Raw genomic sequence first — 120,760 nt, forward strand, 5'->3', positions numbered from 1 at the left:
GCATAGGGAGTAGGAGGAATCTCTGAATTTACCCTAATTTTGTGGTGATGCAGCGCAGAGTCAACATGCACAGTCAAAGAAATTAATTGCGCGCGTGATGGTGTCAGGCTAATTAAAGGCGAAGTCGTGATTAACGCGAACGACAACCCAATTAAAGTCGTCAGCGGTGCGGACGATAACCAATTAAAGTCGTCAGGCGGCCTAACGGTTTCGCTTTAATGCCACCAACGTCGTCTTGACATGCACCAGTTTCAGTTGTGTTCAATTAATGAAGAATTAATGAAGTGGCGTGGTTTAATTAATGAAGTCGCGTAGTTTTAAGAGAAAAACATTGGCATTAAAAGCGGCTTTCAGCGGATATTTATTACAAAATCGTTGGCATTAATAGCGGTTTGTGTCCAATAATAAATGTGCTGGTGGGCAGGAATTAGGAATTAAGGTTCTTAAAATTAATATTTATACTCATTTCAGTAGCGAGACTCCTTCATTTTGTTCGTACCTTCATCAAATTTACACACAAATGGCAGATCAATTGAATCAATATCCAGATATTTTGTTTGATTTTAGTGAAGATGAGTTGGTTACTAACCAATATATAGTCTATACAACGGATCATAGTGGGTCATCAAGTCACACCTCACTTGAAGCTTCAAATCCAGTGACTGAAAATTCACTATGTATTGGCATGTCTTTTGACACAAAAGAGTCCACAATGTCATGTATCAAGCAATACCATATTGACAATGTTTATAGATTTGCTGTTGTTGAGAGCAAATATGAAAAATTTATATGTCGATGTGTCGATTACAAAAAAGGTTGGTCGTGGCGTTTACGGGCTGCTTGCAAGCGGAGTTTGAGTTGAGAAATTAGAAAGATTGACGGATCACACACGTGTTTGTCAACCATGCAACCTGCAGATCATGTCAATCTTGATTCCAACCAAATTGGTTCTATTGTGATGAACTTTGTAAAGGAAAATTCTTCCATACCTATCAAAACTTTGGTAGCTAAAATTAAAAGTCGTTTCAGATATTCAGTTTCATATGACAAAGCCTGGAATGGTAAGCAAAAAGCGCTTGCTAAGGAGTTCAGAGATTGGGAAGTGTCTTACAATGAACTTCCGAGGTGGTATCAAGTTGTACAAGAAAGCAATCCCGACACAATAATTCAATGCACTGGACCTCCTGTACAAGTAAGTGGCCAACCTGACCCTTCTTGCTATATTATAGAACACGTATTTTGGTCTTTTGGACCATGCATCCAAGGGTTTAACTATTGCAAGGCAGTTGTCCAAGTAGATGGCACATTTCTGAAAGGAAGATATCAAGGGACATTGCTAACCGCACTAGCTCAAGATGGGTCACGTAATATATTCCCTTTGGCCTTCGCAATAGTGGAAGGAGAAACAAAGGAGGCCTTAATATGGTTTTTTCAACTCTTAAGGGAGCACGTTACACCACAATCAAACCTCTGCTTGATAACAGACAGGGGGAAAGGCATATTGGCAGCCCTACAATCTGAAGAAGTACAATGAGAAGCAGATGGACTGCAATCAGTATATTGCATACGTCATATTGCTTCAAATTGCAACAAAAAATTCAAGAATCACGAATTGAAAAACTGGTTAAAGAATATGGGTACTAAAATTTTTCTTTCATTCACCACATTCAATAATTAAACTAACTAATATAATTGCATTTTTACAGCTTACGAGGTGAAACAACCCATATTGGATGCTAAATTGACGGCTTTGAGATCCCATTCACCAGAAGTGACATCTTGGATCGACAGGATACCACTACAAAAATGGACTCAGGCCTACGATGGAGGTAGTAGATTCAGGCACATGATAACAAACCTGTCAGAATGTATGAATTCTGTTTTAAAAAGAGCTCGTTCATTACCAATTTGTGCTATAATTAAGGCAACATTTGAAAGGACCGCAACATGGTTTGTTGAGAGAGGGGTTAAGGTAGACTCCATGTTACGAGCAGGCCACCAATATACAAAGGAAATTAATGCTATCATTAGAAAAAATCAACAACAAGTGGGAATGTGTCAAGTTCGTCGATACTCAAAAGAAAATAATGAATTTCAAGTTCAAGAGATGTTTTCTCCACATGATCACCGCCTACCAATATCTTTTACAGTTAGATTAAATGATTGGTGGTGTGATTGTGGTCATTTTCAAGCTCTTCGACTGCCTTGTCATCACGTAATAACTGTTTGTTCTTTCTCGCATATAGACCTAACCTCATACATCCATCCAGTTTATAGCCTCTAAAACATCAACAAAGCATATGAAATACAATTTCATCCGGTTAGGAATAAAGAATATTGGTCACCATACACCGAACCAAATTTCATTCCAGACCCAAACATGCGCCGTAGGGTAAGGGGAAGACCACCAACTAATAAAATCCATAATTAGATGAATGAACCAAATCCAAATAGACGAAACAAATATTCATATTGTAGAAATGAAGGACATCATAGGGGCAACTGTCCCTATCGTCAATAATTTATTGCTTTATCCTATTTTCTAGTTGATTTTTATTATCTCATTTTTATTGTGTTATTTTTATTATGTCATTTTTATTGTGTTATTTTTATTATGTAATTTTTATAATGTAATTTTTATTATGTTATTTTTATTATGTATTTCTATTATTATGTAACGTATTTTTTAAAATTAATTTATTGTACCAATAAGAAAATTAATTCCCAACAAATTAAATGTAATAACGACTCTTAAGAAAATTGTGTAAAATAAATTGATCAAATTTTAAAGGTTAAAAAAAGAAATTTGAAAATTTTTTAAAAATAAAATAAAACTGCAACGTTAAAAAAAAAACAAAAAAATTGAAACCGGTCTCTTGCCTGACGACTTCAGTGCTAAAACTGGCCTCTTGTCTAACAACTTTGATTTTCAAAAAAAAAAAAAAGAAAAAAAGGAAACCGGCATTGGGGAGGACGACTTCACCTTTAATGTCGTCCTCCCCTAACGGCATGACCCAGATTTACAAAAAAAAATTTCAAAAGACACATATTTTCAAATTCTTGGTCAAACTGACCCAGAATTACCAAAAAGCCAAAAATAGAAGAGTTTTCAAAAACTATTTGTGAATTAACCCTCTTAAACCATTAAGCTTTTAAAATATAGAAATATATATATATATATATATATAATTTTTAAAAATTTATTATTATTATTTTTATGGGTTCTCACAAAACATATCATCCCGACTAAGGTATGATGGTAATTTTATTTTGAAAAATTAATTTAAAAAAATATTTTGTATGTTTCAAAAATTGTATTTTAGAAATTTTGTTCTGGACATTTTTGTAAATTTTAAAAAATAGAAAATTTCTGAAATATATAATCATAAAGTAAATTTTATAAAATAAAATACTTCCTTTGAAGATCTGAAGAAGGGATGTGTAAAGAAATTTGGTGATATGGAATAAGAGGGTCCGTTACCTAACAAATATTTATAATTAAATACTATTATCATATAATTAGATTTCGTTGTGAAAAAACCTACTTACTCAATATTATATGGGTAGAGCCACAAAGTGTGAACTGTACAAGTTAACAATAACATCAAATATGAAAATAAAAAGATTTCGATATATAGAGAGGACCTAGTCATTTCTAAACAAAATCATAAAAACGAAGCAATCATCAATTCATTATAAAAATATGTGTCCGGTTTCATTTACTATTTTTATTTTATTTGATATATAGTATTTATATAATTTCTGATTTTGAGGTTAAATGTTTAATATAAAAAATCGTGGTTGGGAGGGTTATAAAGAGCCGTTGAAATTTTTTTTTATTCATGGGAAGGAAGTAAACATTAATTAATACTTGATCCAGTCCCTGTTCAGTTGAAAATAGAGTAGTTGAGGTCGGGAAAGAAAATGATTTAGCAGAAGATGATAGCTATCAAGCAAAATAGGAAATTAAATTCTCAAATAATAGATTGTACTAAAGTTTGATCGGTGCCTAAATTTATATTTATGTTAAAACCATAGTTTCCAACTTTTGATATATATATATATATATATATATATATATATATATATATATATTGAATATCTTCACTTGTATTTTGTGATACACCGATACCTACATGGGTTCGATTTTGCCCAAATATGTTTTACAAGCCTGCACTTCAATATATACTAATTGTATCTCATAGTAAACCTCCTTTTACTTTATTACCATTGGCTTTAATTGAACATTTTTTTTTTTAACTTATTTCATCAGTTTCTGAAAGCTTTCTAGGAAACATGGAGTGTTCTGAAAATTTCATTTCAAGAGAAATTATATATGTTTTGATGATTTTATTCTGGAAAGCTAATTTTGAAATATATTTTGTCTCTTTCAAAAATTGTATTTTGGAAATTTTGTCTGAATATTTAGTTTTGAAAATTTTGGAGAACTTATTTTAGAAAGTTTCTGAAATATATATCCCGAGAGTTACTTTAGTTAATTTGAAATTTTTGAGCGGTGTATAAAGAAATTTTGGTGGTGCAGGAAGAAAGAATCGCCATTAATTGATACTTGATCCAGCCCATCAGTTGGTCAAAAGTTAAAAATAAAGCGGTTGAGGATTGAAAATAAAATGACCTAGCAAAAGATGATATTTATATTTATATTAAAATCACAGTTCCCAATTTTTTTAATACAAGGAAATTAATTAATTGATAACAAGATCCGTTTAGTTGCAAATGTGAGTAACATCATATATTTATTTGATAAAATTAACTTAAAAGGAAATGACATTTCTTTTAGTTGATTCATTTATTTCATTGTATATTTTTATTCTACTTGCGTTTGGTGGACTTCTGAATGTAACTAGATAAAAAAAATCATTTACCTTTTGTCGGCCGAACTTATCGAATATTTAAAATGAGTTTAACTTTTTAAATTGACACTTGTTTCGGTAGTTAAATAGAAATTTGTAGATTCTCTTTACTACATTAAAATAAAATACATTTGTCTAAAATTTTGCTAGAAAATTTTTCGATACAGGATATCCATAACGTAGGATTCTTTATCTGTATACTCTTCTGAGTCGATCGTGAAATAGAATAATAAAACTTAATACTATTGTTAGGTCTTTTAAGAAGGCATGAAAATCCAACTCCTATGATCCACGAGTTAGTCTACAAAAATTTGTATGACTTGAAATGGACATCAAGATAGTGACACAAGAAGTTTAGTAAATTTATGCACAACTCGAAATAAAAGGATCATTGTTGTTAAGTTAAGAAATATGTTAATAGTAATATTATTCTTGCTTTGTATATTGACAACATGTTAATCATAGGGTTTAATGTGATGGAACTTAATATGTTGAAGAAAACAATTGACATAAATCTTTAAGACGAAGGATCTTTGTCCATCCAAACAAATTTTTAGTACGAGAATCTTGAGAAATAAACTAAAAGGTATTTTGAAGTTGTCCAAGGAGATACTAAGAGTCAGAATACTCCTTTAGAAACCTATATACTTGTGTTTGTATTCGCGCCCGCACTATTTACACGGATGGATTTGCAGGTGAGTAACTCATTTGTTTTTGGGTATTTGTAAAGATTTGAAGGCAAGGAAAAGCGTTGATTTTAATTTTTCATGTCCTTGCTTGAATATGAAGTTTTGCATGGAAAGTCAGTTCAACACTATGCGATATGAAAATAACATTGCTTTTTCATGTGTTATTGGCTCAGCTATTCCATGGCATGTAGAGGTCAGCGGAGAAACTAAAGTGTGTTGTAGGTGGTTGGATGACAACAATGCTTGATTTTTGTGGTTGACAACGAAATCAATTCTCCTTCCTATTATGTGCTGAATAATTGATCCTCGAGGCTTCTTAATGCTTTGAAATTCTATTATCACTTGCATTTTCTATGATTTTTATGTATGCAGGGTTGTTACTCTTGGTGGTGCGCAGATTCACCTAGCTTCTCTCCTCCATTGAAGAAACTGAAGTTCGAGAAGAAATCAACTAAAATGAAGAAACCTGGATATAAAGCTTTAATAATAATAACAATAAGGGTTAAATATGCTTTTTATCTCTTAACTTTCACTGAAAATTAAAATTAGATCCTTTTCGAGACTTTAGCCAAATTTAGTCCTTCATTTTTATAAATGCGTGGATTTAATCCTTTTAACCAAATTTTGTTAAATTTGTTTGACATTTAAACCGCGTCTCATGATAGAATTTAAATTGTTTACACTATTTGACACATTTCCACTTCAATCTCATGATAGCATTTGAATTGTTTACACTGTTTGACACATTTTTGCTTCAATGTTAGCTGAGAAACGTGATTGAGACATCAAATAAACTTAATAAAATTTAGTTAAAAGGACGAAATCATGTATTTCCGCTTCAATGTGAGCTAAGAAACGTGTTTGAAACATCAAATAAACTTAATAAAATTTGGTCAAAAGGACGAAATCATGCAGTTATAAAGATTGAGGATTATAAATTAGTCCAAAGTTTTGAAGATGGAGTAATTCTAATTTTCACTTAAAGTTAGGGGACTAAAACCATATTTAATCCTAATAATAATAGTAAGAATAATTTAAAATCAAGGATAAAATGGTAATCTTCTATTTTTTTAATTAAATCCATCACATCACTTACTTTCATAAACTTTCGTATCAAATCCCTTAATTTCTTACCATTTTTCTCTTAATCCAAACAACCTCTCTTTTCCCCTTCAAATTACTCAAATTCACTCATATCCAAATCCATCTTCAGAAACAAACACACCAGGTGTGAAATGGATATTGATATATACAAAGGACACTTGAAGGTTGCATTTGTTTTTGGAAGAAACAATCTTACTTTTCATTAGGTGATATTGTTGTCCGTTGAAGCCAAGTACAAATCTATCTTCAGAAACAAACACACCAAGTGTGAAATGGATATTGATATATACAAAGGACACTTCAAGGTTGCATTTGTTTTTGGAAGAAACAATCTTACTTTTCATTAGGTGATATTGTTGTCCGTTGAAGCCAAGTACGTAACCCTAAACCATAAACTAATGAGATGATATGATTGAAAAACCTTCTTAAAGAATTAGGGAAGGAGCAAGATGATTCTCCATTATTTAGTGACATTCGGAGTGAATGTATCATTTTATTAGAGACCTTATAAGTGATGGAGATTTCCCATTGTTAAAGATTTCAAGATAAGAGAATCTAATCAATATGCTTGCCAAGAATGTCACAACAAAGAAGTTGATGTTTTTTATTATCACAAATGATTTTTTAGGATAATTAATTGATGGTGAAGACACACACACTAGATGATGATGTAAACTCCTAGTCAGATAATTGTTATTATTGTGGAGTTTGGTTTTAGACCCACATTGTATATTATTGAATTGTATATTATTTAGGAATATTAATTTTTGTGTTGCTATATAAGTAACATAACATATCGTAAAGCTTTTAAATATCCCAAAATCAAATACTTACTTATGTCCTATCTTAAGTTCTTGTGTCATTTCTTTCTCTCTCATTTATTTTATTGCTTTTTCTCCTAACACACCACTACATTTACTATTAACATTGTCAATGATCAACTAATATAAGTTATGTAAAGGACATCACTTAAAAAATAACATAACTAAGTGAACTTTTTGAAACTATACCAACTTTAACTTTATAAATGAATAAAAAACTTATTTAACCAGTTTAATATAATACACAATTTAGGTAAGTTGACGTAACACAAAATATTGAAAGGAGTTTGTCACAAGAGAAGTTAGAGGATATTGATAGAAACTTATATAACATTATATGTTGTGCTTGTTAGAAATCATAATGAGTATGACTCTTACAATAAATAGAAATGAAACAAAAAATAACAACATATTAGGATTAAAATTCATTACTTTAAAGTTTTGAGTACAAAATATTGTAAAAATTTAAATATAATTTTGTTTCATGACTCATTATCATTAAGTCTCTCTACTAATCTTCTAAAGACCCAACACTTTGTCAACGACTTTTATGTCGGTATACATTATTTAAAAAATAAACTTGACTTTTCTATAATTAAAAAAAATTGATATATACATAGTTTAAAAATAAAAATGCGAAAAAGTTAGTTGATAATAACTTTTATACCACTATACATTATTTAAAAAATAAACTTGACTTTTCTATAATTAAAAAAATATATTAATATACACATAATTTAAAAATAAAAATGTGAAAAAGTTAATTAAAATAATTTAAAAGTCATAAAAAACTTTTCTAATCATACCTTTAATTATTATCATACTTTTTACAAACCCTAGAATATGCCATCTTTAGAAAAAGTACCTCAACGTACGTAGGAATTACCTCTAAAAAAAACAACTTCCCAATAATAAAGTAGCGACATTAGTAGAAAAACAAGCGAAAGATGATACCATTTATGTTATCGTCCAATTATAACTGTTTGAGTTAGTTCGCTTTTATAGGAAAAAGTTTACATTGCTTTTCTTAGACATTTTTAACGATGATCATCCAGTTAAAATCAGAGTTTGACATTTACAGTTTATGTTATTGTTTTCATTGTAAACTTTTATTAAAATGATGTTATAATTACAGTAGAAGAGTTTGTGAAGTCAAAATTAGTTTCAATATTTGAGTTTATTCAGTTTATTATGGGTTCAACTAGGTTAGATCGAAAGAATTTTATTTTTTCAAAGATGGGTTGAATTGAATTTGATTTACTTAATCACTTGATTCAAAGGTCAAAGGTCAAAAGATATGAATTGTGTCGAAGACAACAACACTATTAATTTTTGTATTATAATTATTTACTATTTTTAATTATATATGTTCACAATTTGATATTTTTAAATACTACAATGTTGTTCAATAATATTTGAAAATGTTGCTTAATAATGTTTAAATAGTCTGAATATTTAATTTATTTGTTTGTCAAGTTATATATGTTGATAGTTTAATCTAATAATTGGTATTTTTATAATAATATTTCGAGAATCAAGTAAACATCTTGATTCCACTATTAAACAAAATTAATGTAATCAATTCATTTTTATTGTAATACAATAAATATATAAAATAAATTGTAAAAAAAAAAAATTTATAAATAAGTTAATTTACTCACACATTAACATGTAATGAAAGCCTAACTGGTTTTTTCTTAATTCAACCTGTTATACCAAAACCATCACTTTCACAACTCCTAAGGAGAGAAATGAGAAAAGTATCTCAGAAAATGCATTTAAGTTTAAACTTCTTTTAACTGTACGCAAGATTTTTGTATCTTATTGTGATGTAGACTGACTGAGGCAAAGAATGGAACATAGCACCATGTGTTCCGTCAAATATGCAACTTATCGTCATTAAGTTTTGAGCAGAAATTAGAAAAGCTTTGAGAAGGAAGTTCCTTCATTAAAACTCAACTTGCCATTCTAAATTATTACTTTCTCAATATGTGTAAGAAAAATCATCACAAAAATTTCGTAAAAGTTTAAAATTTTACCGATCTAAAACCTCGATTTTCAAAGCAAAGAATTTTTCAACAATTTTGTTCATAGCTTTTATTGTTTGGCATAAATGGGAGTGGGTGATTCGTGACATCGACGTGCTCAACCTTTGACAGTAGTAGCACCAATAATGGAATAACAACAACAAAACAAAACTTATGAATCAATGAAGTCAACCAAGAGAAAGTGCCCTCTTTAATTTTTCGATTTTAGTAACATTTATTAGGTCACCTTAATTCATATCATCTTTTATTTAGCTTTATGTCATTATATCATATTATTTATACATTTTATTTTAATACAAAAATGTTGTTAGATTATTTATTTTTTTCTATTTTAATAAAATTTCTTTTAAGGCGATTTTTTTTATTATAAGTTAAGAATCTTAAATACATTTTATTTAATAAGTTTGCATTGAAAACAGTGTGTTTGGACACTTGAAAGAAGGCTAATAAAGTTGTACACCTACCTGCCTCACCAAACTCCACAAGGAAGACATGTTAGCAATGAAGAAGAATTTTGTCATATTTTATGAAAAAGTATCAAACATGACTTTATTTGTTATATGATTTGGAACTAGGATTTAGTTGGGTTATCTTAGTATTTGTGCAAAAATTAGTTAATAATTAGTTAAAATGTTTTTGGCATTGCACTAAAAAATCATTAATCAGTAACAAATTTTAAAAATTAAAATAATTAGTTATTATATTAATTAAGTTAAATATCACTTTGTAAATTAAACATTATATTAATAGTTAAAATACTTTTTATTATGAAAAAATTATAAGTAATTTGTAAAATAGAATATAAATTATTATAATTTTTTATTTATAATACGAACTATCTTAAATATTAATAAATTTTAGTTTATAAAATTACATAATAACTAATTATTTAATGAATTTTTTATAGATGAATATCACTGAAAAAAAAAAAAATTGGAAGGTAACTTTAAACAACTAGTATATATCCAACAATGGAAAATGGTGGTTTCGGAGTCTCATCGACCCACCAAAATTTCTTTTAATACTGATGTTGGTGTTAAATTAACGTCAATTTATATTTAGGGTTAAATATGTTTTTTCTTCTTCAAATTTTAGTAAAATTTGAAATTAGTCTTTTTTCAAAAATTTTGACTAATTTAGTCATTTATCTTTAAAAATGCATGAATTTAGTCTTTTTAGCCAAATTTTGTTAAGTTTATATAATGTTTCAAGCATATTTCATGATAATATTTGAATTGTTTAACTCGTTTTTTATTTCAATTATATTTAATTATATTTATGCATATTTTAGTTCCACTTTTGGAGACTAGAACTACTTTGCATTAACTACAATTTATGACGGTAGTTATTGATGCATGGTGATGTGTTCTGAGTGCGCGTGCTATAATACTGAGTTTTTTCAACTAATGGAAGTTATATAAAACATCATGGTTGGTATGATTGCTAGCACGAAGCATTACTATGTTTCATGATCTTTAATAATAATAATAAGAATTGTTTGTTTCTTAGTTGTTCATCACTTGTCATTATTTAGAAACCAATTATGGTGTACAACATAGTATGATATTCAACGTGCCATTAAATACATTTTACAAAAATGAGTAAGCATGGACAATATTGGAGAAATTGAGGAGTTGAGTTTTCAGATGCACCAACAATTCTTCTTTTTATCGTCACATGATATTAATGGAAAGAAAGAATAACGAATATCAAACCATTAAGCAAGTGTTGAAAACGTATAATTTAACCTCATCAAAACATTAGTGACATAATTACAATACAATGAAAAACAGTAAAATATGAAACAAAATATAATATAAAAAGCTATGAAAAACATATTTATAGAAAAAAAAAACTGATATGTTCTTGGTCCCTTACCTTTAAATGAAATTTGGAATTAGTCTCTCTTTAAAACTTTTGTCCAGTCTAGTATCTCAACTTTAGAAATACATGGATTTAGTCATTTTAATTAAATTTTGTTAAGTTTATTTGATGTTTCTAACGCATCTCTCAGCTAACATTAAAGTATAAATGTGTTAAAAGATGTAAACAACTATTGTATCACAAAACGTGTTTAAAACGTCAAATAAATTTAATAAAATTTGGTTAAAAGAACTAAATTCGTGTATTTATAAAGTTGAGAGACTAAATTGGATTAAAGTTTCAAAATAGACTAATTCCAAATTTTACTGAAAATTAAATGAAACATATTTTAAAAAAAAAAGGCTTGAACTATCAAGATCTATTAACCCTAATTAGCCAATTAGAAACCTAGAGAAACTTAATTCCACCGTTAGTGAGACACAATACCTAATATATTTTGTAGAAGACAAAGACTTTCACTATTTATATATCCTGAAGTGTTGTAATTGATTATGTTATGCTTTTATATTAATTTTATAAAATGTTATAGATTATTATGAAAAAAATGTTAGTTTTATAAAATGAAGTAAATTATTATGGAAAAGAAACTCAATATAATTAATTAATTTGTAAGACAATAATTTACAAGAGAAAGAGAACATATAGTTTGCGTATTAGATATGCAATTGATCATTCTCCTTTCAATAGTTTTTTGGAAACACCTAAAACAATGCAACAATTGATTACAACAAATAAAATCTCTACCAAATTAAAACAAATATCTTGATTTTCAAGTCAATATTCATGAAACTCTTACTTTGAGTAATATGAATAAGTAAAAAATTACATTTGTGTATTGTCAAAACAATTTAATAAGTCTCTTGTTTGTATCTATAGCTTAGATAGTTTTGTCTTATGAGAATGTTACAAATTGTTAAAAAATGAGATAAAGTTTGTACTTCTTTTAAAAAAAATTGTAGGAACTTTGTAATTTTGTTAGAAAATTCGCATATTAAATAATAATACTTTTGGTAAATAATCTTAAATGTAAGTCGTGTTTTCACTATAAGAGATTATTTTTTTATTGCGATATTATTTTCAGTAAGGAAGGGAGAAAGATGAACAATTTGATGTGAACATAATCAACTTTGTATGTTGTACAATAAAAATATATAAATAAATAATGTATATATAAATAAAATGGTGAGAAACTTTCCAAAACTTAATATAAATAATATAATAATATATAAATATAATTTAAAAATGTATAAAAATATACATAAAAAATAAAATTAAAAATTTTAGGGGAGTCTGGCTCCCCTATGTCACACATAAGTTCCGCAAATGAGTATTAGTGAGTTGTCAACAATAATATGTGGAGATTGCGGACAATGAGTCAAAGGTGCTAGATAATGAGAATTTATGATAGGGAAGCACACTAGTGTAAAAAAACCTTTTTAAATTGTTTGAACAAGGTTTTCTATACCAGTGTTAAGACTTTAGCAAGTGTACCAAGTCGCGCAAGTACTAACTGGTAAGACTGGGATATAGTTTTCCAAGAGACTTGTGTATACTAAATAATTGCGTAATTTATGACTAATTTAAACTAAAGAATAAATTCATAATTTGGGTTTTTGTGTGCAAGAAAGTAAATATTTCATAAACAAGTAAAAATTGAACTTGGATATTTGAAGACTCTAGAAAATGATAAAGACTAGAAATACAATGGATTGATATTGTTGGGGTTAGACTTCACCTACTTCACTCTCATGTATATAAAACAATAAAACTCTTCTCCATTAATTACTAATGTCAACCCACAAGTCTACTTAAACCATAATCCCTTAGTTGAATGAGCCTAGGTTTCCTTATTAACAACCAATCCCTTGAATCCCTAAATAAGCAAACCCGATTTAGTTCCATTAGGTATCTTGTTCCAATTCTAGGTTTTCAGAGATATTTTCCAATACCTAATGACCCAAATATCATGCAGTGAATGGTTAAAACAAAGCAAGCTTTAAGTAAATAAACAAAGATACTAGCAATCAATGGAAGAAGCATATATATATATATATATATATATATATATATATATATATATGTTCAAATCATCCACAAATACATGAAAGTTTAGTGGCTATATCTAACCCCAACAAAAATGGGTTTAGCTCTCCATTGTCATGGAGAGCCCAAGCTTACAAAATGGAAGTGGAAGAGGGAAGAGATACAAAGAGGAAGAAATGATAGTTCCCACTAGCCCTAAGAGACCTCCAAGTGCTCCAAAACACGTTGCTTGAGCTCCAAAACGCGTTGCTTGAGCTCCAAACTGTTCAAGATGAGTTTCCCCTCGCAAAAAAAGAAGAAAAAGGGCACTCTTGCCACATCAGCGAGACTAACGCTTGGCAGAAGCTTCTCACCACTAGGCACTAGCTACAAAACAGTAGTGAAAACTTGCGCGAATCACCCGACGATGTCCAAGTGCCGCCAGGCGGTGACTACATCTTACGCCTGGTGCCTGCTTTGTGTCGCCTGGCGCTGACTGTCTCTTGTGCCTGACGCTGGCTTTGTGTCGCCAAGTAGCTCCTGTTGACATTTTTCATCTTCTCCTTGCTATTCTGGGTCACTCAGTTGTCTGGACTTTTGGAACAAAGCTTCCAATCTATAAATAGACACACAAATGGGGATTAGTGGTATATTTAGATCAATGTAACCCAAAATGTATTTATTTACAAAAGTAAGGTAAAATTGAGGATTAAGTAGGTTAAAAGCTTTAGAAGAGATGATTTTGCTAATAAAATGTAGCTTGGATAATGGTAAAAATTAACATTATCAGCCAGCGTTATAGAAAGTTTTCACTTTGCTATATTGATTCCAAAACTAGTATAAAGAATGTTACTTTCTATATTGATTCTATCCATAACTGGTATAAAAAAAATCCTAAGATAATCCATTAGCTCACTTCTCACCTCCATGCTCAGAGTAATCCACGAAAAGCAATCTATTTGACAGTTGAGAAGAGGAAGAATAAGCAACATCACCATTATAACAATATTCATATTTCTATTTAAGCTTTTAAAAAGACTCACCTGATTTTGCATACACATGGATGAAAACTAAAACTCATTTACACAAAGTAAAGGAAAGAAAAAAATAAAATCAAATAATAAAGTTGAATGAAATAGTAGAACTTGAGGAGACAATAGGAAGAGGGGGTAGGTCCAATCTAGTTCAAAACCTTTCTTCTTCTTCAAACACCAAAGAGGGAAAGGTCTTCTTCTTCACGTGAGAGGCTCCTGAATTGGTACAAGGCCTTGTTGGGATCGTCACATCTCCCATCCTCGACCTTTGTCTTTCCCTTTATGAAACGACTTTCAATGTAGAAACCATCGCCCCTCATAGCTAATGCCACCCACAATAGTGTCATCGTCGGTCCTTGTCACCGATGGTGCTACCATTCACAAACCTCTTATGCTCCACCGCAACTATCATTCACGAGAAAAATTGCAAACCATTGATGAATCACGATCCACCTCCGGTTCTTACTCTCTCCAGCCATCACCCACTACCAATACCTTTATTGTTTCACAATGCTTCCCTGTTGGTTTTTTCTGTTCCAATTTGTATCTTCATCGTTGGTTATTTTGGTTGCAACTAGAGAAGGTATTGAGTGGGGAGAGAATAGAGATGGCTGTGAAAAGGTTGATGGAAAAGGAGATAAAGGTGGAGAGATTAGGAAGAAGACGAAGGAAATGGAGGAAAAAACTTGGAGAGTTGTGCAAGAAGGAGAAGTTTGGATATAAGGATTAAGGTTATAAAGAATGGTGAAATTGGGAAGTTATAAAAACCACTTTTTATATCAATTATACCTAAAATCGATATAAAAAGTTTTTAATTATTTATAGAATTGCCAATGTGTTACTTTCTATACTGATTATTAGTCCAACCGGTATAAAAAATCTCAAATTATTTGCAAAATTATCACCACCTCCCTTTTTATTCTTGATGGATTATAACTGGTATATATATATATATATATTATTATAAAAAATCACTAATGACATTATCATCACTAATTAAAAAGTGATTCAAGTAGATTGTCTGACAATATGTATCATATTTTTATTTTATAGCAAGAAATAAAAAGAAGAAAGAACGATATTGAAGCTTTATTATACACTCAATTAGAAAGTTTAGACTTCCTTAATATCCTTTTTTTTTTCATAACAAGTTATCTCTTAGACTTTTTACTTTCTGTTATAAATATAACATTTGACATCTTAACCAACTAGATGTAAATAATAACATTTTATATTGGGAATTTTATGAATAATTATATATGCAAATCCCTCCTAGCATTCATGTAAATCTTACTAAGCGTCTGTTCGTTTGAAAGGTTCCTACTGTTCACGTGTATTAGAGAAGATGGATTTACAAATATTTCGTGTTCTCATTTAACGATTCAAACAGAAAAGCGAAGACTGATTTGCGGGTTTTTTCTAAAAACTCATCCCCTCAATTTTGCAGAGATTTGAGATAATATACAAACATTTACTTTTCTACCCCTTCACATATATTTCATCTTTGCTATCTGATAATAGAAACTTGTTCGCAATCTTATTTCACCTCATCTTCCATCTTTCAAACCTTGTCCGCATATTAGGTTTTCGATTTACTCCACTGTTTGAATCTGATTTGATAGAAATTGTTAATGGGGTGGTGGTATTTATGCAAAAAATCAACTCTTGTATGAGACTCAAGAATTGGTGATTGCTACCAGTAAAAGGTTAAGGAGAGGGAATGTGAAAGTGTGAGTAAATATACTTTTGTGGGCACCGGTTTTGTAACCGGTGCGTAGAAGAGCTTAACACCAGTTATGACACCGGTGTATATGTGTTGTTTTTTTTAATTTTTTTTATTTTTTTAAACTTTTTTTAAAAGTTTAATTCTATAATTTTTTTTTACATTCATAAAAATTTATTTATTATTTAATTTAAAATTTCATATAATTTAAATATATTTTTACTTTGTATTAATTAATTATAATTATTTTTATAACATCAAATTACAAAATCATTCTCTTTTTTCATCAAGGGTATTTTGGTAACTTTCTAATTATATATGTTTTTATAATTTATTTTATTTATCACATCAATAAAATTTTTCACTAACTTTCATAAAACTTATCTCCAAATCCACTCACTTTACCTTCTAAATCCACTAAAAAAAATACATAAATTCATCCACCCAAATCAACACAAATTCATCTTCACACTCTCTCCCATATCCACACCCCCAAAGGAACACATCCTAAATGGGTTTGTAAACCGAACAATTTCATATAAACAAGCACCTAAATTGAGATATTGAAAGTTTTATGTTTTTCTTATTTCACAAGGATATGTATGTTTATCCAAAAAAAAATACAAACTAAAATACCGCGATTTATTTAATATATATTGATGATAATTATCCTTGTTAAAAGCAACTAAACTTAAATCAATTCTAATCCGATAATCTTAATAAGATATTTAGATTTAAAAATCTTATAGATTTAACATATTTTCTCATTCTAGAAACAGCTAGTAACAAGTCTGGAATTCATTTGTAAAAAATAAAATAAAATTCCATAGATAAATCATCTAGCTGCCATATGGATGCCCTGTACAAAGCAAAAATAATGTAAACATTTTATTAATAAAGAATAATCAGAAAGTACAAACAAAAGAAAAGAAACAAATCGGACAACAACACAACACAAAAATAATTAAATCTTTTGAGTTATTCTATTTATTCTTGTGATAATACATAAGTTATTGAACAAGCATTTACCAAAATTTTAATTTGAATAATATAAAAAAAAAACTCAAAATTTCATTGAGCCATATTTGTTCCTAATTGCATATCACATCTGTTCACATGTGTGTTCCCACAATTTGTTTGAAGTAGCTTGACAACTATTTATTATTATTATTACTATTCAACATTTTCATTAATTTTTCTTCTACATTTTATTAAGCCCTGCAAATAATACGCCGTAATTTTCGATAACTCATCGTGCAACTTTTCTACACATTCCTGGTCTTGTCAAGATTTGACGACATTAACACCGTTACATTATTTATTTTTATTCTTTAACTAAAGGATTTTTATTTGACAGTGTCTTAATTTTTAAATTCAGGATTCTAATAATAAAATTACTAGATATATATTAATTTTATATTCTTTTGGAGGTATATGTGGGACAGTGGAGCATCTAATAAAAAAGAAAAACAAAAACGAGGGATAAGGTGCAGATTAAATGTTGAACGTGGCAAACTCTGTTTAGGTGATAAAAAAAAGTATAGCAAGTGGCAGGGTCCCTTTGTTTGAGCAAAAGTCACAACTCAGGTTACCGAATTTCTAGGGTTTATAACATATTCACGTCATTGTTTCTGACAAGAGTTCCAAAAAAGAAAATTAAAAGCTGGCGTCACTTTTTTTATTCACACAAAATTTAAAATCCAACATTCACAACAAACAAAGCTAGATAAATTTTTTTACATAAAATAAGCCAAAATGCTTCCTTCACCTCGATTTTGTGGATTAAATAAGTTTTAATTTTTTTTCTGATTCTGAAGTTCTTTCCTTTTATACCCTAATTGTGATAAAAGAGACTTTTAACTTTTCTTTATTTTATTCTCTGTTCTTATGTCATTCAACAAATTGAGTAGCCGACTTTTCTTATGTGATGAAATATATTTTAAAAAGTTTTTAAAATGAATTTTTTAGTTTTCTTATACAATATTTTATGCACAACTGAATTTTTGTTCTAAAATTCCAATTTACTTATTCTTAAAATTTGTATTTTTCTTATCTAGATCACAACTTTGACAATATCTGTCAGAGTCCTATCTTATAATGGGGTTTTCTTAATTTTTGAGTGAAATTGTTTTTTATAAATTTTTTAATCGGACTCTTGATAAAATTTTAGTTTAAGAATATTAATTTTTTATAAACTATTTTCTAAAACATGTAACAATTTGAACAATTAAGAAAATCATGCTTCAAAATGCAATTTTGTTATTTTTAAAACATCACTTATTTCTAGATTTCTTTTCAAAATAAGAATAAATCCACCTATTTCTATATTTCTGTTCACAAACAGACTAAAAAAAAGTGAGATAAACTACGTTGAATCAAGCGAAACAAACATGAGCACATGGTATTGTACTTATACTATATATAGTGGTTAGCAAGTTAGTCATAACATTAGGTATCTGACTGGTTGTTGCATGGACTATTTTTCTTCTTAGTTCATCTTTCTCTCTCTCTCTCTGATCGCTGTTTGTTTGTGTTCACTTTTCATTCTTCCCAACACAGCAACACAAGCTGAGAGAACACAGAGAAGGAGTAAGTGCCCTCCTTTCATATCTTTCACTTCCTTCCCATCATCTTCTTCTCTTTCTTTTTGTTTTCTTGTGCCAGATCTCATTCTATTAGGATCTTTGTCGTTCTTGCTCTTCTTGAATGTTTCCTTTTCCCCTTATTTTCTGTCACAGATCTGATTTCTGCATGTGGCTTCTCTATCCTTTCATTTCTCTTAAATTTCCTGTTTTTGTTACTTACAGTGCTGCTTATTCCTTGCTTTACTATTCTTTACTAGACAAAAAGATTTATTCTTTTTCCTGTTTCACGGGGTTTAATCATTTTTAACTCTTTTTTTTTTTGTTTGGACTAAATGCGTTCTTATATTTCTCGTGTTTTTTTCTGAAGTCTGAAGTGAACCAGTGAAGCTTGGATTGGAGGGTTCTTTGTGTTAGTTTGTGTTTCTCCCTTTTTGAACTGTGATCGATTACTAAAGAATTGACCTAGTGGAATTCAAACACCATTTCATATTCTCTTTGCCATCTTTTAGTTTCTCATTTAGGATCAATCATGGGAACTTGTGTATTCTTTTGCATTGATCTGCTTGTAGTAATCGTGATTAAATCTTGTTTTTGGAGTATCGACATAGCCTGTCCTTTATGGGTTATTGATTTGTTTGTTTGTGTTACTTTTCTGGTTGATGTTAATCTGTTTTTGCGTCTATAACTTAGTTAAACTAGGATGATTAGATAATTTAGGTACAATGGTTTTGTCCAAGTTGAATGAGCCCATAGTATAAAAGTGATGTGCTGGTTTGGTGTTCTTGGAGTAGATAGGAAAGTGATGGTGCATTCACTCTCTTCATAAGCTAGGTGGTTAGAGTGACTTCCAAATGTTCTTTTTTTTAGTGACTATATCTATGTCTGATAAAGACTGAGGGCTGAGTATTTTGAATGAGGTTGCATGTTTCCATATTGTGATGCTGAGTTTATTGCTTTTGTGCAGATAGTTATTATTTTCACAGACAATGAACAATAAAGATGGAAAACCAGTCACCCAGCCAGACAAGGGCAGGATTGTTCCTATGGCAGTCATATTTGTGGTGCTATGTGGATGTTCTTTCTATATGGGTATAATCTTTTGTTCTGAAAAGAACAGTTTTGAGTCAATTTACAGCCAGAAATCCATTGAATCCCCAAAGGAGTCATCAACAAGTTCTCTGCAGATTAAATACACCAGTTTTCCTGAATGCAGTGCTGACTATCAAGATTACACTCCCTGCACCGATCCGAGGGTGAGTAATACTAATTGTATTTCATTTTCTGATGCTGTAGAATTTGTAGGAGAAAGTTTCCTAATGGATTGAGTATGTTCAAATTTACAGAGATGGAGAAAATTTGGATCCTATAGGCTTACTTTGTTGGAACGACATTGCCCTCCAAAATCTGAGAGGAAAGAATGCTTAGTTCCTCCCCCAGATGGGTATAAGCCTCCAATTAGATGGCCTAAGAGCAGAGATGAGTGTTGGTACAGGTACAGTATATGTTTTATAAGTTAACAGCAAAAGGTTCAGTTGATATAGATTTCCTGAAATTGGTAATTTTCCACTCCTTCAAGTCTTCTGCTGTGTATAATTTCAGGAATGTTCCTTATGACTGGATTAACAAGCAGAAGTCTAATCAGCATTGGTTGAAAAAGGAAGGCGAGAAATTCATCTTTCCCGGTGGAGGTACTATGTTCCCCAATGGTGTTGGCAAATATGTTGATTTAATGCAAGATATGATCCCGGAAATGAAAGATGGGACCATTCGAACTGCCATTGATACTGGTTGTGGGGTGAGTTTTTTTATCGGGAATTGCAAAATTACAATTCTTAGAAGTTCCTTCATGAACAACAAATTTCTGGTTTAGTTGCAGAAAACTGATTAATTTTAATTGTGCTTGTAAAACAACTACTGAGAGATTTACTGATCCGTTTAACTCTGCACTTTAGGTTGCTAGCTGGGGTGGTGACTTGCTTGATCGTGGGATTCTAACTCTTTCTCTTGCACCAAGAGACAACCATGAAGCTCAGGTTCAATTTGCTCTGGAGCGTGGTATCCCTGCAATTCTCGGTGTCATTTCTACTCAGAGACTTCCATTCCCTTCAAATTCCTTTGACATGGCTCATTGCTCCAGATGCCTTATACCATGGACAGAATTTGGTACCTTTTCCTATGCATTTTGAACTCTTTAGCATCTAAAAGGAATTTATTCCTGTTTATGCAAGACTCCAATGATCATGATCTTTAATACTTTTGGATTTCAAGCGTTTTTTGGCTATCTTCATTTTAGGTGGAGTTTATCTCCTTGAAATACATCGGATTCTTCGTCCTGGGGGATTCTGGGTCTTGTCTGGTCCACCAATCAACTATGAACGCAGGTGGCGTGGATGGAACACAACCGTTGAAGAACAGAGATCAGATTATGAGAAGTTGCGGGAATTGCTGACTTCACTGTGCTTCAAAATGTACAAGAAAAAGGGTGACATTGCCGTATGGCAGAAGTCTCCAGATAACAGTTGCTACAATAAACTACCTAAAGATACCTATCCACCTAAATGTGATGACAGCCTCGAACCAGATTCAGCATGGTACACTCCTCTTCGTGGTTGCATGGTGGTTCCAGATCCTAAGTTTAAGAAATCAGGTCTATCATCCATTTCTAAGTGGCCTGAACGGTTGCATGTTACACCAGAACGGATCTCAATGCTTTACCATGGCAGTGGTGGTACTTTCAAACACGATGAAAGTGAATGGAAAAAGAAGGTAGCGTACTACAAGAAGTTGATACCTGAGCTTGGGACCGACAAAGTTCGAAATGTAATGGACATGAATACAGTGTATGGAGGTTTTGCTGCAGCCTTGATTGATGATCCTGTTTGGGTCATGAATGTTGTCTCATCTTATGCTTCCAATTCACTTCCTGTGGTTTTTGATCGAGGCCTTATTGGAACCATCCACGACTGGTAACTTTGCATATTGAATATGAAGCACTAGATTTTTAGTTTTGAACATAGTGATGTTGATTTCATTTTCTTATGTTAGGTGTGAGGCTTTTTCTACCTATCCTCGAACATATGACCTACTCCATCTTGATGGTCTTTTCACAGCAGAAAGCCACAGGTGAGTGTTGTTCTGCTTATTTAAGTTGCAATGTCTATATACATGAGCTCTGACAGAGATTGTTGCATGGCAGGTGTGAAATGAAGAATGTGTTGCTGGAAATGGATCGAATCTTGCGACCTTGGGGTTATGCAATCATTCGAGAATCCAGTTATTTTACCAATGCTATTGCAACCCTTGGCAAGGGCATGCGTTGGGAATGCCGTAAAGAAGATACCGAGAGTGGCAGTGAAACTCAGAAGGTGTTAGTATGCCAGAAAAAGCTATGGTATTCATCCAACAAGGCTTCAAGATGACAAACTATGGAACTTGAACCTCAGTAGTAGTATAGTGGATAGAGGCAAAAGGGAAGCGATTTCAGAGATGACACAAATTCTATAATATAATGAGCCAAGAATCATTGAAGTTCAACTTTGTCATAAGATCAAGTGGTAACCCATTAATCTGATTTTTTTTTTTTTTAATTTATAGAGAAGAATTTTCTATATACATGATTTTGAATCACTTGCTTCCTTTTAAACACCCATGTCCCTTTCAAGGAAAAAATGTTTTGGTATCCAAATGCTGCCATTGTGAAGGAATCAAACTCCACGGGAAGGACGATGATATTTTTGTACAGATTGTTTAGCGGAGAACAACACTGGACCTATATTAATGCTGAGCATGATATAGAAATACTATGATTTTTTTCTCCACGGTTCAAAGTTTATTGTGAGTTTTGATTATCAAATACTTGGCTGTATTGTTTAAAGATGTTTATTGGGATGATCGATGCATCTGTGGTAACTTGCTCAAACAACGAAAAGTAACTTAGATAGTTTCTAGGATGTGTACGGGACGAGTATGATACTTTATTTTGGATAAATATTAATTTCATATCCATGGTATTCGTTATGTGGGTAGTTATATAATTTTTTAATATTCATGAGTACCTGTAGGTATTTAAAAAAAATAAAAATAAATATTTGATCACATATTTTAATCGTAAAAATTTAAATAAAATATCATACATAGCATTTATAAATTTTAAACAAAGTGTAAATAATATTTTTAAATAGTGTTGAATGATAGTTTACAAAGAAATATTTTTTTTTTAAAATTAATTGATAAAAAAATAACTTTTTCAAAATCAATATGTTGATATTTTAATCATGTTTTTTTATTTTTTGTTAATTTAAATTAAAGTATAGCGGGTACGAATATTTACGGGTATGAATATTGATATCTGTATCCGTCTCGTTAATACGTGAATATTAAAAATATTCGTAATCATTATTCACAAGTATTTATTTACAATATTCATTTTCTATCCGTTGCACGTTTTATACGCAGATAATTACGGAATTTTTTTACATTTATCGTATTCAACAAATCAATGATTGTTAGCATTTTATTAATGCTGTGCATAAGAATTCATCAACAGAAATAAAGAAGGATTTTATTTGAATCGAAAGAGAATGTCAAACATGAAGAGGTAAAGCCATATTATGTAATGGAGTTAATTCTTCACATAAATTCAAGATTAATTCTCATGTGTTATTTGATTATAAGTTGACAAATAGGTGAAATTTCTGTCCTGAATAACTCAAATGAATTTTTAATGTTTAGTCATATAATTTTCCTTAATCAATTATCAAGCGCCAGATTTTACTATTTTAATAATATACAGATTCTAACAGTTTGATACATAGTCTTAATCACAAAAACATGGCTAGGGAAGGAAGAAAATGAAAAGACACAGGAGAGAAAATATAGACCTAAAATTATGAAGAAAAAAAGTGAGTGTTCCTTAATCTCTGTATAGTCTATTAATAGCTGATTAATGATCAAACATTAGGGCTTGTTTATAGTTCTTAATTAGAGTAGGTGGGCATTACAAATGTTATAGCATTAATCTCTCATAAAAAATTCAACAAATACACCTCAATTTCAAAAAGTCTTAAAATGTAGCAGAAAATTTCAACAAATGTTGACTCATCAATCATTTTTGTTTTCTAATTAAACTTTTTTTATAATTTTTTTTCTAAATATTTTGTTTGAGTAAGTAATGATTCTACATGGAATAATATGGTTTCATTTTGATCCCTACAAAAATGAAAAATTCAATACTGGAGTTTACCGAAAACAAACTTTAATTTTAAGTATCAATAGTTTAAATAAAGGAAATTTATAAGTGACAATTCACAACTTCTATAGTTTCATAAGTACCGTATAATAATTCAATAAATATTTAATTTTGAGTGTGAGACTAAGTTGCTAGCTATTGTTTTACTGTGAGATTCTTCTTAGCATCCTATGACATCTTGACTGGAAAAAAGTTATAAGTAACATTAAGAAATATAAGACACTAAATTCATAAGAAATGAGAACTTAAATATTTTAAAATTAATTTCCACCACAACTACTTTATTTTAAATATAGATTAATAGACAGGGTAAACATCTTATTTTACAACATCACATCCACACATAATCAAGTAATAATCAAATTGATTTTTTGTTTTCTAGAAGTGTTTATCAAGAATATTGTATAATTTTTATTTTTTGAGAAGTTAATTTTTTTCTTTTACGAATAATTAAGTCTCTCCATTTTAACTGCTTTTTATATTCAATGGAATAAAGACCTGTTTAAATAAATTTATTTTTCATAAGATTTAAAAAAATTTATGAAAAAATTAACCAAAATTCATAACGTTATCGTTGACTCGATACGGTATCTAGACAACAAAAACAAAAAACACTGAACATCTTAATTACAGTGATCTATATTGGTTATGAACAGATAATTATATTTATGACAAGAATAAAAAATAAATGAAATGTCTTACTATTTTGAACAAATTTATAATTTTAGTAGTGGATGAATTTTAGATCAAGGAAGCTGATTATAAATGGAAAAACCCCAAAGGGTTAAAATATGAACAAGGACAATCCCTGGTTCAAAAAATTCGATATTTTTGGTGATTTAAATGAAAAAAAAAATGGTTAAGGATGGACCAAGTTGAATTGAAATCAAACATGAGACGAAAACAGCAGAGATTTGGTAATATAATGACTGAGCTAGTTAGTCATGGCATTAGGAATCTGAGTGAGTTGTTCCATGGATTCCTTTCTCTTTCTCTTTGTTCACCTGTGTCGGATCTCTGTCCTCGTGTCTCTTTTGGATTCTTCCATTTTTCATTCTTTATTGTCACGGATCTGATTTCTGCATGAGTTCTCCGGGTCTTTATATTTTTCGTTTTACAATCAGATGGGCTTAAAGTAGTTTAAATTCTTACTGTTTATTGGACAGAATACATTATTATATGCCCTTTTTTTCTGAAGTCTGAACTGAATCGGTGAAACTTGGATTAGAGGGTTCTTTGGATTTAACCCTTTTCTGAAATGTTGCACTCACACAACTCTATAGACAATTCATCTTTTCAAACAAGGACAATTAACCAATTAGTTATTGTTATGTTGCTGTTATTTGGTGCCCCCCCCCTTTTTTTTTTTTTTCTTCCATGGCAACAGAGCATGGAGCAACAATTAGAGCTTTCTTTTAACTTATTGAATGGAGAGTGGGTTTTTGGGTCCAGTGTTGTGTGAAAATCATGATGGCAAGAGTGCGTGGAAGGTAGCTGCTGTGGTTGCTGAGTATTGACCGGCTGGAATTTAATCATAATCGCATTCTCTTTGCCAGTTTTTGGTTTCACAATGCAGCAATCATGGGAATTTGTGTATTCTTTCATTGCTCTGGTTGTGATATTGGTGTTTAAGTCTTTTTTAATGTGAATTAACATTGATAACCCCTTTACAGATTGCTGATTTCTGTACTGTTATTCTTTGACCTAAGTAGTTAAACTAGGATTGATAACCTTAGAGAAATTGTCTTTTTAGATTTGAGTGCATACTATATGACTTTTATGCATGTTTGATTTCTGCAGCAGATAGGAAACTGATGTTATTTTCCCCCCTTTTCAGTATTTTAGCATCTTCTAGACTATTACTATAATTATTATTATTAGGGGCAAAACACAGAACTAATAGAACTTGATTTCTTGGCAGGTGGTTACAGTGTGGCTCTTGAAACTCGTGAGTTCCGAGTGCCCTTTTTTTCATCAGTGATTATCTATCTATGTTTGATAATGTTGTTAACTGACTATTTTGAATGGGATATGAATTTGATTTGTCTTTTTAAACTGTTGGGTTTATCATTAAGATATGAGTTGGGGGAGCATGTTACCTATTTGTGATGTTGAGTTTATTGTCTTTCTTCAGATAGTTGATTATTTCACAGACAATGAACAACAGAGATGGAATACCAGTCACCCAGCAGGAAAAGAGCACGATTGTCCCTATGGCAATCATATTAGTGGTGCTATGTGGATTTTCTTTCTATACGGGGATAATCTTTTGTTCTGAGAAGGACAGACTTTTGTCAATATATGACCAGATATCCATTGGGTCCCCCAAGGAGCTATCCATAAATCCTCTGCAAATTAAATACATTAGTTTTCCAGAATGCAGTATTGACTTTCAAGATTACACTCCATGCACAGATCCAAGGGTAATGTTTACTGATTGTAGTCCATTTTTTCATGTTATAGAACTTGTAGAAGAAAGTTTTATTATTGATTATGTATGCTTAAACTTACAGAGATGGAAGAAGTACATCTCCCGTCAGCCTACTTTGTTGGAACGCCATTGCCCTCCAAAAGCTGAGAGGAAAGAATGCTTAGTTCCTCCCCCAAATGGGTATAAGCCTCCAATTAGATGGCCTAAGAGCAGAGATGAATGTTGGTACAGGTATAATATTTGTCTTTTGGGTTTTCAATAAAAGCTTTGCTTGATTGAAATTTCTTTTAATAGATATTTTGTCACTACATCAAGTGTTCCTTGTTATGTTAATTACAGCAATGTTCCAAATGAGTGGATTAACAAGCAGAAGTCTGGTCAGCATTGGTTGAAAAAGGAAGGCGATAAATTCATCTTTCCCGGTGGGGGAACTATGTTCCCCAATGGTGTTGGAAAATATGTTGATTTAATGCAAGATATGATACCAGAAATGAAAGATGGGACCATTCGAACTGCCATTGATACTGGCTGTGGGGTCAGTGTTTCAGCCTTTTTTTTTCTTGTCTAATAGGGTGTGGCCTGCTTATAAGAGTTCTCGAAGTTCCTTTGATTCTAGTTTAATTGCACATGCTGATTCGTTGTGCTTTTGAACTGCTGTATGAATATATTTTGAAATCAATTTATTACCATAAAATGGAAAGAACCAATTAATTTCATTGTGCATGTAAGACACCTATTAAGGTGGTTTAAAAGTAGAAGCACAAGGAGAGGAATGGGGGATTAAAACATTTTGGCTTGTTCTTCACTTGCATTACTGTTATTGTATCTTCCCGACACAAACTTGGGATTTGGAAAGTGCCAGTTTTGTAATTCCTATTCTTAACTCTACTACTGATCCAGTCCCATTACTCAGACATGTTATAGACGTGAGTTAAATCAATTAAACCACATAACTCAAATTTATATTATATTAGGTTGCTAGCTGGGGTGGTAACTTGTTGGATCGTGGGATTCTAACTCTCTCTCTTGCACCAAGAGATAACCATCGAGCTCAGATTCAATTTGCTCTAGAGCGTGGTATCCCTGCAATTCTTGGTGTCATTTCTACACAGAGACTTCCATTTCCATCAAACTCCTTTGATATGGCTCATTGCTCCAGGTGTCTAATCCCATGGACAGAATTTGGTACTTCTTTCTGGGGATTTTGAACTTTAGAATTTATTCCTTTTTATGCAACTCTTCTTGTGATCATGAACTTCAGTAATTACCAGTTTGTAGCTGCCTAAATTTTGGATTAAATGCATATGTTGTGAACACGTTGAGTGCTTTCATATTATGCTGGCATTTAGTTTTAGATCTTAATCAGCCACATTTTACTACTTTGCTTTTTATAAAGGTGAAGCTGTGACTATTTTAGTTTGTTTTTCCCATATTAACAAGAGTTTCTATTTCATAAAATGGTAAATAGAATGCCCTTGAACTAGGTCCATCATTTATTTCAAGCTGTCAAGTTTACTCTAATCTTACTGTCTTGATAATTTTTTTTCTTTGTTTTCTTCTAATCTCTCTCTACTTATAGCTGTGTAGTTCACTCTAAATTCTAGTTCTTTATGATGGCTATCTGATTTTAGGTGGTGCTTATCTCCTCGAAATACACCGGATTGTTCGTCCTGGAGGATTTTGGGTCTTGTCTGGCCCACCAATAAATTACAAGCGCAGGTGGCGTGGATGGAACACAACTATTGAAGCACAAATATCAGATTATGAGAAGTTGCAGGAATTGCTGACTTCAATGTGCTTTAAATTGTTCAAGGAAAAGGGTGACATTGCTGTATGGCAGAAGTCTGAAGATAACAATTGTTATAATAAGGTGGTTAGAGATACCTATCCACATATCTGTGATGACGGCCTTGAACCAGATTCAGCATGGTACACTCCAAGTCGTGCCTGTATTGTGGTTCCAGATCCTAAGTTTAAGGAATTAGGCCTCTCATCCATTGCTAAGTGGCCTGAACGGTTGAACGTTCCACCAGAACGGATTTCGATGGTTCATCGTGGGAGTGCTAAAGCTTTCAGACATGATAACAGTAAATGGAAAAAACAGACTTTGTACTACAAGAAGTTGATCCCCGACCTTGGGACAGACAAGATAAGAAATGTAATGGACATGAACACAGCATATGGAGGTTTTGCTACTGCCTTGATCAATGATCCTGTATGGATCATGAACGTGGTCTCATCTTATGCTACCAATACACTCCCTGTGATTTTTGATCGAGGGCTTATTGGGACCTTCCATGACTGGTAATTTGGAAATGTTTTATACGAATCATAATTTTTTTATGGCTTAAATACGTTTTTAATCTCTGAATTCTGACACAAAATTGAAATTCGTCTATTTATTCTCAAACTCTACAAAATAAATAGATGTGTCCTTTTTAACCTTATAATGCTAACTTTTTTTTTTAAGTGTCAGATGGTATTCCAAGTTGGGATTTGAAGTTTGAATGTGATAAATTATATAAACAACTCAAATGCTAACTTGAAATAACATTTAATACGTAAAAAAGAAGTTAACATCTTAGGATTAAAATGACTATATTTATTTATTTTTAAAACTCGAGGATCAAAATGTATCAAAGTTTGAGACATATAATAAATTATAATTTTGTGTCAAAGTTCAGGAACTAAAAATATATTTAACCTTTCTTTTATTTATTTATGACCATGCTTTTGTTTGGTAAAGATGTTCATTCCATTCCTTTCATGGTAGGTGTGAAGCTTTTTCAACATATCCTCGAACATACGACCTGCTTCACCTTGATGGATTCTTCACTGCAGAAAGCCACAGGTGAGTGTACCATATGTTAATTTTCTATGGATAACAGTCATTCTGCAGTTTCTAGTACAACACAAATATAGAACTGCTAATTCAAGATGAGTTATTTTCTATTAATAACCGACTCCAATCTATAAAATGGATCCTTTTGTAACCCACTTGACAATATATGTTCTCTGCTACATGACTTGCACAGTGTATATATTTGAGAATGCTTGTTATGTTGCAGGTGTGAGATGAAATATGTGTTGCTGGAAATGGATAGAATCTTACGACCTGGTGGGTATGCAATTATTCGTGAATCCATTTACTTTACGGATGCTATCTCAACCATTTGTAAGGGTATGCGTTGGGAGTGTCGTAAAGAAGATACTGAGAATGGCAGTAGCATTCAGAAGATATTAGTATGCCAGAAAAAGCTATGGTTTTCGTCTAACCTTGGTTCAAGATGACAAATTATGGATACAATATTTTGTTTTTGAAAAATTAAAAGTTCAATTTTAGTCACCTTCGAATTTTAAGATTAGTCTTTACAAAACACTTGAAGGTTGATTTTAGTGTTCGTAAGTTATGTGAAACTGTACAATGATTTTTTGTTGGAGACGCCTTTGAGTATTTAATGCTGCATACTCAGGATTTGAAAACCAAATATCTGGCTGAAATAACCTTAGACGAGTTTGATGCACGACTCACGAGGATGGATTTGCCTAAATTTATGTTCCTTGTTGGGTTAAACAACATTATTTACTCTCTAAAATTACAAAATATCATTTTATTCCCTAAACTGATCAAATGCCTGTTATTTAAGTTTTTCTTTAAATGCTAGTGATATATTATCTAACATTCTATTTTCAACTCACCTTTTAAGTGACTAAAATTCCATAGACTGACAAATTATATAATTTTCATCCTCAAACTGGTAAAACTCTGTCGAAAACTCATTATATTATTATTATTTGGAGATATAATTAGTAGTCATTTAGTAATAATAACAACCATTACTCGGTACTTTTATCCTTGTACTTTTAAGAATTAATTTAGTTTATTGCTTGTTTGATTTTTTTAAAATGTTTTACAACCGTACTTTTAATAATTAATTTAGTTCATTGCTTGTTGAAAAAAAGTTATTCATTTATAAATGTGACAACAGCATTTAAAATAAAGGTTAGTAAATAATAATTAAAATATTTAGTATATTTTTTTAAATGAGTTTAATTTTGATATGTATTTTTTATATTAATCAATTAAAAATTATCCTAAATATGATTTTTCAAGCCATTATTATACAAATAAAAATCTTATAACATGTAAAAATCGATTATAACATATTAAAAGAATATCTTCGCATTTTTCCTAGATAAATATTTATGGTATAAATGATTAAAAAAATATAACTTTTTAAAATGATTGTTACAGAATTCATCAATTCTTTTACATGTTCTTAAAAGTAACCGCCTCTTATTTATTTATGTTGTTATTTGAAAGGTTGGCTACGTACATGCTAGTTCGGAGCTGCGTGGCAATTTTCTTTGCTCCGTCGCGTTAGGGTTTTCAGAGTTTCCCATTACAAGTTCGTAGGGTTCGTTCATTCAGAGCAAAACAATGATCGACTTGTTGTTAACGAAACCCAATTGGAACGACGTCGTAGACAACGACGATTCAACTCGATCCAAATTGTCCCTTTTGAACGACTTGGAAACCGTTATTTGGTCCGCGGTGGGTCGCGCCGAAGCGCGCTTATGGCTCTGCAACACCGTCGCGGGTTTCAACTGCGTGACTTTCGTCGATCAGCGTGACCTGTTTCGGGCTTTGCTAAGAACACGACGGACGAAACGCGACTTGGCGTCTCAGCTTCTGCATTTCATGGTTGACACTTCGCCGCACAAACTTGGTTCCATTTTGGCTGGGAGGTGTCACGTTCTTGAGAAATTTTTTCAAGGTTAGTCCGTCTGCGCATTCTTTGCTCTTTTAAAGTGTTGTTAGGAGTAGTCATTGAAGTTACTGTTAATGGGGCACAAAAGCTCTGAATTTTTGTTGTACTGCAATTTGTACTGACTCTTAAAGCCTGAAACCATGAAATTTCGGCCACGTTTGCTGGTCGCAATTTCAATGTTTTTTTTTTTAAATTGTGATAATGTTTTCGTTGCAATCATGTCATAGGAAACTGTGGACATACTGGTGAATTGCTGTCGAAAATATGTTTCAGTGATTTAAAAAACCTGGCATTGTGGTTGAAATTGTGGTCAGGGATTGTTTCTTAAAACCTTGACTGCAGTTTCAAACTTTGGTGGTTAGTAGGTTGTGTCAGAGCAGGGGTGAAACTATGCATTTTATTGTCAAGTAGATATAGAGATTTGAGGGATTACAAAAACTAGAAGTGATGAAGAATGCATATACTAGGAGAGAAATTGGGTGTTTCTCCTTTATTATACTCTCTTGTTTGTTCCTGAATGCATTGTAGGTTGTTTATAGCGATATCTTGTTGCTCTCTGATTCAAACGGTTGTATCATTTGTGGATTTAACCTTGTGAATTTTTGAATGGTTTCTGGTTGAAATTTATATATATGTGATGGGTGCTCTAGTATTCATTAAATCGAACTTACTATGATTTGTGAATTTTTCATGACAGCAAAACAAGTGTGTGTATCAGTTCTTGTTGTATTGTATAACTTGTGTATGGGATGCAGGTAATCCTAAGCGAGTATTGCAGTGGTTTACCTGCTCTTCCTCTGGCGGTGGACTAGAGCAGGGGAAAGGTTTTAGGGCACTGTCCCAGTTTGCATTTAAAAATAGAGATATTTGTTGGGAGGAGCTGGAGTGGAAAGGAAAGCACGGGCAGTCACCAGCAGTGGTTGCTACTAAGCCCCATTATTTTCTAGATTTGGATATTCTCCAAACTGTAGAAAACTTTCTAGAACATGTACCTGAGTTTTGGTCATCTGATGAGTTTTCTGAGTCAGTGAAGGATGGTGATATTTTTTTTATTGATAGGTCCTTCTTTGTGCAATATTTCATTGATTTAATGTATAAGGAGGAATTTAAAGACATATGGGATGTTATAAATGAATTCCTCGGGCAGCAGCCCTTCTCCTCTCTGTGTGGACGTCTTCTTATTGCTCTTGAAGATCAAGACTTATGCTATCTTGTGGAATCACTTTGTAAATCTCTTGGCCCAAGAATGGAACTTCAACATTTCAACGACATCTCTAATTTGTTTGTGATTTTAGTTTTTAAATGTGGTGCTTATGGATCTATTGACCAGTTACTGCTGCTAAATGCTGTCACTGCACAGGGGAGGCAGCTTCTACGCCTTTTACGTGATGAAGAGGCTTGGGAGCCACATGAAAAAATCAATGAAATTGTTTCAAAGATGTCTGCAATCCCAAGCAATCCTAATATCTTGACAACAATCTTCAAGGACAAATATAAGATGAAAACTATAGAAGTGATAAAGTATATGGGACTCTTGTCATGGCTTATTTACTATAGACTGTCACGAGAATACCAGACCCCCGAGTCTTGGGAGTCTTTGTTTGTGAATAATCAAATTGGTTTTCGTAACTCTAATAAAAATGCATTGCCAGAAGAGGATGGACCATTAGAAGAAGATTGTTCTGATTTCGATAGCAGTTTGTCAGTCAGAGTAAAAAGTAGAAGAAAAAAGAAGGCTAGAAAGAAGAGGAGGACCTATTATCGCGATGAAGGTGGTGACGATGATGAATTGCTAGATTATGATTCTGCTAGCCAGAAGTTAGTTTCTCTGTCAAATATTAGAAGTTGGTTGCTTTCAACTGATGGGTACTCTTCAGGATTGAGCAGTGTAAGTTCCATAATCCATATATTTAAATAAACTTTTAGGCTTATAAACGTTAGTGGATGGAATCATATTTGCAACATTTGTGGTGAAAAATGTTGGATTTTGATCATAATGGTTCTGCCAGTGGATGAGATTTAAGTTACCAGAAAAAAGAAAACGAGATTCTCCTTGGTAGAATTTGAAGCAGTGATTATGGACATAGAACTGCATGGTTACATTCAAATTAAAAATGTCTGAGGTATTTGTTATGGTTGTTAAAATCGCTGAATATCTTGATTGAATTTTAGTCTGATTCGAGGAAGCACTGGCATTTCAAAATAGTAACCTTATTGTGATGTACATGTGTTTTACTTCTTGAGCACTTTGAATATTCCTATCTTCATTTTATAATTTTATTTTATTTTTGCTTTTGTCTTTTAAGCTTCTGTATCAATACAGATGGAAATATCACAGACTCACTGTAATAAATCGATAAATTATGGCTTATTACAACATGTATAATGACTTGTTCGTTTTCTAAATGTCAATTCTCTTTTTCATTTTAAGCTGTGTTTTATATTAATTTTACGCATTCTGTCATAACCATGTCTTTGAATTTTTATTATTTACCCTATCTCTCTATGTTTGTGAAGTACCTGAATTATGACCCTTGTCTTGTTTATCAATTCTTTCTAGTTTATATGAATAGATCAATTTGTCTCTTGACATACTTTGGTTTTTGAATATGATTAGCTTTGACTTTAATTAGCAATTACTATAGATATTTTGTTTATTACATTTAAAATATGTTTGATTCAAGTATTTTATCCCTCTTTATTATCAGTGCTCAAATATCATATTTGAACTGAATATGCCCTTCTCCATCCAATGTGCTTCATTGTATATTTTTTATTGTTCTAATTTTGAAATCATGTCACCTTCTATAGAAGTATATGTAGGAAAATCTATTGTTCTTGATAAAGATGAAATAAAGTTACTGTTAAACTGATTTTGTAATGTGTTATTTTTCTAGGCAGATTTACCAGAGTACCTTCATAGACAGTGCCTGTCTAAGTGGATGACGTGGCTGTAAGGAAAATGAGGTCCTGGTTCCCACCAAAGAGACATGCTATCATCGTCGCCAAATTGTTGAGTAGTAAGATCATTCATCCCTCGTCTTCATGTTTAAGCATGATTCTTACAAAACACACTGGACTTGCTGGGAATGGGAAATATCTGAAACGTAAACATGAAAAGCCAGCCTGATAACTCCCTAAAAGGAATTAAACAGTTCATTGTGAAGATCTGGAATGGAAGCGATAAAGAGCTGTGCTCATAAACTGCTACCATCGTATATGATTGGCAACATGAGCAATCATCAATATGGTCTGAATTTCTCTGACATCAACGTTGCCATGATCATCCAGATTGCTATGAAGATCATGCTCGGGCTAGTTATGATATGATACTCGAGTCCCATGATCACTTCTGTGGCGGCATATTATATCTGTTAGTATCTTATACAGCGTAGCATTCCTTATTTTCTGATATATGGACGTGGATGCATGCACGTTATTAGAAGTTGATTTCCTGTGCTAATTTCTTCTTTTCAAGTTAGGCAAGGAAAGAAAGTCAAAGACACTTACTACAATGTTCTTGGGGTAGTTTGTTCTTGCAACACCATCAATTTCTTTTTGTACCCTCATAAAATTTTTGAATTCCCTATTGTGTTTTTCGGAATTCCGAATGTAAATTTTATATTTTATGTAATTTGAAATAAAAAAATTTAAAAATTTAATGGTGACGCATGTTGAAATTAATGAGATAGGAAGAAAAGAAACGATATTGACATAGGGCGAAGCGAAACAAAGAACAAAATGATTTTAAAATAAAAAATAAAAAAATAAATTTTCTTTTTCAAAATTTTTATATTTATTTTTTTATTATTTCTTTTTAATCAAATATCTTTAATTTTAATTTTATATCCCTGCTATTTTTCTACTTTCATGTTATTTTGATTCAACCTATTACATAACATATAATGGACGTCATGTGTTGAAATACATCAAACAGTTTTCCAAGAGCCGTCCTTACCTGATCACTCAGTGTTGTTATTTTTATTTAATACAGTTTAGTTCATAGCACTGATGTTGGTTCACAAATTATCATGTTACAATTTCTTAATTTCTTATTGATTGATTATATACTTTTGTTATATTAATTAGTAGAAAAATAAATGTTTTTATTCACATTTTTGTTAAATAATAAGAAAACAGTAATCACAATAAACAAAATTAATATATTAGGATTGATAATGCAGACATTGAACCTCTGCTTCTAAGACTTTCACGTTTCATAATATCTCATGCATCGTACATGATACATACATTAAAAAAAAAATGAATTCAACGTGAAAAGAATTTATTAATATTAATATTAATGATATTATTGAAATTAGAACCACTTCTTTCCGTACCCCAATGTCTACACGCATGATTTTGTTACTAAATCTACAGGAATTTAAACATTGTTTTCAGACTATGTGAAACAATCTCATTGTTTTTTTAGTCTTCTTGTCCTTATCTTGATGTTACATCTTAGCCCCATGATCATCATTATGTGTGGCTACTTTTTTTTTTAATTTTCACTGTCACTCTTGAAATCAAATATAAAAAGTTTTCTTTGCATTCTTATAATATAGAATATAATCAAGAATGATTTTCGGATGACAAATTTTGATTGTCTTCTATATTTAATATTTTTTATATAAAAATTAATTTGGGGTCTAGAGTTTGAGAGTATAAATAAAAATTAAATAACTATGAGAATTGAAAAACCGAAACTAAAAATATTTAAAAAAAAAGAAATTCATGTTCAAGTACCAAGCAAGTTTTCTAAATATTTATATTCAAGTTTGAACCATTAATTCATTTAATTAATCAATTAAATTGATTAATTCAAATCAAATCAACTTATCATTCAATTCTATTCATATTTAATGATTAAATCAAAATTCAATAAATTTCAAATTTGATTTATAAAATAAAAAACACAATTTATAATCACGATGAGCAAAATCAAAACTAAAAAAATTATAAAAGACAAAAATAAACTTTCAATGATTGGTACAAAACTTAAATTGACTTATTTATTCTTGATTTGATGAATTAATTTTCATTGATCAGTTATATATTGATAAGAAAACAACAAAGGAATTTGGGATAAGAGAGGAGAAGAGGATTGGCTGAAAACAAATATGGAGATAATGGAAAGAAAAGGAGATGAAGGGACCATTTCTAAAAGTGGAAAATTTTAATAAATGATTTTTGTATGCAAGTTTAAGCATATTTATGCCATAAATAGATTATTGTCTATATGGATTTAAATCTGGACTCTAATTAGGTTCATTAGTCCAATTATAAAAAATTAAGCTAATACAAGAAAAATTTAATGTACATAGGTTTCTTTATAAAATTATTGTAAATATGTGTCAAAATAGTAAAGAACTTCAAATCCTGTAAATCACATATTTATTTTGAAACTTTAAAAATGTAAAATCTAATGTTACTAGAATTAGACAAAAATAATATTTAGAGAATAAAAAGTTATCGTCAAGATAATGAATAAAGATCTATAAGCTAAAAACACAAAATTAAAATACATATGTACATTGAACATAATTTATTCTGATACATTGAAATGAAGTAAGCTAAAAAACAAAAATAAAACATGTGAAAAATGCATTCACGATATAATAAAACTATAAACATGTTTATAAAATATGTGTTATCATTCCTGTAATGTCAAGATATGCTCAAACATAGGCATAACACTCACTTAAAACTGAAATATTATATAAATATAAAATGATTATTTTTCACTAGAAAAGTGTGTCTTTGATTTGCAAATTCTGTATAGCTTAGTGGATTTTCCCACTAAGGTGTGTGTTTTTTATGATCTTGTACCGTTAGCCAACACTTCCTTGATACAAAGATGACCACGTTCTTCTTTGTAGCTTCATGTAGCTATATTAGCTTAATATTTAATATTATTATTTGTTGAAATAATTGATGTGTTTAAACCTTAAATAACTATAGTCGATGATGAAGCACTTTCCGACCTCGTACAGCTGTTTGTTTGGAGGTCGATATCACAATCTATGTATATACATTTTTAATGCTTCACATGTTGATGCAATACATATCTTCACATTCATTATGTGATGGAAAGCAAGTCTTTCATTTTTCCACCCAAAAAAGAAAGTCTATTTCATTTCATCATGATGTTCTTTTCATGCGCATGACAACCCTTCACCATCCAACCATATTATTTATATATATATATATATATATGAAGATTATATATATATATTATAAAAAAAATTCTCATTAACACTTAATTTTAATGATCAAAAGTTGTTAATCATTATAATGACCAGTTTAGATACCAAAATTTTTAGTTACTAAAATAGACCCTATTGTGAATAAAAAGTTATAGTTAATCGCTAAAATGGTCACTAATTAATTAGAGACTAATTTAAAATCCAATTTTTTTGGTAACAAAAACTTTGGTAATTAATGTTTAGTGGCCAATTTTTTTGGTAGTTAAAATTTTAGTAGCTAAATTTTAAAAATCAATCTAAAGACCAATTATAATTTTTTTATTCATAATAGTGAATTTTTTTAGTAACTATAATTTTTTATTTTGTAAATTAATTACTATATTAATTAACAAATTTTAGTCACTAAAATTGATCATTATGAAAACATTATTATATATATATATATATATATATATATATATATATATAATAGTTTGCACAATTTTTACATATCTATCATTAAAAATTAATATGTAAGATATTCTCTGATACTTAGATACGACTTCAATGGATAACTCAATTAAATCATAAGTGAAATACGAAATCATGTCATAAGTTTAGTGAATAAAGTAATTAAAAAGAAGTTCTTCTAGTTAATATACTATTCACTAATAAAATTATGATAGTAAGTCCAAGTAAATTTAATACCATAAGTTTTGAAAACTATCTTAATCGTTCCTCATCAATAATGATTATTTAAACAATTTACTGTGTACTCTCTTGTGAAAACTTCAAGAATATAAAATAAAGAAGGAAGATTTGAATATATATATATATATATATATATATATATATATATATATATATATATATATATATATATATATATATATATATATATATATATATAATAAGGGAGGAAAATATAATCATACATGACATAATAGAAAGAAAAATATAAATAAAAACAAAACATGAATTTTTGAAAGTCTTTTTTTTTCTAAAATTAACTGTATTAAAATTGGCAGTTTATTTATTTTTTAATTAATAATGTACAAGTAAATCTTTGAATAATGATCAATTTTAATAATAAAAAATAATTAATCACTATAATAATCAATTTATAAACTAAAAATTATTAGTAACTCAAATAATTTCAGAAAATTATAATTAGTCTTTGAATTGGTAAGTGAAATAGTTTCTATTACGAGTTAGTTTGTCGCTAACATTAGTTACTAAAATTTTGATTTTCAAAAGAATTTATCTCTAAATTAGTATTTATTTATAAAATTGATCTCTAAATATATTTTTTATCATTAAAATTGATTATTATTTAAGAGTTTTCTTTTAGTGAAACATAATTTTTATAGTTATTTTGTTAGTTTTGAATTAACAATGGTAAGTATTCAAAGCATTATAACCCCAAATTTTGATTATTATGGCCTTTCAAAATCTTATAAGGCTAAATTAATTTTTCATAATTATAAACATACAATACTAAAAGCTGATTTTTTTTTATTCTCATTTTATGAAAAAATTCGTTATATTAATTTACAAAGTATTATAACCTATATATTTTAAATTATATATAATTAACAAAATCGTTTCTTAAAAAACATCTAAGTACCAAAATGCGAAAACTACAAGACTCTGCAATGTAAGAGAAGTCCTTGGAAAAATACCAAGAAAAAAAAATCCGTAAATAAATTCTTTCAATAATTTTTCTTAATTTAATGTTTTATAAAAAGTGGACACAGTATTTTTGTGCTTAGGAGCCAAAGTTTTTAAACACAAAGATACTGAAATATCTATTTTATTTAATATGAACTATTTTCTTTTGCAATAATAAAACTTTTTATCCATAAAAAACGTCAAAAATATCAAAGTAAGAGAATGGATTCCCTTACGACTGGAATTACCCATTACATGACTGCTTTAGTGAATAATTTTATTAGAGTAATGATAGAAACTATTGTATGAAGCTTTTCTAGAACAATTTTTATTAGAAATAATTTTGTAATATTTGACTTTGAATTTCTGATAGATTTTTTAAACATGTAAAATATTCATATATTTAGAAATATATAGCTAACTCAATAATTACATCTTATCATAAATAATTAAAGAATAATAAAAGTTACACGTTAAATATATAAACGTTCTGAAAAGTTAAAGATTTTAGTTTCATTACAAAATGAATTTTAAAAATACTAAGATTTAGATATCACTACTCCATAATAAAACCACGTGCCTAAAATTATCACTACTCAAAATGTTTGGTAGTTGACTTTAGCAACATAACTAAGAATTTAGGCAAGTTGCATTTCAAGAAAGTGCTTGTACGCGCAGTGCGCACGCGTTTTCATGCTAGAAAAGGGAGAATCCTCCATAGCCACTTACAAACTTTCAAGCTAGCCTACACAAATTTAATTATTATAAAAAAATAATTTTTTAAAAATTAAATTTTGACAATTTTATCTTATAACATCGGTTGCATTCTCTCTGAGTGACTACTTATTTTTTTTATTATTCATTTTTCTATATTCCAAAATCACATACCTTAAATTGTAAGAAAAAATAATCAAAATATCAGTCTTCTTATTATAAATCTAATATATCTTTATCTTTTTTCTATTTCTTCTTCTTCTTCTCTATTATTTTAATGGATGTTTTCTGCTTCTAATTTGATGTATTTTGTAGAATTGATAGCGAAGAAATAGAAAAATTAGCCACATATAATAATAACATTCATAAATCTATTACTTTTAAATTTTGGGTTAAAAGTGTTGTAATATTTTAAGAAAATGACGATGATTCATGGATATTGAAATATTTATCAACACCTTATCCGTTGATATCTTATTAGTGTCCATTTTTTGTCTATTTATCTCTTAAAAACACAATAAAGATACTGGAGGTTGAAAAATGATAAATGTATACCTCTACCATAAGAACACCTATTTTACGTTTTCACATTTTGGTTAAACTAGTTTAATGTTTTGGTTAAAATTATTGGTTAACTACTATAATACATATATAGGCATCACATAATCGTTAAAAGACCTTCTGAAATCCTTTTGAGACTTTTCTCTATTGATCTTATTACAGCCTCTTCTATTTTTTCTTTCAAATTCACCAAATCAAATTTATATCTCCAAATTATTATAATTGAGAAACATGATATCTACATAATTTTTTGAAGACTACATCACTTAGATTAAACGAGTGGAATGTTTCGATTAAATTAATATAATTGTGGGTTAAATTTTAAATAAGTAATGTAAAATTAACACAATTTTAATTTAGTGGTGCACATCTATCGATGCTCCTAGAGGCTCCATGGGTCATTCAAAGTAGCTAGGGAGACCGTGTATTGACTTTCATGAAACAAAAAAAATAATAATAATGGAAGCATGAAAATGTATATTCATAGATAATTAAACAAATAGATTAAATTAAATTTGAAAAATTGCATTTATATAAATCATATTTGACCCTATCAAATTTAGAAAAGATGGATGTATATAAGCTTGTATATAAGTTTGGAATGGAGTGTCTCCCTCGTATCCATTTAACAAAGAAAGTTTTGGCCACCACTTACTCCTTAGCCTTCTAAAAATGGAGAAATCAAGGCCTTCAGACCAAGTTGTTCTCTTCATCGACCAACATAATCCTAAGCCATCATCCATGGAAGCCGAAAACCATCAAGAGAAACCCAGACACCCCATAAAAGTAAAAACTCTTAACCGTCTCAGCTTCTCAAAACCCAAATCCCGAATCCAAGAGTTCAACCATGTTCCCCGCAACAAGCTCGCAGCCTCTGAAGAAGAAGATGACATTATCCAACCCACGTACAAGCTCACTTCCAATGAAGAAGACGACGACGAAGATGACTGGAAATGGGACAAGGAAGACATGGAAGAGGATGGCTCAGAGCATAACACGAAGTTGCACCAAAAGAAGAAGTTCAAAGTGAAGTGGAGGCTCGTGATGGAGTGGGCTTTGTTCCTCAATATATTGGCATGCTTGGTGTGTTCTTTGACAATTTCTTCCATAACCAACATGCACGTCCTGGGATTGGAGATTTGGAGGTGGTGTGTCATGGTAATGGTTACATTCAGTGGTCGCCTGGTTTCAGGTAATTATAATATCATTTTCCTTATAAATGTATTGAATTTAGGGTTTGAAAAACATTTCTGCAAATAATTTATGATCCAAACAGGGTGGCTAGTTGGTGTGATCGTGTTCTTCCTTGAACGAAACTTCATGCTAAGGGATAAGGTGTTGTACTTCATCTACGGGCTTAGAAAAAGCATAAGAAACTGTTTGTGGTTAGGCCTGGTGTTACTCTCGTACTGGAGCTTGGTATTCGACGATGTGCAGAAGAAGAACCACAAGTTTCTGAACAAGATGTTTCAGGCGCTGGTGGCAGTTCTGGTGGGCGCAACCATTTGGCTGGTGAAGATCGTACTGGTGAAGATGCTGGCGTCGTCGTTCCACGTGACGACGTACTTTGACAGAATGAAGGAGAGCGTTTTCCACCACTACATTTTGGATACTTTGTCGGGTCCGGCGATGGAGGACGCGGAGGAGATATTGCGGCAGCACCAGCTGATGGGGTCGAAGTCGATGCCTGCGAGGTTGAAGATGAAGGAGGCGAAGAACTCGTACAAGTCGAAGAGATTTGGGTCGAGGAAGATCGACATGGAGAAGCTGAGAGAGCTCAGCATGGAGAGCCCTTCGTCTGCATGGAGTGTGAAGAGACTTGTTAACTATGTCAGATCTTCTGGCTTGTCCACCATTTCCAGAACCGTCGATGATTTTGGCAATGCTGAGTCTGAGATCAATAGCGAGTGGGAAGCTAGAAACTGTGCTCAGAGGATTTTCAAGAACGTTGCCAAACCTGGTGCCAAGTAAGTGCATATTCTCATTTTTTTTTTTATTTGTTAGCGTTGCGATACACCCTAAACCCTAAATCAAATACAATTTAAATATTTTTTTTTCAAAACGAACAATATCTACCCGGATTAACAAACAACAAAAGAGATTAAGTTGATATGAGATTTCACTTACATATGTGTGAGTATTTATAATTTTAGATTGAAATTGAATTCAAATTCTTTTTTATTTATTCATGAATCTATCATATCAAATCTCTTTGATATATTTTCTGAAAAGGCCATCAGTATTGTCGTTTAAAATGACCTAGAATGAGAAACTTAGGTATCTTGGTGACATAAAATTTCTAAAGCCACTAAAAGTGGACAACATTAGCGACTAGGTACTTTTATACTTTGATGCTTTTCTAGGTCTATCGAAAAGGTTGTGCACTTGACCCATACAAATAAACAACTAATTAATAAGAAGAGAGTGGGTGAGTTTTGCACCATTAAGGGCATCTCTAGTGCACATTCGGACCCAGGTGCCATGGCACTGTATATATTGTGGGTTTGGTCCCATGTATTTATAATTTTATTTTGCTTTTGTGGTCCATGCTATGAGCTCTTAAAATAGAACTAAGGTGTGTAGTGCTGCGATCGGAGCCATTTTGTGGTTCATTTCGTACTCATTGTCAGTGGTCCATTAGTGTTGCGTTTCACTGCTTCTTTCATCGACCAATTCCCGCAATTTGTGCTCAGTGGCAATGCGTCATCATGCAGCAAGAGAAAAAAAATACACCCGCGGAATTTTATACCTAAGTTTCGTAAATGTATTCTGATTTAAGGTTTCTTAACCGTAATTAATTCTCTTAATTTTGATAAAGCAGCATTATTCGTGACGTCATGTTATACATTGCTGACTGCCTATTTAATTCTGTTAGTTCCAACTTATAAAGAAGAATACATATTTTAAATAGAACTATTTTATATTATAATAGTTCCGGTTTACTTTTTCCCTACCCCAGTGTGTCAGCACCATAGTGGTGTGTCAGATCCATTATTTTGCAGCAACAGAGAAGATGGTTCCGTTAAGATCTTCCATTGTGGTGCAAAATATTCTAAATGTAGTGCGCAAGCAAAGCACTATTGATGTATTGTCCCACCAAGAATAAACTGTTTCTTTTTTTTTTTTATGGAAAATAATATTTTAACCTATTTTTTTATCTATTTTTAACTCATTATTTTTATCACTTTTAGATTATATATTTTAATTTTTTATAATGATGTGATATGATGATTTAAGAATAATAAGAGTAATGAATTAAAAGTAGGTTAAAAAAATAGATTAAAATATGATTCTTTTTTAAATTAGGTACAGTGAAGTGTTTTGGTTTGGTGGGTCAGGGTTGCTAATTTTACCTCATTTATCATGTGTTCTGATTGAACTAATTGACACAAATGATTGTGTCAGTGGTTGACTTTTTGAATAAGCAATTAACATCTGAAAAGATTAATTAGCAACAATTATACATAATATTTATTAACAGTGAGTTAAAATATGGTAATTTGCAAATTACTGAAGGTATATTGAGGAGGAAGATCTGATGAGATTTTTGAAGAGGGTTGAGATACACACCATATTTCCACTCTTTGAAGGTGCTCTTGAAACAGGACAGATAAGCAGGTCTTCATTCAGAAATTGGGTGGTAAGTTTTTACTATATAAAAATTATATGTGTTTTCCCTTTTTGAAAACTATTTTAAATTTGAAGTTTAAGATAAGAAAATAGAATAGAAGTTTCTAGGTATTTTTTATTTCTTTTAGGTTTGAAATCTTTTTAAACTAAAAGTTACTTGGTGAAAAAACTGTTTTTTTTTAATATATTTAAAACTAAAATGCACCTATGAACATAAAACATGTGTAAAATTAATTTAATTTACAGAAATTTGTTTTTATGATAACAAAATACACGGCAAATCTATGCATTAAAAGAGTAAAATTAATTTAAATCTCATTTACAATTTATTTATTAAATATAATACTAATAAAAAATTAGTAAAGATAACAGTTTAAAATTTATATTAGAACTCAATAATGCCAAATTTATTTAAAATAATTTTTTCAATTTATGTTTCAAAAAAGTAACCATAAATTAAAAAATTCAAAGTATTATGAGATCTAAATTATATTTAAAGAAAATATAATAATTATTTTCAAAGGCTAAAATTTCATTTAAATTATTCCCATTCATTGCAATAAAATTATTTTCTTTCATATAATAAGAATTAAAAAAATTAAAAAATTATTTAACTTTTTAAAGCACATAAATAAAGACAAATTATGACCATTTAACAACCTAAAATGTATGAAAATTATTTAATGGAGAATTCAAAGAAGCACTCAAATTAGCAAGTCATTGAAAAATTAAAAGAATTTCATTTTAAATTGGATTGAGATTCAAAACAAAAGTGCATTAATAAGTTCCATATATATAAATTGTAAGAAAAATATCCCTAACGATTTATTTGATCAGATTCGAGCATATTATGAACGAAAAGCCCTAGCACAGTCACTGAACGATACGAAAACAGCAGTGCAACAGCTTCACAAAATAGCAAGTGCAATTGTTAGTGTCATAATAATCATTGTGATGCTTTTGGTGATGGAGGTGGCCACACTCAAGATAATTTTGTTCTGCATCACACAAACAGTTCTCATAGGTGTTGCCTTCCAAGGTACCTGCAAGACTGTGTTGGAAGCCATTATCTTTGTCTTTGTCATGCACCCTTTTGATATTGGAGATCGATGCGTCATTGATGGAGTTCATGTAATTAATTCATTTCACAACCTTTCTTTTCTCATATCTTTCTCTTTGTTTCATTTCATTCTCAACTTCAATTCTGTGTGCTTACATTCACCCACAGATGATCGTGGAAGAGATGAATATCTTGACAACAGTGTTTCTTCGATATGACAATGAGAAAATTTACTACCCTAATGCAGTTTTGCTCTCTAAGCCAATAAGCAACTTCTATAGGAGTCCAGAGATGGGTGATGCAGTTGATTTCACCATCGATGTTTCAACTTCCATGGAGACCATCCTTGCCCTCAAGAAATCTATACAGATGTAAGTTAAACAACTGAGATTTCTAGTAACCATTTTTCTGAACTGTTCTTTCGCTGTGTCTTCAAAATGCATTGATAATCACTGATGTATTAAAGTACAAATCTAGGACTTCACCATAAAGTTGCAGACAAATTTATTGCTTAACATTAAGCACCTTTTATTTTGTTAAAATATCTTACATGAGTGATTATGAGTTTAGGTACATTGAGAGCAAACCCAAGTATTGGAATCCAAAATACAGTTTGATAGCAAAAGGAATTGAGAATGTGGACAAGCTAAAGTTTGCCCTATGTGTGCAACACACTATCAACCATCAGAACTATGGTGAGAGAAACGTTAGGATGACTGAGCTTCTCTTGGAACTGAAGAGGATCTTTGAGATCCATGGTGTGAAGTATCATCTTCTTCCTCAGGAGATTCAGATCACCCATATGAATATTGAACATGGCAAAGTTCTGTTTCAATCATGAACAACTTTCCAGTACTATGCATTTCCCATGTATTACTATACCCTAACAATATCACTTGGTTAATTAGTTATATATATATTGCTTTCAAACATCAATTCTGCTGTATGCTCTGATTGCACTATGTTATATAATGGAGTTGTGGAGGTGTGCACTCTTAATTTATGAATAAAATACCATATATTTTTTTAATGGTCTTACACATTCCGTTTTTGTTTTTTTCCATATTAATTAGTGGGGAAATTTGTAAAAAAGGAGTCACCTTCTCGGCGGGTTTGTTTGAAGTAATATTGTAAAAGTAGGTCGTGTCGTCCGGTGGGAGGACGACATTAAGGTGAAGTCGTCCTCCCAGAGGCCGGTTCCCCCCCCCCCCTTTTTTTTTTAAATGAAGTCGCCCGGCCTCCGTTCGGTTTTTGCATGTAGCGTGATGAAGTCGTCCGGAAGGAGGTCGGTTTCAGTTTTTGATTTTTTTTTTCGTTACAGTTTTATTTTATGTTTTATAAATTTTTAATTTTCAGTTTTTTCAATCATTTACATTTTTTAAATTTTTTGTATAGTATATTTAATTTGTTGGGATTCTTTTATTAGTATAATAAATTAATTTAAAAAAATACATTACATAATAAAAATAAGATAATAAAAATTTGCAACCAATACATAATAAAAATGACATAATAAAAATTACATAATGAAAATAATATAATAAAAGTTACATGAAAATTGGATAAAGTAATAAATTACTAACGGTAGGTACAATTGTCCCTATGATGTCCTTCATTTCTACAATATGAACATTTGTTTCGTCTGTTTGGATTTGGTTCATCCATCTCATTATGGATTCTATTAGTTGGTGGTCTTCCCCTTACCCTACGATGCATGTTTGGGTCTGGAATGAAATTTGGTCCGGTGTATATGGACCAATATTCTTTATTCCTAACCGGATGAAACTGTATTTCATATGCTTTGTTGATGTTGTAGAGGCTATAAACTGGGTGGATGTATGAGGTTAGGTCTATATGTGAGAAAGAGCAAACAGCTATTACGTGATGACAAGGCAGTCAAACAACTTGAAAATGACCACAATCACACCACCAATCATTTAATTTAACTGTAAAAGACATTGGTAGGCGGTGATCATGTGGAGAAAACATCTCTTGAACTTGAAATTCATTATTGTCTCGTGAGTATCAACGCACTTGACACATTCCCGCTTGTTGTTGATTTTTTCTAATAATAGTATTAATTTCCTTGGGATACTGGTGGCCTGCTCGTAACATGGAGTCTGCCTTAACCCCTCTCTCAACAAACCATGTTGCGGTCCTTTCAAATGTTGCCTTAATTAGAGCACAAATTGGTAATGAATGAGCTCTTTTCAAAACAGAATTCATACATTCTGCCAGGTTTGTTGTCATGTGTCCAAATCTACTACCCCCATCGTAGGCTTGAGTCCATTTTTGTAGTGGTATCCTATCGATCCAAGATGCCACTTCTGGTGAATGTGATCTCAAAGCCGCCAATTTAGCATCGAATATGGGTTGTTTGACCTCGTAAGCTGTAAAAATGCAATTATATTAGTTAATTTAATTATCAAATATGGTGACTGAAACAAAAATTTTATTACCCATATTCTTTAACCGGTTTTTCAATTCGTGATTCTTGAATTTTTTGTTGAAATTGGAAGCAATATGACGTATGCAGTATACTGATTGCAATCCATCTGCTTCCCATTGTACTTCTTCAAATTGTAGGGTTGCCAATATGCCTTTCCCCCTGTCTGTTATGAAGCAGAGGTTTGATTGTGGTGTAACGTGCTCCCTTAAGAGTTGAACAAACCATATCAAGGCCTCCTTTGTTTCTCCTTCCACTATCGCGAAGGCCAAAGGGAATATATTACGTGACCCATCTTGAGCTAGTGATATTAGCAATGTCCCTTGATATCTTCCTGTGAGAAATGTGCCATCTACTTGGATAATTGGCTTGCAATAATTAAACCCTTGAATGCATGGTCCAAAAGACCAAAATACGCGTTCCGTAATATAGCAAGAAGGGTCAGGTTGGCCACTAACAAGTCTAGGAGATCCAGTGCATTGAATTATTATGCCGGGATTGCTTTCTTGTACAACTTGATACCACCTTGGAAGTTCATTATAAGACTCTTCCTAATCTCCAAACTCCTTAGCAAGCGTTTTTTGCTTACCCTTCCAAGCTTTGTCATATGAAACTGAATATCTGAAACGATTCTTGATTTCAACTATCAAACTTTTGATAGGTATGGAAGGATTTTCCTTTACAGAGTTCATCACAATAGAACCAATTTGGTTGGAATCAAGATTGACATGATCTGCAGGTTGCATGGTTGACAAACAAGTGTGGATTCCGTCAATCTTTCTAATCTCCCAATTCAGACTCCGCTTGCTATAAGCAGCTCGTAAACACCACGGGCATCCTTTTTTGTGGTCGACACATCGACATATGAATTTTTCAGATTTGCTCTCAACAACCACAAATCTATAACCATTGTCGATGTGGTATTGCTTGATATATGACACTGTGGACTCTTTTGTGTCAAAAGACATCCCAATACATAATGAATTTTCGGTCATTGGATTTGAAGCTTCAACTAAGGTGTGACTTGATGAGCCAGTATGATCTGTTGTATGCATTGTATATTGGTTGGTAACCAACTCATCTTCACTAAAATCAGACAAAATATCTGGATATTGACTTTGTCCGGCCATTTCTGTGCAAATTTGGTGAAAAGTGAAAATTTTGTAGGGTCAAAAATAATAAGGGGAGAAAAAAATATAAGACTTCAACAAGAATGTGGTGTTTAAATCGTGTGCAGAGAAGCCGATATTAATGGCAACGGTCAACCATATTAAATAACCTATTTTAATGCACACAAACGTCATTAATGACACTGTTTCTTAATAAATAACCCTTGTTGATACACAAAAGCCGCATTAATGGCAATGACTTTATTAATAAAAGCCAGCGACTTCATTAAATGAACAGTATAGAAACCGTCAGGCGGCCTGGCGACATTAATTGAAAGTCGTTCGCACCAATGATGACATTAATTGAAATTCATCCGCGTCAGTGACGACTTCACTTTGGTTGTCATCCGCACTGATGACGACTTCACTGTCCAAGACCCTGACACCATCACGTGCGCGAATCTGCGCGCATTTATTTCGTGGTTGACCGTGCCCGTGATGTGTGGATCCCCTCACTGCACCACTTCCAAGCCATGAATTCAGGGAAATAGTGGAATTCAGAGATTCCTCCTACTCTCTATGCCATGCATAGTCCAATTTTTACATGCACTGGTCTAAAGTGTTGGCAGCTTTAAATGCCTTTTCTGAATGCATGCTCTCAACCACATTGCACGAAAATATTGAAGGATTGATGGACAGCTGTTGTGCATTCACGTGAGGAATCAAGGCATTGGTTTAAATACCTTCAAGTTGCATCCATATGCATCAATTTCGGTTTGTGTGTTGTGCTTAGATTGGGAGAGAATTATTTGAAGTTTGTGCGCAGTGGGAGAGTGTTGAATACTTCATCACTTCTTTGATAGCTTCTATTTTCAAGGTTCAAGTATGATTTAATAATTTTTTTTAATTAATTTGCACACTTAGATTCTAATTTTTATTTACTATTTCTAATTTAGCATGACACGAAATGGACGCCTACCTCAAGATATGTCACTACTCCGGCTTCAGCATGAGCATATCACTCACGACTTATGGGAAGGACGAGAACGAGTTCTTAGACCGAGAATAGCTAGAGTTTGGATACTAAACAACCAAGACATACTTGATCCCCGTGTCATAAATTTAATGCATCAAGCTGGATTCGGACACGCCTTGTACATCCCAGACATGGATGTCAACCACTTCCTCATCAGTTCTTTATTAGAAAGATGGAGATCAGAAACTCACACCTTTCACTTCCCCCATGGAGAAACCACCGTGACACTAGAAGATGTAGCCGTCCTCCTTGGCCTACCGATAGACGAAGATGTGGTAATTGGTCCCACTACGGTTGACGACATATTCGCCACCTTTCATGAACATCTAGGTGTCATTCCACCACCGACGGTGATAAGGGGGAACTCAATTTGAGTATCTTGGTTAAACACTACTTTCCAACAGCTTCCACCCAATGCAAACAATGAGGTTATTGCTCAATATGCGAGAGCGTACATTCTCACATTGATTGGAAGCATTTTAATGCCAGACACGTCTGCAACTAGGGTACATGTCATGTATCTACTTAGGCTAGCTGACTTGGATGTCATCAGAAATTATAGTTGGGGCTCTGCAGTCTTGGTTTGTCTATATCGTTGCCTAGATCATGGCATTCACCTATGCCAAGAAAATATTGGTGGATGCATGATTTTGTTACAATGTTGGGCTTGGGAAAGGATTACTTCTATAGCCCCACCACTTCAACCTTTAAGTGATCAGGAGGTGGCTGATGGGGATGGTTTCCCTGTCTGTAGAAGGTAGAAAGCTAACTTTTAAATTATTTTTTTTCTTGTCATTTAACTAACTTTAAATTGCAAAATTTTTATTTAGGTGGATGAACGTAACGCATCAGATAAATCCAGCTTCAATTTCAGTTACTGATTTTCGGTTGAGATTTGATCAAATACGTACAAGACAGGTAATACTTAAGGTAATTGCAGGTTTTTTATTTTTAAAAGTTTAAAACTAATGTCTACAATTTGGTTTCAGTTCTTGTGGAGGCCTTACATTCAACCCGAAGTTAGTCGATTGATTGTGGTTGACATCCCTCCGGTGTCCAGAGCAATAGTACTAATAATTTGGTTCGCGACAGTAGAAATCCATCAGGCGGATAGGGTGATGCGTCAATTTGGTTTAAGACAAAACATTCCGCCTGAGCCGGTTAACCTAGATCAAGTTCAAAGGGATGACTTGAGGGGGAGAAACGACAGAGATTGGGTGGCACATCATCATCAATGGATTGCAATTTGGAATGATCGACAAAATCAGATCATTCAAGGTACACCGTTCAGCGAAAACGGTCATTTGCGTGATGAAACACCGTATATGTAGTGGTACATCAACCACACTATCCGCTATATATCTCCGTCAGAATCTTCCGACGATGAGGTTATTTATAATACATTTGTAGTACATTTGTTTATCATACATACTTATTCATGCCAATAACCGTGTTATTTATTTTACAGTACGACATATCACAAGAACCTTCTCAGCCTGCTTCACAACCCTACACTACCCATGTTGGGTCTTCTCCAGATTTCATGCATCATCACCAACCCTTTTTCGGACAGTCCCCTATGGGTCAAGGTCAAATGTTTGAACATTCACATCCTCAATTTGGCAACCCATCAAACACCTTATTCTAACACGTCCCTTCCTCATACGGTTTTTTCCAGCATCAGTCAACTTATGGTGCTGGTCCATCACATATGTTTGGAACCACAACCATGGCACCACCATCTGCCTATTATCCAGGATCTTCATCATCAATGTCATTCTATCCTCCGCCAATGCCTTCCTAATCACCACAAATTCCTCAAAATGTCCAAAGTCATCAAGATGAAGATGATGAACCACAACAACAACCACTAAGACGTCCCAACAGACCCAGAAGAAGACCAACATTTGGAACCGGAGGACATAGATGACTGTTTCATTATTTTCAAGTTACTAAATTATTGTATTTTAATTTTTAATCATTTTAAAAATATATTAATGTTTATTTTTATTTTTATTTCAATTTATTATCATTTACTGTTAAAAAAAAAACTAAAATGAAGTCGTCATCTGCAAAGACGACTTCACCAACACCAAACCAAAAATCGGCCTCCAGCCAGACGACTTCATTTAAAAAAAAAAGAAAATCGGCCTTTGGGATGACGACTTCACCTTTAAAGTCGTCCTCTCCCCTGACGACACGACCCACTTTTACAAATAAAATTTCAAACGACCATTTTTTACAAATTCTTGGTCAAAGTGACCCAGAATTACAAATTTCCCTAATTAGTGATATATTTGAATATGATGTACCTTACTTTAACTTAGGTTACATATTTGTGTTCGACATGTGTATGTATCCGATACTTTAGGATACTTTATTGATATTTATTAATCAAATATCTAATTTATAAAGTTGTACAAGAAATGTTTTGAATGATGGTCAATTTAGTGACAAAAAATAATTAGTCACTGTAGAATGACTAATTTATTTGCCAATTTAAAAACTAAAAAATATTGGTAAATAAATAGTTTCAAATAATTAGATTTTAAATTGATAATTAAAATCATTTTTATTATGAATTTGTTTCTAAACTGGTCACTAATTATCTACAAAGGTTTTGACCACAATAATTGGTTTCTAAATTTGTCACTGATGTTAACTATCAAGGTTTTGGCTACTAAAATAATTGGTCTCTAGTTATAAAATTGGTATTTAACATATTTTTTGTTACTAAGATTGGTAATTATTTGAGAGTTTTCTTGTAGGGATACTTTTATGATGACAATAATTTATATTCTTTATGTTGACAACTTTAGTACATATAGTTTTAATTTGGATTAACATAATAACAATCATATATTTATTATGTTTTTAAGAATTATTGTACATTTTTTAATATTTATATATCACATATCTATCATGTATCATATCCTAGCATTTTAAAATAAACGTATCGACGTATGAAATATATGTCTTATACGATATATGTATCATATATGTGCATTATATCTTAATTAACATATTGGACCCTTGAATAATTTTCATAGAAATATTAATATTGTATTAGGATAAGAAATTGTTATAATTTTAAAGAATTAATTAAAATTTATTATATTTGAATTATTTGTAATTAGATTTTCGTTATTTTCTAAATATTTTATTTGAATAAAATAAATAAACTATCTTACATCTTAATTTTCTTGTTTGAATAATGTATTTTTTTAAGATAAAATATTTATTTTAAAATATAAAATTTAGACTTTAAATTTATAAAAATATCATTCAAATTTAAATATTCAAACAAAAATTATCAATTTAATTTTTTTAATATATATATATATATATGAAAAGTTATTACAATGATCCAATTTGAATTTTTTTACTTTTTCTAATGGATTTCAAATTTCTCTATTTTAATTATCTCTAAATTAATTTTCTTTTTTTAATTTTCTAGTCCAAACAATTCGTTTTTTTATGAAATTTTAAATTTATTAAATAAATAAATAATTTATTAAATTAAATCATCCAAATACAATACATAAAACATTCATTTTTATTTTATTTTTCAGTTCAAACAATTAATTTTTCTTTATAAAATTTTAAATTTACAAAATAAATAAATTATTTTCTTAAATTAACCGGATACAATCTATAAAACATTAAGCTCATTTAAATTTGAAACGCCAATTTAATTATAATTTTTTTAGTTTATTGTTTAATTTTATATATTTTATATTATTTATATGTCACCCTTGTTTATCGTTTTTTCAATTACTCAGTTATCTATTTTTAATAAAATATTTAATATTTAATTAAAAAAATGATAAATAGTTTAAATTACAACTACCAATAAACCTCCACTAATTGAAGTTATATGTGTTCCTAACTGACATCAATTTAAATTGTAAGACAAAAAAGAAAAAACGCCCGTGACATATAGTTAATTTGAGCTAACACACAATTAATATTAACGTTGTTAATAATGTTTTAACATAAATAAACAAATTTTTAAAATAGAATATAATTAGAATAACTTAAAATCTATAGATACAATTGAGATTTTTAAACCAAAACGGACCTTCAAAAAAATTAAATCTATTATATTTTATTTTCACTTATCTAACAATAATTTATAGTTATATCTAATATTTCAAAATATATTTTAATATGTAACAATATAATAATATAATAATATTCAAAAATATCTACTAATATCTAACTATCTCTGATAATATCCTTCTCTAATTAAATAATTATTCACCAATATTTACTTCTTAAAAAGAATTTTGAAATAAAATAAATTCTTCAAATTATAAAAACAAACTGTTTTATCTTTTACTCAAAATATTTAATATACTTGTGTACTTTTTAAGATCTCTAAGATCTCACAATAATTATATTATAAAATAAAAAAAATATAAAAATCAATTCAATTTATAAATGATAAACAAGAAATGAAAATTTATACGAGATAATGTTTTAAATAATCACAAAACTTTAATTACCTTTTATATTTTTGAAAAAAAAATAGAAATATGGCAAGGAAATACAAAAATTAACAATAAATGTATTTTTAATTAGATGTATGGTATTTGAGACTGAAAACTTCCGTGACTAAATTTCTATGATGTAACGATACAAATTTATTATGTAACGACACAAATTTATGGACACAAATATTTTGAATAATAAATTCTCCTAATCTGATAAGATTGCTTAATTTAAAATTTACAAAATTGGAGTGTTGTTTACTGTAGAGAATAGAGAGAGTTTGGTGGAAGAGAAGAGAAAAAAAAAACAAGAGAGGGTAGGAATTATCGGAAAGTTTGACTTTATTGGCATTGCGTTGGGTTTGGTGGCAGAGAGAGAGAGAGAGAGAGGGAAACTCTGGATTCCACCTCCTCCCGTCCTTCGTGACGGTCCTCTTTCAGGTTCTTCCTTTTCTCTTCTTCTACCCTTCATTATTTGCAGATCCGATTCCAACTTAATTGCATTCATGCCCCCTCTATTGATATAGAATGGCTTTCGTTTCATGCTCTGGGATTGATTGAACATTCTTGTGGGATATTGCAGAGGAGGCTGAGTGTGGTTTTCTTTATGCATTTTATGGCTTAATTAGGGTTTCGATTAGATATTTGATTCTCTTGTCAAAGTTCATTCATGTCGGTTTTAGTGAGCGCATTGTTTGCTAGATGAATTGGCGCGTCTTCAATTCTCTCGATTTTTTCGTGGGGCTTGATTCGAATGGTACTGATTGTTCTTTTGCTTTGCGTTCTGCGTGCGTTGGTAGGATTTTGCCAAGAATGTGATTGGTTTTTATCATATGTTTAGGGCTCTTATGATTGGATCCCTCATCCTTGTGATGCTTATTATTATTATTATTATTATTGGGGTTAAATATTGGAGTGGGTTTGTCTTTGAGGTGCAACTGAAAACTCAGTTCTGTTTCTTAGGTGAAAAATTTTCAATTTTGATGCTCTCTTGAATTCCTGGATGATATGTTTGTTTTGTAGGTAAATTGACATGTGATGTTGCCTCGAGTGTAGCTGTTTGGCTAGTACGGATGTTTGGAAATGGTTTTTGAAATAATTATGGATTTTACATTCGGCCTGTAATCATAATTGAATTTGGGACTTGCAAATTAGTAATGTTTGTTCTCTCCATTGCAATTTGTTTGATTGTATTTTTGTACATAATTTTAGTTTTTAGTTGATATAATGGCTTATTAGTCTGGTGACTTTTCTACCACTGGAAAAATTGAAATATCTGTTGGATTTCAAATTTTAACCTTTAGCAACAAATTAGAATTAAAAAGGAAAAATGTTTAATTTGGCATTGATGATACACACTTTTAGATTTTGATTTTCATATAACATTGAAGTCTATCACATCCCCTGCCATTTCTGTTTTTGTTGAGATTTCTATTTTTGTCGGCCATTTGCATATGTAGATTATTAATCTAATCAGATGTTTTCTCATGTTCTATAATTGCAGGGTGATCTTGATTTGAATCTTGAGGTTCCTGGTACATTTTTTGAGACATGGAAAGAATTTGTATCTTGCCAAGTTGCTTCCAGTATTGGTTGCTTTTATCCCAAGAATTGCTTGACCGCCAATTCTTCATCCATAGAGATTTTATTCTTGTTTCTTTTGTCAATTGCACCTAGCCTTTTGTTCTGCGTTAATGATCGCCACAGTGTACTCAATGCTTGTTTCATCTGAGACCAGTGCGGCGTGTTTGGGGAACACATACGAGTAAGAACTTATTTGTCTTTGGCTGAAACCTTTAAAAAATGGTCTTTCTTAATAAGTGTTCCTTTGACAGTGCACTAGTAACCCAATATCCTGTTGAAACATTCTGTAAAATCTACTTCTGGGATAAGTGATTCATCAGGGAACAGTTGTTTATAACCACCTTCACCTGTTTTAACCTACTAATTTTTAACTTAACCTTATCTTTGTTTTACAGGCCCGAAGTATATGGATTAATGTGTGAATTTTGGATGCCTGCTTCTCAAGTATTAGATAAGCAATTGTGTTGAAGAAGTGTAGACAGCACTTATTTACAATTGATGTGTTGTTGTTTCTAATGGATATTGGTGGCCACAAAATATTTTTTACCTGACAATTCCGAAACTATGTAGATTAGATGAAGTGGCTATTATTGAAGTCCTCAAGCCTTGGGTCGTGATGAGTTTAGCAGAAGATGAATGGTGCTTTGATCAATCATTCTGAAACTATGTAAATAAGTTCTCCAGGACTTGTTTGATTCTATCGCATGCATCTTGCTACCGCTACAAAGCTGTGGGTCTATTAATCAATAAGGCTATGCTGCCCTTGCATAAACAATTTTTGTTTTTTATATCATTGCCATGACAGTGAATTGACAGTGAACTTTTCCGGACCATCGAATATCTGTCAACATTTTGTACCTTTTTATTGGCATTGTTTGCTAGGGATAAATGCCATCTATCTTTATCTTGTTTGCCATTTCTTTTTGAATAAGAGCTGCTTTGGGTTCTTTGGGAAAATGGAGAGGTGAGTATTTGTTTCTGAAACCAGAAGTTGTTATTCCCTCTTTTGAACTGTTTAATATCTTCAATTTTTTTCTCCTTTCCTTGAACACAGGTACAAGTTAATTAAGGAAGTTGGTGATGGAACATTTGGGAGTGTTTGGAGAGCCATTAATAAGCAAACTGGTGAAGTTGTAAGTATGTTTTGAGTAGAATGATATATGAAGTTGCATTGTGTTTGTTTCATCTAATCTGTCATAAAATTCCAGGTTGCAATAAAGAAAATGAAGAAGAAATATTACTCTTGGGAGGAGTGTGTAAACTTGAGAGAAGTCAAGGTATCACATCCTTTTTTTTTTATCTTTCCTTAGTTTTATTCTCCATATATTTATTCTCTTATTTCTCCTATGGCAGTCATTGCGAAAAATGAACCATCCAAATATTGTGAAGCTGAAGGAAGTTATTAGAGAATGTGACACTCTGTGCCTTGTTTTTGAGTATATGGTGAGTGGCTGGATTTTGTGGCATATTGGTGGCTGATGTAAAGCCTAATACTAATTGTTTTCAGTCAATATTGGGTAATGTAGGAATACAACCTGTACCAACAAATGAAAAACAGGGAAAAACTGTTTTCTGAAAATGATGTTAGAAATTGGTGTTTTCAAGTTTTCCAAGGTTTAGCTTACATGCACCAGCGTGGATACTTTCACCGTGATCTGAAGCCAGGTACTTAATTATCATATGATACCAATGTGTTAGTATGTAGCATGATGTTAATAGGGTTCCGTGTATATTATACAGCTTGGAATGGATATAACGTTAGAATTTTATTCTCTTCTTGCTAACTTTTTCCATTTTGTTATCTATTTTAATAATATTTTTTAAATGCAGCTTGCTGGATAATTGAATTGAATATCATGACACATTAAGATTTACATATATCTATTACTTCTTTTTGCAGAGAACTTGCTGGTCACTAAGGATGTCATCAAGATTGCTGATTTTGGCCTAGCCCGAGAGATCAGTTCACAACCACCCTATACTGAGTATGTCTCCACACGGTGGTATGTTTTTTCAACTCAATACTTTATTGTTGTAAATGTATAATACACTATTTCATATGCATTTAATTTAATAGTGTTATTATGACTTCTGATTAGGTATCGTGCCCCTGAAGTCCTACTTCAGTCCCATTTATATGGATCTAAAGTCGGTAAGTTTCTGATTTGAGTAACTGTCATTTATGGTGACTTATGTTTTATCAAATATTATGGTCTAAAGTCTAGACAATACATTTCTTAAGTGTCAAGAACCATACATTTATGGATTTTTTTCCATCTTGTAGATATGTGGGCAATGGGTGCTATTATGGCTGAGTTGTTCACTCTACGTCCTCTATTCCCTGGTACTAGGTATTAACTTCTCTCCACTCATGAAACTTCCCATATGATGATATTTTTAGTTAGATATAGCTAATCGATCTTTATTAGGGAATTCGCAAATCTGTGATACTTGGTTCGAAGTGCATGACTGAATACTTCTTTGCAAATTATTTGGTTTCAAATTGTCATTAGTTTATGGCATAACATATATAATTAGTAACATACTCCTCTACAGCATCAAGTTTACCGATTGGGCTTTGAATTAACATGTTCCATTATTTCTGTACACGCAGTGAAGCAGATGAGATCTACAAAATATGCAGTGTAATAGGTAGTCCCACAACTGAATCTTGGGCAGATGGACTCAAGCTTGCGAGGGATATCAACTATCAGTTTCCACAGGTTCTTTTCCTACTTTTGCCGTTTCTCTTTTTAGGTTTTGCTTTGAGAGTACTAGATACCAATTATTACGCAAGTTGTGAGATGTGAAACAATTAAATATGTGCTATTTTATCTGTTTTTTGTGTGCTGGATAATTTCAAAAGTCTTTAATTTAGTCCTTTTATCCCCTTAAACTGTTGTCTTTTGATATTATGTATTTTAAGATCAATATTTTCTTCCTTAAATAGTTCCTTATGTTTAAATTCTGCAGCATGCTGGTGTACATCTCTCTGCTCTGATCCCATCCAGAAGTGATGGTGCAATTAGCCTTGTTAGCGTGAGTACTTTTACTTTTATTACACAGTAGTTTAGTCTTGGCCCCATTTTTTAGCTAACGGAGTGCCATGTATTCATTTTCTGTTTGCATTGCATTTTTGTAGTCACTTTGTTCATGGGATCCCTGCAAGAGACCAACAGCGTCAGAGGCTCTTCAACATCCTTTCTTTCAGGTTATCTTTTAATAAATCCTTACTTTGGATGAGTTTTGTAGTAAAATTTTTATATCTTTTAATCACACGAACTATATGTTAACTTCTGTAATTAGGCTTTAAATATTTTTGCTTTTTGATTTGTTTAGAGTTGCTTTTACATCCCTCCATCCCTTCGCACTAGAGCTGTGGCGAGAACTCCTCCATCTGGTGTGTAGTTTAATTTATATTGTCTTCTAAGGAATGGCTTATGCTTCAATTGGAAGGGATACCAAACTCCTTGTTGTTTATTTTGTTGCAGCTGGAACCAGGGGTTCACTGGACCGGCAGGGACTCAAGAGATACTCTAGTGCTTTGCCTAATACAAAATTCACAAACAATTTTTCTTCCCCAAAATTACATGCTTCTATAGCTTCAGGTGATATAAATGGTTTCAGCCATATTTAGGTTTAATACTTGCTGCATTTTTTTATTGCAGCTTTTGTAGATCTGGGTCGTATAATTATTTGTTAGTTAGAAATATCTGTTGGTGCTTAAGCTGGGAAATCTCCATCAGATATTACTACATTGTTTAAATTGCTAATTCTTTATATCTCAACAACGAAAACAAAGTAATAACCATCAATATCCTTTTACTAGAATGGATAAAACATAGTTCTATTGTAAATTACTTTTATTAATCTAAATCTTCAATGCTCTGGCCTATTGGCACTTTTGTGTCCCTCCCTCCTTCTCTGATTATTAGACTATTCTATGTTCTATCATTCTCCTTGTTGTAGATTATGGGCTTGCTTATCCCAACTTACTTTCCGATGTTATACCTAATTGTCTCGTATTGTGTTGTCCATTCATCTGTAGATCTGAATCATTATTATTCATTATGGTTAGAAATATCTGTTGGTGTTCTGTGCGAAATCTCCATAAGATATTACTACATTGGTTAATTGCTACTTTATATCTCAATAATGGAAACAAAGTAATAACCATCAATAGCCTTTTCCTTGAATGGATAAACTTAGTCCTATTGTAAATTACTTTTATAGATGAAAATCTAAAACTTCAATGGTCTGGCCTGTTGACTTTTCTGTCTCCCTCACTCCACTAATTGTTAGACTATTCTATATTTTATCATACCTATCGGTGGAGATTATGTACTTGCTTTCCGATGTTATTCCTAATCCAGTCCTGTGCTGTGTCCACTTATCTATCGTAATATTTTTTTATGTTGACCTTTTCTCATTGTTGGGTTTTCTACTTAGCATTCTGTCCTGTACAAACATTTCAAGTCATACTGTACTAAATTTTTTTCCTTAAACTTGGGTGGTACATTTCTATTACACGACACCGTGATGCATTACTCCATTTTTTTCATCTTCTTTAAATTCTAGTGCCTCCTATTTCCCTATCATTTTGTGTGATATAGACTTGATATTTGTACGCTATATTTGGTATGGTATGATCTCCAGTTCTCACATAAGTTCAAGTCAAATGTACCACCAACTAAACTTACATTCCACGTATTTGATCTTCTATTCAAACAAAAGTCATGCTCTTTTGAATATATAGTTTCTATTTATTTCTTTACAGTCTCGAAGCAATGAAATTCTAGTTGCAGCTGAGATTTTTTATTTTCTTGAAAAGTGGAGAAAATAGGCCCTCTTTTTAGTGGCATGCTGTGTTTCACATGTGCAAAGAGCATGGAACTCATTTATTTCTGAACATTACAGGTGTGCAACGGAAGCTGGATTTGGCAACCGAGGTGAGTTGTTCTGTCTTTCTACTTCTGTCCTTTCCCATTGTGCTTACTAACTCATGCCCTACCTACCCATGTCCTTTTACTCATTGAATCTCTGGTTCCCACCCATGCCTTTTACTTGTTGAATATCTTATTGCCAACCCATACCTATTCACTCTTTGAATATGTGGGGCTATGCATCAAGATAGTTCAGGATCTCACACAAATCTGACTCCTCTTTGGCCTTTGCTCCTTTTTGGTGTTACAATATTGGACTTATTTGTTGTTCTAAAATTCTTTTGTTTGTTCTGAAGGATAAGAACAAGAAGTCATTGAAGACTACTCAACAATCAAAATATCGAATTCCAGGAAAAGACAGCCCGAGTAAGGCTTTAAATACTCTAATAACTACTTTGATTTAAAGCAGATTTTGAATCGTAATAATGTGTTTGGCAGCTTCTATGAACAAGGGGAGGACTGTACGCGGGGTTTCAGAAACCGCTGAAAAGTTATCGAATATGTCCATCGGTACCCGTAGACAGTCCATGGGACAAAACCGTCCATCGCCTGCAATGAAGGCGGGAGTGAATTATATATCTGAATCTGGAAACTTCGTACTCAGGTCCGGACAACAAAATCCAACAACTGAGAGACGTTTTACTAGAAAAGTTGCTGGCTGAGTTGACTTTTGAGAATCTTCGATAGATCAATTTTTTAAATTGTGCCAATGCTGAATGATATGTTAAGGGTTTGCACCTGCCCTGCTGAGTTGGTGATGGTTTTTGTTACTATTACGGGTTTTTTTATATAGATTTCAGTCGTGCGGAGGTGTTTATATAAAAGCTTCTTCATTAATGGTGCTCAACAAGTTCCAGTGTCACCCTCACTCATCAACTATTATGTTTGACGTGTCTTCACTCAACATACCGACATCACACTTTTTTATTTGTTTTGAGAATCAGGTTTTCCAAAATTATAAACCTCAATATTCTTTGTTGTTTTCTCCATAAATGTATTTTATTTAACCACTAAATTTTAAACCGAGTTTTCCATTATGTAATGCCTCATTTTCATCTACGCGTACATCTATTGAGAATAGCACTTTTTTTTTTCTGAAGAGCATTTTTAGCGGATAAAATAGTTGTTGAATATTATTAAGATTAAGCAGCTTAATAATTTATTTAATTATTCATGAATTTTAGTTCTTTAAGGAACATGCATAGGTTGGCTGGCAGAGTAATGAAAGACCATTATTGTTAGGTGCAAGTGACAATTTGATGATTTAATATTCTTTAGACCCAACCACTGTTGGTTGAACTTTTATAAAGAAAGTGATTTAATAGATCATAGAGTTGCTAGTCAGAAAATGTTTAACAAACACTCTTATAAACAGTTATGGCGATGAAATACAAAGCCTAGGAAAGCTTAAGAAAAACAAAGCTTGTGCACGTTCTTTTTGCAAGGGTTTCGTCATTCTTTTTTCTTCACGTGGATTTTCTTTAATGTAGAGTTGAGAAGAAGAGTCCTTGCAAATTTGTAACCATGAGAGAGTCTTGCTATGAAACACATTAAATACTCTTAACCAAGTTTTGAAATTAAATGTATTACTTCTTTGATAACACCTTTTGGAGCATGGTAAAGCTAAACAAACTTATGCACGTAGTTTCTTTCCTTCTTCAAGCAAAGTGTAAGACTTGGTATAGTTGGTTGATTTTACAATATTGACATCCCACCTTTTCTAGAAAAGTTTGTCTATGTGAAGATTCATTTAGCATGTTCTTTGAAAAATCTTGAAGTTGACAGAACGATTATGAAATTATCTTGAAATAATGAAGAAGTGTATATTCTCTACAAGCATAAAATTAACATTTATTAGTTTGACATGTATTACGAAATGTTTAAGGTTTATGTATGTAAAACAAAGTATATTTATTGTATGTTCAGGCAAAATATTAGTAGATTAAGTATGCTGACTTGTTTTTGTTCAAGAAAAAATTTATCAGATACAAAGCATACATACAACATTTATGTCTATCAAACGAAGTACACAACAAACACCGCTTGCATCCATTCAGCCACTCAACTTGTGTTTGGTGGGCTAAGCTAGACACTTTTCATTTGACATGATACATTAAAATTATGTTTTATACTTAGTTCTTTATGTTAGTGGAGAAGGGAAGAAGAAAATAGAGGTAAAATTTTAAAGAAACTTCTCTATGTATGTATATATTAACCAGTTTTACAGAGAAAAAAAAATGTATTTATAGAAGACCTAATTAGGAACATAACTACTTGAATTAGTTACAACATTGCCCCCTAATTCAAGTACATGAATTAACCACACCCAGCTCAACTTTGTACTTTCTAAGTCTATCTCTTTTCAATGACTTAATAAGTATATTTGCCACTTGAACTCCAATGGAACAATGAAGTACTTGTAGCCTTCCATTATTCACCTCCTCCAGTAAGAAATGGAATCTAGCTTCTATGTGTTTACTCCTGCCATGAGATACAAGATTATTAGCTAGGTTAATGGCTGATTTGTTATCCACGAATAACTTTTTTGGTCTCTCTATTCCGACCGTCATTTCTGTGAGAATTTAGTCTAGCCATGCAACTTGGCATGCTGCATATGCACCAACAATGTGCTCAGCCTCACAACTAGATAGAGCTACAACTGGTTGCTTCTTTAAGCACTAAGAAATTAGTACTCCCAAAAACTTCAAAATGTACCCTCTGGTGCTCCTTCTATCTAGGCTATCTCCACATTGATCATAATCTGAATAGGCCAATAAATCACCTTGCACCTGATTTTGTTTAGGAAACAAAATTCCATGATTCAAAGTTCCTCTAATGTATCTCAACACCCTTTTTGCAGAAAGGAAATGTGCCTTCCTTGGATTATTCATGTATCTGCTAATCAATCCAACAACAAAGAAGATATCGGGTCTGCAGTTGCAAAGATATCTCAAAGAGCCTACTATATGTTTGTACAAAGTGTTGTCCACATTCTCTTCCTCATCACTGCATTCATTAATCTTGAAATTCAACTCTACTGAAATTCAACTTGAAATTCATTAATCTTGTGTAACATACAATCTTCTTCTAGTGAACCATTTAAAAATGAAAACTTCAGATCTAGTTGAAACAAGGACCACCCTCTTCCATTTGCCAAGGCCATAACCAATCTTATGGTTTCAAACCTTTCAACCAATCTAGCCTTGCGTTTAGAGATAGATCCAACATGATTTTGTTTATCTTGAATACCCATTTGGCATCCATCGATCTTTTGTCATGGGGTAATTCAGTTCAAAATCGGGTCTCATTTCTCTCAATTGCCTATAACTCTTTTACCATAACAGATCTCCACAACTCCTGATTCAATGCTTCTGCATAATCAATTGGCTTGGCTTCTGCCATTAGAGCAAAGTGCAAAAGATCACCTTCATTTGTCATATCACTATTCGGATACAACTCAAATCCAGCAATGTATATGGGAGATTTATCTATCTGAACTGTCTCTGTTGCGGTCTAGGTTGCTAGACAAACTCATGTTATGAAGCAGGTTTTGCACCTTCTTCACTCCCTACATCACCTAGTATTACTTGAACTTAAATTCTTTTAAACTGTTGCAATCAGACTTCTAATACCAAGATTTTGCCTCATTCACCACTACATACTTACTGATACAAAATTCTTTTGTTATAGGGTTTTTCTAACCTATAAGCACTTGTATCATGATATCCCACAAGGATCAAAATCTCACTTTTGTCTTATAACTTTCTTCTTCTTGCATATGGAACATGCTTGAAGCATAATGGACCAAATGCTCTAAGATGATTTACCACAAGTTTGCTGCCAGAACAAACCTCTTATGGAACCTTATCTTCCAACTTCTTTGTAGGATACTTGTTCAGCACATATACAAGCATTAGAGACTACCTCTCCCTATAATACATGTGGCAAATTTTTCTGCTTCACATTACTGCAGGCCATATCCAGGACAATTCTGTTTCTTCTTTCTGCCAAACCATTGTGTTGGGGAGTGTATGGAGTTGTGACTTGATGTTCTATACCATTCTCAACACAAAAATCTTCAAAGACTCTTGAAGTGTATTCTCTCTCTCTATCTGTCCTTAGAATTTTTATAGCTTTCCTACTATAATTTTCAACAGCAGCCTTGAATCTCTTGAATGTTGCAAAACATCACTCTTGGCTTTAATCAGATACACCCACAACATTTTGTTGTATTCATCTACAAAAGACACAAAATACTTGTTTTGTTCTAAAGAAGGTACTTCAAATGGACCACACACATCAGAATATGTCACATGCAACAAATCAGTGGTTGTCATATGCATATGGGACTTGAAAGCAATTCTTGGCTATTTTCCAAGTAAACATTCTTCACACATTTTATCTGGCAGAGATATATTAGACAATCCAATCACCATTTTGTTATCAGCTAATTTCTTTAAACTCTGAAAATTTAGATGACCAAACCTTATGTGCCAAATCCAATCTGATTTGTCCAAAACAGTGGCTGCAAAACACTGCTTTGAAACCTGATCTGAAAGGCTTTGTTCTTTGACAAAGGAGACTTCAACACCAATTTCTGTCTCGTGTCATAAACTTTCAGCAACTCATCCTTCATGGCAAGTGAGAAGCCTTTCTCAACTAGTTGTCTTAATATTTGTTACCTTTTCTCCATCTCCTCTGATCACAATATCACCTGCACCTACTATTGTTATGGTGTTGTCATTAGCCAACCTCACTTTGCTTTGTTTGCTGGTATCAAGATTGGTAAGTCACTCCTTGTGTCCAGTCATGTGATTGAAGCAACCAGTGTCCAAGAACCAATTTTCAAAGACAATATCATCATGTTTTGTAACCATGAGCAACACATGTTCCTCAATCAGTTCATCTTAAGCCACATAAGCATCATTATCTGAATCTTTCTTTTTCTTCCCTTTGCCCTACCAACAATCAGTTGTATAATGACCTCATTTCTCATAGTTAAAGCATTGATTTTCTTCCTATCTTGATTTTGCTTACCACTTCTACTTCCTCAGCTACTCCCACTAGAGGATCTTGGTTTCTCATAATGTTTGGATTGTTCTTGATCAAAAGAACTCCCTTTTCTCCAAATTTGTTGCTTTGCTTTTCTTTCTTCCATCTTCCACGTGACAAACTAGTGTAGGGCTCGCTCTTAACCAATTCTGTCAGCATTTCTTGACAACAACTTTAACTCATGAGCCTCCAACGACCCTTGGATCTCTTCTATCTTTATCTTTGAAATATCCTTGGACTCTTCTCTAGCATATTCTATTATGTCACAACTTCTCTACATGTTCTCATGGAATTTTCCAGCAAATGCATCATGTTGAAGTAGTCCAACATAGATTCTTGATCAAGCATGGATAACACATCTCGTACTGTCGTCTGAGAGACTGTAGCTTTACTTTCTTGGTCTTCTCCGCACCTCCTTATGCCTTTTGCAGAATATCCCACGCCTCCTTTGTGTCTGGGCTTTGGCAATCTTCTCAAAGTTATCAAGATTCACACACACTGATGAAGAAGACAACGTGCCTTGAAGTACTTTTTCTTGGCTGTTGCATCTGCCTTCTCTCTAGTGCCTTCTTTCATAGTTTCAAGAACTTCTTGATAACCAAAAATGACTTCCATTCCTATCACGCAATGATCATAATTCTTTCCATCTAGAATTGGCGTATTAGATAGGAACATAACTACTTGAATTAATTACAACAATTTAAACTTACAATCAAAACCAAAAAAATGATATGTTGAACTTGGATATAACATTTATACTTGTGTGTTTTTGTGAATAGTTATGACTCCTAATTTCACTTAGAAATACATCATCTTCCTTCTAAGACGTGCTCCTTCAAGATTATTTTGGATACTACTCTTCAACAAGGAAAGTTTGCAACAATTCTTTTCTTCACCGGCCATTTTCTACGTTCATTGGAGGAATGTTGTTATTGTAGGTGTTATTGTTGAGCAATGGTAAAAGAGATTGTCTAATGTATGAGGACTTAATATTTACAGGAGTGGTAATTTCAGAAGTTACATACGAACTTAGATTTTTTTTTGGTTTTCTTTATGTAATATTTCTTAGATGCAAGATGATATATATTGAAGGACTCATTTGCGTAACATTTTATTGAGAAACCTACCAACCATTTTGTCAATCTTTCAGGACCAAATTGAGCATTTACTCTTATTTTATAGTTTAATTGTTATAAGTCGTGTTAGACTTATTTCATATTTGATGTGATCTTAAAAAGGGGACAATGTATTTTTATTATTGTAATTTGAGTTCCAAAACTAATTATTTAAAAATAGGAATATTTAACTTGTTTTTTTTTTTATTTGACCTTAGTGTCTATATAAAGGACTAAGTGCCTTCATGGACTTCAACGTGGATGATAATAAATTCACTCAGAAAATTATTATCTTACGTTATTATTATTATTATTATTATTATTATTATTATTTCTTGTTTATCCTTGGTAGCTCTTGAAGTATTGTTATATATGCTATCATCTTATTCTAAATTATTTTACTGAGTTAGGTTAAAAGTAATGACTTATTATCTTTTTTATTTCATAGACTATTCAGAAAAAAACCGCTTTTATATTTACATCAAGAATTGACTTTACAATAATATCAGTGTAATTGATATATTGTTGGAGATTTTAACTACCTCAGTTGATAGTTTTTACATATTTTAAATTTATTTTTGTCTTTGATGTTCAAAATTGGAAGAATCAAAATGAATTAAAAAGTTTACGCATAAGCATTTAAACAAATAATAATAATAATAATAATAATAATAATAATAATAATAATAAAACAGAACCTAGTTCAAAACAAAAAAACTTTCACTTCATATCGATTTATAATTCACAAGATGCTTCGCTGTATATTTGGAGAAAGTAAATTCAGAACATAAACTTGTTTCCATTTTGTAGTGTGAACTAATATAAAATGAGTATTTATATAGTATTTTGTAAAGAAAATTACAGCAATTTTGTGAAAATAGCAAAAGAATGGTGGAAGTAACAATGAGGAATTGTGTCTTGAATTTGGACAAGGAAAGCCTCACCTCTCCTAAACACTCACTACCATAGGTAATGTATTCTGTACGGACTTTTATACAAGAACGCAAATTTAAACGTCTTCTACTATATTTAATTGAAAAGCTCAATTTCATTTCTCTGTAAATATTTATAGAGAAATTTATTTAAACAAAACCAAATAGTAGAATCATGCATTAACAAATACCAGTGTGTTTCGCTTAATTTCTTTGATCTCTCGTTATAAGAGGCAACCATTTGGTAAGCAGCTACAACACAGTTCCACTTGGGAGATAAAAAAAATAAACAAATGGTGATAAATTAATGGAACAGCAACTGTGATGAGAAAAAAAGCATCCCTTAAAATGAAAAGAAAGCAAGGCAGGGAAATTAGGAGGATAAAAAATATATATGTGATTTGTAATAAAGATTAGACCTCCCAATCCATTCCAATGGCGACTGATACTTGGCAAAAATGGAGTCACCACAAGTCCAGTTTTCTTTTCTGTATAGGACTCACTTCACTCCTTAATCTGGAGTCATACCGTAACATTTTCTTGGAGACAAAATTGGGGATTCCACTTTTTGTTAGGAATACACTTCAAAGGTATTGAGCTTGTATTCTCTCTCTGTTTTCTTCCCACCATGTTTTTGCATTCACCTCACCAAATCTTTCCCGGCTGCAAACATGAGTTCAAAAACTGTTAAATTCAAAACCAAATAACCATAAAAACTTTTAAACTGTCTTTTTGTGACACCACAATAGGAACAGGAACATGTTTTTAGTGATGCCTTATACTATGTAGTACCTGAATCTGACACGTCGAAGCTCCCTAGTCCCATCAGCTAACTGCCGGATTGTAATGTAAACCCCAGGCTCGTCTTGTTCTACCCATTCTGCCTCCATTTCGCTGGCATTGCTGATAGAAGGCTCATCTCTAGAAGCAGTAGTATCCCTCGCTGGTTCCATAGATGGCCCTGCATGGAAGTGCCCACCACCTCCACCATGATCCAACGGTTCAGAGGGGTAATATCCTCTGCTCCCAGAAGGTTTATAGTGACTCCTGGGGGTCCAATCCTTGTTTGAGGCCATGGGACTTTCCTGTGCAGATGTCAATCTTGTGTAGGTAGAATCTCTTGGCTGTCCAAAAAATTATACAGATTAATCTCAATGTAGGTTTTGAAAATTTGAATACAGTTGTCTTCTTACTTAATTCATAGGAAACATATTATCAAGCTACAAGTTTAGAGAGTGCGAGAGGAGTTAATCTTATCAGTACAACCTGAATGATCTAAACATTTTTTTAACTTACATATAAGCTGGACCATCCATTACAATTGTATAGACGAAATTAGTCTTACAAAATCGTGCTCTACATGATAAGATATAATGAATGAGGAAGATAATGCAAAACATAATCTTGATGGAAAGAAATTTAGATTATTACCTCGTCCTCAGACCTTGGAGGAGTGTTGAGTGCCTGTCGATTAAATCTCTGCACGTTATAAAGTTCCATGATTCTGTCGTAATTCTCACCCCACCATCTTTGCGCTTGCCATTTATTAAACATCTCTCGGCTTCAAATTCAAATGCTAAGTATTGTCAGTCTTTGCTCCTACAGGATAATTTAAGTTCTCAACAACTAAAAACTCCCATACATTTTGTGTAATATTCATATTAAGGCCTAAGGTATTCTTTTCAGAATGTAAACTCCATATTTCAGCTAATCTTTTGATCCAACAAGTGCAGTGCCAAGTAATAGACCATTGTTAGGCGAGGGAAATTTGGGACAAATTTATTTAGTGTTTAATTGGTTGATTAATTATTACTTTAGGGACAAGCACAATTATCATTGACTAGAAAATTAACATTTCTGCAATAACTTGTAATTGAAATCACTAGCCAATTATTGGCGTAGTCGTTACCATACCTGAAGCGAATTCTTTTAAGATCATTTCCCCCATTAGGAAGAGACACAAAGGTAATGTGAACCCCTGGTTCCACCACTGCCATCCACTCCTTAGGCTCATCCTCGTCCTCTAAGACTACATCACAAACTGATGCTGAGTCTCGTCCTCTAGGCGTGCGGTCACCACCAAATGCCCCAGTAAATCGTGGGTCTGATCTACCACCAGGGTAGTGAGAGGTTGTGAAGTCCCAAGCAGGGGTTGAACTTGAGCTTGCACCCCCAATGTAAGGGTATGGAACCCCTTCTGAGATGGTATCGAAGTCTGGATATGGTCTATGTCCTTTCTTGTAGTTACTGGACCCTGTGCAGGGTTTGCATTGTTTGTAAGCACCTGAAAACTTCAGTGCCATATCCTTTATCTGCATATAAAGAATATAACCGTATTAACACCGATGCATTAGAGGCTTCAATTATTTAATTTTAAATATAGAAAATAACTAAATATAAGAGCCTTTTTTCTACCACAAGGACAAATTATTCAGGACGAGTGAAATTGCAAGAAAAGATATTACAATTTATCTTTATAGCAATCTTTCTCGTCGATTTATACATAAGATAACTTCAGTTGAAAATTTTGATTAGTAAGCTATTTAGACGCAAGACCACAAGTAATCAGAAAGGAAAATAATTCTTTAACGACCAAACCAACTCGATAACAACTATATTATAATAATATAGAGGGAAGATTGAGGGATTAAATGATGTAACGTGGTTATACGTTTGAATCATTGCTTCGTAACGGAAATAATACAATAAAACATTTCATAACAACTCGAAATATGGAATTATATCACCCTTCCTTTTATCTAAAAGGAGTACCGTATATTGGGCCCAAACACCCCCTCCCCAAGTAACTCTCCTTGAACAGTTCATATAACATACTCCTTCTATTCTTTTGTAAATTAGGATTGTCGAATATTTAATAATATATTCTATGTCTAAGTGGATTTCGGTCACTGACTGACACAATTAGTACTCTCAAGTGGGGAGTGGGTACAGTTTAAAATTCTATTTTTATATCTCAACAATGTGTCAAGGCTTCATAAACACCTGAGTGGCATCTTGCTTTATTCACCTACTCATATTGCTTTGATACTTTCCTTTTATCCTGAATATGATATGATTGTCTAAAATATAATGCACTAGATGGAAAAGAGAAAAGTATAGACTGAGAACTAGTCATCTACTGGCTAGAAGAAGCAAATACAGATTGTCCATGATTAAAAAAATCTGTTTTTTATTGGAATTGGACCAGAGGAAACAAAAAGAAGGAGGAAAAGCCATAATTAAAGATATAAATAATTTAAAGATAAGCACATTAAATATTGGCAGACGATAGCAGAAATGTGTTAGCCAAATGGCACACAAGGAAGAACCGATGGAAACCATTTGTGCAAGTTCTGAAGTATAAGTTAAAAGTAAATTTGGATGAAACTGAATGGAGGCTAAGGTTTCAGTCTTCGGTCATTTTCAAAGAAAAACCTTTACAGCTGGATTGTGGAGAATGTGTTTGGGTTGAGGATGCAAGTGGATGACAAAATCTTTACATATATGCTACCATGAACTATGTTACACTAATGGAAAACATTTCCTTTGAAGAAAATTCAGTTGATTTCTAGCCAGTTTTTTCCCATGAAGTTTTTAGCTTAATTTAGAAATAGTTGGTTCAAAATATTAGGATAAGCATAGAAATTCGAGAGAAGTGCTTCACACACTATTCTGTTGATTAGAACAATATTGGATCGTCTTAAGAGAGTTGAGTCCAGCTTAAATTGCATTTACATCGACTTACAAAGAAGAATAAAGAGCGCTAAAATGAAGGTAACACACTCACATAAGCAGACATTAAGAAAGTGAATCGTGTCTATTGGTCTAAAAGTAAATGCTAAGGCATATATAAATATATATATATATATATATATATATATATATATATATACTTTTCTGCCATAAAAACTATCAATAGTCGGCTATCACTTATCTATTTTTGCTTTATTTTTTCTGCGTTGGTAGTAATAGAAACCTTTTGAAAAACATTGAATCGACAAGAATTCAAGGATGGGCCACACTAGGAATAGGAATATGGCAGACCCTTCCTGTGATAGGAATCTTTTCTCATCATCAACTCAAATGCTGAATATGAAACATGTTCCCACTATTGCTATTCTCATTACGCATTTAGAATAATTGACCGAGACATTTGCTTTTCTTGGAAAACCAAGTTAATATTTTGGATAAAAGCAAAAAATTAATTCATACTGTTCGCTATTGATCAAGATTATATTAATATAATTATATTAGTATAACAAGTTAGTTTCTGCATCTAAAATCTCGTGGTATTATTCTTTATTATATCCTAAATTAAAAAATAAAAGTTATATGCAGAGTACTAGAAAGTAACGAGACATCACCGGAATCGTGTAATATATTGATCCGTTGATGTTTGCATGGTTATTATAAATTTTAAACAGCAGAACACCTTGCTGCTCCACTCATATTCAATTATAAGTGGATAATCAAGGGTTGATTGGTTAATCATGAACCCATGTTGCACCTCCACAGCTTAGCAAAATGGCAACACCATATGCCCACAAGCTCCTAAATAAACGAATAAAATAGCAAATAGTATATGATAGGGAGCATACCACCAACATCAAAAGGGTCCAAATCAGAACAGAACAAAACAAAACTGCGTCATCCAAAACCATGCGTGTCTTAACTTATGGCCACTCGGTTGAATCTTTATTCAAAATAATATTTTTCCTATTAAATTAACAAATAAAGAAATGATATTAAATTTATTAATTTATTAATAAGAAGAATAATATCAATAAACATATTAGTAAAATAAAATGTTTAATTTCGTTTCCCATAAATCGATAATAACGTATTATTAAAAAAATTTGTATAGACCATTTACTTTAAATTAAATTAAAAATAAGCATTCATCAAATTACGTAATTGTGACTATTAAGCTTTGACGGTAACTAGTCAAAATCAAGACATGTAAGACTGAAATAGTTACATACCTGCGCTATTTTCAAAAATATAAATAGAAATAATTTATCAAAAATCATATAAAGTGTTCGTGAAATAGTGGTGGCCCCCCGTCATATATGAGTGCACCTAAACGGGGTGAAGATTTTATTTGTTTTTCACCAAGATGAAGATTGTGGGTGAATCAAGAGAGAGAAAGAATGTGTGAGAGAGATGAAGAACCTGTGTGGTCAGGCTTTTGACAGCTTCTTTTGTACTCGGCGTGCCACTCTCACGGACTCCTCCTTCTTCCTCCCTCTCATCCGTCGTTTGCTTCGTACACGCTATACACGTAAACATCTTTCTTTACTCTTTTTAATTATACCCTCGTCTTTTCCTGCAAGACAAATTCAAAATAGTTAGATAAATATCAAAGAACCAGTCAATTTTTTAATAATATAATGGTTTTGGATGGACTGGGATGGAGGGCGACGTGGAATAGTAATGAAGGACATAACTGGTCACGCGTTTGAGGCAATCACTTTCATTGAATGAAACAGTGACAGAGCAACGCCAGCCAATGGAAGCCCCAAATTGAATGAAGAAATGCAGCAACGGCACAGATGAGAATGCGAAGCAGAAGAAAAATAAAAGGGAACTTAAATTTAGCAGTTTGGTGGTCTAAGAAATGATATCTTTGGTGGGGAAACAGAAGGGAGGAAAAGAGAAAAAGAAAAAGTGGTATTGAGAAGGAGGCTCGGGATCAGAGCAAGATCGAAAGCGATCTCAAAATCTCAAAAGAAGAAAATGGGATCAATAATAAAAAGTAGAGAAAGGAAACAAAATGGGGCAAGGAATGGCCAGGGTACTACTACACTACTACTATCTGCTTTGCTTTACCGCACACAAATTCGCAATTTTAAAAGAAGAACCTCCAAGCCGAAGATTCTGACACCCCTTATAAAGAAAAGAACCAAATGAACCCCATTGATAATAAAAACATTTTCTCGCACCTCAAACAAAGAGAAAAATCGATAAATTAATACAAAAATAGGTACTATAGCACAATAAGATATAATGAAAAAAAAAAAAACAAGTGACATACTATAATATATTCTTTCGATTCTCTCTTTATCTTTTGTGTAAATCACATCAATCCCCGTTCTTCGAGGCACACCCGAAAACCAAAAGCGGCTGACTGAGTGACCTAGAGATAGAGAGAGAGTGAGAGTGAGGGTACGTGTTTTTGGGATTGCGGAAAAAACAGAATGGGTTTGAATGAGGAATCAATGTTTGTCGGAGGGTGCGAAGAGAGGTAACTGGACAGTGAAAGAGAATGAAGGAGAAAAGAGAATTGAAATTGTTAGTGCATTGATTGAGAAATTATAATTCTAGCTTTACTGCAAAAGCAGAATTAATTAAATATAGTCAGTCATTACTATTCGAAAACGACTTAGCAAGCAAACGCTCAACCCTTTCTCCTTCATCTGTCTCACCTCTCGCCGATGCACCATCTTCGTTTTATCAAAATCAAAATCCCTCCCTCCTACTACAATCTATCAATCAAATTAAATGCGCTGCGTTTGGGATCTGAAATGCATTTTAATGCAATGCATACACCTATTAATTACTGCTATCTACGCTTTAATTTCCCTCACCACACAACAAAGAGATAAAAACTTACCTGATATAACGGTGGATTGGATTCGATTGGATTGGCTTGCCTCAGATACAATACGATGTGATTTGACACTCTCTTTTTTGTTTCCTTCAAATTAGCTTTCCATTTTTGGAGCTTCGAACTAAGCAGCAAGAATGATGGAGCGATGATTAACAAAATGGTGTAGTTGATATCTTGGCGAGGAAACGGATACGAGAATCTAGAATCAGTACCCGAAAATTTGGAAGATGGCGAAGGTTGAGGGTGTGGTATTTATACGGAGGAGGAGGGGTGACGGCGTTAGTTTTGACGGAAAATGTTTGGCGTGAATAAAGAAGGCGTTAAGAGGAATTTTGTTTTTGTCTTTTTACAGCGGAAACGATGGTCGAGGGCGTAGAAGACAGTGGGGTCCACATGTTCATGCTGATGCAATGCAACATTGAAGGATCTTTAAGGTGCATACGTAGCATGCCACGTGGCGAAGTGTGATTGGGAGTGATGTAATGGAGCGGTTTGAATGGGTGGGATTAGTATGACAAAGTTGGGAACCATCCCATCAGACATTTCATGTCTTTGGCTACCTCTTGATAATCATACGGTAAAATCATAACTCACAACTTTTGCAAATCAAGATTATCCAACATCACTGTATTTTCAAAATTCAGTTTAAGGTTTTTCAACTACACTATCCAAAATTAGGGATAGCAACGGGGCGGGAACGGGTTTCGCTATCTCATATTCATTCCCGCATAAAAAATTCATCCCCATTCCCATACTCAAACTCAACGGGTATCAAACTTTTTTCCCATCTCCATCCCCACCGGGTAACGGGTATAATCTCGTACCCATACCCGTACCCGTGTTCTAACTACTTCAATATTAATTTTTATAAAAGAAAAAAAATTACGGTAAAGAAAACATAATATTATGAAATATTCAATATTAGGAGGATTTTCTTCGATGCCAAATACCTTAAAATAAATTATAATTGTTTACATTTTATATTAGAATACCAAATAAAATTTCATGTGAACCAAAACATTTGTTAAATTTGCAAACTACAACATTGATGAACTTAGTTGATAAAATTAAAAAATATTTCAAAAAAATATAAAAGGAAAACAAATATTTAAATTAAAATATATTTTAAATGTTTGTTTACTTCAATTTTTTAAATTCTAATGAATATCTTTTTTATACACTAATAAAAGTTATAATATATCACTTGATCAAAATGACACAAAGAATAAATAATAAACATAATAATAAAAGGAAAACAAATATTCAAATTAAAATATATTTTAAATGTTTGTTTACTTCAATTTTTTAAATTATAATGAATCTCTTTTTTATACACTAATAAAAGTTATAATACATCACTTGATCAAAATGACACAAAGAACAAATAATAAACATAATAATAAAATTTTGACATAGATTTTGTATCTTTTGAACTTCAATATATGTTGGATAGTGACAAAAAAATATTCATAGCAATTACATTAAATTTTTATATTATAGTAAATAAAAGTTATTTATACAATTAAAGTGGAAAAAATTACAGTATGATTAATAGTGAGTTATAAAATAACAAATAATTAGATAGAATATATCGAAATATTATTCTACATGATGAAAATAAACAATAAATAAAAATATTAAAAGACTAACAAATGTGTGTTTTAGAAATAATTTGAGAGACTATCGAAAGAAATCGCACAAAGGAAATCAAATGTATAATTAAGGTATGATAAAATGAAAAATACCTTACAGAACTAATTATTAAATTATGTTTGAAGTGGTTAAAATTAAATAGAAATATCATTAGTGACCAAAAAATTTGTCATTAAATTACATATAAATTAGTAATTAAATTGGTCACTAAATTAAGTACAGATTCGATCATTGAATCGGTCACTAATTTAGTCATTGATTCAGACAATAAATCAACTACTACCACCAATGACGAAAAATAGTGACTGATATGGGTTACTGACTAAATCAGTCACCATTTTATGTTTTTCTTGTAGTGAATTATCATATACTATTCCTAAATATCATTATATATATATATATATATATATATAAAATTTTAACCACTTCAAACAGAATTTAAAGTGAAAAAATTACATTATGATTAATAATGAGTTATAAAATAAAAAATAATTAGATAGAATATATCGAAATATTATTCTACATGATGAAAATAAAAAAAATAAATAAAAATATTAAAAAACTAACAAATGTGTGTTTTAGAAATAATTTGAGAGACTATCGAAAAAAATCACACAAAGGAAATCAAATGTATAACTAAGGTATGATAAGACGAAAAATATCTTAGAGAATTAAGAAAACTTTTCAAATATTAACATATAATTAATGGTTGAAAAATAACGAAAATTATTTTAATGAAACAAAAGAGTTCTTCAAATTAAACAAAAATTAATAATAATAATAATAAGTAAAGAATTTTTTTTATATTATCTTAAATTGAGAGTATAAACATTCTCATGTGAAAGAAAAATTTATAATAAATAAAAATATTAAAAAATAATATAAATATTCAAATGTGAGGCATAATTTTTTTTTAATTAACATACATCATTTTAACATAATTACATAAAGGTTATGATAAGATAAAAAATATATTGGAGATGAGAATGAGTTTCATGACAAATGAAATAATTAAAAGAAATAAAAAATAGAAAAAAAAAATATATATATATATAGGGGTTACTTGATTAATTGTGAATATTTTAATAATTTAAACGAGAATGGAGATATGGCGGGGACGGGTATTATGGCGGGTATATGTACATCCCCATACCCATCCCCATACCCAACTGAAAAAGTCGGGGATTCCCCATACCCATACCCATACCCAGTCAATGCGGGGATTCCCCGTCAAAACGGGGACGGGTTTATTTGCCATCTCTATTCAAAATGTGTAATAGTTTTAATTTATTTTAATGCAAAGATTTCTTTTTTTTTTTCTAGCAAATTGGACACCCATGAATGAGTATTTAAAGCGTCCAGTTAAGTGCTTTCCCGTGTAAATTAAAAAAAAGATATGTGTAACAATGTTAAAATATATTTGAATATGTTAATAACATAAAAAACTCTCCAAAGAAGAATACGTTCTTGGCTTAGTACATGAATAGTACATGAAAAGTGTATTATTGTTCCAAAATTCATTTTCTTGCATATAAACACTATGATGGCTTTCAAGAACCAATTTGATAATTCTCTCATTTCTAAAAAAAATCTCAATTGCATTAAATCTGAAACTATTTTCATTTCAAAATTTTCTATGGCAATATAGATTTATTAATGTTTTTAATATAAATAGAATATTTTATTTATCATTAAATATAAAATTTTCTGCCAAACAAAACTAATAACATTGATGAGAAGAAAAAACAATTATCTTTTATATTTCTACACTAATTTACAATTTATTTTTATTTTACTTAATTTTTTATTTTAAATTTCTTTCTTGAGACGTACGTCATCATCAATCTTTAATTTTTAAGTTTAAATTTTGTATGTAAAGGTTATACTTTTTATTTCTAATGATCTTTTTATCAATGTTTATTTTTTCATTTTAAAATTTCTTTATTGAATGTACGTCATCCTCAATATTTAATTTTTAAGTTTAAATTTTGTATGTAAAGGTTATACTTTTTATTTCCTGTGATCTTTTTATAATATTTTGTATTGATCCTTGAAGTTTTTATTATATTTATAGTTTCTATATTCTTTTAAGTATTGAGAGATTTGTTTTTTAATCTTAATATAGAGCTTAAAAAAGAGTAACAGATATCGTAATATTCAAATGGTTAAATGGTTGGAGTTTATTAAGTTTTTTATAATTAATAATAATAATTACTTTAAAAGTCATTGATGTTCAAAAAAGTAAAAATCATAAAAAATATTATTTTAAGTATAATCTTATGCTATGTTATTTTATTTTTAATTTAAAATAATGCAACTTTTGTAATTTACTTTAAAGGAAAATATTATGAAGATATAACATTAATAAACAATAAATGTGTTACTAATACATGAAACTATAATATCTTCTGAGATCTAAAACTTTAAGGAATCCCATGATACTGGTAAAGAGGAAATAAATGAATATTGATAGACTCGTTATTCTTTTCATAGAGTAATTTTTTCAAAGTGCAATCATGTTCGGATTGGATGAAGATTCAAATACGACAAGTATTTGCACACAATTCCTCAAGTTATACAATATTATCCTTATCATTAGATTTGGGTTATTAAAGTTCATAACGTGTAAGCAATTATTTCTATTAGAATTTGATATGTCATCAGTGACACTTCTATAAACATTAAAAATAGAATTTTAGGTTGTAATGAAAAAGAGATTGATATAAACCACGCCATTATACATTCAAAGAATTCAGATTTATGCCAAAAGAATATACCAAAAGAAGATTGATACGTTAATTCACACTTTAAATATCGTAATCAAAGTTTGTAAAAAATATATAAATAAGATAAAATAGTTTAAAGAAAATGATAATGAAGTATTATATAAAAATAACAAAAAATCATAAATAAATAATTTAAAATTAAAAACCATTGAATCTTTAACTAAATTACAAATTAATAATAAATAATAATAAAATATCATATTATAAGTATTAAGTTTTTGTAAAATATTTGAAAAGTAAATAGGGGTTGACTTTAGCTTATAGAAAATTCGTAAAACTCTTTGTTAAACTTAGTGTTTTAAGAAATAGAGGAAAGAAAAAAGTGTTACAATGTAACATATTTATTCTGTTATTATTCTCAAATATGATGTATAAATGATTGTATTTTAAAGCAATATTTAAAATATATATTTCAATGTTAGTTAAAAGAGATATTAAATTAATCAAATGAGACGTGAGACAATAAATACAAATGAAAAAGTTTTATATTAATTTATATTTAGTTAAAGTTATGTTTAATTAGTTCTTTATAACTAGAGTAAAGTTTTACTTAAAATACAATTATTTGTAATGGTCAATCATTATATACACACACAATTATTAATAGGTTTAATTAGTCGGATGATATCACTTTACTGCTCACTTTTAAAAATGTATCAATCTAGTTCTAACTTTTAAAAAATGTCTATGTCTCAATTAGGTCCTTTTCAGATCAAAATTATTTAAATCGTTAACTTTATTCATGAATTTTACCACTAAATTTTAAGATAAATATCATACTTAATTTTGTAAGTCATTTTAAATATCAATACCGTTAACAAAAAATGACCTAATTGAAGCATTTTTTTCAAAAGTTGAGACTCAATTGATACTTTGTTAAAAGCGAATATCAAACTGACATATCCGAATAAAAGAAAGTGGTACTATTCGACTAATTAAACCTTATTAATATAAATATTTAAAGAGATATGTTATTAGAAAGTTACGAGAAAGATATGTCATCATTTAACCTTGTTTATGGAGTTTTATTTTGAATTACAACACTGTTACTTGTCTTTTTCTTTTTTTCTTTTCTTTTTTAATGTTAAGTGATAATTTGTTTAAATTATTATATTTGATTAATCTTGTTTATAAATGATTTTAAGGATGTAAATACAAATTGACCTAACATGAAGATTTGTATCTTATGTCCTATATTTTAAAGACTACATGTGATGAAGTGTGTCTATGTATGTTTTGTGTTCGTGTTCGTGTCTGTGTTCGTGTCTGTATCTATGCTACATAGTAGATGAATAATGTATATAGAGAGAAGGTGCAATTGGGAGAAAGGTTGGTTGAAGATGGGAAAAGGGTTTGATGGAGTATGGCGTGGAGAGGCAGGGTGCAGAGTGAAGGAGGTGCAGTGAGTTATGGTATGTACGAAAGGGAAACATGGTGGGTTCAAGATGATAGGTTTGTTGTGGAACAGAGAGATGATTAGGTTGGGTTATGGTGGAACTTGCATGCATGGGTGTGCCATAGTTCTGCTTCTGTCTCACTCACTCTCACTCACCCTTCCACAATTAGCAACATAGTGCGTTCAATAAGGGGCTTTAGGCTAACCCATTAATGCATCTTTGTGCCCAATAGTACACCAAATGGTGGGTCAACCAGAATAATGCAAGTTTCGCAACACATCATTTTCCAATGCGCATTTTCGTTTTTATCTTAACACTGTTAAGATTAAATTCTCATTAACGCTCTTTTATGTCTTAATTCACACATTAAATTGTCATTCATAAAATACATTTGATCTGATAGACAATGTACGTTGTTTTATGTCTTAACTGATTTTCATCCAAGACTTCTGTTTAACGTTGTATCAGAGTGTGATTGGTGATGTGAAGATGTGTATCCTCAACACATGCATATGATGTACTCTTTTGATGTACCTTTGTTCATAATTCAATCTCTTTCTATTTTATTTTTCTTACTTTACACAAATCCTCTTTTTATCTATAAATAGCAAGTTCAAATATTGCTGGTAGAAAATGAAAACCTTATCGGGCTACACTAGATAACATTGCATACTTCAAGCATCATTACTTTCCATTGCACTTAAATTTAATAGGATATGCATTTATGAGAATGATTATATCTTCCATTATTTTAAATGAACAAATATGGTAATGGTGGTTAATAGATCAATTTTCTTAAAAATGTTGATTATAATTTGATTCATAATATATATATATATATATATATATATATATATATATATATATATATTTTACACGTTGAGAGAAATCCATCTCTTAAATGATATATGATTAAAAGATATATTGCTTAATTACATTAAAATTTTAAATATATAATATATTTTAAAATTTAAACTTTTAATTTTCTTTTCAATCATTTCCTTCTTCCATTAGTATTTACCATATCTTAATTTGATCATGTTTAATTCTTACCTAATCAAATAATCCTTGAAGAAATAATTTTTAAGAGAATTGATTGATAAAAAATTAAATATTTTTAAAGAATAAGTAAAGAGAAAATTTGCCCTAATATAGAAAAAAACTTGACATCAGTTAATGAGAGCGTGCTTCAAACAATGGAATATACAATGAGCAAGAACAATGGAAGGAGAAGATGAGAGTAATGAACCAAGGTACAAATAATTAATGGAGCAAGTCACGACCTTGATGAACCTGTGACAAAGACCAAAACGAGTCATTATGTATGTCTTCATTGCGAACAAACATTAAACAGACCAAAATAAATGCAAGAAAAAGGAAAATAAACCTCTAAGTAAGAAGAGATGGTTCATGGTGACCAAGAATTAAAATTTGACATCAGTTAAAATTATTTAAATGCAGAAAAGGGAATGTGCTTTAAACAATGGAATATACAATGAGCAATGTCTGAACAATGGAAGGAGAAGGTGAGAGTAATGCACCAAGGCATTAACAATTAATGGAGCAAGTCACGACCTTGATAAACCTGTGACAAATACCAAAACGAGTTATATGTATGTCCTCATTGCGAACAAACATTAAACAGACCAAAACAAATGCGAGAAAAAGGAAAATAAACCTCCAAGTAAGAAGAGATGGTTCATGGTGACCAAGAATTAAAATGGAGAAGAGACGAGAACTAGAACAAAATCCCCTTATATGTTTTGGTTCTAGTGGAAACGAAGCATATAAGGACATAGTGACAATTTTTCAATTTTAGTGAATGCTTCAGTTCCTCAATTAACCGAAGCATAAGGACCTCTCTGCTTCGGCTCCTAACGAACTAAAGCACAATCACCAGTGCAGGAAAAGGTTTTGGTTGCGGTAATTTTTGTCATTCTGTTGTTGTTCAAGAACCGAGACATATTCAGGCAAAGCAAAAAAGTGTCAATTTTTGGCTTCGGTTCCCAATCGAAGCAATAAACTGCACATTCTACTTCGGTTCAACTAACAATCGAAGCCATACAACCTCTTCTTCCCCTCTAACCCTAGGCAAGTTTATCCACCGTGATGTTGTCACACCTTGACGCATAACAACCTAAGCAACGTTCAACCTTAACACTTCGTCTGCGTCCACCAATAACCAAAAGTCACACCCGAATCACATCACCAACATGAAGACAGAGCACCAGCTACATTACCTACAACAAAAAGCGTTAACCCATCACTGCAGTATTGGACAAAACTTTGCAGCAACGCCATTGTTAACCATGCCAAAATGCACCTACATCACAATAAAAAAATGTAAAACGCGAAAAAAATAGAGGAGGAATTAACCCCACACGAAGCAGAAGTGGCCAGAATAGTGGCAAGTGACGCGCCGGAACAGGAGCAACACAGTGGTTCTGTAGCGATTTTGGAGAAGAACGAACGAGGAAGAAAAAGAACAGTGGCGTTCACGATTTTTGAAACCTAAATTAAACTTATGACCTTGGTTCAATTTTTAACCGAAGTAAAACCCTTTTTTTTGGCACTGACTCCCCTCTTAATCGAGGCCAAGTATAATTCTGCCAGTGGAAAATTTGAAATAGTTAACAAGTTTTCGGCTTCAATTTAAAATAAACGAAGCATATAAGGACATTTGGCCCTAGTTATTTGTGAACCAAGACAAAAAAGTTGGTGAACTTTTCAAAAGTGCCACCACCTCGTTATATGCTTCAGTTCCACAAAAACTGAAACATATAATGCGAAGTAGAATCTCGAACCTGCTCTAGTGAATAGCTCTCAATTTTTTACAAATTTCCTCTATTTTCATTTTTTTAACCTGAGCACAAACGTTTAGGTCTTGATTTCTAAGAAACCAAAGCACAAAATGTTTTATGCTTCGGTTATATAAGAACTAAGGCCTATAAGTTCATTAAATTTACAAAACTCCTACTTATTTATTAATAATGTTATATGTTAAATGGCCTCAGTTCCCACAAGATTGAGGCATAATGACTTTACCAAAGCATAAGGACCTTCCTACTTGGGCTCCTAACAAACTCAAGCCTACTAGCTCTCAATTTTTTAGAAATTTCCTCTATTTGCAATTTTTTTTTAACTTGAGCGCAAACATTTAGGTCTCAGTTTCTAAGAAACCAAACCATAAAATGTTTTATGCCTCAGTTATATAAGAACTAGGGCCTATAAGTTTGTTAAATTTACAAAACTGCTACTTATTTATTAATTATTTTATATGCTAAATGGTCTCGGTTCCCACAAAATTGTGACATAATGACTCTATATCCTTTGGTTTGCATATAACTAAGGCCTAAAAGTTGGTTAAATTTTCAAAATTTTCATCGAGAGAAGCTTTTAGGCTTCAATTATTTGATAAACTGTTACCGAAAGCCTTGTATCCTTTGGTTTTCCTAATAACCAAAACACAATGCCTAGGTTAATTTTTCGTGAAAGTTTGAAAGGTGTGTCGTTATTCATTTATGCATTTTCTTAGTTTCTCCGTCATTCTCCACTGCAAACCACCACTGAACCACTGTCATGACCTTCGTTCACCATTGAACCATCATCGTTCTCCTTCGTTCCTTCACGAAACCCACTTCGCGAACCCCATAGCCTCCATGAGTCTATAATTATTTTGTTTTATTTGAGATTGTTATTGCATGGAGTTAGCCTTAGTTTCCCGTTTGAGATTAAATGCAAAAATTAGTTATTGTCTCTAAGTTTTTTTTAAGAAATTGTATTTTCTAAAAAATAAATTTAAAAGACATAATATTAATAATTTAAATGTATTCTATCTTGAATTGTTCGTTTGGACAATTTAAGAAGATTAATCACTTTTTAATAGTTTATTAATGGACATATGTTTTAATATACTTACCTTAAAATTCATGAATATTTGTCAAGCGTGTTTTGTATTAATCTTCATATGCATATTTGATTGTAGTTGATAATTGCATTAAATCAAATACTTATATGCAACATTGTCTTTTTATATACTAATTAAAGTTATTGTCTTTTGTGCATAAATTTAAGACTTCTGCACCAATTAGCTTGTGCAAAATATATTATACAAATGTATAATAATATTTAGTATATTTATTTGTTTAAAGATAACATGTTGTAATGATAATCCATTAAGTATTCTAGCTTATTTTGGTTTGATAAGTATAATGTTTTGTTTCTAGGATGATTTTCTAGTATTTTGTGCAGGTTAATATGTAGGAAGAAGCAAAAGCAAGTAATTTTCTTAAAAAGAAACACATATTTTATGTCTCGATTAAGACCAAAACCGATATATAAAGGAGAACATTTGGTCTCGGTTTTAGTAATAACTGAAGCCTAATGCCTTTAAAAATACCATGAAATTTTAAATCAGAAAGGGTATTTGGCTTTGGTTATTACCAAAATTGAGGCCAAATAATCTTTTTGATTTAAAATAAAACTTAATTTTTAAGGGTATTCAGCCTCAGTTCTGATTTAAAATTTTATTCAATTTTTAAAGGTATTTGGCTTCAGTTATTAGGGGAACTAAAGCATAATGTGAAATTTTATTCGGTTCATAACCGATGCCAAAGGACTAGTTTTTTTTACCTCGCCTGTATATGCCTCGATTCAGCAATCTAATCTCAATGTCAAAAATAATTGCAGCCAAAATATTTTCCTACACTAGTGAAGATACTTTGTAGCGAACAACAATAGCAATGGAGAAAGATTATGCATGGAGAGAAGACCAACAATTTCAGTTACAATGGAGAAGGTTCGACAACGGTGCAGTGTTGTGACAAGGAAGTAACTTTTCTAAACATTTAACCCTTCATAGAAGAATAGGTTTCGATTATTTATAGAATCCAAACTTATAGTTATACAAATAATTTTAAAAATGTCACCACATTTTGAATTGATTTTTTTTAATACTTTCTCCACTGGTGTTAACAAAACATAATAGCTATTTTTGACACAAACTAAGAACCAAAAATCAATCCAACACGGTGTTCTCTTAGATTTTCAATGTTCTCTTTTTAATCTAAAAAAAATCAAATAAAAAACAACCAGTTGTAAACTTTTAATTGTAAAATTATTAATCAAAATTTTGTAATTCAACATTTTTAAAACTTCTAGTATATAAAATATTAAATTCATTTAATATATTATTGAAATAAACATTATGTAAAATTTGAATAAATTTTAATTTTTTAAACCGTATAAACAGGTATAGTATTAATATTACTTTCAAACAGTGCCTATTTTTGAAACAGAATAAAAAATGCCTTTTTTTTATATTAGTGAATATTTATAGTAGGGTTAGAAGTCCCTTTTTACACATTTCCAGTAATATCTTCATTGACAAAAATGAAGATCAATATAACATGTTTTTAGTTCCTTGTCATGTTCTTAACTTTATAATAGAATTCAAACGAAAACGATTTCATATCTTAGATCAATAATTGAAGCTTGTTTTTTTCACTTAGATAGATGTGAATTCACTGATAAAATCCAAACTTCACACACAATGAAGATGAAATGAATGAATGAATTAGCCATAAAAGAAAGCATCTTAATTAGGAGTGGCAAAAGTGGCTGCACTGTTTGGAAATAGTCTGCAGAAAATAAGACATTTCATTAAAGACATGCTGGTTTCCTGAACTACAATTCCACCAAACTCTGCTGTCTTTGCTCAGTCACTTGTTTCTACGTACCTATCCGTTTCTAAAACAATGGAAAACCCAACAAAAGTAACAACCCCACAAGGTTACCTTACCTTACTCAAACGTATGTACATATACGTATGTATATATATATATATATATATATATATATCTATATGGTCCAAAGAAGTTGCACGAGTGAAATATATAGTTACAACACGACTGAAAAAAATGCAAGTTCTAAAAACCAAGTAAAAGTTTTGGTGACCAATAAGTAAAATGTTTAAATGGGAAAAGAAGAAACGTGGAGCATAACTAGAAAAAGTTTTGTCAAAGAAGTAAAAGTGGTTTGGTCTTTGGTAAGTGTAGGTTTTTTTGTGGTAGAGTTTTTGTTACTGTGTTTTCATTGTTTTATCTGACTGAAGGAGTAAAAGTGATTGAGAGAGAGAGAGAGAGTGTAACCCAGATGCAGTGTTCAAATTGTACTGTGAGCAGTGTGAAGAGCAGAGGAAAAGTTTTGAAGAGAGTGTGTGACTGGCTATGGTCGGTGTCAGAATTTTGTGCCTTGGCATTGTGAAGAAACAAAACAAGTGATGATGTGCTTTAACTTTAACCCATTCTACTGTTTTTGGTTCTTGGCTTTATTCCCTGGACTAAACTCTCTTTAAGCAAAGAATGCTTGGAATGGAGGGACAACAAAACCACACTACAAAAATTATAACACAATCCCTCTTTCTCTCTCACACTGCCACCACTGCAAAACTCTCTCTCTCTCTCTCTCTCTCTTTTTACCTATCTGAAAATGGAAACTCCACGTGTCACAATCTGGGGCCATGCTTTACCTAAAGATATGTTCTCACTAGATCTTGTTAAGTAAGAAAAGCATAGTCAAGGTCCAAAGCCATTCCTTCTCAACTGGGGTTTTTCGTTTTCAAGAGAATTCAAAAAATATCCGACACTTTAATCACATCTTTGTTATTTTTTTTTTCACTCCTCTTTATCTTCAATCTATGTATAAAAGAGAAAACACAACAAATGTTACACAACAAAAGCCTATACTCAGTCCAAGCGAACACAGTTGTTAATTATTTGGTAAAAGGGTCAATATAAATTTCTTTTTATCAAGTCCCTTCAATGTTTTCCCATACCAGTTTTGTTTTCTTATGCTTCTAATGTCTCTGTTACCAATTCCATTTGACACATGCCTTTCCAAAAATTTCACCTGATATATTTTTTTAAGCACAAGTCTTTTAGCTTTGAAAGCCTTATTCGTTCAGGCTGAGCTCATGAAATTCAAAAATCTGCAGAAAAGGTAAAATCAAAAGACATGAAAGCATGGCGTAGTTTAGACCACTTTTAACGTTAGGAATGTTCTGTTTTCTTTTTTCTGAAGTGAATAAGTGAGCACAAGGCCATTATCATATCTATATATATATATATTATATGTGGTTTGAAAAGTGATCATAAAGCTCCCCATTCAGCAGTCCTCTCCCAAGGTAGATCTCCATAATCTCAATCCCCAAGTGTTTCTTTCCCTGTTTCCAATGTTTGGTGTTTGATTACTTTGGTTATTAGGTTGTTCTCTTTTGATTTCTTGCTCCAGAATAAATAAAACTATTATTTACCCATGTTAAAAGAAGAGACACAAGTGGGCTATCTTGTGCAAATACTGTTTATCATAAAATCAGTTCATTTCTCTCTCATTTTGGTGCATGATGGGAATTTAAACCTAGAATCTCACCTTGGTTAATTCTTACCCTTGAAAAGTAACGTTACCAAAGCAAGTAAAGTGCTGTGGGGGGTTTGCTTGTGCTCAAGGGAACACTCTACTAATTAACGGCTAAACACTTGAATTAGAAACATGAGATTGGAATCTGATTTGGGGCAAAATGAGAATAAGGTTGAAAAGGGAAGATGAATATGATTAAGGTTATGATGGGTTTGAGCAAAAAATAAAAAAGAAAAGGTTTAGTTAGATGGGGTGGATCCAGCTTTCAGAAAAACTGTTTCTTGATTTATGTCACATGTGGGGAAGGGAAGTGAATGAAATCGAAATAAGGGTAAAGTGAATATTCAGCTTCATTTGATTTAGTGATGATGATGATGATGATGATGGGAATGTGAGGAAAGGGTGAAAATGATGAAAAGAAAGAAAGAAAGAAAAAAAAAATGTGTGCTTGAATTGTTCTTTGAACAAAGAGGAAAACATTAGATAAGCCACTTTATTTTGTTTGTTCCATTGGTTGTCTTTGGAGGAACAAGATTTGAATTGTTCATGTACCAATCTGTTTAAAGAGAAGAAACGGAATTGCTGCAAAGGCTATGTTCAAATGCCGAATATTTTGTTCATGTACTTGTAATTTCCTTTTTTTTATTGGGTACCCTACTCTATGAAACTTAAAGACATTAGCCATTTAATATAGCCATAAATTTGCACGTGTTAACCTCTTCAATGTTTACTCATTGGCTACCAATCCCTTCATAAATTCTACTTCTTACACAAAAAGCTAACTTTTGGTGCAATGTGATTAAGATCATAAGTTTCTTTCATTGGGCCACATCCAAGATTAAGTTTTGCACCCCCTTTATATTGGAGGAAGAAGATACGGTCTAAAATTTGCAGAATCTTATTCGTGTATTAGGACTTTTACATGGATAAGGGCTTTCTGAGAAATTCATCAACATATTTGTAATGTATGGCCTAGCGTCAGCAATCGGACGGCCCAAGTACAATCGGTCGCAGGCCGCCCGCTACAGGCAGACTTTTTCTTGAGTTGTTGATGTGACAATCTCTCCGAAGTACTTTAAGGGAGTTCGCGACCGCACGGCCTCCGCATTCATTCCAGTTGAACTTTGTCTCTACATCCATGAAGACAACCGCCAGGACGCACAGTTCTCCGGTTGGTGGACACACCAAAACTAAATTAGTAAGTCAAAAGTAAATTAAAGTAATACAAATCAGTAATCAAGTTTAAAAAATAATTGGGTCATGCCATGATTAAGAAAACCCTAATTAGAGGCTCATACCAAAAACTATAAATAGGAGTCCTAGGTAAGTTGGTGAGGACTTTTACTCACATTTATTACAACATTAATCCCGATCGAACTTAAACTGACTTAAACATCAAAGCCTTTTAGACAGGTACTCCGATTGTTCAACCAACCGAGTGGAAAGGAAAAAATCGAACACGAGAAAGGACGAAACAACAAAGGAGAACATCAGATAAAAGAACTTAAAAGTGATTTAAGTGTTGGAAATAGGTGTTTGGTCCTGTACCCGAAACAATATTCATGGTTCATTTGAGTGAATCTATTTTTTCATGGATGAATAAAAGGAAGCTAAAGCCGAAGACTGAGGTTTTATTTTTGATGATTTGTAGCAATATTTTTTTTTTCTGCAATGAAGTTTAGATGAATGAACTTTTGGTCTTTGATTATCCATAACTGTGAATTCTTGGTATAAAAAAATAACGGTGTTTTCTCCCTGCACCCCCATGAATACTACCTGCACCACAAGTAAACAACACAAAGAGAGAGACAGAGAGCAAAATGGAAATTATATAGCAAAACGTAGCTTCTTTATTTTCCCTATCGGATTGATTAATCTGGAAAAGTTCTAAATTGCTCAATCCATAGTGTTTTTGGATTGTCCAATCTAAAAAGAGAAGATGAATGTTTATGTAGGATTCTAGAAAGTTTGTTCTATAAAATATCTCATATTTTAGAAAGTTTGTTTTTTAAAACTGTCCAAAAAAACTTGTTTTGGAGGATTTTTTGAAAAGGTAGTCCAAAATTCATAAAATTTTATAGATACAGTTAGTAATTATGGTGGTGCAGAAAGTAAAATCTGAAATGAAGGATGATATAGATCTCATAGCGTGGCCCAAAATCACATGGAAGCTTTCAAGCCAATTATAGGGTCTAGAACTACAAAACTAAGGGAGAGTTAGTGGTCTATTTTTGGAAAAAATAAATAAACATAGACAAAATGTAACAAAATAAAGGAAAAAAAAATATAAGTTGATTTTTTATTTTGTAATTTTTGTTTATGGATGGAGTCAACTATGAATTCTTCTGAATCCACACTGACCCAAACTGATTGTGACAAAATAAGACCAATAATATAACGATTTAGTTCAATTATTTTAAACTTTTTATACAAATCAATTTAATTTAATTCAAATATTTTTAAATAAACCAATAATTAACAAGATGTAGAGAATAATAAGATTAATATGAGAAAAATTTTCTAGATATTAAACATTATTTTGTTTTTAAATGACTTTTTCAGCATGCATATTCTCTCTCACTAGCAAAGAATGAAGTTCATGCTCAAACTTCTTTCTCAAACTGAACTGTAATTACCTTTGTTGAAATTTTTCTTATCCTGTTTCCAGTTCTACACAATCTGTTTTTATGAAAAAACTTTCGAGGAAACATTTTTAAATTATTATATTTATTAAACATAAACTACATATATATATATATATATATATATATATATTTTACTTATTTATTTGGGCAAACAGTATTTATATTTATATCTTATAAGTTTGTTCCAATAAGATAAGAAAACACCATAACTGTGTTATTGTCTTCACTTCACTGATTCAAACCAGAATTTAGGTAATGTAATGTAGTGTAATCACTAAGTGCTTTTTGCTACTTTCTTATCCTGTTAGTGCTTGTTCTCTTTGTTTCTTTCTCTTCGCCAACTGTCAAATTTGGATTCGCCCTATTATCCAGAATCTTCTATGGTTCTTCTCCCAACTTTCAGGTTCCGTTCCCCTCTTCCTTTGGTTTCGCCGTTAAACACTTGGAAAATCGTGTTCGGCGCATTCTCGTAGTTTGTGAATCACACTGTTTGCTTACTCTTTACCCTGCTGAGCGTTCAGCAATCTGTTTCGATTCTTTGCTTTTATAGGAATGGTGGCTGAATGGAAGAATACCAAATCTCATATTGTAGGCTTCACTGATTTTTTTTTTTTTGTTTAATTTTTGAGATTTCTTTATACGTATTTATGTATGTATGAGCAACCATGAAACCTGTCATCTCTTGTTAGTTTTGGTTATGGTAATGAGGGTGGGATAGTAGATATACACGGATAGATATCCAAGAAAGATGAAGTTTGGCTTATTGGATGTGATGAGGGTGTTTATACTTGGCATTGAGATTGGAAACCACTGTGGATTACCATCCAAGAATTAATTATGAATTATGAGTTTATGATCCTTCTTTAAATATGTAGAAGAATTATGATGCTTCTAGCGTCCATTGCAAACTTCGAGGTGGCCTTGTAAAGCTCTTTTCTATAATTGCCGTTATCCACTGTACTGTCTTATACATTCCCTAATTACTGGTTCTCTCTTACTATTTGTCAACCTAATCAATATGTGTTCTATACTAAGAATTTTGGTGGTGGCACAAAATGGTTTTAAGAGGCTGTTGTTACTGCACAACAGATATATGTTTCAGGCTCTTAAGTCGAAAAGGCAAGTTCTAGTCTGTTGGGTAGTTTAGAAACACACTGCTGATGATTGTAATACAGTTTAATGACATTTTGTTAGGTCACTATAGATAACTGGCTGTGTCAAATATCTAATGATTCTTTCCTCCATCCATTTATGCTGACTCATGTCATGATACATTTTCATTATGATTTGCGAGATGAATGCAGGTTTAGCGCTTCAACAAACTTTTTGTTTTCTGAGATATTTCTTATTTATCAATGTTCTCAGGTCCTAATGATTATAAAAGGATTGTTTAGAAGGTACGAAAGATGGAACCCTGTTCATCCAACTCATGGAGCGTTTTGGGGAATGGGTGTGGGCGTTGGTTGTGGTGTTGGATGGGGTCCTGGGTTTGGCCCTGAAGTGATAGGCTATGTTGGAGCTGGCTGTGGCATTGGATTCAATGTAGGCATCACTTTTGCTGGTGTTGGAGTTGGCCTCCCTGCTCACTTTGTCTGTGTAGCTCCTTATAATGGTAAATCTCTGTCACTAAGTGAAGCCATTGATTGCTATCTTAAAGTGTCACTTATACAAGTTAGGTCAGTTTTTGTATGCATTTTGGGGTCATCAGGAACTGTCTTTCTCAAACAGTGGATACAAAGTTCATGTGCTGTGAGAATTTTGGACTTCCAAGCCTTCATTCTTAAACACATGCAGAGTCTTCATTCTTAAACTCATGCAGATTAGATACAACTTATTTTAATATTGCAGGGGTTAGCTGGATGAGAAATTTACCTTGTATCTCTGACTTGCAAAGAGAAGCCAGTGGAAAATTGTTTGAATTTAGGAAAAGGCATTTATCAATCAAGGGAATTGACTTCTTTGACTCGAAAAAGAACTTGTCTTTGATTACTTCTTCAGCTTGTAGAAGTATGCAAGCATTCCATAACCAGTTGTTCCGCTCTCATAAAGGTATTGTTTTGTTTTGGAAAGTAAACATAATCTCTCCACTTTTACCTAATATTTCTCTTGTATGAATTGTTTTCTCTCATTTTTCACCTTCATATCTAATCAAGTTTGTTGCATTTATTTATTTATTTTTGTTATGCTTATCTTCATTTCATAGTAAAATTTCTTCCTCGTGTTTTCATAGGATTTTGTGCATTCCTCCACCTTTTGCTAGCTAGATTGAGTTGCTGATTTCAATTTCATAAACGAATTTGTGGTTTGACTCTGAATGCTCAAATTCCTGGGCTATCCCTCCAAACATGACATGGTTAACGCATTATTTGGTTTAGGAATATCAGAAATTCCTTTGAATTCTAACTTAGTGTCTTCAAGCAATTAAGCCCATCCTGTAAAATATGAATTCTTTGTGTGTTAGAAAGGAGGTCTTTGACCTTGAATGAAGGAGATAGCAGCCAAAAGGTACAGGCAAAGCTTCCTGGCTGTGATTCAATTCTAGGTTGAAGATGCCCCAAAAGAACATTAGCTTAGCTACCTCCCCCAAAAAAATTTCAAACATGTCAGTGGATGGGACAAATTTTAAGTAATTGGTCAATCAAAACACAGGCAGTTTGCCGGTAATGAGAATCTAACAAAACTGGTGAACGGCTCTTAAATTCACGTTGTGTGATTTTATATGGCAATGTTAGGAAACTTTTGTCATCAAAATTGCCTTAAGGATTAGTGTTAGAGGTGATGCCAATCCCCTTATGTATGGGTTGGACTCATATTTCATTGGTGCTGACTCTTTCCAGTGATCTTTACTTGAAAGACCCATCAATGATATCAAATCCAAAGATTCGTGTGGTGATGTATGGGTTGGACTCATATCTCATTGGTGCTGACTCTTCCTAGTAATCTTTACTTGAAAGACCCATCAATGATATCAAATCCAAAGATTCGTGTGGTGACCGACCATCAGCTTAGACGAGTCTGAAAGTCGTCCTGTTGATGGGTCTCTTGAGGGAGGATTACTGGAAAAATCTTCACCAGCGAGACATGAGTCAAACCTACACATAAGGGATTGACATCACCTCTAATAAAAAACCTTAAGACAATAGATATATGGGTCTTCATCCTTATATAGTACTTAACTTTTTTATTTTTATTCAATATGGGACTTAGATTCATACTTGGATTCCCAACCGAGAGAAGGTCGAAACCATAATCATGAGAAGTGCCTCTACTTTGTTTTCTCATGATGTGCGAAGTGTGAAATATAGATTACCAACTTATAGACAGCGAGTAGAGGTTTCCCATCTATGAACTCATGCCTTATGTAAAACTAATTATTATCAACTGTCCTAAACTGATCGCACATCTGGTTCCAATTTTTATTTTTCCTTCTTGGCCAATTCTGATATCATCCCAAAGATTTTTATTCCTCTGGACATGTGAGCTAAGGCTGTGAGAATGACATCTGAAAGTTTGGTTTCTTTAAGATGAATTCATCGTGCTGAAACAGTTTAAGATGGAGAATGAGAAGTGCTTGACGTAGCAGATGATGTCCTCTTAAAGCAATTAGTTTGAGACAAAGTAGTTAATTATGTGCATAAGGCTAGAGTTCTGAACTTGTCATCGGAAGATACTTGCACTACTCTCATTCAATGCGTGATTTCATTACTTGCTGAAGGAAGTGAACATGATGTTTGCAACTCTTATTTTGCAGGAAAAAATTCTTGACTTCTGTGCTTCTCATTTGCATTTTGTTGGCTCGGAACCGAAGATCATGTTTTCACTGTAAATATATGAGATATAACATTTTGTTCTACTCTGTGTCTCGTTCCAAATTCAACTGTATTTTATATTCTTTTAAAATGTCTTCTTCTTCTTTTTTTCACAAAATTGCACCTAACAAAAACATTTTAAGATCTGCTCATGTCACCCAACAAAGAGAAACAAAAACATACAATTTTCTTGTATGTAACACTAGTATTATACCCAGGTGTGACGGGGATTTTTTTTGTTTTTAAAATATAGAAAAAATTATCGTGACATAATTAAAATAAAATTTTAAATTAAAATATTTAAATAGCAGTATAATTATACATGATAAAGTAAAAACTTATACAACATAATTATCTCACCTTCAATTTTAGATAATAAATTATGCACGAGTATAATGACAAACCTAATATAAGAATTCTCTAAAGAAACCTTTCAATATTATCAAAATGAGAATTTAAGTTCCCCATATACAGAGAGTGTGGTGGGAAAGGATTAGACAACAATTTCTGTTCCCTAACCTTATATTCAAATAAAGCATATAATAGATTAACAAGCATATTCTTCTATCCAAACAACTTGGGTTAAGCTAAAACAAAATAATACATTTTTAATCACTTTTTAGGATCACATCATCACATGTTTAACTGTAGATTCTCCTAATTGTTTAGAAATTTTAGTAAATTTGGGGTTTTACAACCTTTCAGTAACTTAGTTCCTAGAATAAAGTCAAGGAAACAAGATATGATGAAATATTGATTGAAATGACCTAACTACACTCTATGTTAATTCAAAACCTTCTTGACAACACAATTTATGTCAAACTTTAATAAGTTATTACTATTTCTTTGGAAATATTATTTTTCTCATTTATTTTGTATTATTCCTCTATAGACATCTTATCCTCTTTAAAATAAATAATAATTGTAATTCCTATTTTTTTTCCCATTGATATTATTTTTCACATGAGAATCCAAATTTGTATTTTCATCTTCGAGAAATTGTCAAAACATTCTCAATTTGAATAATTTGACATTGAGAGTAGTCTAAAACTATTACTGATAGTTTGAACTAAAGGGTTTAAAATTATGATAATTTATTGTTTTGATTCCTTTGATTTGAATCCTTACTTCTAATAATTAACCGAATATGTTTAATCTTAGTTGTCGTAATTGAATCTATATTGGTTAATACATGACTTACTCCTAAAGATTGACCTTGGTATTGGTATTAGTAGCAATTCACATTTCTTATGCACTAATCACATTATTATTATTTTGCTCAATATTATTTTGAACATGAAGTCATGTTTGGAATTATTCTACCACTACACAATCTTTTTCAAAAACAATACCATATATGTAATATTAATCAAATATGTGCTTAAAATAAATAATACAATCCCACCAGAAATATCAATTGTTTTGAGCTTGTCAATTTATTTTCAATATTTTAACCAAAAACGAATGACTGTAATTTTCGTTTTTAGATAATACTAATAATATTGTGTAACCTTTAACTTCTATAATAGTCTTTCTATGAGATTTGATAAATTGATTTAATAAAATAGAATCAACCCCACTGCTTAATTCATTATTATAAGGTTAAAGCTTATATTCATTACTATCATAATTTCAAATTTGACCATTTTCTGTTCATTTTTTTATTATGATAATAAAAACTTTAGAAATTAGAGAAAATAAGTTTTAATAGAAAAACCATAGTAATTATACAAAATGATAACGATTAATTGGAATAAAATAATAATAATAATAATAATAATAATAATAATATCAATAATAAATCATGTATGTAAATTTAAGTAAATGTAAGTACCGAATGGAAATGAAATGTACGAAAATAACTTGAAGAATTGTAAATGGTGTAAAAGTAGATGATTAAATTAGATAAAATGATTCCAAAGAAGTAAATAAACACAAATAAAATTTAGATCTAAATATCATAAAATAAAAGTATTAGAATTAAAAGATTTTAAAGGTCATGCTTATGTAAAACAATGAAAGATAAACAATATAATTCAAAGAACGAGTAAAGAATTAAAATAATTAACATGATAACATACGTATTAAGTAATTTTTCATTCGTCATGATGATACACAGTACAAAAATATACACTACATCAAAATCAACTGGAGACTAAAATAATTAGTTATCATATTATCTACGTTAGATATAAATCCCTTTTATTTCCTTTTCTCTTCAGTCCACTGACTACACACAGAAGCTATGCTCTCCTAAATGCTCACTCTCTGCATCTACCTTCAGAATTTTCCAACCCTCTCCAACCAATTTACTGTAAATTCTCATTCTGATCCACCCTCTCTTCTTGTTGCAGCCAGCAACACTGAATCTGGAACTGAATTTCTCACTCAAGTTGTTCTCCCCTTCCATTCTTGTAAGTTCACTTCAAGTCTTTCTCTTTTCTCCGCAAATTCGAACGATGGATCATCTCCTTCTTTAAAGTCCTAAAAGAAGTCCTATTCTCACTCTAAATTTATACTTTCCAGCTTCCTAGGTTGTGTGATTGAGGGATTCCTTGGTTGAAAACGCTTTGCTTCTTGGGGATTTCATAAGGTAAGGGAAGCTAGCCAATTTTCTCAAATTTTTGCATAGAAGACTTTATAATGGTTTGAAAGTTCATGATTTAGGGCTGAATGAATGTTTGATCGGTATGATTGAATGTATGAGTGATTTGTGCAAGAATTTGGTGCTGCTGCATGTTGAAACAGATTGGGACCCTGGTATTTTCGCCTAGGCGAGTAGCTCTCGCCTGAGTGAAAACGTTAGGAATTTACCCCCTAGAACTACGCGAGGTCTCGTCTGAGCGAGAGAGACGCTCTCGTCTAGGCGAAACAGTCTAGCCTGAGCGAGAACTCGCCCAGTTTTAGAGTTGCCCATTGTTTGAGTCTCGTTCAGGCGAGAGTGACCCGCCTAAGCGAGGATGACCCTCCCGCCCAAGCGAAATCCTCTAGCTTGAGAGCGAGTCCTTCTGCAAAATTTTGGTTTTTCCTCTGTTTTAGATTATTGAAAGTTACCATGAATAAAATATTGTGATGTCTGATGTACTATGCTTGAATTCCTGTGATTAGTAGAATCTATAGTAGAATTGAATGAAAACAGATTTTCGGAAGGTGTGGTAGCACTAGAATTCAAGGGAAATTCTAGAGGGTAAGTTATTGTATGTAAGAACATGAGGACTCCTAAATTGGTTGGTATCCTGAAACTCCAATAATCATTCACGCTCAGATAGAGCATAATGGATTATGTCGTGAGGAGTAGCAGGAGGTCCTAGTCTCTAGACTTGATCAAGTCTTAGACGCAAAGGGGACTTACCCTGTGAGCGGTCGGGTGATAACCCCATGTGTCCATACTCTGCAAAGTTTGGGAACCGTTACAGGTGCAAGCCACCAAGAGCTCCAATGTCCCTTACATCATCCGGATATTGAGTCTAGAGTTGTGGGTATTATACTGTATCATGAGAGCCTAATTAGTTATGATGGATGTGATGAGTTCTGATTTATGCTTATTATCAAAATGCATGATTTCTCTCAATTAAGTTAGCTTACCCTTTCTTGCATATGTTTGTTTCCTCTGTATTTTTCCTTTTCTTTTGCTATGATCGCCTTTTGGTGTGAGCAGACACCAGTGCAGGCGAAGATACTCCTCTCCGTGATAGGAGTTGATCTGTGGTTGCAGTCATATAGTAGTAGTTGCTACCTTTTGTTCTGTTGAATTTTGGCGTTTTGTAAAACCCTTTTTACTAGTATTAGTTGTAATATAACTAGTTAGGTATAGTTAAATTCCTTTGGATGACTGTATTGGTATTATACTCATAGTTAAACCTCCTCTCTTACTATCTGCTTTGGGTTATGATGATATGATATTTTTTTTAGTAGTAAAAGGCTATTAAATGGGATGTTACATTTTGGTATTAGAGTCAAGTTCCTTTAGAATCTGTGGGTGTGAGCCTGCTTAGTTTCTGTTGCGTGTTCTCCATAATGCCCTTAGTATGGTTGTAATATCTGCTAGTCAGACTGAGGATTCTCTCTTTATGTGGTCAGAGCCATGGCACCTAGACCCCCTCCTCCTCCTGTTCCAAACCCAGATAATCCTCATCTGGTGGGAGCAATCGAAGCGATGATTGTAGCCATGCAGCAACAGAGTGCTACCATGGTGAATCAACACAACCTAGCCTTGCAACAGATGGAGTCTACTAGGCTAGCAGTAGAGACAACTCAACAGAGGCATTTAGAAGCCTTACGCCAGATAGGAGAAAATCGTTCAGTAGCCGGTTCTTCCCAAGCTCCACCACCCCGAGTGCAAGAGTGGAGTTTGGAAGATTTTCTACAGCATCACCCATCCCGTTTTGATGGCAAGACTAGCCCGGATGGAGCAGATCAGTGGATGCGGGATATGGAACGGATCTATGATGCGAAGAGATGCCCTGCGGAGAACAGACTGGCCTACACAGAGTATCTTCTTGCTGGGGAGGTCGTGCACTAGTGGTCCAGCATGAAGATGATGTTGGAAGACAGCAGGGAAACGGTTACTTGGGATCTATTCAAGAAGAAGTTTTATGCTGAATATTTCCCCGATAGTGTGAGATATGCAAAAGAGGTTGAGTTCTTGTAGCTGATGCAAGGAAGCATGTCGGTCTCGGAATATGCGGAGAAGTTCACACACTTAGGAAGATTTCATACCCTGAGGGGCGATCTTAAACTTATGGTGGCCCCACTTTCTATCACGGAGTTCCCTGCTTTGGTAGAGAAAGCCAGAGTCATGGAGAAGTTAAAGGCTGAAGTTGAGGCTCAGCAGCGGCCTCAACAGAAGGTGGGAGGACCATTTGGGTCCACGAGCAGACAAAATGATAGGAGGAAACCATACTCTAGACCTCAGCCTCAGGGGTCCAGGAGATTCTCACCCCAGTCTCATCAGCATCAGTCTCACAGGCCATAGTGTCATCATTGTGGAGGGCCCCACATGAGGAGTTCTTGCCCTCAGCTTGGGGGCAGATAGACATGTCACAAGTGCGGCCAGGAGGGCCACTTCTTCAAAGACTGCCCCAATGGTAGGGGTGTAGCGCTGAGGCCTCCGACATAGTCTCAGCCACAACAAACCAAGGGAAGTGCAAGACCTCAGGCAGTTGGTAGAGTGTACGCTATGACGGGTGCAGAAGCGACTGGAGTAGGTAACCTCATCATCGGGTCTTGTGTGATTGCTAGTAGGAATTTGCATGTCGTATATGATTCTGGAGCGACACACTCCTTTGTGTCAGAATCGGTAGTGGTAGAGTTGAGTCTTATGGTGAGGGAACTACAGTATGATCTGGTGGTGTCCATGCCTGCTTCTGGGATGATCAGAACCTCGATAGTGTGTGCTAGGTGTTTGATCGAGGTGGAAGGATGCAAGTACAGGGTAAACCTTATCTGTTTACCCCTGGAAGGGTTGGATGTAATCTTGGGAATGGATTGGCTATCTGCCAATCGTATTCTCATTGATTGTAATGAGAAAGTGGTGTCATTCCCTAGCTTGGGAGATGAGGATCAGTTGGTGTCCTCACAGCAGGTGGATAAGGCGATCAAGGAAGGGTCTCATTGTTTCTTGATTCTGACTCATCTGTCTATTGAGAAGGGAGACGAAACTTTTGAGATACCTGTAGTAAAAGACTTCTCTAATGTGTTTCCAGAGGATGTGTCTGGATTACCCCCTTCTAGGGAGATAGAGTTCTCCATTGATATGGTTCCGGGAGCAGGACCAGTATCAATAGCACCTTACAGAATGGCTCCTGCTGAATTGGTGGAATTGAAGAAACAGATCGAAGAACTTCTAGAGAAACAATTCATCAGACCAAGTGTGTCACCTTGGGGAGCGCTAGTGTTGTTGGTCAAGAAGAAAGACGGTAGTTCCAGACTCTCCATAGACTACAGGCAACTAAACAAGTTAACCATTAAGAACAAATATCCATTGCCAAGGATAGACGACTTAATGGATTAGTTGCACAGAACTGTGGTGTTTTCTAAGATAGATATGAGATCAGGATACCATCAGATTCGAGTCAAGTCTGATGATGTGCAAAAGACCGCTTTCAGGTCCAGATATGGGCATTACGAGTATCTAGTGATGCCTTTTGGTGTGACTAACGCCCCTGCCTCATTCATGGACTATATGAACAGAATCTTCAGACCGTTTCTAGACAAATTTGTTGTGGTTTTCATCGATGGCATCTTAATCTACTCCCGCACTCATGAAGAGCACACAGAGCACCTAAGGACAGTTTTGAGCATCCTGCGAGAAAAGCAACTGTATGCGAAACTATTGAAGTGCGAGTTTTGGATGACCACAGTCCAATTCTTAGGACACATGATTTCAGCTCAGGGCATATCTGTGGATCCATCCAAAGTGGAAGCTGTGTTGAAATGGGAGCGACCTAAGTCAGCAACTGAGATTCAGAGCTTTGTGGGGTTGGCAGGCTACTACAGGAGATTTATTGAGGGGTTCTCCAAGATTGTAGCACCCTTGACTCAATTGACTCGCAAGGATCAGCCTTTTGCTTGGACCGACTGTTATGAAGAGAGCTTTCAAGAGCTAAAGCAGAAGCTGACTAGTGCCCTCGTGCTAGTAATCCCTGATACCGACAAACCCTTTGAGGTTTATTATGATGCCTCCCACCAGGGTTTGGTATGTGTCCTGATGCAAGATAGGAGAGTGGTTGCATATGCTTCGAGGCAGTTGAAGAATCATGAGAGGAACTATCCCACGCACGACTTGGAGCTTGCAGCAGTAGTGTTTGCTCTAAAAATCTGAAGGCATTATTTATATGGTGCACAGTTCCAGGTTTTTAGTGACCATAAAAGCTTGAAATACTTGTTTGATCAGAAAGAATTAAATATGAGGCAGAGGCGGTGGATGGAGTTCTTAAAAGACTTTGATTTCGAGTTATTGTACCATCCAGGGAAGGCAAATGTTGTAGCAGACGCCTTGAGCAGGAAAACAGTTCATGCATCTTACATGATGGTCAAGGAGTTAGACTTGGTGGAACAGTTCAGGGATTTGCGGTTACAGGTGGTGTTGGGAGAGGGTGTCATTAGATGTAGCCACCTAGTGGTGTCTAATGATTTCCTTGGTTTGATAAAGGAAAGACAATTGTCGGATCCCAAGTTGCAGAAAACGGTGGAATTGCTTGGCACCGAGAAAGCCAAGGATTTCGTAATAAGTGGTGATGGAGTATTGAGATTCAGGGGCAGAGTTTGCATACCTGAAGACACAGAAGTGAAAAGTATGATTCTCGAAGAAGGGCACAAAAGTCGTTTTAGCATGCATCCTGACATGACTAAAATGTATCAGGATCTGAGGGAATCTTTCTGGTGGTCGAGCATGAAACAAGACGTTGCGCGATTTGTATCATCATGCTTGACCTGTCAAAAGGCCAAAGCAGAGCATCAAAGAGCTGGTGGGATGTTGCAACAATTGGAGATACCAGAATGGAAGTGGGATAGCATTGCTATGGATCTTGTTACCCACTTGCCACGGACTGTGAGAAACCATGATGCTATCTGGGTTATAGTGGATCGCTTAACCAAGAGCGCCCACTTCCTAGTAGTAAATTTGAGGATGTCCATGTTAAAGCTAGCTCAGTTGTATATCAGTGAGATCGTGAGGTTGCATGGAATGTCGTCGAGTATAGTCTCAGATAGGGACCCACGATTCACATCTCGTTTCTGGCAGACTTTGCAGAGCGCCTTAGGCAGCAAGTTGGCTATGAGCTCAGCTTATCACCCCCAGACAGATGGGCAATCCAAGAGGACAATCCTGTCTCTAGAAGATCTCCTGCAGACGTGCATACTTGATCATTTGGGTGCTTGGGATGAGATCCTGCCTCTGGTAGAGTTTACCTACAATAACAGTTTCCATGCAAGTATTGGCATGGCACCGTACGAAGCTCTCTATGGCAGAAGGTGCAAGACTCCTTTGTGCTGGTACCAAGATGGAGAGTCAGTGGTAGTGGGACCCGAGTTGCTGAGGCAGACCACTGAAAAGGTCAAGCTAATACAGGAAAGGATGAAGGTGTAACATCCCGTCAAGATATTACGGATTTATAAATAATTAAATGGAATAAATAAAACAGCGCGATTAATACTACTTCATTTTCCCAAAACGCAGGAAAATTTAAAACTTTATTAAATGAGCAGATAAATTTTAGAACGTCCATTACATAATTAAAACCACAATGTTATTAAGTCACCCATCCGGGTTTACAAATGTTTCCAAAACAAAGTAATACAAGTAAAAGTTCCCCAAGTCAATCCCCTCTCCGCGACTAGGCTGCACCAGAGCCACCTGCATCACCAACATCTGCTCCCGTGTACCGCGTACACGATCATCGCCACGCACACGCAGATAGGGTGAGCTTAGCAGAAAAATCACATATATATACAAAGCTATGAACATATATATATATATATATATATATATATATATATATATATATATATATATATATATATATATATATATAAATCAGTATACATACACATAACAGCACTTAACTTAACTTTCCATATTGCCCTATATTTTTATTTCCATAATCCGATTCCCAATACGTTTATTCGTGTTCTACCTCGTCTGATGATTTCTTCAAGGTGACTTGCTGCCATACCTATCGGCCACAACCGATAGTGCACGTGCGGGAAAACATGCTACGGATCATACACCGCAACGCCAGGTAGAGTTCCCATATACGAACAAAGCCCGTATCGTCCCAAGACTACCAAACTCGTCAGCCAACAACTAAGGAGGGCAATCTATCTGGACCCATCCGTACTGGCCACAACCAGCACACTCATACCGGCAACACTCGCCAACCCGAGCCACAACTCAAGGGTTTCTCGTGTTCATCCGCCATCCCGAGCCACAACTCAAGAGATGCTATTCCGAGCCACAACTCAAGGAATACCACGTGCTTAACCCCTATCCCGAGCCACAACTCAAGAGATACGTTCCGAGCCACAACTCAAGGAACTCCAACAATCTCACCTTTAAAGCACCACCAGAAGTCTTGTAGAACACCCTACAAAGTCCAACAACTAGGACTTACAGCAACTAAATCGCCTAGCGGGGGACACGTACCGCTAGGCGCCACAGCTTCCAGACCGCCTGGCGGGGGACACGTACCGCCAGGCGCCAAACGCCTCAAAACCCTCAAACCCAGCAGTCACCGCCCGGCGGGGCAGTCCCCACCGCCAGGCGGACGTGCTCCAGTGGTTCACTGTTTTCGCCGCTACCGCCTGGCGGGACCTTTCCTTCCGCCAGGCGCCACCTGCGCTAGAACCCCATTGCCCCCTTGCTATCGCCTGGCGGGTGCTGCTACGTCGCCAAGCGCTGCATCAGAGACCTAAATGGTACTATTATACAGTCCACCCGACCAGATCACGCTATGAGTTAATTATCGTACCTCCCTACAAAATTTTCTCTTAATTCTATTACCTTCACCCTTTATTGGTTAACTTATTACTCATAGTTTGAACTTCCATTTAGATTCAACTATATAAGTTCTTCAAAATTTGTTTGCTTAAGTAACCCCATTCGTTGATGCATAATACCAAAGTGCTCCCAGTGCCTATTTCTTAATGTCACCATTGCCTCAACAACAGAGTCACACTCGTGATTATCCCAAATCCAGATTCGTATTACACCATACTTTAGCCTGTCAAAGTGTGGAATTCCCAATATCAAAACAATATACATAGCAATCATTCCCAATCTATTTTAAATGCCATCTTTATCCCCTGAACTGATTTTCCACCTGGTCATACTCTTTCTTGATCCAATCGTCAATTTCTGATATATCATTACTAAGCCTCAATAAAAATTACATTAAATGTACTCACCTGAACGCACCTCCCAATCCATCCCTCCTTCTCTGACTATCCACTACCAATCCCAATTATGTTTTCCACAATACATTGCCCATCAAAACCTCCACAACAGAATTACCCCCCCTGCAACCAGGTATAAACGCCAACACTACGCTGGCGCCTGGCGGCAAGCCCCGTGCCGCCAGGCGGTGCATCAGCCTTCTGGTAAATTACCAGAATCTCCACACCTGCGCAGCCACAACTTTTCCCTGTTTCTCATTCCAGATTAATCTCCATCCCTACTCGCGCAATCTCTCCTATATATTATATTCCTCGCAGTCCACACACACATTCCTTAGGAACTTTCCCAAGCATTTCAATCATCAGCACACTCACGACATCAAAACCCCAATTGTTCAACCCTAAACACTTGATCACTATTCCATTGAAATTCACCTATCACTTGTACTGGTTTTCAATCGATTATGACTCTATTTCATCTCTAAATCACTAACCCTTGATTTCCATCCAATCAAAATCACTCCAGATCACACTAAACCTCAAAATCGAGCCAATTCTACCCGCGTCGCCTAGCGGGTGTGCATGACCGCCAGGCAGTGTATCTTAGAACCCAGAAACTGGGTTACAGGTTTGTAGCACCTGGCGGTATAGGGATTCACCGCCAGGCAGTTCCTCACGGAACCCAGAAAATGTAGTAAAATGACATGTGCCGCCTGGCGGCTATGAGCAGCTCGACAGGCGGTTTCTGGAAATTTTCTAGAAACGTGAAAACTCATTAAATTTACCAAAATACACATCCAATGTTTCATACTTGCATACAGAATAAATTATAACATGCAAAGAAGCAGGTTCAGCTCCCCTAACCTGGTTCTCCTCTTAGGCTTTAACCCTTGAAACTTGAATAGTTCTCCTTTGCCCACTAGCCCTCCTTGGTTCCTCTCTTTTCAGCCTCTCAATCTCTCCCAAACCTCACAAGCTTCCAGAATTTCCGTGCTCTCTATGTAAGTCAGATTTTCAGATTGCAAAACCCTTCTTTCTACCTCTCTAGAACCTTTTAAAGGTGCCCTAAAACTATGCTAATACTTTAAAAACGAAATTTACTTATTGAATGGAGTTTATTATCATTTACCACACCATTATGGCTCCTTTCCAGCCACCTCTCGGCTGCCTTACCACTAGGGCTTCTTCCCAACCCTTTCATATTCAAATCAGACCCAAAAATGCCCAAAAATATAAAAATTAATGTGAGCTCTCCAAACCTTGAACCCATAACCATGCAATTGCCAAATCAATATCAAACCATCATGCCAATTCCTATTTCATGCTAGAAATCACAATTTAATTATCATAATATAGAAGAACATGTTTTCATAAATTTAAATAACAAAACCATAACATCAAAAGTTAGCATACATAGGACTTGAACCCAAGTCCTTTCGCACAATCAAAGTGCTCTCAACCACATGAACTAGCACTTTTCCACGTCATACCAACCATAATTTAATGTCATAATTATTACCCCTCCCGTATTTATTAATTAATTATTTATTTAATTAATTAAATGCCACGGGTCTTACAGAAGGCATCTCAGAGTAGACAAAAATTCTATGCTGATCGGAGGAGAAGACCTTAGGAGTTTGAACCTGGAGACCATGTTTTCTTGAGGATTACCCCAACTACTGGTGTAGGAAGGGCTATTCGTTCAAGAAAGTTATCTCCTAAGTTTATTGGTCCATATCAGATTTTGAAGAGAATTGGAGTAGTGGCTTATGAGAATGAGATCACCCTGCCTCCTCCGTTGGCCAACCTCCACTCTGTGTTTCATGTTTCACAACTACGGAAGTATGTGGCGGACCCCTCTGATGTGCTTGAGGTGGAAGACTTGCAAATTAGAGAAGATCTCATGGTGGAGGTTCAACCTGTTGGTATTAGTAGTACCCAGACAAGACAACTCAGAGGGAAGTCCATCAGTCTAGTCCAAGTCTTCTAGAACAAGAGAATGGGTGATTCTACTTGGGAATTAGAAGAAGACGCAAGAAAGTCATATCCACACCTATTCTCAAGTAAGTCTCAATTTTCGGGTCTAAAATTTTTGTTGTTGGGGAGAATGTAAAACCCTTTTTATTTCCTTTTCTCTTCTCTCCACTGACTACACACAGAAGCTATGCTCTCCTAAATGCTCACTCTCTGCATCCACCTTCAAAATTTTCCAATCCTCTCTAACCAATTTATTGCAAATTCTCATTCTAATCCACCCTCTCTTCTTGTTGTAGCCAGCAACACTGGATCTGGAACTGAATTTCTCACTCAAGTTGTTCTCCCCTCCCATTCTTGTAAGTTCACTTCAAGTCTTTCTCTTTTCTCCGCAAATTCGAACAATGGATCATCTCCTTCTTTAAAGTCCAAAATGAAGTCCTATTCTCACTCTAAATTTATACTTTCCAGCTTCCTAGGTTGTGTGATTGAGGGATTCCTTGGTTGAAAACGCTTTGCTTCTTGGGGATTTCATAAGGTAAGGGAACTAGCCAATTTTCTCAAATTTTTGCATAGAAGACTTTATAATGGTTTGAAAGTTCATGATTTAGGGCTGAATGAATGTTTGATCGATATGATTGAATGTATGAGTGATTTGTGCAAGAATCTGGTGCTGCTGCATGTTGAAACAGATTGGGACCCTGGTATTTTTGCCTAGGCGAGTAGCTCTCGCCTGAGCGAAAACGCCAGGAATTTACCCCCTGGAACTACGCAAGGTCTCGCCTGAGCGAGAGAGACACTCTCGTCTAGGCGAAATAGTCTAGCCTGAGCGAGAACTCGCCCAGTTTTAGAGTTGCCCATTGTTTGAGTCTCGCTCAGGCGAGAGTGACCCGCCTAAGCAAGGATGACCTTCCCTCCCAGGCGAAATCCTCTAGCTTGAGCGAGTCCTTCTGCAGAATTTTGGTTTTTCCTCTGTTTTAGATTATTGAAAGTTACCATGAATAAAATATTGTGATGTCTGATGTACTATGCTTGAATTCCTGTGATTAGTAGAATCTATAGTAGAATTGAATGAAAACAGATTTTCGGAAGGTGTGGTAGCACTAGAATTCAAGGGAAATTCTAGAGGGTAAGTTATTGTATGTAAGAACATGAGGACTCCTAAATTGGTTGGTATCCTGAAACTCCAATAATCATTCACGCTCAGATAGAGCATAATGGATTATGTCGTGAGGAGTAGCAGGAGGTCCTAGTCTCTAGACTTGATCAAGTCTTAGACGCGAAGGGAACTTACCCTGTGAGCGGTCGGGTGATAGCCCCATGTGTCCATACTCTGAAAAGTTTGGGAACCGTTACAAGTGTAAGCCACTGAGAGCTCCAATGTCCCTTACATCATCCGGATATTGAGTCTAGAGTTGTAGGTATTATACTATATCATGAGAGCCTAATTAGTTATGATGGATGTGATGAGTTCTGATTTATGCTTATTATCAAAATGCATGATTTCTCTCAATTAAGTTAGCTTACCCTTTCTTGCATATGTTTGTTTCCTCTGTATTTTTCCTTTTCTTTTGCTATGATCGCCTTTTGGTGTGAGCAGACACCAGTGCAGGCGAAGATACTCCTCTCCGTGATAGGAGTTGATCTGTGGTCGCAGTCATATATTAGTAGTTGCTACCTTTTGTTCTGTTGAATTTTGGCGTTTTGTAAAACCCTTTTTACTAGTATTAGTTGTAATATAACTAGTTGGGTATAGTTAAATTTCTTTGGATGACTGTATTGGTATTATACTCATAGTTAAACCTCCTCTCTTACTATCTGCTTTGGGTTATCATGATATGATATTTTGTTTAGTAGTAAAAGGCTATTAAATGGGATGTTACATTAGATATTACATTATAACTAAAGTTTACTAATATTGAAATATTATGAATAAAAAGTTAATTAGAGTTTAAATTAATCTTTATCATTAATTAAATTTTTAATTATTTACTATCATTTTAAATCAGTCTCTATTTATACATTAATTAACTAAGTTTTTAGTTACTTTCCACTATTTAAAATTATACTCTAATTCACAGTATAATTTTTTATGTATAACAAAATACCAATAACTTTTAATCTATATTTTTTTATGTACAAGATTCTGTACTCTGATGCATTTATCTGACCAAGTTATTATATTATTGAGTCACTTTATCATGATAAGATGTAGATCTATGTTATCATACAAATGATCCTTCTCCTTTTCTCATCATATACATCCAACTCTAAGACCTCACTACCTTTTATGCTTTCTCTTTAAGCTGTGCCTTCATCATGTGCTAAAGAAAAATCATACTAAACCAAAAAGTTATGCATATGATTAATGGGATGCAAGAAACAAAGCAGGGAAAAGAAAAGTAGAAAAAGAAAAACACAAAATAGAATCAATTAATAATGTAGCAAATGTAAGGATAGGGTTTCGGTGCAATTTCCATAATGGTCAACACTTTCTATCATGGTGTAAGATTTCATTTGCCAGAAGAAAAACAAATACATAAAACAAAAGTTAATGAATAGATAGATCTTGTTTACACGTGATGTCCATTAATATTTGATCATCACACATATGAGTGACATAATTAAATCTCTTTTTTTTTTTAGTTTTACATTAGTCATGAATTATATATAATTTAGAATTACAAGTGTTATTTGGTCCCTCAATATATTTAGATGCACATGGGGGAGTCTGAATAATCTAAGTCAGATCAAATAGAACTGTTGAAGAAAAAAAAAAGACCCTAATAACAAATATATGCACTTGATAATTTGTACAAATATATATTTAGTTTGGAGAAAGAGATATCACATGATTGGAGAATCATAACACACCATCATTTTTCATGATAACCAGTGTTCAATGATCATCTGTGGGATAAAATTGAATTGGCAAAATCTATGAGTACTGGCTAGCTGGCTTGCACATGATAAGGTTGTTCATAAAAAAGAACAGAGTTAAGGTTGTCCTAATAATATCCTAAGAGAGAAAATAATTGATTCTTTACCATTCATAATGGTAAGATTAAGATCAAGATAAAATTTTGTACTTATATAAGTATGCACAATTACATGGTTATTATGAGGGTAAACAAGAACAGTAAGTTTGTAACCCCTGGGAAAGTTAAATTCTTTTGAATACCTGTGGGCCACAGAAGTTTAGACTTTGGATAAAAACATGAGCTTTGGGAATATAATATGCAATGATGTGATTTAAGATTCCAGAAATTTTTTATTGTTTCCCTGATGAAAGTAATTATTGTGTTTTCTGGTAATGAGGGAAATTGATGCTAATGATGGTAATTGATGATGCATCTGTCACTGAACTAATCATTTTTTATCATTAGGTGAAGATAAGTGAGAGAGCATAGCATACATCTTTCAGAATGTTGACTTTAGCCTCTGAAATTTTCCATTACAATGATGCAGGTAACGCTAAAGTTCCTCTGCATCACACTGGGTCACAAGAGCGACATTAAAAAGATAAAGTTAATCACACTCTTTTTTTTAACATTTTTTTCCTAAGTTAATTTTCGAAAATATGTGAAAAGATCTAATTTACAAAAGGAAACACGAAATTGAGAAAATTTAGATTGTGGACTTTGAGCTTAATTTTTTATGTTTATATTTTGACCTGTAATTGATGCAAATGAAGAGTTACCGTTTTGGTTGGTGTTTGGCTGTCATTGGCGTGAAGGCATTATTTGTGTTCATGAACGCTTTTTTTGTTGGGTATCAATGAATGGCGTATTTGTCTCTTCTGCTTTCAACAGTTGGGTGAGTGTGATGTGAAAATTTTCCAACTGCATCCATCATTTTGGTGCATGATACATGAGAAAGTGTTTATAGTAATATTATTTAAGAATCTTTTTTGTTTTAATTTTAAAAAGTATATCTAAGAATCTGAAATTGGGCATTCATTGGGATTTGGGATATATACCACCTCAATTATTTATGATAGAACACTCTGCAAATGACAGATTTCACAGCATCACCATCTATTAATTAGATTAGATTAGATAAGATACTATTTTTTTTCTGGTTTTGGTGTAATAAAAATAGTGAACGAACACATGGTCCTTGTAAGCTTGAGTGTGAATTACATTGCTTTTAACAGTCTCCGGAATAAGAGGGTCATATTGACATTTGAGTAGACACCAAAAACTGGAATATGCTTTGTGATTGCTTGCCATTGTTACAGGAGCATTAGTCTTTTTCTCTCCTTGTCTTTTCTCTCTCTCTCTCTCATACTCATCATCTTAAAAACCCTTTACCCACTAATTCCCACTACTATTACTCCATGTTTCCTCATTGCATTACCCTCTTTTTGTTGTTATATAAAACAAACCTCGTTAAACATTACCACATGTCACACACACCTCAACCATGATTCTTCCTCACCTTCTTTTCTTTCCACCAAGCCTTTCTTTTATTTTTATTATTATCATCACCCTTTTGTCATTCTCAGAATCTTTAATTGGTTAATGTCCTATATGCTTCTTCTTGCTGTCACTATATGCTTATATATATACACTGCTTTGCTTTTAGTAACCAAAGGTTGAGACTTTAACAATGTCTTCTTCTGGTTATGCCACAAGCAGTGCTTTGTTTTTTCTGTTTCTGGCTGTGCTTGTTGCGAAAGTTAGCTTTTGCTTCTCTACCAAGGTAAATTCTAACAGTGGTGATTTTGTGTAGCATTTTTGGTTATGGTGATCAGTGGATTTATGGATTCTTAAGTGAACCGTGGAATGTGGATTGGATGGCAGGTTTATGTAGTGTACATGGGAAGCAAAAGTGGGGAACACCCAGATGACGTTCTTAGGGAAAATCATCAAATGCTTGCTGCTGTTCATAGTGGAAGGTCAGAGCTAAGAACACCTTTTTCATTTTTTGGCAAATTTTCTGCAAGTCTTTCATTTAGTTGCGTTTTCTTTATCACCCCTCTTGTTTTAAGTAAATGGTTTTCTCGTTTTTTTTTTCCTCATTGTAATGTTTTGACAGCATCGAACAAGCCCAAGCCTCTCATGTTTATAGCTACAAACATGCTTTCAGAGGCTTTGCAGCTAAGCTCAGTGATGAACAGGCTTCCCAAATTTCAAGTATGTCAGAGGAAGTTTTCTGTTGCATTTTCTTTTCTTTTTCTCAACTTCATAATTTTCAAATTGTCCAACTTAACCCCTGTTGCTAGTTGTAATGGCTCTGTTACTTGTGTGTTCAAATTTGACCAGAAATGCCAGGAGTGGTTTCTGTTTTTCCCAATTCTAAAAGAAAGCTGCACACAACTCATTCATGGGATTTCATGGGACTTCTGGATGACCAAACCATGGAGACTCTTGGTTACTCCATCAGAAACCAAGAAAATATCATCATTGGTTTCATAGATACAGGTTAGCAGCCTTACCAAGAAAATATCATCATTGATTATGAAGCATAATTGCATATATTCTTCTGTTCACAAGAATCTCCATTTATTACTTTAGAGTGGCAGAGTATCAGTTCCTTTATTCCCCTTCTTTTAGCAGTAGCAGGCATAAGGAAAGTATAATTAATAACATTGGAAATTACACAATGGCTTTGCTGTTGCAGTCAAATTCTTCAGTGAACTCTTTAAGTTAATTAAAGCACTTTCTGTAAAGAAGCTAAAATAGAACCTAGATAGATATGTTTTATTCATCATCTCCTGTTAGTCTTTTCACATTTACTGAACAAAACTAGTTATTATTCCAAATATGCAATAAAGGACTTGGATTTTGATAATGAATGAGATTGATAATGGGTCATATTCACATTCACTATTCACTATTCACTATTCACTCAGGAATTTGGCCTGAGTCCCCTAGCTTCAGCGACACCGACATGCCTGCAGTGCCACCAGGCTGGAAGGGCAAATGCCAATCAGGGGAAGCATTTAATGCCTCATCTTGCAACAGGTTTGTGGCTGAACCCTATCTTTTCATTTTCACTTGAAGGAAATTATTCTGAATTTGGTTTTGTGATCTTCCATAGGAAAGTGATAGGAGCCAGATACTACAGGATTGGATATGAAGCTGAGGAAGAGTCAGATGCGAAAATGTGGTTCAGATCTGCAAGGGATAGCACTGGTCATGGGAGCCATACAGCGTCCATAGCAGCAGGGAGGTATGTGGCAAACATGAACTACAAGGGACTGGGAGGTGGAGGAGCAAGAGGAGGTGCACCAATGGCGAGAATTGCTGTGTACAAGACATGTTGGGATTCTGGTTGTTATGATGTGGACTTGCTAGCTGCCTTTGATGATGCCATAAGAGATGGGGTTCACATTTTGTCTCTTTCACTGGGTGCTGAATCACCTCAAGGAGACTATTTCAGTGATGCCATTTCTGTGGGGTCATTCCATGCGGCTAGTCGTGGGGTGCTGGTTGTTGCATCAGCTGGAAATGAAGGGACTGCTGCTTCTGCCACAAACCTTGCTCCATGGATTCTCACTGTTGCTGCCAGCTCAACTGATAGGGATTTCACTTCTGATATCATATTGGGAAATGGTGCCAAAATCATGGTAAATCAAACTTGTTCACTGTTGGATTAAATACATTCTTGCCAGTTGCAAGAAAAAAAAAAACATACTTTTACATCAACAAAAAACACTAGATTTTTAGCCAGTCTCTTGAGATTAAAAATATATGATTTTTTTGAAAATTCTTAGAGTTAAAACTTAAGGAAAACACTGAGAAGTTAGTAACCTTAGAATAATGATTAAGGAATTAAAAGTAAATTTCTTATAGCGTGTCTAGTTGCCCATCTCCTCTGAAAGAAGCTACAACTTGTAATTTTTCATCAAAAGTTAATTTGACTTGATTTATTCCATCCCAGTGCATTTCCAAACACCAGGTATGTAGAAAAGTGTTACCAATGTGCTTCCACCATACCATAATTTTAATGAAAAATTATTTACGGTTTGATTTTCTTTAAAGGTAGCATTTTGGTATATTACTGGCTGATTAGCTTTCCATAATTGAAACAGGGTGAAAGTCTCAGTCTCTTTGAAATGAATGCCTCCACAAGAATAATTTCTGCTTCTGCAGCCAATGGAGGATACTTCACTTCTTATCAATCCAGGTGAAGCAAGGTACTTAAAAGTGAGAACTACCTACGAATCAATGCAAAAATGTGACTCTTAAGTTATGTTTTCCTTCTTTTATTGGCCTCTGTAGTTACTGTTTGGAAAGTTCTCTGAATAAAACAAAGAGCAAAGGCAAGGTTCTGGTGTGTAGACATGCAGATAGTTCAACCGAGTCAAAGGTGCAAAAGAGCAAGATAGTGAAAGATGCTGGTGGAGTTGGCATGATACTTATTGATGATAGAGATCAAGATGTTGCCATCCCATTTGTGATCCCTTCAGCTATTGTTGGAAAGAAAACAGGAGGACAGATTCTATCCTACCTCAAAACTACACGGTTTGTTTTGTATTAAGAATGAAAAAGATTGACTTTCTGTAAAGTACTATTCTACTGCCATTCTCCAAAGTTTAAGATTTCATCCTGTGATATACTGAACAGTAAGCCTGTGTCAAGGATATTTGGTGCAAAGACTGTTCTAGGAGCTCGTCCTGCCCCAAGTGTAGCAGCTTTTTCCTCTAAAGGTCCCAATGCTTTAAACCCTGAAATTCTGAAGGTGACATTCTAATTACTTGCAAATGAATTCTGTATTCTGGATTTGGCTTCTTCATAATACTCTCTGCTACTCTCTTTTTTTTTTTCATTCTGATTGTGTTTCTGTTGTTACACAGCCTGATGTGACAGCTCCAGGTCTAAATATCCTTGCAGCTTGGTCTCCAGCAGCTGGAAACATGTTCAACATTCTCTCCGGAACTTCCATGGCATGTCCTCATGTAACAGGAATCGCAACCTTAGTCAAAGCTGTCCATCCTTCATGGTCTCCATCTGCTATCAAATCTGCCATCATGACAACTGGTAATACACTCATTAATATCATTTTCCAGAGGCCTATATATAACTATGTTTAGAGTCTTCTTAGTCAGACCAATTGAAACAAAACTGTAGAGTAGGTAAAGTTCGATTAAATCATTCATTTGTATTACATTTTCTCCTAAATAGTCTCTGAATTAAATAAAAACTGTATTGGTAACCCTTCACTCAAGTATTAAATATTCATCAGTTTAGTCCCTATATTGATTTATTAACATTTAAGAACCAATTTAAAAGGTTTTCAAAAGCTTTGAAGTTTACTTAAAATGATTTCTAATGTTTTGGATAATTATTGTAATATAGTGTCTAATACACCTTTTCTAACATACTCTTACATTACAAATTGCGTTGAATGAAAGCCATTAAACAAGGGTGAAACTCACATTTTTTAATAGGAGTTCCATGAATTTCATCCAATAATAAGGGGGATATTGGAAATAATATATTAAAAGAGTATGCTAACATTTCTCATGATAGTGTTAACTTTCTTACAGTGCACTGGCTTCTCTGGTTCCACTGGAGAGACTAATCATGAACTCTTTATGCAGCTACAATATTGGATAAGCACCACAGACCCATCACTGCAGATCCAGAGCAAAGAAGGGCTAATGCATTTGACTACGGATCAGGGTTTGTAAACCCTTCTAGAGTTCTTGATCCTGGTCTCATCTACGACTCAGAGCCTGGAGATTATGTTGCATTCCTGTGTTCAATTGGTTATGATCAGAGGTCACTCCATCAAGTTACAAGAGACAACAGCACCTGTGATAGGGCATTCAACACAGCATCTGACCTCAACTACCCATCTATTTCAGTTCCCAATCTTAAAGATAACTTTTCTGTTACTAGAATTGTGACTAATGTTGGGAAAGCAACAAGTGTTTATAAAGCTGTAGTGTCTTCTCCACCTGGTGTTAGAGTCAGTGTTATACCTAACCGGTTAATTTTTACAAGAATTGGGCAGAAAATGAATTTCACTGTGAAGTTCAAAATAACTGCTCCCTCAAAAGGATATAAATTTGGGTTCTTGTCATGGAGAAATGGGAGGTCACAAGTCACTAGTCCTTTGGTTGTCCAGGTTGCACCTGGAATAAAATAGGTTTCTGAGATAGCAATGCTTGTATATACCAATATTTAGCTTAAGAGCTTCTTTCAGAATTGTAGTGACCAGAACAATGATTCCTATTGAAATCATGATGCAACAGATGATAGCTGCCAAAATTAGCTCATTGTGTGCTTGGAGCAGCAACAGTTACCAAAGTATCCAAAGAGATGTATTTAAATTACCATGAAATTCTTTATTGATCAGTTGTTGCAACATATTCGCTTGCACTTTATTTAAAAGTTAGTCACTTCCACATGCAGACATCTGAGATGAGCTATGTGACTCAAATATTTAAAAAGAAGTTGAAGTTCAGGGGGAGTTTTGAAAATAAAAATTCTGAAGTATATTCTTTCACATACCAAAGCATTGAACTGTTATGTCTTCTCTCTTCTTCCTTTCTCTTCCACACTATTTTGGCAATACCAAACAGGATATAAGATATTTACTTTAAATATAAGGGTTAATTATGTTTTTTTGTCCTTCAACTTTCGGTGAAAATTAAAATTAGTCTCTCCTCGAAACTTTGGTCCAATTTAGTCCCTTAACTTCAAAATTGCGTAGATTTAATTCTTTTAACCAGATTTTTTTAAGTTTAGTTGACGTTTCAAATCCGTTTCATGATAGTTTCTTAGTTAATATTGAAACAAAAATGTGTCAAACGGTGTAAACATCTCAAATGCTATCATGAAATGTGTTTGAAACGTTAAATAAACTTAATAAAATTTGTTTGAAAGAACTAAATTCACGCAATTCTGAAGTTGGGGGACTAAATTGGGTCAAAGTTTCGAGGAGGGACTAACTTTAATTTTCACTAAAAATTGAACGACCAAAAACATATTTAACCCTAAATATAAGGTAAACATTTATTATCGAAAGGATTAAATATGTCTAGTCTCTAAACTTTAACATAAAATTAGATTTTGTTCATGTTCGAGACTTTGATATAATTTGTTTCTCAAATTTTAAAAGTGAATGGATATAATTTTTCTAATCAAATTGCTTTAAATTTGTTTGACATATCAAGCGATGTTTCAGATTTATATTTGAGTTTTTTATATCATTTGAAATATTCTAACTTAAATGTTAATCTGAAATACTATTTAACATGTAAATAAACATTGACATTATTGGATTAAAATGACTCATATTCCCTTATTTTTTAAATTTTGAAACCAAAATATATCAAAATTTTAAATCATAACAAGATTCAATTTCTGTATCTAGACATAGAAACTAAAAAAAATACTTAACCCTTATCGTATTAAGCATAAGTGGTGATCACCAGAAGGAACGGCCTTTACAGCATTTCAGCAAACCATTGCTGTGATAGTATCCATAGCAGTTCCCACAATTTTGTGTGGCACAGTTCTCAAATCAACTCTCTCATAATTATTATACCTATTTGGTCCATCCCCTTGTCTGAAAGCTCCTGCTTTATTTCTCAAATGCAATATTTTAGAAAACGGATCCATCATCCTCTCATCTTTTCCTGTATATCTTTCTGGGAAGAATAATGCTATAAACACTCTCTTTGTCTGAACAAAATTTTGATGCAAGAAAATTTTTCGTTCACTTAAAAGAAATATAACTTTTATTTTATCCTTGAAAAACATAAGATTTTAAAAATATGATCTTTTTATCTAGGAATTTGATAAAGTTATGTTAGAAACGCACTAACACGTCCTTTTCAATGCACTTTATATTATTAACATAAATTATTAAAAGTGGTTCACATTCCTATGCTGAGCGAATAATTGTTGAGTGTGACAGTGAGTGTCCTTCTGGTACGAAACATTGTATAAAAGTAACGAGTGTCTTTAGTCACACAAGATTTCATATCGCTTGTTCTTAATTTGATTATTGTCTGAATGAATCGATGTGTATTACAAATGGTCGGACATTTTAGAAGTCTCACATCAAAGAAAAATAAGATAATTTCATAATATATAAATAAAAAATAAGGTAATTTCATAATATATAAATAAAATGCAAATCTTATTTTATAAACTGATTTTGTAGAGTTGAATTAGACTTAAAAACTCACTTCTAACTTATCATAATATTTTCAGAAAATAGCCAAGTTCCAAAAAAAAAATTTTCTTCGATTACAAGCTTGTTTATAGCAATCAACAAAAATTGCATTATTTTTTTTATTTGAAACCATTGATTTCTCAAGTAACTAGGTTTCCATTGTAATTATATTTGGTGAATTCTTATTCAAATACTACATTCCATTTCATCAACTCTCACCTTTGGTGAATTCTTCTTCAACTAAAAACTAATACATTATCTTTTAACATCTCATTCTTCTCCTTTTCCCTTTCCAACATCACACTTTAAATGCATTCATTCATTGTAGGATCTTTGAGAGCAAAAATTGGAGTTCCATTTCTCATTGAAAAATAGATTTTCAGGTCCATTATAACCTTGGTTACTATATAAATAATTATGATTATTTAAATTGTAATATCAATCAGTTGACAATTTTAATTAATCAAACATTTTATATCAATATTTTTTAAATATGCTAAATTAAAATCAATCTCTACTCCTAGCACTAATTTCAATTAGGTGTTATTTCAAACATCTAGGTTTAGAAATCATTTTTCCCTGTCAATTCAACTCCAATTAATAAAGTAAAAGGTATTCAAATTAATACAAGAAGTATAGAAAATGACAATGTAATTAAATTAAGCATTTAATAAATTCAAAATCAAGTGTTTACATGAGTTCGAGTCTCATTATATTCAAACCTACCGAATAGGAAATTAGTCGGCTTATAAATCTTGCGTAGGGTTGGACAAAATAAACCAAACTGCACTGCACTGCACTACCAAAAACTACACTGAACTGAAAATTGTTCGCATGAACTGCACTGAACTGAAAAACAGTTTAGATGAACTGAACTGAACTGTTATTCTTAAAAATAAACTAGACTGAACTGCACTGTACTAAACTGCATTGCACTATAATATAAACTGAACTGAACTGTTTTATGAACTGCACTACGTCAGAACTAAATTGCACTATTCTTGAACTGAATTGCACTAATTTTAACTTAACTACACTGTTTTTGAACCGTTTTTGAATCGAATTGCACTGATTTTGAATAAACTTCACCATTTTTGAACTGAATTGTACTATTTTTGAACTGGATTGCATTGATTTTGAACTGAATTGCACTATTTTTGAACTTAATTACACTATTTTTAATCGAATTACACTAATTACATATGATTGTACTACGCAATATATAATTTGAAAGTGCTTAGGAAATAATACTTGAAATATGCATCATACTTCAATTAACATTTTTATAATTTTTTTTATTTATATTAAAGTTTTCCGTAACTTAAAATGTAATTAAAATATTAAAATTAATATAATAAATATAAATATCGGTTATTAACTTATTATTCATATTTTAAAATCTTATGTAATATTACTTTTTAGTTTTACAATGTTTATTATGTTGCGTCAAATTTTTTAAAAGGATTTATTTTAGAAAATTCTCAAAATTAATATTTTTTTTAACATTTGTATTCATTAATATTTGTGTGAAAAATGTTCTAGAAATTTTATGAAGTTCTAAAATATATTTCGTGAAGCAACAAATCAATTTTTTATATTTTTTAAGAATTTTTTAAAACAAATTCTCTTTAAAAAAGTTGACGACACATAATAAATATTTTAAAACTAAAAAATAATATTACATAAGATTTTAAAATAAAAATTACGTTAGTACCAATATTTATATTTATTATACTAAGTTCAATATTTAAGAATATAAATAAAAAATTATAAAAATGTTAGCTGTCACAAAATTTAATTTTTAAAAATAACTTCTGTAAAATCATAACATAAAAATAACATTACATAGTAAAATTCATTCAAAATAAAATAAGATCTTGAATTAATTTATAATTTTTTTCAATAAATTAATTATAAATATTTTATATTTTTCTCAAAGAAAGAGTAAAGAAAAAAAATTAAGACAAAATAAAACAAATATTTCAATATGAGAGAGAAAGAATAGGACGTAAACATAAGTCCAATTCTTATCCTAATACCAATATTTTATTTGAGGTATTTTGCTCTTTCAATTTACTATAGTTTAATAGTTAACTTAGTTAACTTAACATAAGTTTAGTTTCTTAAAACTGAACTATTTTATAATACAGTTCAATTATTATTATGAATAGTTTAGTATATTTTAGTTTAATATAGTACAATTAACTATAGTTTAGTATAGTTTAGTAAATTATGCCCAGCCCTAATCTTACGTTTGAATGAAGAATTTTACAATTTTTAAGATATTTAAATGCATTAAATTTGAATTGATATTTTTTAAATTGTTTTACTTTTTAAATGTATTGATTGGATAAGACAATTCAAATATACTGAATTTTAGTTTTTTGTTTAGATAAAATATTTCAATTATTACCAAATTCAAAAAACTATTTAAATATAAAATAATTGTTAAAAATTAAAAAAAATATCAATATTGATTACCTTTTGTAGTTGGTCTTAATTAATGTTTTTTTTAAGGTTCTTCAAAATTTTGTTATTTTAAAATTGTAATTTTTTTCTCAATTTACGTTAAATGAGATTTGGGCCAAATTGACCCAAACTAGCTATTCTCAACATTTGTTTTGACTTCAACCCGAACTGATTCATCTCGACTTTCGATCAGAATTAACTCGACTCTACTTTGGCATGAGCTGACTCGTCTAGACGCTTGGTTCGAGCCAACTAGTCTTTACCTTGCCAAATTAGCTTAACCTTTGGTCGAGACCAACTTATCTTAACCTTCGACCACGACCAACTCTTCTAAATCCTAGGTTTAGGACGGCTCATTGACTTTCGGCTCAGGCTGACTTATCTCACGATAGCTTGTCCTGACTTTCTATTTGACGAACTCATCTCAGCCTTTGGTCAAGATTGACTCGTCTTAACCTTCGGCCTAAATTGACTCATCTCAACCCTAGGCTCGAGATTACTCGTCTCGGCCTTTTACCTGAGCCAACTCATCTCGACCTTTGGCTCAATCCAACCTTTGGCCTAGTGAAGTCATCTCGACCTTTGGCATAAACAAACTTGTCTTGACCTTTAGTTCGGGCCAACTTGACTTGACCTTCAGTTCGGCCAACTTGACTTGACCTTCAGCTCGAGCCAACTTGGCTCAATCTTTGACCCTGGTAGATTTGGTGACCTTCGATTTGAGCAGGCTCGTCTCAATATTTGATTTAGACTAACTTAGCTCAACCTTTGACCCATGCCGAATCAACTCGACCTTCGACCTAATGAACTCATCTTTAACTTTAACCCTTGCTGACCTTTCTCGACTATAAGTTGAGCTTATAGCTTGGCTGACTCAGCCGAGCCTTCAACTTGAGTTGACTCGGCATGACCTTCGTAAGTGAGATAAGTAAAGTGAAAATTAGCAGAATTTCTAATTACTTATCATTTTTAGGATAATTGAAACTCTTCAATTTTTTTCTTTTGAAATATTCTTCAATTTTTCTTAAATTTTAATTTCATTCTAATTATTTTATCCAAGAAAATTATTTGAATATAAATAAATTTAAATTCTTCAAATAAATAAATTATTCTTCTAAATCCCCTTATTTAAAAAAGAAAAAAACAATTTTCAATTTGTATGATTCGTAGTGAATACTGGGAGTAATTGTCATTCTTAAACT

The 120,760-nt window shown here is 32.7% G+C and overlaps 8 protein-coding genes and 2 pseudogenes across 16 annotated transcripts; 8 read left to right on the forward strand and 2 right to left on the reverse strand.

Moving 5' to 3' along the window:
• Positions 1 to 958: 958 nt before the first annotated feature.
• Positions 959 to 15,206, forward strand: LOC146887898 (uncharacterized; annotated as a pseudogene).
• Positions 15,207 to 18,633: 3,427 nt separating this feature from the next.
• Positions 18,634 to 22,602, forward strand: LOC114178284 (putative methyltransferase PMT21). 2 transcript variants are annotated; one of them, XR_003603311.2, is made up of 9 exons: positions 18,634 to 18,788; positions 19,749 to 20,037; positions 20,128 to 20,276; positions 20,384 to 20,579; positions 20,737 to 20,947; positions 21,078 to 21,750; positions 21,830 to 21,907; positions 21,981 to 22,338; positions 22,447 to 22,602. XR_003603311.2 is itself a non-coding variant. In XM_028064103.2 (8 exons), exons 2-8 carry the CDS (start codon positions 19,771 to 19,773, stop codon positions 22,201 to 22,203), a joined length of 1,797 nt encoding a protein of 598 aa, XP_027919904.1. In that variant the 5' UTR covers positions 18,634 to 18,788; positions 19,749 to 19,770; the 3' UTR covers positions 22,204 to 22,602. The 2 variants fall into 2 exon arrangements, 1 of the variants encoding a protein (XP_027919904.1); XM_028064103.2 differs by having other exon boundaries at positions 21,981 to 22,602.
• Positions 22,603 to 24,775: 2,173 nt separating this feature from the next.
• LOC114178151 (putative methyltransferase PMT20) lies at positions 24,776 to 29,951 on the forward strand. Its single transcript, XM_028063888.2, has 9 exons — positions 24,776 to 24,994; positions 25,954 to 25,980; positions 26,167 to 26,455; positions 26,546 to 26,694; positions 26,803 to 26,998; positions 27,438 to 27,648; positions 28,095 to 28,767; positions 29,237 to 29,314; positions 29,532 to 29,951. The coding sequence occupies exons 3-9, from the start codon at positions 26,189 to 26,191 to the stop codon at positions 29,752 to 29,754; spliced, it is 1,797 nt and encodes a 598-aa protein (XP_027919689.1). The 5' UTR covers positions 24,776 to 24,994; positions 25,954 to 25,980; positions 26,167 to 26,188; the 3' UTR covers positions 29,755 to 29,951.
• An 825-nt stretch (positions 29,952 to 30,776) lies between these two features.
• Positions 30,777 to 34,824, forward strand: LOC114179224 (uncharacterized). Of its 2 annotated transcripts, none has more exons than XM_028065485.2 (3): positions 30,777 to 31,241; positions 31,991 to 33,123; positions 34,137 to 34,824. In XM_028065485.2, the coding sequence occupies exons 1-3, from the start codon at positions 30,905 to 30,907 to the stop codon at positions 34,179 to 34,181; spliced, it is 1,515 nt and encodes a 504-aa protein (XP_027921286.1). In that variant the 5' UTR covers positions 30,777 to 30,904; the 3' UTR covers positions 34,182 to 34,824. The 2 variants fall into 2 exon arrangements, with proteins under 2 accessions (XP_027921286.1, XP_027921285.1); XM_028065484.2 differs by having other exon boundaries at positions 30,778 to 31,241; positions 34,133 to 34,824.
• A 6,133-nt stretch (positions 34,825 to 40,957) lies between these two features.
• LOC114176272 (mechanosensitive ion channel protein 10-like) lies at positions 40,958 to 46,086 on the forward strand. The gene is made up of 6 exons (XM_028061255.2): positions 40,958 to 41,558; positions 41,643 to 42,333; positions 43,883 to 44,006; positions 44,834 to 45,127; positions 45,225 to 45,427; positions 45,627 to 46,086. Exons 1-6 carry the CDS (start codon positions 41,039 to 41,041, stop codon positions 45,895 to 45,897), a joined length of 2,103 nt encoding a protein of 700 aa, XP_027917056.1. The 5' UTR covers positions 40,958 to 41,038; the 3' UTR covers positions 45,898 to 46,086.
• A 620-nt stretch (positions 46,087 to 46,706) lies between these two features.
• On the reverse strand, positions 46,707 to 48,194 carry LOC114175399 (uncharacterized; annotated as a pseudogene).
• Positions 48,195 to 54,410: 6,216 nt separating this feature from the next.
• On the forward strand, positions 54,411 to 61,517 carry LOC114178195 (cyclin-dependent kinase F-4-like). 2 transcript variants are annotated; one of them, XM_028063957.2, is made up of 18 exons: positions 54,650 to 54,897; positions 55,645 to 55,905; positions 56,120 to 56,688; positions 56,779 to 56,857; positions 56,933 to 57,001; positions 57,078 to 57,167; positions 57,251 to 57,389; positions 57,625 to 57,727; positions 57,824 to 57,876; positions 58,009 to 58,075; positions 58,339 to 58,447; positions 58,698 to 58,763; positions 58,867 to 58,935; positions 59,064 to 59,124; positions 59,216 to 59,332; positions 60,642 to 60,673; positions 60,964 to 61,033; positions 61,106 to 61,517. In XM_028063957.2, the coding sequence occupies exons 3-18, from the start codon at positions 56,681 to 56,683 to the stop codon at positions 61,327 to 61,329; spliced, it is 1,356 nt and encodes a 451-aa protein (XP_027919758.1). In that variant the 5' UTR covers positions 54,650 to 54,897; positions 55,645 to 55,905; positions 56,120 to 56,680; the 3' UTR covers positions 61,330 to 61,517. The 2 variants fall into 2 exon arrangements, with proteins under 2 accessions (XP_085527554.1, XP_027919758.1); XM_085671428.1 differs by lacking the exons at positions 54,650 to 54,897; positions 56,120 to 56,688 and adding an exon at positions 54,411 to 54,581.
• A 6,445-nt stretch (positions 61,518 to 67,962) lies between these two features.
• On the reverse strand, positions 67,963 to 74,620 carry BRX (DZC (Disease resistance/zinc finger/chromosome condensation-like region) domain containing protein). 4 transcript variants are annotated; one of them, XM_028061612.2, is made up of 6 exons: positions 74,380 to 74,620; positions 72,939 to 73,092; positions 69,681 to 70,078; positions 69,198 to 69,327; positions 68,559 to 68,890; positions 67,963 to 68,429 (listed from the first exon to the last, which is right to left on the reverse strand). In XM_028061612.2, exons 2-6 carry the CDS (start codon positions 73,053 to 73,055, stop codon positions 68,351 to 68,353), a joined length of 1,056 nt encoding a protein of 351 aa, XP_027917413.1. In that variant the 5' UTR covers positions 73,056 to 73,092; positions 74,380 to 74,620; the 3' UTR covers positions 67,963 to 68,350. The 4 variants fall into 4 exon arrangements, with proteins under 4 accessions (XP_027917413.1, XP_085526722.1, XP_027917414.1 ...); XM_085670596.1 differs by lacking the exon at positions 74,380 to 74,620 and adding an exon at positions 73,801 to 74,105; XM_028061613.2 differs by lacking the exon at positions 74,380 to 74,620 and adding an exon at positions 73,214 to 73,695.
• Positions 74,621 to 90,417: 15,797 nt separating this feature from the next.
• On the forward strand, positions 90,418 to 94,200 carry LOC114176887 (Putative membrane lipoprotein). Of its 3 annotated transcripts, none has more exons than XM_028062076.2 (4): positions 90,418 to 90,525; positions 91,639 to 91,885; positions 92,122 to 92,322; positions 94,025 to 94,200. In XM_028062076.2, the coding sequence occupies exons 2-4, from the start codon at positions 91,645 to 91,647 to the stop codon at positions 94,036 to 94,038; spliced, it is 456 nt and encodes a 151-aa protein (XP_027917877.1). In that variant the 5' UTR covers positions 90,418 to 90,525; positions 91,639 to 91,644; the 3' UTR covers positions 94,039 to 94,200. The 3 variants fall into 3 exon arrangements, with proteins under 3 accessions (XP_027917877.1, XP_027917876.1, XP_085526839.1); XM_028062075.2 differs by having other exon boundaries at positions 90,520 to 90,676; XM_085670713.1 differs by lacking the exon at positions 90,418 to 90,525 and adding an exon at positions 90,579 to 90,861.
• A 16,049-nt stretch (positions 94,201 to 110,249) lies between these two features.
• Positions 110,250 to 115,273, forward strand: LOC114179007 (subtilisin-like serine-protease S). Its single transcript, XM_028065188.2, has 11 exons — positions 110,250 to 110,654; positions 110,756 to 110,850; positions 110,991 to 111,088; positions 111,218 to 111,376; positions 111,808 to 111,919; positions 111,996 to 112,524; positions 112,990 to 113,084; positions 113,180 to 113,422; positions 113,525 to 113,639; positions 113,755 to 113,938; positions 114,502 to 115,273. The coding sequence occupies exons 1-11, from the start codon at positions 110,562 to 110,564 to the stop codon at positions 115,050 to 115,052; spliced, it is 2,274 nt and encodes a 757-aa protein (XP_027920989.1). The 5' UTR covers positions 110,250 to 110,561; the 3' UTR covers positions 115,053 to 115,273.
• The last annotated feature ends 5,487 nt before the right edge of the window (positions 115,274 to 120,760 follow it).

Source organism: Vigna unguiculata, chromosome 3, assembly GCF_037176805.1.
Source record: "Vigna unguiculata cultivar grain cowpea cultivar isolate G323 ecotype 2 chromosome 3, ASM3717680v1, whole genome shotgun sequence".
In the NCBI taxonomy this organism is placed as follows: domain Eukaryota; kingdom Viridiplantae; phylum Streptophyta; class Magnoliopsida; order Fabales; family Fabaceae; genus Vigna; species Vigna unguiculata.

Bases quoted from the DNA above. Each gene is read 5' to 3' on its own strand.
- LOC114179224 (XM_028065484.2), top strand. From the start codon at position 30,905: ATGATCGACTTGTTGTTAACGAAACCCAATTGGAACGACGTCGTAGAC. The intron at 31,242-31,990 runs GTTAGTCCGTCT...TATGGGATGCAG, and splicing joins TCTTGAGAAATTTTTTCAAG to GTAATCCTAAGCGAGTATTG. The intron at 33,124-34,132 runs GTAAGTTCCATA...TTATTTTTCTAG, and splicing joins ACTCTTCAGGATTGAGCAGT to GCAGATTTACCAGAGTACCT.
- LOC114176887 (XM_085670713.1), top strand. From the start codon at position 90,826: ATGGTGGCTGAATGGAAGAATACCAAATCTCATATT. The intron at 90,862-91,638 runs GTAGGCTTCACT...CAATGTTCTCAG, and splicing joins AGAATACCAAATCTCATATT to GTCCTAATGATTATAAAAGG. The intron at 91,886-92,121 runs GTAAATCTCTGT...TTAATATTGCAG, and splicing joins CTGTGTAGCTCCTTATAATG to GGGTTAGCTGGATGAGAAAT.
- LOC114178151 (XM_028063888.2), top strand. From the start codon at position 26,189: ATGAACAACAGAGATGGAATACCAGTCACCCAGCAGGAAAAGAGCACG. The intron at 26,456-26,545 runs GTAATGTTTACT...TTAAACTTACAG, and splicing joins CTCCATGCACAGATCCAAGG to AGATGGAAGAAGTACATCTC. The intron at 27,649-28,094 runs GTACTTCTTTCT...ATCTGATTTTAG, and splicing joins AATCCCATGGACAGAATTTG to GTGGTGCTTATCTCCTCGAA.
- LOC114178195 (XM_085671428.1), top strand. From the start codon at position 55,835: ATGATCGCCACAGTGTACTCAATGCTTGTTTCATCTGAGACCAGTGCG. The intron at 57,002-57,077 runs GTATCACATCCT...CTCCTATGGCAG, and splicing joins TAAACTTGAGAGAAGTCAAG to TCATTGCGAAAAATGAACCA. The intron at 58,936-59,063 runs GTTATCTTTTAA...TGATTTGTTTAG, and splicing joins TTCAACATCCTTTCTTTCAG to AGTTGCTTTTACATCCCTCC.
- LOC114178284 (XM_028064103.2), top strand. From the start codon at position 19,771: ATGAACAATAAAGATGGAAAACCAGTCACCCAGCCAGACAAGGGCAGG. The intron at 20,948-21,077 runs GTACCTTTTCCT...TCTTCATTTTAG, and splicing joins TATACCATGGACAGAATTTG to GTGGAGTTTATCTCCTTGAA. The intron at 21,751-21,829 runs GTAACTTTGCAT...TTCTTATGTTAG, and splicing joins ATTGGAACCATCCACGACTG to GTGTGAGGCTTTTTCTACCT.
- LOC114176272 (XM_028061255.2), top strand. From the start codon at position 41,039: ATGGAGAAATCAAGGCCTTCAGACCAAGTTGTTCTCTTCATCGACCAA. The intron at 44,007-44,833 runs GTAAGTTTTTAC...TTATTTGATCAG, and splicing joins CTTCATTCAGAAATTGGGTG to ATTCGAGCATATTATGAACG. The intron at 45,428-45,626 runs GTAAGTTAAACA...TTATGAGTTTAG, and splicing joins CTCAAGAAATCTATACAGAT to GTACATTGAGAGCAAACCCA.
- LOC114179007 (XM_028065188.2), top strand. From the start codon at position 110,562: ATGTCTTCTTCTGGTTATGCCACAAGCAGTGCTTTGTTTTTTCTGTTT. The intron at 110,851-110,990 runs GTCAGAGCTAAG...ATGTTTTGACAG, and splicing joins GCTGCTGTTCATAGTGGAAG to CATCGAACAAGCCCAAGCCT. The intron at 113,939-114,501 runs GTAATACACTCA...CTCTTTATGCAG, and splicing joins ATCTGCCATCATGACAACTG to CTACAATATTGGATAAGCAC.
- BRX (XM_028061612.2), bottom strand. From the start codon at position 73,055: ATGTTTACGTGTATAGCGTGTACGAAGCAAACGACGGATGAGAGGGAG. The intron at 70,079-72,938 runs GTTCTTCATCTC...CTTTATATGCAG, and splicing joins TCAAAAGCCTGACCACACAG to ATAAAGGATATGGCACTGAA. The intron at 68,891-69,197 runs GTAATAATCTAA...TTTTTTGGACAG, and splicing joins CTCCAAGGTCTGAGGACGAG to CCAAGAGATTCTACCTACAC.